General features: G+C 40.2%; 10 protein-coding genes, 1 non-coding gene and 1 pseudogene across 13 annotated transcripts in view; 8 read left to right on the forward strand and 4 right to left on the reverse strand.

Moving 5' to 3' along the window:
• The first annotated feature begins 653 nt into the window (after positions 1–653).
• Positions 654–14,582, forward strand: osbp2a (oxysterol binding protein 2a). The gene is made up of 14 exons (XM_026173965.2): positions 654–1,119; positions 2,042–2,247; positions 6,174–6,424; positions 6,561–6,729; positions 7,458–7,578; positions 7,669–7,735; positions 7,818–7,955; positions 8,055–8,300; positions 8,434–8,554; positions 8,685–8,788; positions 9,350–9,445; positions 11,018–11,202; positions 11,314–11,531; positions 11,868–14,582. Exons 1-14 carry the CDS (start codon positions 959–961, stop codon positions 12,005–12,007), a joined length of 2,223 nt encoding a protein of 740 aa, XP_026029750.1. The 5' UTR covers positions 654–958; the 3' UTR covers positions 12,008–14,582.
• A 1,501-nt stretch (positions 14,583–16,083) lies between these two features.
• On the forward strand, positions 16,084–23,479 carry slc35e4 (solute carrier family 35 member E4). Of its 2 annotated transcripts, none has more exons than XM_026173966.2 (3): positions 16,084–16,310; positions 17,225–17,841; positions 20,582–23,479. In XM_026173966.2, the coding sequence occupies exons 2-3, from the start codon at positions 17,244–17,246 to the stop codon at positions 21,118–21,120; spliced, it is 1,137 nt and encodes a 378-aa protein (XP_026029751.2). In that variant the 5' UTR covers positions 16,084–16,310; positions 17,225–17,243; the 3' UTR covers positions 21,121–23,479. The 2 variants fall into 2 exon arrangements, with proteins under 2 accessions (XP_026029751.2, XP_026029754.2); XM_026173969.2 differs by lacking the exon at positions 16,084–16,310 and adding an exon at positions 16,500–17,119.
• Positions 23,480–26,515: 3,036 nt separating this feature from the next.
• On the forward strand, positions 26,516–30,556 carry smtna (smoothelin a). The gene is made up of 8 exons (XM_026176930.2): positions 26,516–26,777; positions 27,302–27,404; positions 28,861–28,936; positions 29,052–29,180; positions 29,271–29,328; positions 29,511–29,616; positions 29,743–29,894; positions 30,022–30,556. Exons 2-8 carry the CDS (start codon positions 27,321–27,323, stop codon positions 30,167–30,169), a joined length of 753 nt encoding a protein of 250 aa, XP_026032715.2. The 5' UTR covers positions 26,516–26,777; positions 27,302–27,320; the 3' UTR covers positions 30,170–30,556.
• Positions 30,557–32,848: 2,292 nt separating this feature from the next.
• Positions 32,849–46,334, forward strand: inpp5ja (inositol polyphosphate-5-phosphatase Ja). 2 transcript variants are annotated; one of them, XM_080304311.1, is made up of 14 exons: positions 32,849–33,047; positions 33,147–33,324; positions 35,273–35,947; positions 39,463–39,570; positions 39,740–39,848; positions 39,955–40,071; positions 40,495–40,670; positions 41,008–41,119; positions 41,311–41,420; positions 42,740–42,950; positions 43,062–43,199; positions 43,271–43,336; positions 43,412–43,516; positions 45,088–46,334. In XM_080304311.1, the coding sequence occupies exons 2-14, from the start codon at positions 33,317–33,319 to the stop codon at positions 45,571–45,573; spliced, it is 2,421 nt and encodes an 806-aa protein (XP_080160437.1). In that variant the 5' UTR covers positions 32,849–33,047; positions 33,147–33,316; the 3' UTR covers positions 45,574–46,334. The 2 variants fall into 2 exon arrangements, with proteins under 2 accessions (XP_080160437.1, XP_080160438.1); XM_080304312.1 differs by having other exon boundaries at positions 32,851–33,372.
• A 758-nt stretch (positions 46,335–47,092) lies between these two features.
• Positions 47,093–56,568, reverse strand: LOC113027316 (serine protease FAM111A-like; annotated as a pseudogene).
• A 4,357-nt stretch (positions 56,569–60,925) lies between these two features.
• Positions 60,926–68,031, forward strand: mat2aa (methionine adenosyltransferase 2Aa). Its single transcript, XM_026173971.2, has 9 exons — positions 60,926–61,242; positions 62,957–63,034; positions 63,370–63,492; positions 63,868–63,980; positions 64,102–64,245; positions 65,541–65,759; positions 65,870–66,052; positions 66,711–66,844; positions 67,414–68,031. Exons 1-9 carry the CDS (start codon positions 61,143–61,145, stop codon positions 67,514–67,516), a joined length of 1,197 nt encoding a protein of 398 aa, XP_026029756.1. The 5' UTR covers positions 60,926–61,142; the 3' UTR covers positions 67,517–68,031.
• A 2,304-nt stretch (positions 68,032–70,335) lies between these two features.
• Positions 70,336–76,605, reverse strand: sftpba (surfactant protein Ba). The gene is made up of 10 exons (XM_026173972.2): positions 76,448–76,605; positions 76,324–76,373; positions 74,781–74,855; positions 72,022–72,144; positions 71,819–71,929; positions 71,640–71,720; positions 71,305–71,488; positions 70,901–70,959; positions 70,748–70,813; positions 70,336–70,665 (listed from the first exon to the last, which is right to left on the reverse strand). Exons 1-9 carry the CDS (start codon positions 76,497–76,499, stop codon positions 70,757–70,759), a joined length of 792 nt encoding a protein of 263 aa, XP_026029757.2. The 5' UTR covers positions 76,500–76,605; the 3' UTR covers positions 70,336–70,665; positions 70,748–70,756.
• Positions 76,606–93,330: 16,725 nt separating this feature from the next.
• mpx (myeloid-specific peroxidase) lies at positions 93,331–99,334 on the forward strand. Its single transcript, XM_026173973.2, has 16 exons — positions 93,331–93,419; positions 93,559–93,624; positions 93,725–93,812; positions 93,984–94,159; positions 94,345–94,477; positions 94,887–95,016; positions 95,115–95,321; positions 95,418–95,775; positions 95,949–96,109; positions 96,192–96,450; positions 96,540–96,710; positions 96,808–97,045; positions 97,262–97,473; positions 97,602–97,630; positions 98,088–98,237; positions 98,566–99,334. The coding sequence occupies exons 2-16, from the start codon at positions 93,561–93,563 to the stop codon at positions 98,572–98,574; spliced, it is 2,385 nt and encodes a 794-aa protein (XP_026029758.2). The 5' UTR covers positions 93,331–93,419; positions 93,559–93,560; the 3' UTR covers positions 98,575–99,334.
• A 9,124-nt stretch (positions 99,335–108,458) lies between these two features.
• trnad-guc (transfer RNA aspartic acid (anticodon GUC)) lies at positions 108,459–108,530 on the reverse strand. Its single transcript has one exon. It is a non-coding gene; the product is annotated as a tRNA-Asp (tRNA).
• Positions 108,531–112,835: 4,305 nt separating this feature from the next.
• On the forward strand, positions 112,836–120,539 carry loxa (lysyl oxidase a). Its single transcript, XM_026173974.2, has 7 exons — positions 112,836–113,655; positions 113,960–114,068; positions 114,528–114,659; positions 116,139–116,295; positions 119,405–119,500; positions 119,605–119,720; positions 119,838–120,539. Exons 1-7 carry the CDS (start codon positions 113,037–113,039, stop codon positions 119,842–119,844), a joined length of 1,236 nt encoding a protein of 411 aa, XP_026029759.1. The 5' UTR covers positions 112,836–113,036; the 3' UTR covers positions 119,845–120,539.
• Positions 120,540–122,356: 1,817 nt separating this feature from the next.
• Positions 122,357–134,812, forward strand: snx24 (sorting nexin 24). Its single transcript, XM_026173977.2, has 7 exons — positions 122,357–122,562; positions 124,422–124,505; positions 132,152–132,256; positions 132,394–132,488; positions 132,602–132,631; positions 132,777–132,841; positions 132,947–134,812. The coding sequence occupies exons 1-7, from the start codon at positions 122,494–122,496 to the stop codon at positions 133,015–133,017; spliced, it is 519 nt and encodes a 172-aa protein (XP_026029762.1). The 5' UTR covers positions 122,357–122,493; the 3' UTR covers positions 133,018–134,812.
• Positions 134,813–134,826: 14 nt separating this feature from the next.
• Positions 134,827–141,283, reverse strand: part of ggcx (gamma-glutamyl carboxylase) — a 7,180-nt gene continuing 723 nt past the window's right edge. The window contains exons 3-15 of the mRNA XM_026173976.2: positions 141,111–141,269; positions 139,543–139,708; positions 139,389–139,467; positions 138,856–138,962; positions 138,615–138,778; positions 138,239–138,540; positions 137,856–137,987; positions 137,408–137,559; positions 137,157–137,326; positions 136,941–137,071; positions 136,712–136,859; positions 135,685–135,889; positions 134,827–135,590 (exon numbers count right to left, since the gene is read on the reverse strand). Coding sequence (XP_026029761.2) covers positions 135,431–135,590; positions 135,685–135,889; positions 136,712–136,859; positions 136,941–137,071; positions 137,157–137,326; positions 137,408–137,559; positions 137,856–137,987; positions 138,239–138,540; positions 138,615–138,778; positions 138,856–138,962; positions 139,389–139,467; positions 139,543–139,708; positions 141,111–141,269 — 2,075 coding nt within the window. The 3' untranslated portion in view covers positions 134,827–135,430. The remainder of the gene's footprint in view (positions 135,591–135,684; positions 135,890–136,711; positions 136,860–136,940; positions 137,072–137,156; positions 137,327–137,407; positions 137,560–137,855; positions 137,988–138,238; positions 138,541–138,614; positions 138,779–138,855; positions 138,963–139,388; positions 139,468–139,542; positions 139,709–141,110; positions 141,270–141,283) is intronic.

A 141,283-nucleotide genomic window follows, 5' to 3' on the forward strand; every position in this document is an offset into this window, starting at 1 on the left:
ACACCATCAACAAACAATCCAAATGAGGAGCAAGCAACATGTAAATGCTATGAAACATCCAGAAGCACAGAAGGAATATAAAGAACACTGGACTACAAAAAGCAGACGATGATCTGCGAATAAAGGAAGTCTATGATTATATTCAATATAGGTGGCATGAAAGTAGACAGGACAAATCACAAAGAAGGCAACATAAGACAGAAAGTGACAACAGAAGAGAAGAAGAAAACAAAAACTGCTACTTGACATACTCAATATAAAATAAGAGGACTGCATATAAGCTTGAATATCTGTTAAAGCAGTCCCACCCCATTTAATAAACTCTGGAAACGCCCCTGACAGGCACGTAAAGAAGCAACGGTGTCCTCTTTCGGCGTCACGCTCGCAGTGCACCTGAGGGCCCATAGAGGAAGTAATCTTTTAACTCTGAATTATAAAACTTCTGCCTCCGGAGTGTGTTTCAGCTCACAACCCCGACAACAATTTCTAAATTAAGACTTCTGTAAATGTGATTCGGTGGTTTTGCAATGATTTTCTGCAGCGATGTTTCTGCGCACACACAAACCCGCATCCTTATGCTACAACCCTGCGAAAAGGACGTCATCACTCCCCCCCCCCCCCCCCCCCCCCCTTCCTTCACATCCTCTGCCTCTGTCCCTGCACGCAGTCAAAGTGCAACCTCTGAGTAGTTTCGTGCAATAATATGCTCTGTTGTTCCGCCCTGGCTCCTGAAACAGCCGACATTTTCAAAGTGTCTCCGGGTGGAGGGGCACACTGCCTCATCACCACACAGCTGCAAGCAGGCAGTAGCTTAAGCGAAGGGTACAGTGTTGCAGTGCAATAATCTGGCTCACTCGCAGCTAGCTTATCGGTACAGCTGTTGACTGGCAGCAAGTCCACTGAAACTGCACCGACTCTCCTCCGTCCATCCCGCCGGAGCACCGGCCGACAGGGGCAAATGAACGAGCTGGTGAAGAGTTTACCCTCCCCGACTCTGCCCGGGCTGCACCTCCCGTCCGTGGATACCCACAAAGGCTGGCTCTTTAAATGGACCAACTACCTGAAGGGCTACCAGAGGCGGTGGTTCGTGCTCAGTAACGGCCTGCTGTCCTACTACAGGTGACGGTGATTTACTCAGTTAATAATATCAGAAATAATAATGGAAGCTGTTAGCAGCATGTCAGAAATTAGTTTTATTTAAAAGGAAATTAAACTTTTTTGCATACCTTATCTGGAGGAAGAGGTTTAGTAACAGCAGCCTAAATAAATAAATAAATGAAAATCACATGAGTCATAACTACAATGAGATGACCCGTGAACGATGTTAAAAACTATATAAGTTTAAACATGGTGTCTAATAGCACTTATTACGTCTATCTATCTATAAATAGATAGATGCTGCCTGTCTCTAAGAATAACTTTATTGATCCCAACAGGAAATTCATATTTCTTGAAATATCATATCATAAAAGTCTTCTATAGTATTATATTCTATAATAGAGTGCTAGATATATTAATTATTACATTATTATATATAATAAGGTAATAAATATCTATCTAGTGAACAGCAATCTAGTCTTTCTAGAGGGACTGGCCCTAGCATAATACAACTAATAATATATAACATAGTATTCATATAATTTTATATGTAGTCTCTATGTAGATAGATAGGCAGACAGACAGAGAGAATAGATAGATAGATAGATAGATAGATAGATAGATAGATAGATAGATAGATAGATAGATAGATAGATAGACGAACGGGCGGACGAATGGACAGAAATTTAGCCTTGTAAGTCATGCAAGGCAAAGCTGTCATTGTTAACCTACAGTACATATTGTCCAGAGTTGTCTCCTGAGGGAAACTTAAACTTGTTTGGTATGACACTTATTGCGACTCTTTTAAAACTGAAATAAGTCAAAAATGGAGCTGCTCCATTTTGTAAATGGGGCACATCAGCATGGAGCTGAGCAGAGAGGCTGGTGTATTCTTGCCTTTTTTTTTTGTTCTGCTGTTACACGCTGCTGTTATTCCCCTCAGGACTCAGGCAGAGATGGCACACACTTGTCGGGGAACAATTCCCCTGGCGACGGCGCACATCGAGGTGGGCGACACCTGCCACTTGGTGTTAACCAGCGGAGGCCGGAGTTACCACCTGAAGGCCACCTCCGAGGGAGAGTGCCAGAAATGGGTGTCAGCACTGCAACAGGCCAAAGCCAACGCCACTCTCCTCATGCATCACTCAGGTGAGACAGGCATTTTATACTCTTTGTGATTCGTGTTTTTGGACAGTAAATTTTAGTGTAGTGTTAGTGTTACTGTTCTGTCATGTACCTTTATTTTATGGGTTTCTTTTGTTGTTGTTTTGGGGTTTGGGTTTTTTGGGGGAGATTTAAACAAAAACACCCACACCAGAATTTGCACTTTAAAGGAACAGCATGGTTCAGCCGAGAAGCTCTGAAGCAGTCAAACTAATTTTAGCTGTAACATGAATGCAGGCTGACACAACCAAGACCCATTTTCCTAAATGCATATTAGATTTCTACACATTCTCTGTGCTGACTTTATAGTTATGTAAACAGAAGGACACAAGGTGGCAGTGTTATTCAGTATGTCCTTATGAGAACAGTCCGTTGGGGGCAAGGGGTGTGATTAAAGGTAAAAAGAGGAAGCTGTATTTAATCTTGTCATATTAAATTACACCTCACCTTCAGCTATGATCATTCTAATACTCCCTTTTTTTTTACCTTCAGACAAATAGAGCATCTTTCTGTCTTACACAAATGCAGAATCACACATGCAGCTACCGCCACCTACCCTCCCCACCACGCTGTCTCCTTTCTCCCTCCCCGTCTCCTTCACTATGACGACAGTGAGTGCTGAATGAAATGACCTTCCTGTAGACTCCTCCTACCCTTTCTGAAAGCAGGAGGGGTAAGAGAAAAAAAAAAGAGAGAGCAGGAGGGTGTGAGCATTTTCATTGAAAATATTTTTCCACTATACACTCTGTGGACAATAGGAAGACACGAGGGCAGCCTTTTTCAGTGACTGTGTCACCTTGTAAGTAGCCTGCTCATTATATTACCAGTGGCAGGATTAGAAGTGAGACAGTCGCCGTGCATTTGCTTGCATGCTTTTTTTGCATCCATGTATGCATTAGTAATCATAGCTTTATGTTTATGGAGTTCAGTAAGTTGGGCAGTCCCTTTAATTTACTGCACATGCACAGCAGAGCCGTCGTCAACCGTCTCTGTGTACGTTGCCTAGTTCGATTTGATGTCTGCAACACCCAAAAATGTTGTGTAAAATGTTCGAACTCGGAAGGACTGATGTGTGAGATGTACATGAAATACTGGTTCAAATATAGAGCTTAGCCCATTTACACTGTTTTATGCATTTTAAGACTTCCAGAAATGGTCTTAAAGTGCTGCTGCTCCATGTTTTTGGGTAATTATTTTCATCATAGGTTTATGTTCCATATATTATGTGTCGTTCACACAGCTGTGGCTGATGTGCTTGTGTGCATGTGTAAGAAGAGACAGTGCCTTGTGTTTTTTGGTGTGATGTGATTATAGATTATCATCGAGTGAGCTTTTTCATCTGGGCTCATTAGCGGGACAAATTAATTGGCTAAAAGTCGATTCGAACAGCATCTGTCTGTCTTATAATAGCTATTACTAAAATCTTTAGGCTCCTCTGAAATATGTATAAATAGGTGTGATGTGAAAAAATAATGTTTCCCGCTGGTGTTGAAGACAAGATGAAAGCGTGAGGATGAATCCAAACAGCCTGTCCTGGAGCCGGCTTTCAGCACACACAGTCAGACTTTAAATGGTTTTTCCATGCTGAGGACGCTTACAGTGCATCCCCTGATTTTTAACTCTCTCCTCCCACACTGTGTCCATATTGATGCTCCCGCTATCACCTGTGGGTGTTTTCTTTTTTTTTTTTTAAAATGATTCAACGATGAGTCACCAATTGAACTCTCCAAAGTCCTGTGTGGAAAATAACCAGTCAGTGCACAGACTAGACCAGTATCCCTCTGCCCTACATGTATACTGTTATTCTATGTCCGAGCACTTCCATATAAAAACATCGGATGGCAGATGGCCTCAGATCGCAGATTCATAGCGTCTTAACACCTTGAGCTCCACCAGCAGAGTGTGATTATTCTCTCTCTATATATATGTGGGTCATGAAACCATTACAGATGCCTGAAGGATTTTTCACCCTCTCATTTTTAATCTTCTCCTCCAGAGACGTTCTTAATCCACTTTGCCCTGATTGTTTTCATTTCTTTGCCCCTTTAGATTGAAGTAGTTTATGTCCCGTACATAGGCAAGGCTTTCTTTCAAGCACAGCAGGACCTAGAAAAGTTTCATTGCATAGGATGGAAGCAGTTACATGAACTTAAAGCTGGGTTGTTTGTTTTGGCATTTATTGCTCGCTATAGATATGGGTCTGTTTTTATACTGCATAAGAAATTTTAATAGAGCACAGAATTGTGAGCAGGTGCATCATTCATTCTTCAAAGTGCTTATGCAAAGAAAATGAATATATATATATATGGGGCGGGTTTATCCTTCAAGCTTGGGTCCTCTACCAGAGGCCTGGGAGCTTGAGGGTCCTGCGCAGTATCTTAGCTGTTCCCAGGACTGCGCTCTTCTGGACAGAGATCTCCGATGTTGTTCCCGGGATCTGCTGGAGCCACTCGCCTAGCTTGGGAGTCACTGCACCTAGTGCTCCGATTACCACGGGGACCACCGTTACCTTCACCCTCCACATCCTCTCGAGCTCTTCTCTGAGCCCTTGGTATTTCTCCAGCTTCTCGTGTTCCTTCTTCCTGATATTGCTGTCATTCGGAACCGCTACATCGATCACTACGGCCGTCTTCTTCTGTTTGTCTACCACCACTATGTCCGGTTGGTTAGCCACCACCATTTTGTGCGTCTGTATCTGGAAGTCCCACAGGATCTTAGCTCGGTCATTCTCCACCACCCTTGGGGGCATCTCCCATTTTGACCTCGGGACTTCCAGGTTATACTCGGCACAGATGTTCCTGTACACTATGCCGGCCACTTGGTTATGGCGTTCCATGTATGCCTTGCCTGCTAGCATCTTGCACCCTGCTGTTATGTGCTGGATTGTCTCTGGGGCATCTTTACACAGCCTGCACCTGGGGTCTTGCCTGGTGTGATAGACCCCAGCCTCTATGGATCTTGTACTCAGAGCTTGTTCTTGTGCTGCCATGATTAGTGCCTCTGTGCTGTCTTTCAGTCCAGCTTTGTCCAGCCACTGGTAGGATTTCTGGATATCAGCCACCTCCTCTATCTGCCGGTGGTACATACCGTGCAGGGCCCTGTCCTTCCATGATGGTTCCTCGTCTCCCTCCTCTTTCTTGGGTTTCTGCTGTCTGAGGTATTCACTGAGCACTCGGTCAGTTGGGGCCATCTTCCCAATGTATTCTTGGATGTTCCTTGTCTCATCCTGGGACGAGACAATGATATATATATATATATACTGTATGTATATATATATGTGTGTGTGTGTGTGTGTGTGTGTGTGTGTGTGTGTGTGTGTGTGTGTGTGTGTGTCCCATTTCCATAAGTGAAAATGGGACTGTAAATGAGATACTTTCAGGTAAAAGCATTGTCATAAATCTCTCCATGATGCTTTGTAATCAGCCCAGTCTCTTTACACTCCTCCATTAAAGCTTCAGACTGATGGTTTGGCTCACTCCAGCAAACGGGTACAGAGAGAGATAGTGAGGGGGAGACAGGAGAAAAGGGTAGTGCGTCATCTTTTTTTTTTCTCCTTCTTCCTCTAAAAATAGCCTTGCCTCCTGATTGCACAGACCTACGTTTCCAGGGCAACAGTGTTCATTCACAGCTTTCCAGTGTTGTAGAGAGGAAGATTTGTGGTGGATCAGGGTGTGAAGTGTTAATATCTTCTTCTAGCCAGTCCCCATTAATGCTCTCTCAGCTTGTCTCGATCTAAATTTTAAATGCATTTCTCAATCTGCCATTACATCCCAGTGCGCTGTTTACTACACCATCACAAACACCCACTCTGTTTACATGTAATAACCTCTAATGATGCTATTTTAGTAAATGAATAAAATTCTGTCCTGGCTCTATTTTTTTTTTTTTTTTTTGTGCATGTGTGTTTGAAGATGACTCGGGGGATGAAGTCCCAGTACCTCAGGAGGATCGTACTCTAACCCAAGGGGTGCTTAAGACTCTGGCCAGCAAGCTAGATGACCTGAGCACCTGTAATGAGCTGATAGGAAAGCATGGTGCTGCCCTCCAGCGCTCCCTCAGTGAACTCGAGGACCTGCGTGGATCCACTGACAGCACAGACAAAGTGAAAGCCGTTAATGAGCGAGCCACCCTCTTTCGCATCACCTCCAATGCTATGATCAATGTGAGCCATTCAGTTCTCCCCCAGTATGTAGCCACTCTAATGGGAGGCTAGCAGAAATGCTTTTTTTTAACAAAGGGGGAATAGAGCTTGAGGGTGCCGCCCGCATTCTTTGATGTGTTTTGTGTTCACACCTCAGGCTTGTCGTGACTTTGTGGACGTGGCAGAATCTCACAGTCGGAGGTGGCAAAAGGCCCTGCAGCATGAGAGAGAACAGCGTCACCATCTGGAGGAGACCATCGAACAGTTAGCCAAACAGCATAACAGCTTAGAAAGAGCCTGGAGGGAGAATCCCACCTCATATACAGGTGAGACTCTGTCTGTCTCCCAGACATCCTGTGTCACCAAAGAGCAAATGGGCCTCTTCAACGGGTGGTGCACAGACAGGTTACTTGAGTTAGACTTTAACCTTTTTTAAGCATATTTATCTACAATCTGCATAAGAAACTACAGTAAACAAATAAACTATTATTTTAGTGATTTTTGTTTTTTCTGATGTAGTTTGTTATGTTTTACTGTTTTTGTGATCAATGTTAGTCTTTGGGAGCACATTTTTTCTGTTTGGTATAACTAATGCTAACAGGTTAATGGTTACAACCTGAGCTTTGCGCACAAAAGTAACAAAGCGGCCAATGTTGATGTTGAAGTGTAGCTTCAGTGTTTGTTAATCGTCCCTGGGCTTGTGCGTATGTGTCTCTGAGCATGGAAGGCCTTTTTGCAGTGCACAGAGTGTGAACACAGAACACCTACAATCATTAACTGCTGTAAATAACATTTATAAAGGTAAATAAGACCTTTATATGTTAGTTATGTGAAATGCCTCATGTCAATTAAAAGCAACCTGCAAAGCAAACATTACGAAGCTACTAATAGTTAAACAACTTCTTCATACCGCTTTGAGGCAAGTATTAATGAAAGTTCTATTACCTGAAGCAAACATACAAGTCTTTTTAGTCTCCATTATTTGCTACTTCCTGTGTGGATGTAGAGGATGTGCAGGACTCTCAGCTGACCTGTCCTGTGCTTGCTGCCGTAGGCGTGGAGCGATCCCAGGAGGGAGATGCGAGCGACGAGAATGACGAGGCAGAGTTCTTCGATGCCATGGAGGACTCACCTGCGTTCATAACTGTGACTGCTACTGGTAACATAGAGCACAAGTGAGAGGCATCATCTCTACACAGTTACTGTATGTCTAACCCGCTGAGCTATTTTTGTGAATGTTTTTAATATTTGTTTTTTTCACTTAGGCGCTCAGGAAGTAATCAGAGTATGATGAGTGGAGGCGTGCCCAATGACTGGACTCACAATGAGAATGTACGTCACAAGAATACGGATATTAATGAAAAACACTTTACTGAGTAGCCCTATTCATCTTAGCTTGTCCTTTTCTCTACAGGACACCTCAGGCGCAAACCACATGCAGCTACGAAGAACAAGGCGCAGCCGTATTCCTGACAAACCAAATTACTCCCTTAACCTGTGGAGCATCATGAAAAATTGCATTGGGAAAGATCTATCGAAGATACCCATGCCTGTAAATAGTGGACAAATCTGCATTCTCCACTAATGAGCTCTAGTCAAAGCTTAATGTGGCGGGAACTTTATTTGATGTGTATGAAATGTGCAATTGCAGGTAAACTTCAACGAGCCGCTGTCGATGCTCCAGCGTCTGACTGAGGATCTGGAGTACAGTGAGCTTCTGGACCGGGCCGCTCGCTGCGACTCGTCCCTGGAGCAGATGTGCCTGGTGGCTGCCTTTTCTGTCTCTTCCTACTCCACCACAGTCCATCGCACAGCCAAGCCTTTCAACCCTCTGCTGGGGGAGACTTATGAGCTGGATCGGCTGGATGAGTATGGTTATCGCTCCATCTGTGAGCAGGCAAGGAATCACTTAATTACTGCGTTTATGCGTCTTTGATCACATTTTATAAACAATGGAGAGGAGAGCAAACACCCAACATATTGTGCTTATATTGGCTCTACTGACACCAGCTGATACAATTCACTTTCAGGTTAGTCATCACCCACCAGCTGCTGCCCACCATGTGACGTCACAGCGAGGATGGACCCTGTGGCAGCATATCACTATAGACAGCAAATTTCGTGGGAAATATATTTCAGTGGTGCCGTTAGGTAAGAAGCAGTCAGTGTTCACGATGACAGTCACTTTATATGAGCACAAATGCTACTACATCTGAGATCTGATTTATAAATACACTGAAATGTCTGTGTGATGTTTTGTATGCATTTTTTTTTACCATAGGAAACATTCACCTGCAGTTCCACTCGAGTGGAAACCACTATGTGTGGAGCAAAGTGACTTCCACAGTGCACAATATTATTGTAGGGAAGCTCTGGATTGATCAGGTGTGTTCCTCTTGGACAGCAGTTCGCAAAGCTTTCTGAAGGTCCTTTACATTTTTTCTTTATGTATTAGATTCTTTGTCATTCATTTGTGGACTAGTCTTTGTAGCTTATCATGTTCAGAGGAATATTTTTTATGCTTGTTTGTTTATTCCGTTAAAATGGGCCTATGAATTACTCCAGGATAAAAAACAACCTGAATGAAGGGATTTAAATTGCATCTCTATGTACTCCATTTCTTTTTGCTAAATCTCTTTAGTCAAATATATTAAAAAATATATAGATAACACAGTTCGACAGGCAGAAAATAATAATTTTGGACCAACAGTGACAATATTAGCTGAAACTTGGCATATCCTTAAAAAAATCTGGGGAAACTGAACAAGTGGTAAGCCTAAACAGGATCCACAGCAACTGATTTGAAAGTAATTTCCTTAAGAAATAAGGAAAGCATCCAGCAAACAAAAGCAAAATTTCTTCTTTCTTTTTTTTCCAAGCATAAAGGAAAGTAATTTTAGTCACTGTACACTTTTAAGTCACATCTGTTTTTTTTCTTGTTGGCAGTCTGGGGACATTGACATTGTAAACACCACAACCAAGGACACCTGTCGTCTTAAATTCTCCCCCTACAGCTACTTTTCCAGGGAAGTCCCACGCAAAGTAAGTTTCTGATGAACTAATAGACAACTACAACATTAACTCAGTCTTACATTTGCCGAATGTCTACTGCTACACAAGCCCTTTAGAGAGAATCTGTAATGCTGTTTTAACAGATACAACTTTCTCCTAATATTGACTAATATTGAATATTGAAAAAAATGGATAACCTACTTAAAACAAGGATTACCAACCTTACAGCTGGAGAAATAAGAAAAAGGAGGGCACAAAGTGTCAAACTAACAGAACAAGAACCTCTCTTTGAGGGCTATGATGTGTTGAAGCACTAAAGATCATAAAGGCAGCAAAATTCAGGAGGGGTGGCAAAAAATGTGTGATAAATTAAATACATTTAAAGCACATTTTAAGTACGTTGAACCAAACAACAGCTAAAAAAAAGATGAAAGAAATATCAAAAGTAAAAGATTGCAATATTTCTATTAATATTCTCAGCAAGAGCCAACAGCCAGAGAGCTGGGAAGAGATTAAAGTAAAATATAGTCTTACAGTCGGCCTGTAGGCCTTTTCTTCTAACCCAAGAGGTTACATAGAGCCAAAACACATGGCTGAAAACTCCATCTAGCAGCATATCTCCCTTTGGAACGCCAAATTGCCTTTCACGGTTCTTTTTCCATGAGTTATTTTTCTATTTCTGCCAGCCTTAAAACCAGTAACACGCAGCGAAAATCCCCCTTAATGGAGAAAAGCAGCAGTGTTCAGCAGCAACAGCTCTACTAATTTCCAGTGCTGATTTGTGTCTTCACTTTATGTTGTGGAAATTACATCTCAGTAGACTGAGCTGTCAGGTTTAACCAGAGCTGATGCATCAGAGGGAAACGACTGCTTGCACAAAGAGAGAAACCAGCTTCATCCTTGTTATGACAACTTCTTTCTATTCCTAAAAAAAATTCCTGAATCACTCCCGAAAGAAAATATCTTCAACTGTCACTCTAGGCTGTCTACCCTTCGGTAGGGCGTTGATATCCCCAGACACCCCGAACCATCACAAATATGAAAAACACAGTCATACACAAAACAGATGATTAAACATATTTAATTAAAACACTTAAGTGAATAAGGTTATATAACCTGCTTATCAGTATTCTCTCACACGGCATAATAGAACATAGAACAAGTAACTAACACGAATAGGAAAACAGGATCATTAAAAGAAGAAGAAATAAAAGAGGATCAGCTGGGTCAGACTCGGGCAGACCCCATCTGAAAAGCTGGCTGTCCACCTGTTTTTCACATGATTTTGGAGCTCATCTAAGGTACTGGCAGGATGTAAGGGCATGGGTAAAATAAATTCTTATCACAGGCAATGATATTAATTAGGTATATTTTATAAATCCCAGTAATGCTGTTTCTGTGGTATGCAACCACGCTCTCATTCTCATATGGCTTCCCAGTCGCATGTCATTAGCTAGTGCACATGCAGTTTCATAGTCGGACATTTTCAAACAGCAAAAACTGAAACTAAAATGGATTTTAAAAAAAGAAAGTAAATAAAAACCTAAAGACCCCGATGAGGGCTGATCTCTTCTTGTGTGCTATGTTCTTTGTTATTTTTAGGTGACAGGAGTGGTAGAGGACCGAGAGGGCACAGCTCATTACATCCTGTCCGGAACCTGGGATGACAAAATCGAAAGTGCCAAGATAGTGGATAGCAGCCAAGGATGCGGAGGCTCCGAAGGGAAACAAAAGACGGTTTATCAGACTCTTCCGCCCAAACTGCTGTGGAAGAAATATCCCCTTCCGTATGTAATACATTTTGTGCTCTTATCTTAATGATTGAGTGTGTCGGTGTGCTATTTCTCCTTCTCGGTCTGCATCTTTTGTCACACTGAGTTCTCTAATCCGTCCTCCAGAGAAAATGCAGAGAACATGCACTTTTTCTCCTCTCTGGCACTGACCTTAAATGAGCCAGAAGAGGGCGTCGCACCCACTGATAGTCGCTTGCGGCCAGACCAGCGGCTGATGGAGGCTGGTCTGTGGGATGAAGCCAACAGTCAGAAGCAACGTCTAGAGGAACGACAGAGACTGGAGAGGAAAAGAAGGGCGCAAGCTAACCAGGCCCTGGAGGAGGGTGAGTGCAAGGAAATGAACAAGAACAGTGATGACAAAGACTTTTCTGGCTTTTGCATCATTTGTGCCAACCTTCAGCACATATCGAGCAGCTGTTCAGAGCTTTATTTTGCAGTGAGCTCATAGCAATAACAGATTTTTCCTTATTTAGAAACAAAGAGCACAGGTGAAAGCTCTGTTGTTATAAAAATGAGTGACTATTGATCTTTAGCTTTGGTCAACAGCTGACAAAACCTGACAAAAACTTGCAGTAATTGGCAAATTTTACAATATTTAGAGTCTATGAAGAAAGAACTTTGCAATATCCTGAAAATGAGCACATATGTTCTGTCTTTAGGGCAAGATATTGAGGGTTACCAGCCACTGTGGTTTGAGAAGAGGACAGACGAGACAGGCGATAACATTTTTATCTACAAAGGCGGCTACTGGGAGGCCAAAGAAAGACAAGACTGGAGCCAGTGTCCTCAGATCTTTTAGGACAACATGCCTCTTGCTCCACAGCATCAGCCAGGCTGAGCATTTCCTCGTGGTTTAAGGATACTCTGAAGGATGGAGAGTTGTGTGTATGAGTTTGGATGTACATGTGTGAGTGAGTGAGACAGCTAATCTCTCCAGGGATTTTCAAGCACAAAAACATCTGGTTCCTAATTTACTTGCTCTTGCTCTGTTATATCTGCATTTCAAAAAAATGCATGGCCTCAGTATAAGAGAGTTAAGAGCTGCGAATAATATGTACACTAAAGGGAGTTTAGTGTACACGTGATCAGGTGTGTGGGGATAATTCTAGGCTGAAGACCGATGTCTTATTTTCTTCAAAACTGGCACAACTTGCTGAGATCTCCCAGTGATGCTGGGTTTCAAAAGAAATTTAGCAGGACAAAGCCTTCTTCTGTGCTAGAAGACTTCAAGATCAATCCCTATGATTTCTTGGTGTTCTTTATTAATCTGTTTCTCAAAACTGCACAAACTGCAGTTTGAAAGGATTAACAGTTATTGTCTGACTGGTCTCTAAAGAACAGTCACTCCACCAAATCTTTTTACAGATAATTGCTTTGTCTCCCATAATCTTGAAATTACAGTATGTCCACCTCCGTCACTGTTACATTTAAGTCAGTAGCAGAGAGCAGCACACACCCACTGAAAGCACTTGAATAATGTCTTCACTGACCCTGGAGGAGCCTGAGTGTGAGAAAATGACTAAAACAACATATTTGTGTAATCTCAGCTTGGACTCTATATAAAACTCTATATTCAAAAAAGTCTGCTTAAGCTGAAGATGCTGAAAGGTTTTTGCCTCATATCAGACAAAACTGCCAGCTCATTAGATTGCATGATATTATTTTCATTGCCACCAGGGGCTTCCCTCATCAATTGCTAACACTTGTAAACAGCTTGAAAGGAGTGTTAGTCCCACTCGCACTCATTCTTCCACAGCAGTCATCTGGACAGGTTTAACTTTTTCTTCCAGAGAAACTGCTGTTTCACATCAAAATGCCTAATGAGTCAACTGCAATGGACTGATTTTAAGGTCTGGATCCAGCAGCAAACGTTTACCAGGTAGGGGAAAATCGAGTTGCAGTGTAGGATCCAGGATTTTTGGAGCTCCGCCATTACCAAGAACTAAAATTTAGGATGTTGCTGCATCAGTTTAACTTTTTAAATGATGATTAAAGGTTAAATAGCTGCAGGTGAATGTGAGTGTTGGTTATCTGTTTCCATGTGTTAGCCCTGCAACAGACCGGCAACCAGCCCAGGGCACCTAGAGTACCCCTTCAAATATCTTTAAACAAAACCGTAAGTATAAATATGCTAATCTTGGGATTTTCCTCAGCAGGAGATATTATTGCTGCTGGTGGCAATTTTAGCCTTAATTATGTAACAGAATAGCAACTCCCCAGTAACCCCCTCATTGAAACAAAAAAGATTTTGTACAGATTAAAACGGTTCTGCAGGTATACCTCCAGGTAAATTCAACTGAGTAATTGTTTTTAAAATTAAATTTACCCATTATCAGGGTTTACCATTGTGGCAAGTACCAATGAACCTGTTCCCTTGCTTAAAATGGTTGCAAATGACTCTATTAGTTATTTGTATGTTAAAAATTGTTCATTTGCATTATGTTAGCAATAAGAAATCCTGCACAGTCACTTGTGATTTAAAAAAAACAAAACACTCCCCAATCAGGGAATTGTTTTATTCAGCCCAAATATTAAGTTGTATTAACATTATTTCATCATATCACTCAAAAACATTACACTTGCTCACGTTTTTGTGCGGCGGCAAGCACTTGTGTAAATTGGTAGTAAATACACTCTATAACCTGTTTATTTATAGTTTACTGTGTATTATTACAGCGGGGCATGATGCACAAATATGGCTGCCTGTTTGGTTTTGGCCTGTAAATAGCTAGAATATACTAGAAATAAAATCGTAGTATCATTTGAAGAAGATATACAGTGCTTTAACATCCATGTTGTCATATATTAATCTCTATTATGTATACATAACAAGTCATGATTGTATACCAGCTAAGGAGATGTTGGGTAAATTAAATAATGAATCTTATGTTTATAAGCGTACATAAATGATGCAATGAAATGTTGATCAAATAAAGCACAATGTCATGTTTACCTGACAGGACATGCTCTATAATTTAAAGTCCACAGCAAAGTATAGCTATGCATGGTTTTAGACTGCTTGTGCACTAGGCCTCTTCACCTAGCTAGCTGTTTGTGGATTGTTACTGAAACACCTTTTGTGCCCGACTGCCTCAGAAATTTTACATTTTTGAGCTCAAATAAAGACTTAAAGCTGCCAGTGTGCAACCGTTTACTGTCACACCAGTGGTTTTTATAATCTTCTGTCAAACAAAGCACAGGTAATAAAGAAGAAAACAGAGTTTGTCACAATGCTTTAAAGTGGGTATTTCTGTCTGGAGCTTTTCTTGAGTCCAAAGCAACTGTCCTGATCTACAAAAACATGTAAAAAATGTATTAGTTGTTTAACTAATGTTGTTTACTCAAAAAGAATAAATAAAAAGTAAATAACTGAATTTCCTCATGTGCTCAGCCGTCACTCGTACATGAACTACATGGATTTACGAGGTTTACCCTACAAACTGAAAGCATTATTTCTAAACTCCACCTTCTTTAGAAAAAAAATATTAAACATGCAAGTGTGATTGTTTTGTTGTACCAATGCTATGGTGACGATGAGTCATGGAAAAGACATTTGCATATTTTACAAGTGCACATGCAAACTAACCCTTAACTCATTCAGCAGCACCTGAAGTAATGCACAGGTGTAAAAACATGCTTCCAAGTACATCCTGAAGACTTACCCAAGATCCAAGATTTTTAGAATAAAACTGAACCCATAAGCCCCAGTGAAAGATGCTCTCTTACAAATTTGGCAGATAACATAAATTTGTATTTTGATTTCAGTTATTTTTCTCATTTCATCAGCAATCCTTTACAAACCAGATGATGGACAGCCTTGACAGATGCAACAGTGTTCAACATTTTTCCATGCTCACTGTATTTACTATCATGCAATTGCATGTGCATTAAAGTTTAAAGCCCCTGGCAGCAGTTCAATGCATGTATGGTCAAGATGACACGGTGAAGAATCAGAATGGGGAAGAAAGACATTTTAAGTGACTCTGAATGTGGCTGGTTGTTGGTCTGAGCTGATCTGAGTGTTTGAGAAACTGCTGATCTACTGGGACTTTCCCACACAGCCATCTCTGGGGTTTACAGAAAATGGTCTGATAAATATAAAGTTAGCAGCAGTTCTCTGGGTGAAAATGCCTTTTAAATTCCAGAGGTCAGAGGGGAATGGCTAGGCTGTTTCAAAGGGAAAGGAAGGCTGCAGTAAGTCAAATGACCACTTGCTGCACCCAAGGGCATTTCTGAATGTACAACATGTTAGAGCAGATGGGCTACAGAAGCAAAAAGAGCACACAAGGTGGCACTCCTGTTAGCCAGGAAAATAAAGCTACAGTTTATACAGGATCACCAAACTTTACAGTAGAGCTCTGAAAAAATTTCGTTAGGTATTGATTTCTGCTGCAACATTGAGATGGTGGCATCAGATTTTTGAGGCGTAAGGTCAGAATTTGTAGTTATTTATTAATTAACTTATCCTGTCCGGCACCTTCAGCAAGCACAATCATTGTCTGAATGCACTGCTGTGCCAAACACATTTGCTTTTCAAACAGGAACTCTATTCAATTTTATCCTTTGTACTTTATATATATGCATATATAGCGAGAGTAATAACTCAAAAAGAACTGATACCCATCTATCAAGGTATCAGAGAGTGAGAGAGGTGTGAGAATCATTCCTACTGTTCTCTATAAAACTGTACAACAACTCTTCTTTCTGTGACTGGTGAGCACTCCGGTCAGGCATAAGATTACACAATTATTTTTGTTATACACCTTCAGCCGGTTTTTAAGATTGGTATAGTTAAAGTACATATTACTTATTATTGCACTACTGTCGTGCACAGGTTTTTTTTTAATCCTAGGCTGTACTATTTTTATTCAATTACTCAGTTCTTAACCAATCTGACCCATTTAGGATTAAGCTGGCTGGGCTAGACGGAGCTCGTGAACTAAAAATGAGCGTGACACTCCCGGTCTATGACATACTACACAAACACAGTTAAAAACAGTAGCATTGCCCTTTAAGTGAACCGTCCAATGACACCACCCGCCCGGCTCGGCTGACAGTTTGGTGACCGAGTGACGGAGATTTGGGGATGCTGTCAGAACAAGGTAAAAGCGGCGAAGCTCCTATTCTAATCAAGTATCTCTGAGGTGTATCTAATTGGTTTCTAACTCGTCGCAAAGCCTGTAGGATAAACGGGTGTTTCCTTTTTTCCTTAATATTCTTGTAGCTAACAACCTGCTGTTAGCTAACACTGCGGTTTAGAGTCACTAGCTAGCGTTAGCATGAGCATAATGGCATTTAGCCGTCTGGTGTCAAGTGCCAGTCCACAGTAGAGGTCAGATAACTTCAGACACATTACTGTTAAACTGTGTGAGGCTGTCGACCCCTCTGTTTTGGCTAAAACTGTTAAATTTAAAGCGCTCAGGGCCATGAATGAAATGTTGTCAGAGTGCGCTGCACTTAGCGTTATATGTCGCTTCTGATGTCAGGTTCTCGCTCTGCTTCTCCAGAGCTGGGAAAAAGATGCTATTTGTAGCCTGCATAAACGGGAAAAACATAATTCCCCTGATTTCATGTGTAGATTAATACTTATTGGCTTTAAATGACAGGCACACGGCATGCCTCATCGTGTTTACAGCTCACTGGCTCGTCACTTGCGGTCCTTTTGCTACACGTCGGAATAATAATAACCAATCCAGTCATTCCCCGTCGTGTGTTGGAAGGCGCGGACGGTTTTCCAGCCCGCCCCGAGCTCCTCTCCTCCGGCTGTCTTACTGTTGGATAATGTCATATTGCCAACGCAGGGGTGTGTTACACAATCAGGCCGTCATGTAAAACAGAAACACGTGTCTATAGGCGGTGCTGAAAAACGCACTTCTGTTTTTTACTGGGAAACATTGACACCGCAGAGTGGGTAAAAAGAGCTGCCTCTCGGTTATTTTCGCAGCTTTCAGCCAGTTTTATCATCCATTTGTGATTGAGATGAGAGGTGCGAGCTGAACATGTGTTTTCCTTGCAGAGAGGACAATGATAAGAACATGATCAGCGCCGATGGCTTCTCAAAATGCGAGGCGACCCTGCAAGAGACAGGGAGGAGGAGGAGGCGGCCACCCGCAGAGATGCTCCATCTGCTGTCAGCTGTCATTGTTTGGCTGGTGACCGGCACCACCATCTCCAGTCTCAACAAATGGATATTTGCCGTTTACAACTTCAGGTACCCTCTGCTGCTGTCAGCTCTGCACATGCTGACAGCCATAGTGGTGGATTACGGCCTGATCAAGCTGCAGGTGATCCGCCACAGAGGGGTCGGAGAGCAGGACCTGACCCCCAGCGCAAAATGTAAGGTGTTCCTGTTGAGCCTGACGTTTTGTGCCAGCATCGCCTTTGGAAACATGGGTCTGAACTATGTCCAGCTGTCATTTGCACAAATGATATACACTACCACCCCGCTTTTTACCCTGGCCATCTCCACACTGATCCTAGGCAAGCAGCATCACATCATCAAATACACAGCCATGATGCCCATCTGCCTGGGAGCCTCTTTCAGCATTATGGGAGAGGTCCAGTTCGATCAGACTGGCTGCTTCTTTGTGTTCGCAGCAACCATGCTGAGAGGAGTCAAGTCCATCCAGCAGAGTGAGTACCACTTTCTCTGCATCACTGTCCCGTTTTGCCATGCTGGGAAGCTGACATGTTGTTTTGTCCCGTTGCTAAAGAAAACAATAACCCAATTGACATCAGGGAGCATTTTAGACACTGCAGCCGTCTGCGGTCCTGGAACTTCTTAGAAATTTGGTGATTCACTTCTCCGTTCATAAACGCACCCTAGCATTAAGGCGGAATGGCACATTGGCTGGTTTTTCAGTTGCTAGGGGAACGTGATAAATAAACACATATGTTTTTGTGGTATGCCCCAGTGGCTGGCTGATCTGTTGTATGTTTATTTTGGTTTCTAATATAAACTTTAATTTCATTATGAAGATGATTTTATCTTCTTTACATTTGCTGCTCAGGTTTCGATTTACTGAATAAGCTTTTTGTACACTCAACATTTCAGAAAATCCACCACAAACTGAGAAGTTTTTGAATTGCAAATCAGTCAGGTTCTTCTCTGCAGTCCTGTGTGTCCCTCACTCTCTAACTTTCCTATCTAGCTATAAAGACCTAAAATGCCCCCAAAATAATAATAAAGGCCAGATTGTTGCTTGACTTTGTTAAATCTTAAATGATTCTTAAGAGACCTTTAAAGTTCGTGATTGGATTATCTAAATGAGGTAAAAATGAATGGCTTTCAGTTGAAAAAAAACATGCGAGAGATTCCTTTCTTAGATTGATGTCATGTGGACTAACTTTTGCCCTCGCTGCATTTGTCCGGTGTACTCATTCACCTAATGTTCTGAGCTCTCACTGGAGCTTTCATTACATAAATTGCTTTAAAGCTGCAAACCGATTGCGCCACAGATCGGTAGCTTAGCTTCCGCAACGTCATCAGTCTTCATAAGAATGTGGTTGTCAGAGAGGGACAAAAAGAGTCTCTAAACACACGTATAAAGAGAGGCCCTGTCTTTAGTCTGTTGCAGAAGCAGACATGCAGGTTGCTCAGAGGAATGTAATGCTGCACACTGTTCCTGGTGGAGCAGAGGTACAGGCACGCTCATAACCTCAGGGGTCATCACTTTAAATCCCTTCTTAACAAATTGCAGATGTTTTTTGCTTGTTGCTTTGTTTAAATGTTGGAAGGAAAATGTAGGTCCTGCTTTTGCTTTTGGGATGTAATATGTAAACGATGTCCTGAACATTTTATTTTTAATCATGGCTAAAATTTTATGCCCTCAGATGCTGTCTCATGTTTCAAGAAGCTATTTTAAGCCTCTTACGCGTGTTGTTGCAGCAGTTTATTTTTGTACTCTGACACACTTTGTTAGGGCATTTTTTTTTAAAAACATTCAGCATTTAGAGTTTTGTTGTTTAACAGTAATGTGTTTGATTTTCCATGACATCATGGCATATTACACAAATTTCCCAAAAAGGAGATTTGCATAATGACCTCTGACGTGCTTTTCGCTCTCCTTTTGATGGACACACACGCACATAAAATCACACGGACCTGCTGTTATGAAAGTACTCCCTGTGTTTTTGCTAGGAAATATGTCTGAATCGATTGGTAGCAAAAGTATCTTTTGTAATGGGGAATGTTACAGTAATACAGATTTTTTTTGCCTGTTGCAGCTGCTCTCACACATCATGGTAACTACATAGGCTGGACATAACTACCGCACTGGACTCATTTTAAAGGCTCTAGGTTAGCATTTGGCCCCTGTCACGTGAGCCAGACCTGACCAAATATGGACGAGAGAGTGGAGCATTAACCTGTCAGTTAGTGCTAGCAGGCTCTGTTAGCATGCTATGTCCATACAGCATTCTGCTGCAACACACTGATAGAGATATTTGCTAATTAGACTAATAAAGCACTAATTAATTACCACAGCTGATGCACAAGCTTCTGGGATGCTCTGCACCTCATAGCAAACCAAAACATTAGTAGACTTTTAAACATGTTCCAAAAAGTAGGAACAGCACAAGCATGGTGTAAAAGCTCCGGCTCAGTGAGGCACAGCAGATAATCATCACCTGTCTGCGATGTTATGAAAATAAAAACTATGAAATGTATCTGGTTATATCAGGCTGTAAACATGTGGTTTAGTGTTGTAATTTTCAGCAACTTTTGGCATGAGAGTCTATTGGAATGTACTGCTTTAAGTGGTCGTTAAAGGAACTTCACTTCAGTGTTGACTTCCTTTTCCAGCTTGCCTAAAACACACATTATTACATTTTGACAGACTGAAGGGTAATAGCCATTTGAAGTGTGTGTGCGTGTGCATGTGCGTGTCATTGCTGTTACAACAGATGTAGCTGTCACAGAGAGATTACAGATGTAAATATAAAGTAAACCAGATAAACTAATTCTCCCTAAATGAGTACAGATCAGGACATTGATGTGACTAGATAAGCTTGAAGTGTTTCCTCTTTCTATTGCAAAGCCTCTGCGTACTTTCATTTGTATACATGTCTTTTCTGTATACGAAACTCTTTATGTGCTGGGGTGGGGGTTTGTCGTCCCCAGTCTCATCAGACCGTTGATGCACCTGCAGCTCCACGTTGGTGTTATTGTGCAGCATCTCCAGCACTTACAGCATGTGTGGGACTATTAAATTGAAAGAACTGCTGTCATGTTTTTTAGCTTGTGACACCGCTAGCTGTGCCTCAGTATCTTTACTTTGACACAGCTGGGCAGTGCTTAGTTTTCTGTTTTCTGTATGGGAATAAGTAGTGTGTTCTGTTTGTAACTGCTGTGTACATTTGTCTGTTTTTATAGGTATTTTACTTCAGGAGGAAAAGATCAACTCCGTGTTCCTGCTGTACCTGATGTCCATTCCCAGTTTTTGCATCTTGGCCATAGCTGCTCTCGCCTTGGAAAACTGGGCTATGCTTGAGTCGCCGCTTCATTACGACCGCCACCTGTGGGTCTTCATCTTGCTCAGCTGCCTGGGCTCGGTCATGTACAACTTGGCCAGCTGCTGCGTCATCACGCTCACCTCGGCGGTCACTCTGCACATCCTCGGCAACCTTAGCGTGGTGGGAAACCTGCTGTTGTCTCAACTGCTCTTCGGCAGCGAACTGTCGGCCCTGAGCTGTGCCGGCGCAGTGCTCACGTTGTCTGGCATGCTCATCTATCAGAACTCAGAATTTATCGTTAGCTACCTGGATGCACGCAGGGCCAAAGCAAAAGGCTCCGTACGAGTGGATTTTCACAGTGCACGTAGAGAAGACTCGGTTAAAGCTAGTGCGTCTGATAAAACATATCATCCCCATCATCAGGGCGCAGACAGAAAACAGGAAGACAAAATGGACTGAAAAGAAAAGAGGAGTCGTACCCTAGTGTGTGACTTTATACAGCTATAGTGTCGCCAACAGTGACAGATGTTTTTTAAATTTTTTTTTGACTTCCTCACTGTGCCACTTTATTTATCTCCAATTCACACAGAACTGGAGTCTGCAGAGAGGAAAAGTTGCCTTTTTGCATTAGTAGTACTATTATTATTATTATTATTTATTTATATTTCTTTGGTTTACAATGAAGGTAACTTTTTTGCCCTTATCCGTGTCACATATAGCCTATAGCGGTATATGCATGCATGAGCACACTGAACTCATTGATACCTCATCAGGTATTCACACTGTCACTCTTACTACTCCACTGTGAAAATGTTCTCGTATCCAGAGGGCTTTAATCAACGTTTTGGGTGTCTGTTGTGGATATTATCCGCTACAGTAAAGCCTCATAGATTGGGGGGGGGGGGCCTCAGATCTGAGCGGGCACAATTTGTAATAAAAAGCTATATTTATGGTACTGTTACCTGACACTCTCCCGGCCCTATTGTGGTAAGGGACTGGGTGTTTTTGGCAGCTTTTTTATGTAGACATGTAATGTGGGTAGCTTGTTAAATAAAGGCAAAGGCACTGCTGTTGTGAGTGTTGGTAAGTTACGAGTATGGATAGAGCTGACACTTCTGTGCAATGCCACATAACATTTCCTCTCCTGAAGCACATTTTTAATAAGAGGCTGTGTTTCGTCCTACTATAGGAATGTCAGTGTGGCTTTCCACTTCAGGCCTAAATTTTGTTCTCTCTCAAACCTGGAAAGACGGTCTCTGTAGAGCTAGTCCAATTATTTCCAACTTTTACAACGGCGCACTGATAATTAGGTTCACAAGGTCTCTAAGGAGTGTCACTCAACCTTAGCTGGCTTTTCCCTCTGGAAGACCTGAGGAGGAAAAAAAAAAAAAAAGACTTGAGATGTACTTTAAGGTCGCTTCTTAAATCCTAACCTTTGTTAAGCCAGCACGTCTTAGAGAAACTGACTTCTTTTAAAAAGTGTTCCGTTTTCACTCTCAGTATTTAAAAAGCATCTTATTATGACATATTTTAGCCCCCCTCTGATATTTATATGAAAGAAAATATTTATTTTTTAGGGCCTTAGCAATAATCAGAGGGGGTTTAATGCTGTGGAATTTGGTCCTCAAGTGTCTTGCAGCTGTGTACATGTAAAGTCTGAGTGTGTTAAAGCAGACGCTTGCATGCTTTTGCTCCAGAAAGCATCCAAAATGTCCTCGGATGCTTGTTGCACACCTTCCTACATGCACGGTATGCCAAATGTTTACTTTAAAGCTTTTTTTTTTTCTGCTTTTTTTTTTTTTTTGTCTTGTGAAACCTGTTCTGTCAGTGACCAGATACGACCAATGCTCACGTACAGTGTGAGCTCTCAAAAGATGAAAACAACAAAGCCCTGCGTGGAAAAAGGCTCAGTATGACACACCAGTTTTTTCAGCATGTTTCACCGTAAGAATAACAGCAAACAACGCCGCATGTTGATTCAGCTGAATAACATTTCAAGGATGTCATTCATGAAAATTACTCAAAACGTGTAAGATGCTTTTATAATTCCATGATTAGTTGAAAATGGTTGCATTTAATTTCTTTTGCAGTGTGTATGGTTTTACTGGTTTTATATTTCTTAATAACACCACTCACATTTAAAAGTGATGTTCAACAGATCATTTCACTGGTTTTAGGCTACTGTACTGAATACCTCAACTCTTAAACAGGACTTATGCCCCCTTGCGTTCATAGGACTGAGATCAAGCAGCTTTTCAATAGTCATAAAGAAACCACAGCGAGGGAGATCGCTCACAGATAAAATAGTTCATATATACATTTTGACAATTTAATAATCGGTAAGCTGTAGTTGGTTTGCAGGTTTATGATCTAATTTCACAGTCTCAGCTCTGTTTGGCAGGTTTGGCTACTTGTTCTTGTCATGTTTGAGAAGATTATGAGTCTGGAGAAGATAAAAAAACAAAGCAATTGTTGCATTGACACGGTACGAAGACGCCGCTTAAAAAAAAGCCTACAGTTCCTGTGTGCATACTGTGTTTGATTGTTTGCAAAGTTAGTTGGATGTAAATAGTTATTTTATTTTGTTATGTATTTTATAGTCATATGACTGGTTGAAACTATACTGGTTCAGGAATGAAATGTCTGCCTCATGCCTTAATTGGACATACTGTAGATGAGAATGCAGTTTTGATGAATGCTGTAGGTGTTTTTCTTGTTTACGGGCAAAGATACGGCTCATCCATGTACACGTGACCTGCAAATGTATGAAAAGAAAAAAATGGACTGGTATAATAAAATAACAAAACCAAACACCTCATTTCTGAATTGCCTTGTTCTTGAAACTGCATTCATATCTGAAATGAATTCAACACCACCTTCCTGTTATGGGGTTAGAGAGACCAACCACATCCTTTGTAATTGATGTAATTATATGCTTAGGTTGGGTCACTGAGTTTAAACTGAATTCTTAACACACATCTTAGAAGACATTAGCATTTTTAACTATTGTAAATACATTTATTGGATACTTTATTAGCCACACCTTGCTAGTACTGTGTTAGACTCCCTTTTCCTTTCAGAACTGCATTAATTCTTCATGATATAGATTCAACAAGGTGCTGTAAACATTCCTCTGAGATTTTAGTTCCTATCGATATGACAGTCAACAGAGTTACTGCAGGTTTGTCATCTAAACATCCATGATGTGAATGAGGGGATGGCCGTGATCAGCCATACACAGGTAGGCTGTGTTGTTGGTGCGAAGTGGCTCAAAATGTGCCAAGAAAATGTCCACCACAACGTTATACCTGTAGCAGCAGCAGCCTGAACCATTAAAACAAGTCAGGATAGATCTATGCTTTCGTGTTGTTTACACAAAACCACGACTCATCAGACCAGGCAACGCTTTCCATATTTGCTGTTGTCCATGTTTGACGAGGCCGTGGCATCAGTATCCTGTTCTTAGCTCACAGTAGTAGCAGCCTGTTTGGTCTTCTGCTGTTGTAGCCCATCTGATAAAAGATCTGATATGTCATGTGTAGTCACAGGTGCCTTGCTGCATACCTTGGCTGTAACAAGTGGTTATTTTTGTTACAGTTGCCTTCTTATCAGCTCAAACAGTCTGCCCATTCTCCCTCCTCCTCTGGCACCCACAAGGCATTTTTGCCCAAGAACAGCCACTCGCTGGATATTTTCTACTTTTTTTGGACTGTTCTCTGTAAACCCTAGAGATGGATTTATGGGAAAATCCCAGCAGATCAGCAGTTTCTGAAATACTCAGACTAGTCTGTCTGCCACCAACAATGTTCTTATATCAACTTTTATCGCCTTTCTTCCTGATTCTGAAGCTCGGTTTGAACTTCAGCAGGTCGTCTTCATCATGTCTAAAGACACTGGACTGCTATCACGTGATTGGCTGATTAGATATTTGCATTGATAAGCAGCTAAAGAGGTGCACCTAACAAAGTGGGGGGTGAGTATCATTAAGGTCCTCAGAAACTTTCACATATGTGCAGTTCATAGAATAGAGTCTGTGAAGGTTCTCAGTCATCCAGGTCATCGTAGTCTAAGGAGCTTGGAAAGAAAAGCGTCTGGACTTCTTTCAGTTGCTTGAAGACGTTTCACCTCTCATCCGAGAAGCTTCTTCAGTTCTAAGGGTCAATGGTGGAGAGTCCCAGATTTAAGCCCAGTGGGAGTAACCCCCCAAAGAGGGACAAAGGACCCCCTGATGATCCTCTACCTAATCACATGAGCCAAGGTGTGTAAGCGGGTGTGGGTCCCAGTCAGCCAGGGTTTCGGGTGAGCTCATTGTGAAACCTGGTCCCACCCTATCATGTGATTTCCTGAGGTCAGATGGCCCAGGATGTGAGTGGGCGTTAAGGCGTCTGGGAAGGGATCGCAAAACTGGGTTATAGATGGCAGACAGTTGGTGTCGTAAACCACCGCCTCTGTTCAAAGATGGTCGCTCACAGTGGACGTAAATGGCTTCTTTCACTCCTCTTTCAAACCATCTGTCCTCTCTGTCCAAAATGTGAACGTTGGCATCCTCGAAAGAGTGACCTTGTGTGTGTGGGCTTCCGGTAAACTTCGATGTTGAGGTTGCCGTTCTCTTCAATGTGCACAGCGCAGTCCAGGAAAGGCCAACAATTGTCCTTTGTGTCTTCCCTGGTGAACTTGATGTTTTTATCCACAGCGTTAATGTGAGCAGTGAAGGATTCCACTTCTTGTGTCTTGATTTTGACCCAGGTGTCGTCCACATATCTGTACCAGTGGCTGGGTACTCTCCCTTTAAAAGAGCCAAGAGCCTTTCTTTCCACTTCCTCCATGTAAAGGTTGGCTACAATAGGTGACAGCCATGTTTTTGTCTGTAGAAACCCTCGTTGTATTTGAAATATGTAGTGGTGAGGCAGAGGTCTAACAGTGTGCAAATCTGATCGGGTGTGAAGTTGGTCCTGTCTTCCAAGGAGCTGGAGAAAGAGAAGACAAATGGTAAACGGTAAACTTCAACCTCAGTTTACCGGAAGCCCACACACACGGACCAGTACCTCCTTGGCTCATGGCTCATGTGATTAGGTAGAGGATCATCAGGGGGTCCTTTGTCCCTCTTTGGGGGGAAACTCCCACTGGGTTTAAATCTGGGACTCTCCACCATTTGACCCTTAGAACTGAAGAAGCTTCTCGGATGAGAGGTGAAACGTCTTCAAGCAACTCAAAGAAGTCCAGACGCTTTTCTTTCCAAGCTCTTTAGATAGAATAGAGTTGGAACTAATTTTCATTTCTGATTCAAGATCCACTGATTATAAGATTTGAAAACTTTGAATCAGTTTGTATAACTTTAGCAATTCCCAGCTTTTCCTGCAGCTTGAAAAATCTCTGCTGGGGAAATAAGGCCTGAGCCACCTCATGTTGGTGCTTTCTCACTTCGAGGACATTTTGAAGCAGTTATGCATGCTCACCACTGGATGGAGCACTTTGTGTGCTTTGTGATTTAATGGCACCATATCTTAGGCTCTAAAACTTTTCAAACACTTAACAGAGTCACAGCTGAAGTTGAGCATATTTTTTTAAGCTGTTTTCTCCCAGACGCTTGTTTGTATCCGTCTCTGTGTGTCTGCACTCCGTCCTCCTTTAAAGACATTCTGACTTCTGTAAACAAAGTCCAGTGGTCATACTTTTGCCTCAATAAGGCAATGCTCCTCACTTTTTTTTGCCACTGTTAACTCCTTATTTTCCACCCCGATGATTTGTCTGGAGCACTCCAGTAGAGCCACGGTCAAAGTTTATATGAGGTTATGCGCCATAAATTTTCACATGGCATCATCCAGAATCCACTAACAAGAGGAGGAGGGACTCTTCTGAAGGTGACAGAGATGGATGAACCAGGACCTGATGTGTTTCTTTCTTCTTCTCCTCCTCCTCTTTCATCCCTTTTTGGGTGGTTCGTGTAAGCAATCTGCACTCTCTCTCCAAACATGCATCCTTACGAAGCGCTGCAGTGTGAGGTGTGATGCAGGGCTGAGCTCCCACAGCTCCCCAGAGAACTTTAAAGGAGGAGCAGGGAGAGGAGCAAGGCGTGCTGACTCCTAAAGATCACCACAAAACGCACCCTGAAACAGGTGAGTCACACCAAACCTCAGCAGCTGCCAACCCCTAATCTGAGTCTAATTTTCACAGTCTTGTTTCTTTGTGCTTCCCATGTTGTGTCAATGAGTACTAGATTTTTCCAGTGTCTCAGCACATAGTTGCACGCTGTTATCAGATTCTTTTAGTAATGCTTGCTACATTACTATATTTGTACGTGTTTTTCCCGCCTCTGTGCCGTAGTCAGGCATCTGCTGCGATAAACTGAGACGTCCTTCTGTGTCGGCAAAGGCTCACAGAGTAGTTTGTATTAAAATTACTGACTGCATGCAGACGAATTCTTCAGATCTATCTGTAAAACCTGTGCTTTAATTTTACTGTAAACAGTGAGAACTATCTGGCCTGGTTGGTCAGAAATAATTCAAGTATTTTTAATCCTGTGTCAGTGATTAACTTTGGATTATTAAGGCGAAGTTGTTGCTAAAAAAACAACAACTAAAAAACCCAGAAAGTCAAGAATTATGTCAGTATGTGTTAGGACAGCTCTGTTATCATACAGCCAGGTTCACCTGTCAGACATGGAGTCAAAAACTGATGGCAAATCATCGCTAACCAGCGAAGAACTGGCTGCTATTGAGGATGAAGATGTTCTCAACAAGATGGTGAGTGAGTTATAGGTGGCTTCAGCCAATCAAATTATCCATATCACATCTATGCAAAGAAAAAGCAGTGAGATAATTGTTGTTTCGTTTCCATTTTGCCATCCTGTGTGTTCTAAACTGTGTAATTTCTGACATTTAAATTCAGTTTTATTGATACAGCACCAAATCACAACAACAGTCACCTCGAGATGCTTTATATTATAAGATAAATGTCTTACAGTATCAAAGAGACATGACCAGCTGGGTGTTGAAAGGAAAGGAAAGGAAAGGGAGACAGGACAAAACACAAACTATGGGAACGAGAAGGTCAATTTTAATGACATAAAGCAGCGGCGAATAAACACAAGGAGAATGAAAACGGGTGAGCGGAAAAGAAACGCTCAGTGCTCATCATGGGAAGTCAACATCCTGAGGCTATAGCAGCATAACTATGACATAATTAAGGATCACCTGATCCAGCTTGCCATTATAAGCTTGTTGTGATCCTCATCTTAAAACTAGAAAAGGTGTCTGTCTCCTGAATCCAAACTGGGAGCTGGTTCCACAGGCGAGGGGCCTGATAGCTGAAGTCTCTGCCTTCCACTCTACTTTTAGAAACTCTACACTGTATTTGATGTAATGCAATGTTTTAAATGATTCTCACTCAGTTTTCTGCTTTAGTTTAGTAAATTTTGGGGGGATTTCTATCAACTTTCAATTCAAGTTGAAATTAAAACCTGTTTCGTTAACTTATTTCTTTTTTGTTTTTTTTGTTTTTTTTGTTAAGTGACAATGCTAAGTTTCACTTATTGTATAACTTAAACTTAAACTGTGACTTAAATCTGTTGGGTTGATCTGAGTTGTTAACTTAATTTAATTAAATCACATGTTACCAGTTGACATAACAATGATCTTTTTTGGGAACCACAAAAACACTTATATGTGCGGAGAATGGTTTTAAATTCAGTTCAATAATTCTTTTAGTAGTTCTTTTATTTCTAGTTTAAATCTGGGCCAATGATGAGAAGCTAATATGGGCAAAATATTAAATATGATCTCCCTCTCTCTCCTGAGAGAATAACTGCAACACTTTGGATTAATTGAAGGCTTTTTAAGGAGCTTTCAAAACAGTCTGATAATAATGAATCACAGTAGTCCAGCTGAGAGGTAACAAATGTGTGGGCTAGTTTTTCAGCATCGCTCTGGATTATTGCACAGATGACAAAAAGCAGTCCTACATATTTGTTTAATGTGCGCGCTGAATACATATCCTGGTCAGAAAAACGACTCCAAGATTCCTCACAGTGTTACTGGAAGCCAAAGTAATGACGTTACTTAGGACCAAGTAACCTCAGTTTTGCCTAGATTTACAAGACATGCCTGCAGTCATATAAAAATATTCTGAAAGACCGGATTACAAGGTGGTTTATAATATTTTTTCTTTATATTGTTTCTGTACCTGTAATTATCTTTTTAGCTCGACAACACCTCAGATTTTGAAGAGAGACGGATGATCCGTTCTGCATTAAGGGATCTCCTGAAGAAAAAAAGAGGTGAAATCTCAGGAAAACTTTGACAGCTCTGTCAAATAGTGAGGGGAAGTGCTATAATCATGACTCATTTGGTCCTTTGCTTTCCTTTTTCTTTCTTTAAATTGCCTATCATCAGAAAAACGGGAGCAGGAGCGAGAGTTAAGGCAGCAAAACCTAAGACAGCAAGGTCTGAGCAAAGCGGGAACGACAGGCGGGACCGTTAGCATAGGAAGGGCATCCATGAACCAGCAGCCGCCAATAAACAGTAACTGTGAACCCCCTAATGTCTGTTAATGCATCATCCTGCACTTCAGTTTTAATAATTTTGACACTTTAATTCTCTTCATCATTTTAGAACCAAGCAGCCAGCCATCTCCATCAGCAGCTACTCCCTTTAACAGGACAGGAGGCAGGTGAGTCACATGCGAGGCGGTGTAGATGAACATTTTTGCAAAAAGGGGATTAAAGAACAATCATCTGCTTCTTTGATATAGACATTATGCTTCAGCTCAATGAGCGGGAAAATGCTCAAAGCATTTGCCATGTGAAAAGATGAGGTGACACATACTTTTGTGTCTTTGTTTCCTCTCCTCAGCAAGGCCAGTTCTGCTGCTGCTGCTCCTCCTGCTGCGGCACCCAACGCTAAGAATGTCAAACAGATGCTTCTGGACTGGTGCAGGGCCAAAACAGAGCCATATGAGGTAAATATGCCCTACCTCACTCTGTCTATGAATTATTGCCCCGTGGAGCTACACATAGCCCTGACTCTTATGTCCCTCTTGCTGCCACTTTTCCCTCTAAACTTATCCCGCTCTGGTATGAAACAGGGGGTGGACATTCAGAACTTCTCCTCCAGCTGGAAAGACGGCATTGCCTTTTGCGCCCTGGTGCACCGCTTCTTCCCTGACGCTTTCGAGTACTCCATCCTCAACCCCAACAAGCCCAAGGAAAACTTCCAGCTGGCTTTCAACACTGCGGAGTGAGCTCTCCTTCCTTATATGTCCTATCTGCAAAAACTCGAGCTTTGAATTATAAATAACAAAGTAACTTTACACTTACATTGTTTCTCTCAAGTCATTTTTCACTGACATTTGCACTTTCTGCAGGAGGTTGGCAGGCTGCCCCCCTCTGCTGGATGCCGATGACTTAGTCCGGATGAACGAGCCCGACTGGAAATGCGTGTACACATATATCCAGGAGTTTTACCGCTGTCTGGTGGAAAAAGGCCTGGTTAAAACCAAGAAGCGGCCATAGACTCAGAAACTTCGGGAGTTGCTGTGATTACAGTTTTTACAAATATTACACACATTACAGAAAGCTGATGTCAAAAGGGACAATGTTGTGTGCTTTTTTTCAACTAAATATTTACATCTCGCCTCCGATCACATCTGGCTCATGTATCACTTGAATGTGCCAAATGTGTAGTATTCATATTGGTTTGTGTGTGTTAGCAGGGGCTTGTGGGTGTCTGTGCTCTCAGTGGACAGCTGGCGCTTTGGATCAGTACATTCCAGTGAGATTACACATGTGTATTAATCCCACAGTCACAGGGAGATTCTGGGAACAACTTTTATGATGATGCTGTTAAGGGCCAGAGAGTGTAAGCACTACAGATCCATTTAATAAATATTAGTTCCATTATATGCGTTGTACCCCCTACTGTTATATTGATAAAAAATGGTACTAAAGCATTTCCCTGATGCCATTTTCTCCAGCAGCTGGTGGTGTGCTGGATACTTTAATGAACAGTTTACAATTTGCCTTGACATGGGGCGTGGAGTTTAAAAGACGTGGGCTGTCTGCAACTCTGACTATCTCACCTTTAAAATTTGTGATCAGAACTTAATATATATACTTTAGGGCCATGAAAGGGAATGATTGTACAGCCTACATCTTTACAAACTTCAAAAAACAGAATTGGGTACACAAGTTTGAATTTATTCTGGATTGTCCCTAAGCCACAAATGATCAACAATGTCTTTAAACTTGACAAGTCCAAGGCCTGTTAATTTCTCATTAGTGATCATGATTGACTACGACTGGTAGTTTGTCTGGCAGCATAAAGGATTTATTTGATAGGATCAATACTCAGAATATTGAGAAAGTCTAAAGATGGAGAATTGCCAATTTGCACAAGTTAGGAAGGTTTTTCTGAGCCATTTCTAAGCAACTGCAGGTTCCAAGATCATCAGTTCAAACAACTGTATACAAATACGAGTTATTCTGATATGTCACCACTTTGCATAGATCTGGAAGAAGATGAGAGGAAGTTGGTCAGCATTTTCAGGAACAATCCAGGAACCTCTGAGGCTCAGCCTGCCTGCCAAGCCATAAACTGGAAACTGCTGAGAAAACCAGCATCACTATCCACACTGAAGGGTGTTTTACATCGCCATGGAGATAGAGGATGCTGACCAAGACAGAAGCCCCTGCTCCAAAATCAACACCTTCAAGCTTGACTGAAGTCTGCAGATCCCCACATGGACAAGGCAAATGCCTTATGAAGAAGAAAATGTATTATCAGACAAGACCGAGATAGAGCTATTTGACTACAGTGACAACGGGTGTGTTTGGAGTAAAGGTAAAGCTTCCACACTTACCAGCTTTTAAGCATGGTGGTGTTAGCATAATGCTCTGAGGCTGTTCTGCTGCCAGTCGTACTGGTACGTTGCACAAAGTGGATGGAATATTGAAGGAGAAGAACAACCTCCAAATTTTTCACCTTCACCTCAAATCAGCAGGTGGATCATTGAACAGTTGATGGTTCCAACAGCACAGTGATCCCAAACACATCAAAACAGGTTTTTGAATGGATAACGCAGGCTTATACTAAGCTTCTGGAGCGGCTTTCCCACAGCCCTGATCTCAACCCTATTGAAAATTTGTTGACTATGCTTAAAAGCCGGGTCCAGTCAAGGAAACCAACTAATGTAAATGAACTCTACCAGTTCTGCCAAGAAGAGTGATGAAATATCCAGCCAGAACTGTGGCAGAAGCTTGTTAAGCTTAAGCTTAGCAGCTTGCTGAGAATCCCTGTACGAAATATTAGTGGGGTATATATTTAAATCTGTGTGGATCAGAAAAAATATAAAATTAAGTCAAACTTGTGCACCCAATTCTTGATTTTTAGAGTCTTTTTCCATCCAGGAAAAAGAACAGTACAAAGAAATCATTAAAAGCCCCAAATTACCATGACATTCATGCTCATGCTGCGTGGATGTAAACTCCTGATCACAAATGTTCCCTTTTTCTTGCTGTTATGTTTCTTATAATGCCTCACACTTTATTTTCTGGAATCTCTTGTATGTTCACAAGAGTTTTTCTGATGTGCATTAAAATGCAGTCCAGCAAAATCTGTAGAGTAATTTTCATACCTTGCAAAGAATCAAAATTAAAGGCTTTATTAAATGCTCTTTTAGAGAAAATGTTGTATGTAGTCAGTTTGGTTTGAATGCATTGTCACTGTATAGACTGGCCCTACTACTGGCCCAAACAGTAATAACAGTACTTTTGAGGTAATATGTTTTCTGTTGAGACACGGTTGCTTTTTGCAGTTGTTTACTGCGCAAGCTTGTGTGTATTAAGGAATATAATACAAACGTTAAAAAAAATGCAAAGTCACAAACATTATACATCAAAATTCTGTTTCTTGATAGGCTCGACAAAAAAGCTCCGCATAAACACCATCAGTTGCTATTAACGCTTATTATTTTGTTCGTTTAATGGATTGTTGTGATGTACATAATATTACATAATATTACCAGCTGCCAGTGCCCAAAGTGAAATTTAAATATTGACATATGGATCAATTCGTGCTATCAGTGACGCACTAATGTCAGATTAATGCGTCAGTGATAGGACAGATGCTCAGTTATTTCTGGCCGGCTGCACTTTGGCAGCTGAATTTTGTTTTGCCTGTCCTGCTCTGCCCACCCCCTGGTGTTCATGCTTTTATCTAGGGTGTATGTGTGATGGAGAGAGAGAAGGAGAGGTTGTGTGCTGGGAAGACAGAGAGGGAAAGAGAGGCGCTGGGTCGGTGTAAGACTGCTGTGCAGGAGGTGCAGGCGGGATGCTGACTACAAAGTGCACAGCTGCACCGGCGAACTGCGCGAGGTAGCCAGAGGCAGCGATAGTAAGTAGGATGAGGTATAATCAACTGCTGTATCACGGCACAGGCATCAACATGCAAGAGTCCGGGCGCATCAACCGTGACCGTTTTCTGTCCTGACAGCCCGGCGGCGGCGCAGGCTGCACCGTGACAAGACGATCCACAGTACCGACGGGTCGCATCAGCCCTGCAGACCGGACGAGACTGTCTCCGGACATCATCGATTTTACTCTGTGACAGCCAGCTCACGTTCATAAGTGTGCGAGAAAAAGAAAAGAAGAAGAAGAGGACTGATGAATGTGTGAGCTCACCTTTTCGTTCACCTTGGAAATATAACAACGCATGAAAGGTAATTTTCTCCCCTCACAGCGTCAGTGTGAGGGGAGAAACAGCCGCTGTCTTTGTGTTTGTCTTGGTTGCACCTGTAAAACTGCGTTTTTTGTTGTTGTTTTCTATAAGTCTCTTACCTTTGTTTAAAACGGAGCTGTCATTCAGACTTGCAGCCTCATGGGGGGGTGCATATGTGAAAGGCCCACCGGCACCGGGTTTTAAGCTCCAAAAGTTTCCTCTTGACTTCAAACCTGTGTGATCGCTATTACTCACAGCTCTGTTTCACGGGTTATTGCTGTGATCACGTGAATTTCTCAGTTACAAAGATGTCCTCATTTGAACGTCATTCATTATTAACAGAGGTGTATAATTTATGAGTGGAAGGACTTTAAACAAAATGGAGGGAGGCACCTGTCCTTCTTATGTCAGGCATCCTCTTTCATGTAACCACAGGTGTAGATTTTAGGGTTGAACACATTTGACTCCATAAATAAAATCAGAGAAAATGCTTCTAAAATCTTTTTTTTTTCAGCAATGCTTCATTCTTTTACTCTGGAAATATTATTTATCCCTGCAATATCCAAAGCTCACAACACTGGATCTTTTCTCCTAAATGTAATTAATCCCACTAAGCCCACGAACACACACCCTGTTTTGATGTCAGTCAGAAGCTGCAAAGCTTGACTTCTGATAATTTGCCGGAGCACAGAAAGAAATGATGAGGATGAGGTTTAATGTTAGGACATTAAAAATGTTGTTAGTTTATTAAATAACCTTAAGTTTGTGTCATTTGTTATTTTCGGTAAGTCTCAATAACATAGCCAAGAAAAAAACGATTGTATAAAATGTGCAGGAAGTTTTGAATGTGGATTTATTAGTGAATCTGTGAAAAAATAAGAGGTGTGCATTTACTTTACTCCAAAGAAAAGGCACAAACTGTCAACTTGTTAAGCATCAACATCCAGGCAGAAACAAAGGAGTGGAGTGCAGGAGAGTAAATCAGCCTATATGTGTCCACTCACCAGAGATGAGCTCATATCTATCTATGCATATATATATATATATATATATATATATATATATATATATATATATATATATATATATATATATATATATATATATATATATATATATATATATATATATATATATATACAAAATTGAGACAAAAAGCCTGAAAGACTCACTGCATTATATTCCAGGAGGCTGTTGTAAATTGTTATTTGTGGGGTTAGTTTTGACATTTCTAAACAGAAAGAAACAAATTGGAGCATTAAAATTACCAGAATGCAGGAAATGAAGTGTACAATGCTTCAAATTTCCTAGGGGACTAACACGTACCCCAGGTTAATGTGTCTCCTCCTGAATATTCAAGCGGAACTGACACCTACGCTTGTGACCCACAGCATCTGTTGACATTGCCTGATGTGCTTCATTATCTGCAGCTGTGTCCGATCCCCTTTGCTTCCCTTCTGACTGAACTCAAATGTTAAAGTGAGAGATTACAAAAAGCAGTGTGCTCTAAAAGCACATTACAGCCCTATTCCTTATCTAAATAACTACTAACAATCTTTTCTTTTGCTTTGTAAGAGGGTCAGGGGCTAATTAACTGTGCTTAGCAGCTAGGGTGTAATCCAGGACGCAGCAGGCCTAAAGTTAGTTCCTTAGCCCAGTTGCCTAGTCATGATAACATCATCAGTGATGCCAAGGGAGGATGATGTGGACAGGTACTCAAAATAATGTAATACTCTTTCTCATTTTCCACTCACTGCAGGCACTTCTTTTACTCTTCCAATTGTGTGCTGACAAGCAATGTTGCAATTTTGTGCCTTTTTTACATTCTGCAAGTAGAATCACTGTGATTTCTTTTTCCTTTAAACACCATTAAGAAAAATGTCATAAACACGATGTTACAGGTTGATGGATCGCCTGCCGCAGAAACAAGTTGGCACGGACCCATGTGGCCATAAAGTACAGCCTGGAAACTGTTCATTAATTGGAGCTGGTCTGGATTTACCTCCACAACTCCAAACACAGGAAGCACCTCTAAGCAGCCAGTCGGAAAAGCTCAAGAAAACGTCTGGATTGAATCCCATGCAGGTGGTCATTATGCCAAAAAGGGGGACTGAGCAGATGCAGTCAGGGCAGACGAAGCCTGCGTCCACTCCAGTAACACTGGCATGCATAAGCCGACCAAGGCCAACTGCTCTTGGAAATAAACCAAGGCAAACCAGAATTTCAGTGGAGCCATCCAACGAGATAGATTTGATCCCTATTTGCATCCCAGGACCTCAGAGTACAAACATACTCCTACACTCCCCAACAGATTCTTCATTGCCTCCTCACAGTCCTCATTCTCCCCATTGCCCCCAGCCTTACCTGAACCCCACCCCCTGCCTTCCTCCACCACCACCACCACCATCCCCTCCTCCCCCTCCCCCCCCTCCTCGCCAGCCATCACCTCACCTGCCCTCCAGCCTAAGCTTCAAGCCCAGCCTCAGCCCTCAGCCCCAGAAGACCCCCTCACCTGGAAGCTCAGCACAGAGCCAGCTTCAGTCTGAGAAGCCAGGAGGAGAGAACAATGACTTCAGGTGAGAGAAACAATGTGTGTGGCTGTTTGCCCATTTTGTGTTGAAGCACAGCTACAGATGCTGTCCTTCAGTCAGGGCTGATAAGAGAGCTGATGTGTGCCAGACCACATCACATAAATCACAGCAGCAAATTTCACTAAAAGCTTTTTGAACTGACAGAGTGACACGGCCACATTGTGTTGGTAGATTTCCCAGAGGCACTTCTGTTGTGTTTATTTATTTATTTAACCTTTATTTAATTAGAAGGTCCCTTGAGATTAATACATCTTTTTCAACAAGGAGACCTGGCTGAGGAGGCACACCATTATAAAATTAGAAATTATAAAATCAGTGCTTACATGTTATACAAAGTAAAGCAAGTCAAAGTCAATAAGTAACGCAATACAAAATATCAAGTTCAGTTTATGAATAGCAGTTGCAGTCTTTGGTTACAGAAGAACATATATGAGTGCTCTGAAGTCTCCCAGGGAGATAAAAGCTTTCAGCTTAATTGTCCTCTGAAGGTTATTCCAAGACCAAGGTGCAAAACGGGATACTGTTGTATCCTATACTGTTCTACCAAGTTCAGAAAAATCCTGAGTACCCTAAAAAGGAGCCACTAAGAGAAACGCAAATCATAGCAGCTGTTTAAAGGGGTTAGGAGTTTACACAGATAAGAAGGGAATTTACCCAGTATGGCTTTGTACATAAATTATGGTTGTCTCCTTTGGGTTAACGAAGGCCAGGGAAGCAGATTATAAAGTACACAGTGATGTGTACCAGACAATAAAGTGTAAATACTACACATCATGTAAAAAATGAAGTGCAGAGGTGGCAGCATGCATGTAAATAATGTCACCATAACCAAGTACATTTAAGAGTGTAGCCTATGCAAATGTTTTCTTAATTGATCAATTAATACAGGCCCTATTTCAATAATAAAAACCAAGCCTGACTTTCAGCTTTTTCGCCAAGTGCTTAATATTCAGCACTAAAGGAAAGTTGGCATCCAACCAAATACTTCTCTCCTACGGTTCAAAGACCGACATTGTCTAAGATTTGAAAGCGATTTCTAGAAACCAACATGAGCTCAGTTTTTTTAGGCATGTGAATGAATTATAACCTTTCAGTGATGCCCGCAATTCCTAAAAGTCATCACTTGTTTGAAACTCACAAACAGCCTAAATCACCGTAATGACTAAAGAGGAAATGATGGTGTCATCTGCATAAAGGTTCACGTTAGCTCTTTAGCTTGAGGCATATTCTTCCCAATGTTCTCAATTAAAAATAGAAAATAAAACAGGACCCAAAACTAAACCTTGGGGTATTCTGTTCTTTAGGAAACTTGGTTTGGCACTGTGTTCTATATAAAGTGAAGCCCTGTAACTCAAACCAGTATCACTGAATCTGCCTAACAGCAACTCATTGTAAGCAGAACCTAATGCATTTGAAAGATCAGAAAAAAACATAGCAGCACAATGCTCTGTCCTACTTAGGGAATTAATAATATCATTTGTTACCAAAACACTGGCTATTATGGTACTAAAACCCAATTTGAGAACAGACCTAGTTTGACTTAGGACTTAAGTCAGACAAATATTGTTTCAGGTGAGTGTTTATTTCAGACTCTTGAAATTTGGCAGGGTATAAAGTTTATATATCACTGGCAATAATTGGTGCCCAGTCTTATATAAGAGGAGAACACAGGCTGCTTTCCATATTTTAGTAACAATATTAGTCTACAGACTCAGATGGGAAAAATGTAATTAATAAGCTCAGGATTAAAATCAGCTGCAAGCTTTACAAGATAAGCATCCATACCGTCAGGTGTGGTTGACACTTTTGGGGGGGTGAATGGATTTCAAAGCTTTACAGATTACAGCAGCAGAATTGGTTCTATAAACAAATGGATCCATTGATAATAATAATAATAATAATAATAATAATAATAATAATAATAATAATAATAATAATAATAATAATAATAATAATAATAATAATAATAATAATAATAATAATAATGGACAGAAGGTGGCCTAGAGTGCTTTAGAGAAAGCCACAATTACATTCCAGGTCAAAAAAATCCAAACAGTTTCAAAATACATGAAATGCTGAAAACACTGTTTTGATGTGTTAACTCATTATTGTGAAAAAAAAATCACAATGATTTAGTTTTCATTAAAATGTGTTTAGAATTTATGGGTTGATGATAATTTATATTATAAATTAGGACACACTGATCTCCCTACTTAAGCTACCCTTACAAGTCAAAAGTATCAGGACTGGTATCTGCAATACTGCACCTGTATTTTTCTGGAATCAGATCGATGTCAAAATTTGCATTATCGCACAGCACTATTGTACATGTAAAACTAAAGGTTGTGCTTCAGATGTCTTAAAACGCCTTTTAAAAACATAATGCAGTTTGAGCTTGGGTGATTTTAAGTTTCTTAAACAAGCAATGGCACGTTATAATTACAAAATTCTGCAACAGATGAATATTTGTTAATATTTGTGGGGCACATTTGTAAGAAAAAGGTCTAATAATGTTGAGATATTTGGATCTTTTGGACTGAATGAAAAAATGATTTCAAAGGCTGTTTAGATGACACCAAGTTTAACAGCTCTCAAATTCATCCAAAGGCACTTTTTTTTCCCTGGTTTTTTTTTTTTTTTTTTTTGGTGTAATGTAGCTCACAACAAATCATATCTGCACACTTTAAATTATGAATAAATGGCTATCGGCAGAGCAGAATATTAACTCTAATGATGTGCTTTTATTTCTGTAAATAAGCACTGTAACTAACAACAGGATGTCTATTTACATAAATTATTTGACCCCGAACGTGTGTCTGTGCTAATAAAACCATTTTGTCAGTGCAGAAATTGCATATCCAAATAATGACAAGCAAAATGTGCAGAGGTGTAAAGCTGATTCACTGAGTCCATTTAACCTCAAATATTTTTTTTTCTGGGGAAAAAATGCCAAATACTTGCTGGTTCCAGCGGTTCAAAAAACAGGATGTGTTTCTTTTTCTTGATCTCACGTTAAAGCAAAGTGAATCAGTGGTTCTCACTGTTTCTGTTAACCGAGGAAAATCACAAACCAAAGAAACTGATGGTTAGATGGAGTCTTAATTAATTATTTTGGATATTTCAGCACAAAATAATCAAACTGGTAATTCAAAGGATGATTAGCTCCATACTTTCTTTTTATCTTTGCCATAACTCATCCACAATCACACATGCACACACATACACACACACACACACACACACACACACACACACACACACACACACACACACACACACACACACACACACACACACACACACACACACACACACAGGCAGGCAGAATACTTAGTCATCATCAAGGGATGCAGAGGTGCTTAATTGTGCTTATCTTTTTTTCTGTACACAGAAACCCTGATGAAAGCTCTTTCTCTGAGGATTACAGCATGGATTACGTCCTTGTTTACCTTAAACTATAGAACTCATGCAATTTTTCCACTGTTTCTGTCCTTTCAAAGGGTGTACATCATCACATGGAACGTGGGATCAGCTGTGCCGCCAGATGACATCACTTCTCTCTTTGGACCAAATGTCTCCGATGGGAACATTGACATGTTTATCATCGGGTAAGCAAGTAATTCTGCACGGCTCAGCGGTGCCAAAGAGACAGCCGTGAATGCCCACTCAGTCATCTGTGTTCATTTTGATTCTTCCCCTCCTGTTACCCATCACTGTCCTTTTTTTTAGTATTATTATTTTCATTTTGACATTTCTCTACTTTCTGGCACCATCCAGACTCCAAGAAGTCAACTCCATGATAAACAAAAGACTGAAGGATGTTCTTTTCTCAGACCAGTGGAGTGAGCTTTGCATGGACACACTCAGCCCTTTTGGATATGTTTTGGTCAGTAAGGAGTGAAATCTGTTGTCCTTCATAACCTTTAGTGCCATTAGAATTGTAGTTTCTTTTGCTATGGATATATTATTTTTCATCCATCTCATGTGTTCAGGTGGCGTCCCAGCGAATGCAGGGAGTGCTGCTGCTGGTTTTCTCTAAATTCTGCCACCTTCCATTTCTCAGAGGTGTGCAGACACAGAGTACACGCACAGGACTTGGGGGATACTGGGTACGTGCTACACATTACAGAGTGCTGCTTTGAAACCAGCTGAGATTCATGATGTTGCAAAAGTTGAAGTGGGCTCATGTCACTGGGGGTAGCAAGGGAAGATGTAGTGTGTGTGTGCTCCCTCCTGCCAGCAGGTGCATGCATGCCTGCGTGCATATGTCAGTGTGTGACCTTCCTGTGCATGTTGATGTCAGCATCACCCCTGGCTGCTGCTGGTGCAGTCTCCTTCTCTTTGAGGTCAGTGCAGCAGCAGCAGACTGTCTGGCTTTCTGGTGTTGTGAGTGTTGGGGAAAAAAAACAACACGACCTTGTTCCCGAGCACAGATCTGGTTGATATACGCTGATGTTTGTTTAATTTTAAATCTTGTCTGCATAAGAGGTCCTTTTGACGCTGCATGCTTCGCCCTTTCCTGTCATTTTAAGGGGAATAAAGGCGGCGTCAGTGCAAGGATGACCATGTTCGGCCACCCCGTGTGCTTCCTCAACTGTCACCTGCCAGCTCACATGAGGAACCTGGAACAGAGGATGGAAGACTTTGAAAGCATCCTGCAGCAGCAGCAGTTTGAAGGAGGGGCTGCTACTGGTGTACTAGACCATGAGTGGGTGACTTTTCTTTTTTTTCTTTTTCTTTTTTTTAATAAAAGGTCTAATTAACTGAAAAAAGCTTTGCACACCCATACAAAGTGATGTTATTATTAAGTTATAACAATGAACAAATCCCACACATATATTTGTTAAAAAATGTTTCCTGCTTTGATCGAACCTCTTGAACCCTTAGCATGCACGCTTAATTTAGCTAATAATGATATGTATTTATGTTAATTTTTTTTAATTGAATCTACATAGGCACAGTGCACTACAGTGGTAAATTGACTGTTTTATTCTTTGTATCTGTGCTCTCTTCCTGAAGTAAAGGCCTCTTTATTCTGTTCCCAGTGTCGTGTTTTGGTTTGGGGATTTAAATTTCCGTATTGAAGACTATGATATCCATGTGGTGAAATGTGCCATTGACAGCAATAAGCTGCCTCTTCTGTGGGAGCGGGATCAGGTGAGGCACCTTCAGCATTTTAATAAAGCATTCACACATTCACAGAGACAGATGGATTTTTCTGGAAGGCTTCATGCCACCTGTTTAATCAGACACTACAACCAACAGAGGGAGCTGTAGCACAAAAACCTGTGTTTAAATAATAATTATTTCTAATATTATAATTCTGGAATGTTTGCCCTACTCTGTAGCTCAACATGGCTAAAAACACAGAGCTCATCCTGGAAGGCTTCATGGAGGGACAACTTAAATTCCCACCTACTTATAAGTTTGATGTAGGCACTCATACCTACGATACCAGGTTGGTTCAGTCATCTCTATCTAGACCCTGTTTACACTTGGTTTTAAAATGCATCTTGGGCAATCAGATCCCAAGTGGAGACACACTATGATCCTAAATTTTAATATGTCAGGATGTTTCTCTGATAAGGACATAACACAAAGTGTCATCAGTGTAGTCGTCTTTGACTTTGAAGGACATCCACTCAGTCTCATCAGGTGGAATAGCACGGACACATATTATGAATCAGTCACACCAGAATAGAAATAGGATTGTAACCTTCTTGTGACTATAGGAAAAATTGGTGGTTGCCTGGTAATTGCATTATTATTGTTCCATCTGGTAAATGATTGCCATTTGATTGTCCAAAGATTGAATACGCAACACTTTTAACCTCTGGACAACAGTTTCAATTGCAAGGTGATAACACAAATCAGCTGATCAGAGGCAACCTGCCTCCAAACTGTCACGGTCAACCAGTCAGACCGGCTCATACAGATTGATGGAGGGTTTCAAATACTTGTCACCAGATTGACAACACAACAGAATCAAACTGAATCAGTCTGATCTCTTTGCAATGGGGGACTGGACTCAACTGGTTGTATTCTGGTTAGACTTCTGTATAACAGTAAGGTAGCTGAGCGTATGTATCATTTTGCAGTAAAGTTGCTGTCCTGCAGAAACTATGTAACTATTTATGGAATTTCTGTTTCAAATGAGGATCTAAATGTAAGTAGTGAATGTGAATTTCTGTGCATGTAGAAAGCAGCAGATTTGTGATTTTCACAGTTTTATCAAAGTTAGCTCCTGTATCATCACAAACAGACTGCTTCTATTTGCCAACTTGACCGCATTCAGTCTCAAGCTACTAACAGACTGACTCCATCCTAATGCCGTTGTATTGCCATCTTGACTCACCTTGAAGACAGCAATTAACTGTGAGTGGTCACAAACCTGGTCCTCATCTTTAAAGTAATCATCTATAAGGCAGAATTGTCACAAGTTTCATAATAATTTTGACCCTTTTGCTGTTTCCAACAATCGTTTTCCCTTGTGGGAACAACAGCATTTATTCTTGAAACAGATCTGAACATTTTTGTAACTATTGTGTGTGATAACTGAGGGGCTCTTTCAACTTCAGCTTATCAACCTTGGCCGTAAACAGAAGTGAGCATTAGGGTTGGAGTAGCAAGTATAAATGATGATGAATTATCAGCTCTCCAGTTGGTGTTCAGATGTCTGAAATGCATTTTAAAACCAAGTGTAAACAGGGTTGTTGATTTTATTGTCTAAAAGCAAAGTTTCCACCGCTTATAACCGTGTGTCTGTTTCTCTGTCAGTGCTAAAAAGAGGAAACCTGCCTGGACAGATCGCATCCTATGGCGTCTTCGCCGCACTGGTTCACCAGTTCCTACCCACAATGCAGCACTGCAGCGTGGCCTGACCTCGTGGTTGGGGGGGGCAACTAAAGTGACACAGCATGCGTATCGCAGTCACATGAGTTTCACCATCAGTGACCACAAACCTGTTTCTGCCCTGTTTTCACTACATGTGAGACAATGATTATCATATGACCTCAGATGAAGCATGCCATAATTACATCTCTGTGTTGTTACATTGCTAGGTTGTGCTTTATCTAACTATCTATAACTTATCTCCTAGTTCCCATTCAGGGTGGATATGCCTCTGGTGGAACTGCAGGTAAACAAGGAATGGTGCAAAGCCTCAGATGCTACAGTCAGATTCACTGTTGCATCAACTTATCAGCGCAGCTCATGGGACTGGGTGGCAATATACAAGGTAAGTCTTAAGTTTATAAATTATTACACATATTTCCCACAGTGTCAGCACCTGCAATTATCTTCCTGCAGGTTGGATTCAGACATCACAAAGATTATCAGGCGTATGTGTGGGCCAAAGCGGAGCATGCAACGCAGGTGAGCCTTAGCACAAATTCACAAATGTGTTTTGAGCTGAACTCAGAGATACTCTGTCTGGTTTTCTCTCCACAGGTGACATTCTCAGAGGAGGATTTGCCGAGAGATGACTGTGAATATATCCTGGGTTACTACAGTCATAACATGAACAGCATTGTTGGATTGTCATCACCAATTCAGGTAACACGAATTATAGAACAACGTGAAGCAAATGCATTCCTGTTAGTCAAGAACAGATCCAGGTACACAGGTACAATCATCAGCCACTTCATTAGGTATGTCTTCCTAGCACCAGGGTTAGGGCAAGGTGCTGCAAAACATTCCTCTGAAATCTGGGTACATATTGACATTATAGGATCACACAGTTAATCACACAGTTGCTGAAGATTGATGAAACATAGCCGTAGTTTCCTGTTCTTAGCTGACAGGAGTGGCACCCAGGGTGGTGTTCTGCTGCCATAGCCCATCTGCTTCAAGGTTTGACATATTGTGCACATGTGAGTGAAGTTGCCCCCCCCCCACCTTCTAAAAATCCAACAAAAGTGGTATCAAACGTTTGTGCTACATTTGTGCTGGTTTGTGCTGCAAAAATTTGGTTTCTGCTGCAAAGATTTTCGTTTGTGCTGCTATCATTTTAAAGATATTCAAGAAATTTTCTGTGTTGACCTTTTGACCTTTACATTTTCGTTAATATCTTTAAAACGGAAGCAGCACAAACGACAATTTCAGCAGCACAAACCAGCACAAACATAGCACAGTTGAATGATACCAGTTTTGTTTGATTCCATTAATGTGGGGGGGCTGGTTGACCTCTGACGACCTCTAGAAATTTTTATTAATATCTTTAAAATGATAGCAGCACAAACCAGCACGAACGTTTGATACCACTTTTGTTGGATTTGAAGAAGGGGGGGGCAACTTCACTCACATTATTGATATGTGATCATCTTTTACATGCATTGGTCATAACCAGAGGATATTTGGATTATTGTTGCTCTCCTATGGATATTTTCTCTTTTTCAGTCCATACTGGCTGTGTGGGATAATCCCAATAGATCAGCAGTTTCAGAAATACTGAAACGAGCATGTTCAAACCAACTTTAATCACCTTTCCTCCTAGTTCAGATGTTCAGTTTGAACTTCAGCAGGTCATCTTGACCATATCTATACGTCTATATGCACTGAGCTGCTACCATATGATTGACTAGTTGGATATTTGCATCAATAAGCAGTTTAACAGGTATAAATGGCATGGCTAGTGTATACTGTATATATAAGTAAACTGTATATTATATTTGCCATTTAAATGCAAATATAATAGCAAAAAAATCCGATTCTATCCACTAAATGTGAATATTTCCAGGATCTGTTTGTCCTCTGTGAGAGTGAAGTAATATCTGACAAATTTCCAACTGTTTGACTGACAAAACAGGACGCATGAATAAGGCAGCTGGGCTTATCAAAGAGAAAAACATGAATATTTTATCATAAAACTTCTTAATATGTCCGCTACTTTTCATTTATCTGAGTCAAAATATGGAGATTAAACTGCTACCACTGTGCAAGCAGTGAAATTACCCCCACTTTACCTGGCCACAACATTAAAAATCTGCTCGAAAATGCAGATTGTCAAAAGACACGAAGTGCCTGATATCTTTAAGTTAATTATTATTTTTAATTCACTTGCACTTATTGTACTTACTTGTAAAGCATATTGACCGTTGTGCCGACATACGTCTTGTCCTCAACAGATCAACATGCCAGTTCACAGTCCCACCGTGTGTCGCTCCGAGAGCTCCGATGTCAGCTCTGAAGATGACAGCACTCTTGTTCTGCTGGCTCCAAACTCCCGCAGCCCGAGCCCTAAAGCGGGCAAACACCACCACCGTCACCGGCGCAGTCGCAGCCCTGCACTTCCTGCTCTTTCATCTAATCCCCTCCCTTCTCTGCAGAGCCTCAGCCTCGGGCCTCGCTCCAAAGAGAGCCAGACACGAAGCCACTCTCCCTGCTCTAAAAAGGAGCGGCTGATGTCCCCCGACGCCGTGCCATCTCCCACCATCAGCCCTCTCAGTCCTCGCAGCCCTGTGTCTCCAGGTAGTGTGGTGACTGCACCAGAGGCCCTGGTTGCTGCTATCCTAGGTGAACCCAGACCAGCTCAGGTTAGCCCCACAGGGGTGAAACGGATAGGAAAGACAGGGGAAACAGACACTGCAAAGAAAATGAAGATCAAGAGTTAAAATGAGACTGTGTATGAGCGGGAAAAAAAGCAATATCCATCAAATCAGAGTCTGATCTGACCCCCGTGTCACTGTGCTCATAGTGTCACAGGGCATTTATTGACTCCTAATGTAGTTTGCAAACATTCCTTTGCTTTCCCAGTGCTTTTATAGACTCATAAGCTATATCATTATGTAAACAAGCATACAGAATATGAGGCTAAAGTTGGAGCAAACCTGTGACCGATATGAACAGATGTTATTGACAGCAATATGGATCCATGTTTACATGGATCCATATTGCTGTCAATATGTCAGTTCTGCATCAGAGTAAGGACCTTGGATCACAAGTATTGATGGTATCACAGTTAACAGCAGAGTGTGTGTGTGTGTGTGTGTGTGTGTGTGTGTGTGTGTGTGTGTGTGTGTGTGTGTGTGTGTGTGTGTGTGTGTGTGTGTGTGTGTGTGTGTGTGTAGACCTTTGTGCTAAACCATAAATATGTCAAACTTTCATTTTGGAACACATGATGGTTTAAATGTTTAACTCTATAGGTCTTGGTCTGTATTCATAAAACAAATCCAATGCATCCAAATCATTCCAAATCTGAAATCTACATGTGACTGTGAAAACTTGAACATCGCTTTTTGTGGCTACAGCCCCTGTTCTATAGGGCACCTTGAGTGACTGTTTAGGCTAATAATGTGTTTCTTTGGCTCCCAGGAAACTGTGTTGTGTCATCTATGCGATTGTGCAAATAAAAGAGCAAATGCAAACTAACAAATGCAGATTATTGGATGACATTATGCTGTCAAGAAAAAGCATACATTTGTACATTCGTGTGAACTCACTTAACCCTCAGTTCAGATATATCTTACTTGCATTCCTGCTTTAAGTGAACAACAACTCATGACTCCACTTGGACTTCAATATTTTGATTCAGAGAGACTTTGAAAGACCAAAGGTCAAAATTAGCATTCGTCTTCAATCCCCTGGCAAATGTTAACAGCCAAACATGTTACTAAAGTCACGGGGTCACAGGAAAGGTGTGTTTGATACGTCATTTACAAACTATTATGGATCACAGGAAAGGGAGATGCAATACAAGTTGCCACTTAACTTGGGGGTTTAAATTTGGCGATTAATTGGATTCAGTTCAGTTCTATATATAAAACACCACTTCACAAGAAGTCATTTCCAGATGCTTTATATTGTAAGGTAAAGATCTTACAATACAGATGGAGAAGCCCAATGATCCAATAATCACCTATCTCGCACTTGGCGAGAGTGGGGAAGAAGAACGCATGTAGAGACTTTCGGGTGTAGTCTCTATGTAGGGGCAAAACAAATTGTCCTTGTTTTTTCTAAAAATGGTAACATTTATCGACCAACAGTGAAAATGGTTGTCAAGAGCCCCATACCCTTTGTCGTAATAATAATGATAACGAGTGAAAACTAAGAATTTGTAAATTCGTAATTTGTAAATTTGTAAAAAAGAGTTCGACACTTGTCTGTACAAAACAGGCAAACAAACTACTGCGATCATTCTGTCTCTACACAGCCATCACTGATCTCCTCAGAATCTGTTTTACTTTCAACTTCCTGCAACAATGCGTCAGGTTTGCCTTTCTTTGACCCCACAACAGAGGCTATAATGTTTTCTAGGTGAGGATTTCCCTTTGCCTCCTCCTCAACTCTTTCCAACACCTCCACATACTCGTCTTTCTTCAGATTGTCCACATAGTTTTCAAATATAGTGAGCAGAGGAAAGGCGTACGCAATCACATTCTCACTAAGATTCGGAAACCCATAGAAAAACCCGCCACTGTGCAGACCAAACACTTGTCCGTCGGCATCGAAAACCGGGGAGCCGGAAGAGCCGTGGTAGCTACATGAGAGTGTTGTAGGTGACGTAGATATTTCCATACGGGTCATTTTTGATCTGCTGATTGATTTCACAAAGACTGCAAAATTCCTCGCAGTCTTCTACATTTTCATTATTCTCAGCGTTCTCTCGCCTCTCTGACGACGCACGCAGGACTCTTTTTTTTTCACTCCCCCTCCTGGGCGTCCGACGACACAGGCCTCGCCGCCTGAAGGCACATGTCCAAATCTCTTAAGGAGCCCTGGCGGCACTTTCTCTGTTTCCAGCTTAAGTATGACATAATCTAACTTATCGTTGCCGATGAACACCTTAGCACTGAGGTTGTTCCTGTCTGATTCTTGGTCTTCAAAGTTAAAGACCACAGTAACGTTTAAAAATTCACACCAGTTAGGTGTGTTTGATTTAACCCAGTAGTCGAATAAGTGGGCGTTGGTCAAGACAAAGTTGTCAAATAGCACAAAGCCTGTGCCTTGCTTTATGAAGGAACCAGTTATGAGACAAACTGACTCGCTCAGTTCGAGCAGCAACATAACACTGGTGTCAAGCCAACCTCCAATTCGAGACTTGCAGTCAAGCCAGCCTCCAGTTGATTTTACGTTCCCTGTGTATTCAAAGTATTACTGGAATGGATGTGGAAACCAGATTTCAAAATAAAAGCCAACTTCGAGTGAATTAACAGATATGTTAAGAACATAATAACATATAATTTAGGCTTTTTTTTTTTTTAGAAACTCTAATGTTACATCTACATGACACAGCCTTGTACCCTAATTGTGCCCTGTCAAGGCCATCTTATTTTGGATTTCAAAGTAAAAGCCCTGTGAATCTTCATTTTTGAACTACTCTTTCAATGAATTCATAATGCTCTTAAAAGCAAAAGTCGTATTTCCAAATACTATTTGAACTTTGTATCAACACTTTCCAACCGCAGTCTTTTTCACAGTAATACCATATCAAATAAATTCTTTCTGATTTTGCTTTTCATAGTAATGGCCCTTTGAAATTGCCGATATTTGACTTAATCTCCTAACGATTCAAAATGCTCTAAAATGAAAAATTCTTGTTTCCACAGGGTAATTCCACTTTAGATCAACAGTATACAACCCCGCAGTGATACCATATCAATATCAAGTCATTCTGATTTTGCTTTCAAAAATAAAAGCCTTTTCAAATTGTCCATAATTGACCTACCTTTCAGTGATTTCAAAATGCTCTAAAATGGAAAATTCCTGTTTCCACAGGGTAATTCCACTTTAGATCAACAGTATACAACCTCACGATGTTACCATATCAATATCAAGACATTCTGATTTTGCTTTCAAAAATAAAAGCCCTTTCAAATTGTCCATAATTGACCTAACTTTCAGTGATTTCAAAATGCTCTAAAATGAAAAATTCCTGTTTCCACAGGGTAATTCCACCTTAGATCAACAGTATACAACCCCACAGTGACACCATATCAATATCAAGTCATTCTGATTATGCCTTCCAAAATAAAAGACTTTTCAAATTGTCCATAGTTGACCTACCTTTCAGTGATTTCAAAATGCTCTAAAATGGAAAATTCCTGTTTCCACAGGATAATTCCACTCTGTATTTACAGTATACAGCCCCACAGTGATACCATATCAATATCAAGTCATTCTGATTTTGCTTTCAAAAATAAAAGCCTTTTCAAATTGTCCATAATTGACCTAACTTTCAGTGATTTCAAAATGCTCTAAAATGAAAAATTCTTGTTTCCACAGGGTAATTCCACCTTAGATCAACAGTATACAACCTCACAGTGATACCATATCAATATCAAGTCATTCTGATTTTGCTTTCAAAAATAAAAGCCTTTTCAAATTGTCCATAATTGACCTAACTTTCAGTGATTTCAAAATGCTCTAAAATGAAAAATTCTTGTTTCCACAGGGTAATTCCACCTTAGATCAACAGTATACAGCCCCACAGTGATACCATATCAATATCAAGTCATTCTGATTATGCTTTCAAAAATAAAAGCCTTTTCAAATTGTCCATAATTGACCTAACTTTCAGTGATTTCAAAATGCTCTAAAATGGAAAATTCCTGTTTCCACAGGGTAATTCCACTTTAGATCAACAGTATACAACCCCACAGTGACACCATATCAATATCAAGTCATTCTGATTATGCTTTCAAAAATAAAAGCCTTTTCAAATTGTCCATAATTGACCTAACTTTCAGTGATTTCAAAATGCTCTTAAATAGAATTTTGCTGTTTCCACAGGGTAATTCCACTTTAGATCAACAGTATACAACCTCACAGTGATACCATATCAATATCAAGTCATTCTGATTTTGCTTTTCATAGTAATGGCCCTTTGAAATTGCCGATATTTGACTTAATCTTCTAACGATTCAAAATGCTCTAAAATGAAAAATTCTTGTTTCCACAGGGTAATTCCACCTTAGATCAACAGTATACAACCCCACAGTGATACCATATCAATATCAAGTCATTCTGATTTTGTTTTCAAAAATAAAAGACTTTTCAAATTGTCCATAATTGACCTAACTTTCAGTGATTTCAAAATGCTCTTAAATAGAATTTTGCTGTTTCCACAGGGTAATTCCACTTTAGATCAACAGTATACAACCTCACAGTGATACCATATCAATATCAAGTCATTCTGATTTTGCTTTTCATAGTAATGGCCCTTTGAAATTGCCGATATTTGACTTAATCTTCTAACGATTTAAAATGCTCTAAAATGAAAAATTCTTGTTTCCACAGGGTAATTCCACTTTAGATCAACAGTATACAACCTCACAGTGATACCATATCAATATCAAGTCATTCTGATTTTGCTTTCAAAAATTAAAGCCTTTTCAAATTGTCCATAATTGACCTACCTTTCAGTGATTTCAAAATGCTCTAAAATGGAAAATTCCTGTTTCCACAGGGTAATTCCACTTTAGATCAACAGTATACAACCTCACGATGTTACCATATCAATATCAAGACATTCTGATTTTGCTTTCAAAAATAAAAGCCCTTTCAAATTGTCCATAATTGACCTAACTTTCAGTGATTTCAAAATGCTCTAAAATGAAAAATTCTTGTTTCCACAGGGTAATTCCACCTTAGATCAACAGTATACAACCCCACAGTGACACCATATCAATATCAAGTCATTCTGATTATGCCTTCCAAAATAAAAGACTTTTCAAATTGTCCATAGTTGACCTACCTTTCAGTGATTTCAAAATGCTCTTAAATAGAATTTTGCTGTTTCCACAGGGTAATTCCACTTTAGATCAACAGTATACAACCCCACGGTGATACCATATCAATATCAAGTCATTCTGATTTTGCTTTTCATAGTAATGGCCCTTTGAAATTGCCGATATTTGACTTAATCTTCTAACGATTCAAAATGCTCTAAAATGAAAAATTCTTGTTTCCACAGGGTAATTCCACCTTAGATCAACAGTATACAACCTCACAGTGATACCATATCAATATCAAGTCATTCTGATTTTGCTTTCAAAAATAAAAGCCTTTTCAATTTGTTCATAATTGACCTAACTTTCAGTGATTTCAAAATGCTCTAAAATGGAAAATTCCTGTTTCCACAGGATAATTTCACTTTAGGTCAACAGTATACAACCCCACAGAGATACGATGTTAAGATCAAGTCACTCTGATTTTGCCTTCCAAAATAAAAGTATTTTCAAATTGCCCATAGACGACCTACTCGTTTAACGATTTCAAAATGCTCTTAAATTGAAAGATGCTGTTTCCACAGGATAATTCCACTTTAGATCAACAGTATCCAACCCGACAGTAAAACCATGTAAATTTTATGTTGGTCTGATTTCGCCTTTCAAATTAATGGCCCGTCGAATTTGTCCATATGTGATATACTCTTTCAATTATTTCAGAATGTTTTAAAAATGAAAATTGCTGTTTCAACACATATTGTGTTTTCATTTTGAAAAGCAAAATCAGACTCAATTGATTATGACAGAATTGAATCATAAAGATGATGTAAAAGGAAGCTGAAATTGCCACTAGGTTGTAATTGATAGTACGTTTATATTTTAAGTCTGTGGAAAGATGTCATGGTTGGTTTGCAAGCTGTTTTGTAATTTCTTTATTTAGAATGACATCTTTCCACAGACTTAAAATATAAACGTACTATCAATTACAACCTAGTGGCAATTTCAGCTTCCTTTTACATCATCTTTATGATTCAATTCTGTCATAAACAATTGAGTCTGATTTTGCTTTTCAAAATGAAAACACAATATGTGTTGAAACAGCAATTTTCTTTTTTAAAACATTATGAAATAGTTGAAAGAGTATATCACATATGGACAAATTCGACGGGCCATTAATTTGAAAGGCGAAATCAGACCAACATAAAATTTACATGGTTTTACTGTCGGGTTGGATACTGTTGATCTAAAGTGGAATTATCCTGTGGAAACAGCATCTTTCAATTTAAGAGCATTTTGAAATCGTTAAACGAGTAGGTCGTCTATGGGCAATTTGAAAATACTTTTATTTTGGAAGGCAAAATCAGAGTGACTTGATCTTAACATCGTATCTCTGTGGGGTTGTATACTGTTGATTTAAAGTGAAATTATTCTGTGGAAACAGAAAATTTCCTTTTTAGAGCATTCCGAAATCACTGAAAGTTAGGTAAGTTATTGGCATTTTCAACAGGCCATTATTTTGGAAGGCAAAATCAGAATGACTTGAAATTGAAGTAGTACCATGGTGTGGATGTACACTTTTGATCTAACATGGATTCATCCTGTGGAAAGAGCAAGTTTCATTTTTAGAGCGTTCTGAATTCTTTAAAAGAGTAGGTCGTATATCGGCAATTTGAAAAGTCTTTTATTTTGGAAGGCAACATCAGAATGACTTGATATTGATATGGTATCACCGTGGGGTTGTATACTGTTGATCTAAAGTGGAATTACCCTGTGGAAACAGCAAAATTCTATTTTAGAGCATTTTGAAATCACTGAAAGTTAGGTCAATTGTGGACAATTTGAAAGGGCTTTTATTTTTGAAAGCAAAATCAGAATGACTTGATATTGATATGGTATCACTGTGAGGTTGTATACTATTGATCTAAAGTGGAATTACCCTGTGGAAACAAGAATTTTTCATTTTAGAGCATTTTGAAATCACTGAAAGTTAGGTCAATTATGGACAATTTGAAAAGTCTTTTATTTTGGAAGGCATAATCAGAATGACTTGATATTGATATGGTGTCACTGTGGGGTTGTATACTGTTGATCTAAGGTGGAATTACCCTGTGGAAACAAGAATTTTTCATTTTAGAGCATTTTGAAATCACTGAAAGGTAGGTCAATTATGGACAATTTGAAAAGGCTTTTATTTTTGAAAGCAAAATCAGAATGACTTGATATTGATATGGTATCACTGTGGGGCTGTATACTGTAAATACAGAGTGGAATTATCCTGTGGAAACAGGAATTTTCCATTTTACAGCATTTTGAAATCACTGAAAGTTAGGTCAATTATGGACAATTTGAAAAGGCTTTTATTTTTGAAAGCAAAATCAGAATGACTTGATATTGATATGGTATCACTGTGGGGCTGTATACTGTAAATACAGAGTGGAATTATCCTGTGGAAACAGGAATTTTCCATTTTACAGCATTTTGAAATCACTGAAAGTTAGGTCAATTATGGGCAATTTGAAAAGGCTTTTATTTTTGAAAGCAAAATCAGAATGACTTGATATTGATATGGTATCACTGTGAGGTTGTATACTGTTGATCTAAAGTGGAATTACCCTGTGGAAACAGCAAAATTCTATTTAAGAGCATTTTGAAATCACTGAAAGTTAGGTCAATTATGAACAATTTGAAAAGGCTTTTATTTTTGAAAGCATAATCAGAATGACTTGATATTGATATGGTGTCACTGTGAGGTTGTATACTGTTGATCTAAGGTGGAATTACCCTGTGGAAACAAGAATTTTTCATTTTAGAGCATTTTGAAATCACTGAAAGTTAGGTCAATTATGGACAATTTGAAAAGGCTTTTATTTTTGAAAGCAAAATCAGAATGACTTGATATTGATATGGTATCACTGTGGGGCTGTATACTGTAAATACAGAGTGGAATTATCCTGTGGAAACAGGAATTTTCCATTTTAGAGCATTTTGAAATCACTGAAAGGTAGGTCAACTATGGACAATTTGAAAAGTCTTTTATTTTGGAAGGCATAATCAGAATGACTTGATATTGATATGGTGTCACTGTGGGGTTGTATACTGTTGATCTAAGGTGGAATTACCCTGTGGAAACAGGAATTTTTCATTTTAGAGCATTTTGAAATCACTGAAAGTTAGGTCAATTATGGACAATTTGAAAGGGCTTTTATTTTTGAAAGCAAAATCAGAATGTCTTGATATTGATATGGTAACATCGTGAGGTTGTATACTGTTGATCTAAAGTGGAATTACCCTGTGGAAACAGGAATTTTCCATTTTAGAGCATTTTGAAATCACTGAAAGGTAGGTCAATTATGAACAATTTGAAAAGGCTTTTATTTTTGAAAGCAAAATCAGAATGACTTGATATTGATATGGTATCACTGCGGGGTTGTATACTGTTGATCTAAAGTGGAATTACCCTGTGGAAACAAGAATTTTTCATTTTAGAGCATTTTGAATCGTTAGGAGATTAAGTCAAATATCGGCAATTTCAAAGGGCCATTACTATGAAAAGCAAAATCAGAAAGAATTTATTTGATATGGTATTACTGTGAAAAAGACTGCGGTTGGAAAGTGTTGATACAAAGTTCAAATAGTATTTGGAAATACGACTTTTGCTTTTAAGAGCATTATGAATTCATTGAAAGAGTAGTTCAAAAATGAAGATTCACAGGGCTTTTACTTTGAAATCCAAAATAAGATGGCCTTGACAGGGCACAATTAGGGTACAAGGCTGTGTCATGTAGATGTAACATTAGAGTTTCTAAAAAAAAAAAAGCCTAAATTATATGTTATTATGTTCTTAACATATCTGTTAATTCACTCGAAGTTGGCTTTTATTTTGAAATCTGGTTTCCACATCCATTCCCGTAATACTTTGAATACACAGGGAACGTAAAATCAACTGGAGGCTGGCTTGACTGCAAGTCTCGAATTGGAGGCTGGCTTGACACAAGTAACATAACACTGCGAATTTCAGTAAAAGACTGTCGGCTCTTTCCAAAGGTCTCCTTCCTGTATTTCAGTGCTTCCAGAAAAGAATTTTTAGGGAATCTACTCTCCATCCATCGTTTCAGATGCGGATACTGCTGGCAAAGTAGATCGTAAACCTCCTTACGGTCAATGCTGCTGCCCATTTCTGCTGTGCTACATCTAAGACTGATGTCATTCCACTGCTGCGCTTTGCATTATTTGATGCGTGTGGAGGTTTCTGCTGCCCTGGGATGGCTACATCTTTTATTTCCGTATCTGCTCCCTGTGGAAAACATATCTAGAATTTCTTATTGTCCAGACAATCGATTATGTCTGTGCACTCAGTCTTACGTTCGTTAACCAGCTCAAAGTAGCCCAGGTCATCGACCGTCTCTTTTCAGAGCCTCGGCCGCAGTTATTCCCTTCTCCCCGTAAACACAAAGATACTTGAACTGTTGTAAAGCGTCATTTAAAAAAAAACCTTTTGTCTTTTTTGGCATTTAGTCCTCCCTTTGTACCGATGTAAAAGACAGAATAGCAATCTCTCGCCTTAACCATCTTCTTATATTTACTGAAAGGCCTCCGTGCAAGCTTGAACATGTTGCGTGTGCCGTCTGAACTGGATTTCAGTCTGAACTGATGTCCGTGTGGGTCCTACAGAGAATCAGAGTTGGAAAAGTTGTTAATGTAGCAAAAAACAAAATGTATTGCATTTTGTTCATAATCTCTTTAAAGTCATGATCGTTTTTTTTTTTACCGCTTTCACTGGAGTGGGTAAATGAGTCTGCAAAGTTAAAAAAACTGATTTACATTTCTTGTTTATTACTTTTATTGGACATCATCCGATCTCATTTATACACATTTAAGATATAAAGTAGAAAATATCCTTTTGTTTGCATTTGGAGACTCGGTATTTGACCATCCCAAATATCTGGACCAGGGAACCAACTCCTCAAACTGGTAAAAAGGTCAATTACACAGTTACACGATCGCTAAACTAACCTGTTTTTGAATAAAAGAAAACCATACAAGCATGAGCCCTGGAATCTCGGTTGTAAAAAAAAAAAAAAAAAAAAAGAAGCACTACACATTACTTTTCTTATGTTTAGCATACAGGAGTTGCTGCTCACACCCTGAGTTGCACTAATGTGTCTGTCAGATGCCCCAAATGGAATGTCAGGCCGCATGCGCACTCATACCGGACACCTCCTGACCTTATTTCCACGAGCCCTTGACTCAGCTGCAAAGTGCTTACGGGGTCAGTTTCCTTTTCATCAGAATTATCTGCCGTCATTCAGACATAAGTTGAGCAATGGTTTAACCAATTTTCCATCAAAGGGATGTTGGAATTAAACAGAGGATGTAAGTTAAGGAAATATAAGTCTGACTATGGAGCACATCTCCTTCAGTGTTAACAATAATGGATTGCATTTCTCTCAGTCAACTGACTGTTTAGGGGGGAAAGCAGCTAATAGTTAGTGGGCTCTGTGTTTGTGGTTGTTGTATGTTAATCACACTAGGAGTGAACAAAAGCAGAAAAAAACCCTGTAAAGATGCAGACTGTGAAAGTCTGGTTTATACCATAAATCTTACCAGCTGTAACTGGGTTTTTTGTGTTTTAAGTTATAAGCACGTGTCAAGACTTCTGTCTCCCATTGCTGATGTGATCCTCCTTTTTTGTTCCCTATTAATGATCTACGGTAATTTGTGATTTCAGAAGAATGGTCACATAAATTTCATTACAAATTTTTTGCCTTTGCTTGAATGTGTCTTTAAATCCTTTCTTGTTCAAATAGTTTATTCACATAGTAAAGAAGTAGCTAGGGAACTCAGTAAGTAGGAACAGCGATAGTTTAAAGGCATTTTCTACAATACAGAGGATTTCATCATCCGTAGTTTGTGAAAACTGCAGTTTAAAAAACAAATCAGTAAATTCCCAAATGACGGACTCTTTTCAGAGGTACGCTTCATGTACTGATTAACATACAGTTCAAAGATGTACATTAGGGTGCACACTGGTTATGTGGATTTGCTATATGAATATGCTCAAGACTCTGTTTGAGCTAAAAAAAACTTGAAATATATATATCTGTATATTTTAACATAGATAAAATGTTTTTGGATAACAAACGAGTCACAATTTAAACACTGTTTGAATAATCAAAGAGATATTTATAAAGGGCAGGCTACAACAGACATGCTTACAGGAAGCTGTATTGTCTCTTTTGCATAAGCCACACCAGAAACGCTCTGTGCGGATAGCAAAGTCTGCGCTGTGGGAGTGTCTGGACCCTCCACGCCAGGATCTGCCGCACAACCTCGCACTGGTCCCCAGGGCCACGGCAAACTTGTAAGCCCTAGTTCGGCTCCCGAAAGAAAGATGCTCGAGTTGTTCTTGTGTCCGACAAAAATTAGTTCTAATATGTTTTATTTTTAATGTTACTGCGTTGAAGTTAGCACAATTTAAATTCAAAAAATTATTAGTCTCTTAAATGAACGGCATCTTGACGGGGACTCGGTGAAGGGCTTAAAAAACGAATACATTGTTTTACATCTTGTGCACTTGGATACACTTCAATGAAACTCGAAAAGTGGGACACACAATATGGAAATGATGACTTGACATTTGTTTGGGAGGAGTGTAAGTATAGAGAGGAGGAATTCCTACTTCCCATTCATGTACTCTGCAATGTGCATTGTGTCCTTGTGACATGTTTACTTTTTTTCAAAATAAATAGCTGTGAAAAAACCCATCAAAGTTGAGGTAAGTATTCACCACAGTATCGTGTTTTTTTTTTATTAGGGTCAAATTTCTCTTTGGGTAAAAATTAAGCCAACATCCAAGTGTCAAAGGTCAGTTCTAAAAAACAAGTCAGTCCCTGAAGCTTATTTGTGCCACAGATGCTAATTCAGTGACTGCGGGGGTGTGTAAGGAATGTTTTGGGAACTGTCTGATCTTAAAAAACTAACTTTGTTGTTACATTACAGCAATATTGAGGAAAGATTTAACGGCTGATCATGGAGCAGGATGAAGGTCAAAGGGAAAGTCCCTGCCACGCTTCCGGTTATACTTCCATCTGGCGTAGTCATCTGGGTTATTTTGCACGTACAAGGAGTTGGGGCCTTTATGAAATTCTTTTCTTGGCTGGAGGCATTAAGAAATACTAATAACGATTAGAGGGGTTGTTGACTCCTCCTTGATGTGCGTAAAACAAGAACTTTTTCTTTTAGAGTTTCTGTCTGTCGAGAGTTTCTGCTAATGAGAAAACCTGTCGGAAAAGTCACTCTAAAACAAAGAAAAGTCTTTCCCGCACAATACCTCATCCGAGGGTGTTTTAATAAAATTATTTGGCGCCGATTTCTGAGTACGGGCGCTGCGCTTTTTTCATGAGGGTTATTTATGGTTTTTTTACACATACGAGGTGGGCAGCCTGTAGGTTACAAGCAGATAGAAAGTCCTTCTTTTGTCATTACAAGCGCTTACCTCCACCCAGGCACTGGATATATATGTATATATATATATATATATAAATAAAATGCAATCCGTTTCTAGTCAGATAATCTTAAAGGTTTTTATTTTATTGTGCCTGTAATATAAGAAAGTAAAATACATCCACTATTGAAAAAAAGAAATAGTTCTTTTCTGAGAAAAAGGATATCAAGATCACATTGTCATAATATTTAAACAGAATTCAAACTATGAGTTTGTCTGTGGACTGCACTGACTCAACAGAAATCTGCTGCGTCACCCCCCTGAACTCTCCATGCCCCAGGAACCCTCCCTCTCTGATCCCCCCAGGAACCACCCCTCCTTTTTTCCTCCACCGGATGCGATTAGTCACACATATGGAATCGATAAGACACTTCCGGAGTACTTCCGGTAGGGTCAAAAGGTCAAGGCTGGGGCCATCAATCAAATTTTGACACAAGCAGGGTACCTATTTTTTCAGGTAGTTGGCCATCCATCAGTCATGAACAGAAAACATAAGAGACGTGGACTCGACTTATATTTTTGCATGTATGTGTAGAGTGCATGCTGGACTTAAAAAGGTGTTTTCAAAAAGGTAAAAAGTCTTTCTTTTGAATGTCCAACAAGAAGTCAATGTTGAGTCAATGTTAAGAACTCTAACCAACAAGATCCAAGATCCAAAACCAAAGATGATGAAAAAGCATAAGAAAAAAGGAATCCTTATCTGAGCAAGTCACATGAAAAAGAAACTTTACCTGTGGTCATGTGAAAAAACAAGTACACACTTAATGCTTTCATAGTAAATAAGAGGGTAGGTATAAACCAGATGTTGCTGATCAAATGCACTTGATGGACTAACCATACAACGGTGAAACTGAAATAAATGGATAAATAAATAAGACAAATAAGAGTTGCATCTCAGATCCTGAATCAGTTAGCATATTGTTAGAAAACAGGACTCTAATTCCAATTCACTTTACCATTGGAGAAGATATATTTCCATTATATACTTATGTGGTTCTGCCTAAATGAAGGTGAGATGCCCTCATGTGGCTGTACCATTTTGGAGCTATTTGGTGTCCCTTAATAATTCATTAATTAATCTAATGGATTATGACACTAATTCTAGTTCTTCTATCTATCCCAGAACACAAATAACGTTTTTTAAAGTTGGGATTACAAAAACATGGAGTGTGATCTCATTACATTAACATTACTTTTGAATTTCTTCAGCATCAAATAATAAATGTGGCACCTTATTGAAAAAATGCAAAGCTTTGACTTCCAAAAGTACAGTAGATCTTTGGTCAATGACATATCTCTTGTAGTTTTGCCTATGTACACCAACATGGTGGATTTAAAAGTGGATCAAGATGTGACTGGAGTGCAGTTTGTGGGTTTAACAATAGTATTACATAATATGATTAAGAATTACAGAAATCAGGCGACTGCGTCACCACTGAAGACATTTCTTTATCTTGTGAAACTCTTGGGTCGCTTTGAGTCATCAGTTTTGCAGCATATGGCTGAACATGCGTAGCGAGTATAGCCTTGTACACTTCACAGTTCATGCTGTTACTTCTATCAGCGGTCACATTATCAATAAATGCTAGTGACCCAGTTTCACTGGTACCCATACATGCCCATGCAATAACATTGACTCCAACATGTTTGACAGATAATGTGATATGCTTCAGATCATTAGCTGTTTCTCTCCTTCTCCACGATCATTATGGTGCAAATTTGTTTTGGTTTCATCTGTATAATGTTTTTTCCAGAACTGTGCTCTCTTTTGGATGTTTTCTGGCAAAGTCTAATCTGACTTTCCTATTTTTGGGTGTAACCAGTGGTTTGCATCTTGTTCTAAAACCCATTTGTATTTACATTCCTCCTTCTTCACTATGTTAGATGTTTTGTTATCTGTTTTTCTTGACCATGGAAACAATTCTGTCATCATCCACTTAAGCTGTTTCCTGTCATGTTTTAGGCCTTTTGGTGGTGCTGAGCTGCTCACTGAATTTCTTCCTAAAGTTGTTGCTGTTTCTCTGGTTTTTCAGTCTTCATTTGCACATTCTTCCCTTTGGACCTCTTATTGAGTGTTCCAGTGGAAAGCTACCAAAGGTTGGATGCTTAGAATCAACTTATCTGCTTAATTTTTTTGTGAATTATCGGGGGAAAGACATCACATGGCCATGAAACTGCTTGTCAGTCAATTGCTCAGTTGCATTTGAGCCTCTGAAAGTGGCTGTACTTTCTAAACAGTTAATGCAATACATTTGCTAAACCCCTTTAATTAAATCTGAAAGTCTCTACTTGAATCACATGTTAATTGTTTGATTTAAATCCATTGTGCTGGTGTGCAGAGGGTATTACAAAAATTGTAATTTTCCCAAAAAACTGTTTGACATCTTCCTATTCTCTTTGCACATCTCATAATGTTTTCAGTACAAATATAAAAAAAAAATGAAAACACTTTGCACACAGTACAGTGGAAATTTATCCTTTACGTATTTACAATCGCTCTATAAATTAATCCCTCTCATGGCATATATTTTAATAGTGCAATCATGGTTTATTAGGGTTCTTATTTTTGTATTTCCACATTCTAGACCATAACATCTTGTCACAAACGTTGGAAACTGCTTTCCAAATACTAAACACAACGAAACACAGCGTGCAGCAGATCTCAGGGTTCACTTGAGTCACTTGAGCAATTTGTCTTCAGCGCCATTTGGCGTTTAGCTCTTGGTATGAACACGCCCATGAGCACCACATGGTCTGTGCTCAACAATAACATTGGCTGCAGAGCAATGATTTGAGGGGTCTGAGGAAATTCGTGCAGACCATAAATTCAGCTGTCTGGTCCGTCCTGTTTTCCCTGAACTTTAACTGTGGTTGTCGCTTTGTGTGTGCGTGTGTATGTGTGAGAGAAGCAGGTGACCCTAGTGAAGGTGTAAAACGTGTCTCCCGGTTTTCTATTAAAGCTGTGTAGTGGGTATATAGTCGGCTAGCTTGTAAGCTAAGAGTGGCTAAAATGAACTACCAGATGAACGGTTTCATTAACAACAGCAGCTCGGTTTACAATGAAGACTGCTTCCTCTTCTCTTCTGAGTCAGTTGGAGAAGGACACCCCGGTAAGTTTTAACGTGCCATTCCCTGTCTGTGAGGTAGTTTCCTCCCTCCTCCTCCTTGACCATAATAATTAGCTTAGCATCCTGTTAGCCTGTCAAACAAGGTTGGGTACCGCTGCTAGCTTGGCATGTCTGAGTGGAGTTTATGGAAAAGCTAGAAATAATAATTTCAGTGGCTTGTTTAATTTACTTTTGAACAGTAAAGTCAGGGAATATTAAGTAAAAGGGACACAAAGAAGAGGACACGACGTGATTTAAGTGAATGTAAAGGTTGTTTTAAAAGGGAAAGGGCTAAAAGTTACACTGGCTGGAGCAGTCTAATTTCGGCTAAACTCTAAAGCTGAATAAAACTGATATTTAGAACGTTTTAACTCAAAAAACATGAATGAAAGAATGGCCTGCTCGGCTTCTGTTTTGTGGACTGTTAAACAGTTTATACAAAATGTAAAGTTTCCCACATACCTTACAGACTCTACCTGTAATCATTTATACTCCTTAGAAGTTAAGGGAATAGTTTATTTGAAAGCTCAAAGTCACTGTTGCATGCTAGCTGCATGGCGGCTAGCTGGTATGCTAACACCACGTTATCCCGGACTGTTGGTGCTTGTCAATCACATCCACCCCATCTCTCCGTCAGCAGTCAGATGTTTTATCCCGTTGGGGGTGTTGGCAATACACGCAAATTTGTGGTTATTTAGGACCCTTGGCTACCTTTTAGCACTGCATCATATCATAAGTTCAGACAGATAATAATGCTTAATTTGTCGGAGATGTTTAAGAGTTGATTTGTCCTGCTTTATCGCCACTTTTCAAGTCGCACACTGACACCTCTCCTAAACAGCTCAAACAAAAACCTAACTTAATAAGCTTAATGAGGCTCGGGCCTGTGGCAGGACTGCTTTTGTGTTGGCTAATTCACTGTAAGGGCTTACTAGAGCACTTAAGCCATCATTAAAAACGCTGTGACAAGACTAGTTAAATCTTTTCAGTGAAAAGACTTACAAGAAGCCAAAACTGAGGTCTTGCATGCTTTAATTGAAGAATTATTGAGCAGCTTGGGACACAGTGTGCTGCAGTTCTCAGTCTCATACTGGGACAGCTCTGTTGCAACAGATAATAGGCTTACCAGTACTCCTAAATATAGGCACTGCAGGGGCTAGTGCTCAACTCTGAGGGCAAAGTAGTCCCGTTTACAGCCTTTGCAGTTAGAAGGGAAGAAAAACTGCTTCAACAACCTGAAAGCTGAATAGTCTGTTTGTAAATCCTGTCACACCGGTTCTAAAATTTGCTTTTTGGAAATGTTGAAGTTGAAGACCAACACACTATGGTTGGTCTTATACTATAGTTAAAGGCCTCCAAATATGTGGATATGGAGTTTAGGCTATGGGTTTCAATTTCTTTGCATTCAAGCAATCAAATGTGGAAACTACATCATGAAAGGGCAAGCACAAATATCTTTGCATCTGTTCTGTATTGAAATGATTTTTGCTTTTGTTACAATTGATTGAAAACTAGTCATTATCCAGTCTTAAGTGGCAAGAAGTGTAAAACCTTCTCTTAATGATCGTAATTATTAATTTGAGACTTGGCTTTTTATAATATGCATAATTTAATGTTTCATTCATTTAATTATGAAGTAAAATATCAGCTGTTATCGTCATTTTACCAACCAAACTAAGGAATCGCATTAAACTGTTGTGCTTATTTTGCTCCACAGATAAAATCTGTGACCAAATCAGCGATGCCGTGTTGGATGCACACCTCAGACAAGATCCTGATGCCAAAGTAGCATGTGGTAAGTCAAAGAGGCAGGGCAACCATAAAGGCTTTTTTTTTCTTCTTTTTTTTTCTTTTTTCTTTTTTTTAACTATGGCACATGATCCACTGTTGAACCATATCTATGCAAAATTGGGCATGTTACAAATCTCTGAAACAATACCAGTCTGAAAATGTACTTTCTTAAAATGTTGTTTTTAGGGGCTTGTATTCAAATGATCTATCATGTGCATTCAGAGTTCTGCCCTAGGGTGGGGTTTAGGTGCAGACATGGCAACAGTTGTTAATGAACTGCATTTTCTTCAGGCCATTTTCATTGCTTTCACTGCATATTGTTTTGTTTTTTGTCCTCAGAAACTGTTGCCAAGACTGGGATGATCCTGTTGGCTGGGGAAATCACCTCCAGGGCTAATGTGGACTACCAGAAGGTTGTCAGGGACACAATTAAACATATTGGCTATAACGACTCTTCGAAAGGTAAGATCAGCTAGCTGTGAGTTTAGCTCCGGTTCAAATGTGTGCAGTTGTATCCAAAAGGCCAAAGAAAGAAAAGTAATGGTAACTCTCTTCTCTCTTGGAGAAAATTACAGTAAATCTTGAAGTCTGATTATTACCCTTTCATAAAAAGACTTGTGCCACCACTCTGGCTTAATGCCACTGATATCATGGACGTAGGCTGAAAGATTCTTGAACTTTTTTTTAAAATTATTATCAACTATAGTTGGTCTACAGATCTTGTTTGCACATAGTGACAAATTCAGTAGATGCAAAATTTGTCCTAATACTACTTTATTTTGACGTATAATGATAAGCTGAAACATTTTACTGAGGCTTATTTTGGGGGATTTATAGGCTTTGATTACAAGACTTGCAATGTGCTGGTGGCTTTGGAGCAGCAGTCCCCTGACATTGCCCAGGGCGTTCACCTGGATCGCAAAGAGGAGGATGTCGGAGCCGGTGATCAGGTCAGCTGATTCTTACATTTTGTCTAGAGCCAAGTAACTGAAGCCAGAAATGTAGCAGTAATGTACTTTAATGATTTGGTAAATCATTTAATGATTTGACACATGACTGCAACTGTGGCAGGGTCTGATGTTTGGGTATGCCACTGATGAGACAGAGGAGTGCATGCCGCTTACCATTGTCCTGGCTCACAAGCTCAATGCCAAGATGGCTGAATTGCGCAGAAATGGAGAGCTGCCCTGGCTCCGCCCCGATTCCAAGACTCAGGTATGTGGTCAAAGTATATTTACAGTTTGGAGCCAGTTCTTTAAGTTATAAGTGTAGGTGGAAGCTAAGTTTGTTTATTTCCTTCCTTTGTTCGGCTTTTGTTTTTCCTCCTCTTCAGTTTGTACACTTATGGTTAGTTGGTAATTGGCTGTAACCCTATTTCTGACTGTACTGAATAATTTAGACAGTATTTGCAGATTTAAGTGTGGTTTGAATGTTGAGTTCCTGCTTTGACATGCTGTAAAAGGGAAATCTTAATACTGTGTATAAATAATGAATGGTAATATTTTATATTCTGTGTTTAAAGTGCTTGGTGCCCTCTGTTCCTGTTTTGGTGCATTTGCTGTTGACTCTTGTACATTTTTGATGCAGTTTATAAAGTTTCACTCACACAGACGGTGTAAAAGTTGGATGGGTGGATGTAGCTACCATGATGCCACTCATTAGTTCTGGAAGTCCAGCTTTGAAGCCTCAAAATAATTTTTTTTTTTTTTTTTTTTTTTTTTTTTTTTTGTAAAACCTGATGTGAGGAGAGGGTTTGACTGTGAAACTGCACACTCATTGGCTAACAACTTGGTAGACAAGTCATGCCATGGATTATCCTCCTTTCTGATGGGATGTGTTAAGACAGTTTACAAAACTGACTTGTAAAGAGTACATTCTCACTTGAACATGTTGACTCTTAGTCTTTCCTGTGCACCAGTTTATCTTGCATAGTAAGCAGGTGACTGTGTTGAAAAGCTAAACGCAACAGCCCAAGTTCAACTCCAATCAAAGGTTCACTGCTGCATGTCTTTCCCCCTAATCCCTCATTTCCCCACTACTGTTATCTAAAGGAGAAAGACCAGAAAAGCAATGTGAAAAAAGAAAGCAGTCCTCCCATAGGCCAGCTGCAGGTATCTCCACCTGGTGGACCTTAAAAACATTGCAGATTTAAAGCTTTTGTGCACAGGTTTCACTTTTCAAACACAGAAGCTACATCATCTTTATACAATTTATATTTATAGTTCAGATAAAATTGGACAATACTGTCTGTCCTACATTTTGGGAGCTCTGCAAGAAATGAAGATTTGTGTTGTGGGTTTTTATGCTGTTTTTGGAAAGATACTGTTAGCTAAAAGACATCCTCACATTAACTATCAATGCTTTAGCCACAGGCAGTGAAAATATTTGTGGTAAATACAGATGCATGTCATTATTATTGCAGATGTTCCTGCAAACTGTTTTGCTTACGTTTGTTCAAGCCTGTGATCATACTAGCTGGAGCCATCACCTGTCTTTGTTTTCTCCCTCAGGTGACTGTTCTGTACAGGCAGGATAGAGGAGCCATGGTACCTCTGCGCGTCCACACAATTGTGATCTCTGTGCAACACGATGAGGCCGTAGGTTTGGATGAGATGCGTTGCTCTCTGAAGGAGCGGGTGGTGAAAGCCGTGGTTCCCAGCGGGTTTCTTGACGATGAGACAATCTACCACCTGCAGCCCAGTGGGCGCTTTGTCATTGGAGGACCACAGGTGAAACAAAAGCTGTAAACCTTTTGAAGGCAGCCATGCTGTCACACTAAGGTCATTAAACTTTCTAGTGAGATTTAATGGACTAATACCTCCACCTTTACTTCTGGCAGGGTGATGCTGGACTGACCGGGCGTAAGATTATTGTCGATACTTACGGGGGTTGGGGAGCCCATGGCGGTGGAGCTTTTTCTGGGAAGGACTACACAAAGGTAGACCGCTCTGCAGCCTACGCTGCCCGTTGGGTGGCCAAATCTCTAGTAAAAGCTGGGCTCTGCAAGCGTGTCTTGGTCCAGGTGAGTACACAGTATATCAGTTTTACTCAATCTAAAACCTGCATATAATGGGATTTAAAACTCAGCTGCCTCTAGAACTGAAGGTACTCAAATTCATGGTTTTACATCTCACAAAAAGCAGTGTTTACAGCTCCCCGTAGACAGTCATGCACCAGCTTGTCATCTATTGAATTCTGCTTGTTGGTTTAATCACCTTTTAATGTTTTCATATTTAATTTGTCTGCAAAAACCTGTTACCATTGTACATGCATCATTGCATCTTGCTCTGGATTTTCATTTGCTGGTATTGGATTCCTGTGCTTTCTAAGAGCATAGAAAATATTTTCTGTGACTGCCTAGACTTGAGTTGTTGATCAGTGTGTACAGTATGTGTTGTAAAATGTACTCTACAGTTAAAAAGTTCTCAATGCTGCTCTATTGGGAAAGCAAATCAAGTGGTGAGCAGTTCTAACTGGTCTCTGCAGCTTGTCCGTAAGCTCACTATTCCTGGGCTTAACTGCAGAAATGATCAGCTCTGTATCATCACACTCACAATTGAATTGGAGAAGCTTTTTGACTATAATCAGTGTACTAAAGCACATGTGGAGTGCTTTGGTGTTAAAATGTCTCTCCTGTCATTATTTTTGAATGATGTGTTTATGATTAACAATTGTTTTAGGTATCCTATGCCATTGGTGTTTCCCATCCCCTCTCTGTCTCAATCTTCCACTACGGGACCTCCCAGAAGAGTGAAAGGGAGCTGCTGGACATTGTGAACAAGAACTTTGACCTCCGTCCAGGAGTTATTGTCAGGTATTCTGTGACAGTATCAGGTCTTTGCTACCAAACCTGCACTTTAGTTCTGTTTTATTAGGATCGTTGTCATTTGGTTTTAAACAAGAGGCATAAAAAAGCTAGTCATGTAGTCTAAGCCCTTAGCTGTACAGGCCTAGAAACTGGTCTGAGCATCTGGCAGCCTACGGTTACTACGGAGAAAAATGTGGATTCCTTGACCAGCTGGCAAGTAGTTGGTAGGTGAAATTGGGCACAAAGTAGGTGGTTTTACTTCTCTATATTTCAGCAGTGAAACTGGCATTCACCCAATCAGACGTTATTCCCTCTCTTGGGGTCTGGGGCCTAAATGTCAGAAAACTCTCAAAATGGAACCTAGTCTGTTAATGAGGTAAAACATTGGCATGTGTATTTGAGTTATATGATATAACATTCCTCTACAATCTTGTGTTTTTAACATCTCTAAACAACAAGTTTCAGCTATTGTATGTTGTTAAAACCGTTCCTTTAACCAAACTGCATTTGTGATGCCGACTACCAAGAGCAGAAATGTTTAGCTGGCGAGTCACTCTATTTAATTCTTGTTTCAGGGATCTTGACCTGAAGAAGCCCATCTACCAGCACACAGCAGCTTACGGTCACTTTGGTCGTGACGTCTTTTCATGGGAGGTGCCAAAGAAGCTGATGTACTGAACACCCCCCTCCTGTTTAATGGGCCTTGTATCTGTCATCCTTCTTCCAGTCTTCTCCCTTTTTTAAAATTCGTCCTCTCACAAACAGCCACACTTTGACAGCCTTTGCTACATACAAAATGCCCTTTATCCACATGTTGGTACACATCCCTGCAGAGAAAAAAAATGGCTATTTCAGTTCAGTTGCCAAGACCAGAGTTTAAGCGCTGCGGCCAGATTCAAATAATTTCTGGTGCATTTCTTTTTCTTTTGCATAATTAATGGCGATCATGTTTCCTGGCACACCTATGGAAAGAGTGCACCGATTTGTATGTCAGCAAATCTGGTATTATTGACACCTCCATATTAAAACCATACTTGCATACAGTAATGAAAACACTTCTAGTATTCCACAACCTTCAAATTCAGAATCTCACTGTAGTGTAGTTTTAGAAGTGATCAGTGGAAATGTTTTGTCTAACTTGACGGTAACTACACAGTACAGAAACGTCTTCTATTCCACTTGCACTCCTTTTTTTTTTTTAAAAAAAAAAAAATGTATATTTTTTTTATAAACCTCTTGATGGCAAAGATGGGTCAAACGCTACAGTTTTCTATTTATTTCTATTTTTGTTTGTGCTGTCCCTTCAGGCCAGTGTTTTCTGACGTTTTACAGAGAAGTCAGAAGCTGCTATGATCTCGTGGTTATGTTGGGCTGTACCTCGATTTATTTTGTAGGCTTTAAAACCATGTGAATGTTACAAATGATGTTAAATGTGTCAACGTTCTGCTGACCAAGATGAAGGCACAGTACTTGGCATTACCGAGACAGTCTGGGTGTATTACAGAGAAACCTGGGCTCCGTCACCTCTAAGCAGGGGCTGCCTTTATCTCATGGAAACACCGTACTTAAATATTTTATGATGGTGTTTGAATGTGGGACCTAAGTTTGACTAGCAAGGAGGGACAACTGAATGTTTGTCAAGTCGATTTTATTTTTTAAATTCTGAAAACTTTTCCCAATCTTGTTGCCTATCCTGGTTTGTCCCGCCTGAACTCAATGGGAAAGTGGAACATGAAGAGTAAAGCTACATCACAAAGATGTGAGCACCGCACAGCTTCAGTTAGTAGTTTTAAGGTTACCTAAAACGCATATTGCATGTACAGATGCTGTTAATCGAATGCAGAAGTTGTAAAAGAAGCTTTTCTTTTAAAATATTTGTTTTTAAAGCGATGTATTCATATTTAATGCCATACATTGTGGGCTATGATTGTGACAAATCAAATGTTTCCATGAGAAACTGTTCTGAGATAACTGCTGTTCTTTTAAAGAGACTGATACACTTTTTTGCTAAAACTCTAGATTGTTCATGTATGTGTGATTGTCAGACCCTGGCTAGATTCAAACCTGAGGCTTTTATGGAGTTTTTGCCTTTAAATGCTTTTCCTGTTGCACTTCTCATCTAAATGCTGATTCAACTCAGGCTTGCAGCATTTGGATGTTCCTGTGTTGGTTATTGGCAGGTTTAAAATATGCCTGCATCATGCAGCTAGATGGTGCTGTGTTCCCCAAAATTATAGTGAAGTAGGTTTTTAGTCTGACTCCTGTAGCACCACCTTGTGGCTCGTTGCATGTACTACAGATTTAAATTGCTCCTACAAATCTGGCAAACATGTCTGAAAGAGGGTTAATGTTCCCCTCACCTTTGTTCAGACACTCCCACAATAGTTACAGTCATCCTGCAGGCTTTATATCTGGCATTTGTGCAAAAGACTACTTGTGCTTATTGACATCTGCACCCTCACACACAACCTCTGACAGAGGGAGGGAGAGATCAGTTGTAGACGACTGTTTTAATCTTGCCGCCGAGTGGAAGAGTTGGTGGGATAACTTGCCATGTCCAGTGTATTTATTTCTAGGTTGCTGTCTTGTGAGTTGAGCAACCCACAGAGATGCAGGTGTCGCATTTATGTGACTGCGTTCATTCAGACTTGGCGCATACTTAAAGTGATATATTAATGTTGCAGTGTTTGGTAAGATTTTATTTTTTCATCGTGCTCCTTCAGGCATGCAGCAAACGCATCAGGATGCAATCACAATAACAGGATGCTGTGGCTGACGGGCTAATGTCACACTGGTTATTTAAATTAAGGAACCTACTTTTTAAACTTTGTCTCCTCTCGCTCATCCACAGATGGAGAAAATAGTAGTTGGTGTTGTACAGAGAAACCAGCCTGTTTACATGTCTCCTGTGGACGATGTGTTTGAGGAGCACTCCCTCCCTTGTTCAGTTTTTGTTTTTTAAAATCATTTAAGTCTGCCAGCAGTTGCTAAACATGGGGGATAAAAAAAAAAAAGAAGTGCCTTTTCTCCTCTTGCAAATTTCCTCTTCCCCTACCTCAAAGTACACAACTTACCATTTTGACCCTGACAACCCCAAGGCTAGTTTCCGTCTTTGGCGTTTCCGAGTGTGATTTGTTGTTGACTTTCTCTTAAACTGTTGAAATAAAATGCACCCTTGCTTTGTGCTTACAGGCTGTGCTTGTTTTATGTGAAGGGCTAACTTCAACATCTTTAAACTGTGCTGCTGTAGATGACACTTTCATGTTTTTAAATAAAGCAGAAGTGATCCTGTCTGCGAGGTGGTAAAGACGAACACTTCCGGTCTCTATTTGTGCTTTATTACTTCTTCCAAACTGCTGACTTGAAAGTAGGAAGATGACTAAAGACTAAAATATCTGCCCACCCTACATTCAGCAGTCGACTCAAACACTTTTACCTCATTTGACTTCTAAATCTCAAACATAAGTCTATTTAACAGCAAAGGATATGTTGTCAAGTCAGCTGGGAAACACTACAAAAACACTTTATTAAAGAAGAGACAGGAAACTTGAGAAATGGTTGGTATATTAAAAGGCAATAAGTGAAATCTAACTCTGAGCCAGTAATATTTACTCTGCTACAAGAAGTAGCAGTAGCGGAGTAAAGATGACACTTAAACACAATGTCTTCTGCATTTCATAACTGTGCAGGCTGAATATATAATGCAAAAATTACAGTATGCAGTAAGAAATCAAATTGGGATGTGAAATACTGTTAAAATGCTGCTGATGAAGATTTGGTGCTCGATGAAATATCTGCTGCGTCCACCACGCTGACTCTTATTGGATCTGCTTTGAAAAGAAGTTGTGTTATTGAGACTGCATGTTTTTTACTTTGATTTCACACAAACTGTAATCAATGTACACCCACCTTAATCCTTCAGATTGTGTTGTAGTTCAGAGGCTTCCAGGCAAATTTGTGGCAGTAGAACAGAGTCTGCACAAAGTGAGACATGCGTCGCATGTAATACTGCAGTGTCTGAAAGCTGAACGGGTGAATTCATTGTAATAGAGGTTTACTTACTCCGCACTTGAGAGCAGTCTTGACGTCTCTGCATCTGTATGTTGTCAGAGTGCATGGATCTGCAGGTTTAAAGCAGGAGATAGAAGAAAGTTCACTTGCTAACTGAGAATTCTTTAGAGGGACGTTTTGTATACTTTGATTTGTGCTTTCAGATTAGACGGATGCATCAAATTTAAATCTCAGTTCCTGGGCCTAAAAAGTACTGTAATGCATGAATGATGCAGTTGTAACTAATGTATAATTATGCCATATTAGGTCTGCACTTAAACTTTTTTTTTAAATATAAAGCATGTACAAGACAAATTATTGGACATCCTGGTCTCTGGAGATTTTGTGTCCAACATATGACATATTAAGTAAACGATCACAATCACTGCAATAGAAGCAAGGGAGAACAAACTGACCCACAAGCAGAGATTCTTCCCCTTTACAGAAGTGCATGAGGTGACAGATGGCCTGCGGGGTCGCATAAGCCAGTATTGCATCCAGCACTGTCCTGCTGACCTTGTCGATCACAGTCTCACACTGGTTGCGGTAGGAGGCCGGCAGAATATGGCAGATCTCTTCCAGCAGCTTGACCACTGCTTCCTGTAGAAGAGGAGCAGAGTTTAAAAAAACAAAAAAACAAAAAAAAAACACGGGCAGTGATTACTCTCAGCTGTGTGGTCTGATTGCTTTTAAGTGTCTGTGTGCAGCACAAGGAAGTACTGTTTTTATGTGCGGTATAACCGTGTTTCACCTCTGTTCTTTCTTTGGGAAGCAAACCCTCCAAAGTCTTGATGAGGAAGGTGCAGAAGGAGCATTCGGTTGAAGGCTTCACCTGATTGAGGCACATAAATGGCAAGAGTTCAGCACAATGTTTTTTTTTTGTTTTTTTTTTCTCCCCGCAATGTGTCTTTCTAAACTTCAGATACTCACATTATCACTTGTCACAGCAGCCTGAAGGGCCTCCTGGGCAAAATAGCTGAGCATCTGCTCTTTATCACAAGAGCTGCAGAGCCCGAGGATTTTGCACACCTCCGCTGGTTTCTGTGGAAGAGAGGAAAACATGTTTACTGACTTCTCAGTGTCAGAAATGCCATACTCAAGGATGCATCTGGTTTTGGACTTCTCAGACTTACCAAGATGGAAGTAACAAAATTGATGGCCAGTGGGAACATCTTCTCCACCTCTTGTTTGCAGAGATTGGCAGCTGGACCGTGCATGAGTGCACACACGCTTTCAATGCCATTCATGATCTTTTTCTGTGCAGAATAAAGCGGTGAGTCAGAATATTGACTTAAAGACTGGTAGCCCCATTTGTCTTCAGCTAAGTAAGCAGAGCAGGTGTGGCATTTTTTTTTTTTTTCACATTACATAAATAAACTTGTTGATTTATTAAAATGCATTTAAATGGCCTGTATTTGTATAGTGCTTTTACTAGTCCCCCCTAGGGACCCCAAAGCGCTTGACACACCCAGTCATCCACCCATTCACACAGGCAAGGCAAGCTACAGTTGTAGCCACAGCTGCCCTGGGGCAGACTGACAGAAGCGAGGCTGCCATATCGCGCCATCGGCCCTTCTGGCCAACACCAGTGGGCGGTAGGTGAAGTGTCTTGCCCAAGGACACAACGACCGAGACTGTCTGAGCCGGGGCTCGAACTGGCAACCTTCCAATTACAAGGCGAACTCCCAACTCTTGAGCCACGATCGCCCCGCTGGTTGCTCGTTTTCCTTTTGTTTTGCTTTGTTCATTTGTCTCTTTTAATTCTATTTTGTTGTACTTTTTCAACATGTTCAAAATAAAGATTCAATCAATCACGATCGCCCCCCTGTCTTCTGCCCCTTTAGCTTTCATCCAATCACAACATGTTCATTAACCACCTATTAATACTATGTGAGGCCCTAAACCAGAATCAGTGTTGTGGATATAAAGCTTCAGTACAAAATCTTAACAGTCACAGAGTTAACAAGTGAACTGAATGAATACTATTCAGTTTTCTATTTGTGCCTAACAGTAGCAGGGTTTTTTTTTCCCAGACTTGTTTACTATGGTGTCATGTGGTAGTGGTTGAGAACAAGGCATATGTTACTTTTTATTTATGTTTTCATATTTTCCTCTATATAATACTATTTAAAAGTCTTGAGGAACCCTTTTCTTGTTAAGACACTTAATACTGACCTATGATGCATTCAAGCATCAAAACCCTAGTATTAGTAGTATTTTTGCACCAACCTAATCAAAGGTTGGCAGACAGGTGCAGCGTGTCCGTAAAAAGTTTCAGGAAACTGGACAAATAGAGGATAAGTGTTCATCATTGCCTAACAAGAGATTGAGTCTGAGTGGACAGGGTGGTTGTCAGGAAGCCACTCTTAAGGAAGGGAAATAACAAGAGAAGGTTGACCAAATTACACTGAAAATCAGTGGCAACAGGACTTATGGAGTGATGAATCATCATTTGAAAAATTTTGGGTTTAAGTCATTTTCAGAGGAGCTCAGTAAAGCGATCCAACAGTGAGTGTTTACAGCCATCTGGCATCTCCTGTTGTGTGGGGATGCATTTTATCCAGTAGTGTGCCTGCCTCTAATGGTAATGGATGGGCCTCTCAGAGCTCAGCATTATTGAAGCAGTGTGGGATCATCTTGACAGAGAGCAGAACAAAAGGCAGCCGACATCCAAAGAAGAGCTTTGAATGTCCTTCAAGAAGCCTGGAGAACTATTTCTGAAGACTAATAAGAATATTAAGAGATAACACGAAAACAGTTCAGGGTGTGTTGAAGAATAAAGGAGGTCATACCAAATACTGACTTTCAACCTCATTAGAATCAGACTCTGTTATTGTCTCTTACGCTGTATTTCCATGTATGCTTACACATTGCAATGAACCACTGCACCTTTTCCCCAGCAAAACACAACAAAACGAGGGGTGGTTCAAGACTTTTGCACAGTATTGTGTAACAGTTTTGTTTGTTTTTTTTAAACAGATATTTGGTTCATTTTTGTTTTTTGAGATTAACAGTGTGCACTGATACAGTGACATGTGATTAAACGCTGGTATTTTTTAGGTGTTACTTCGTAGCGGCAGAACCGATTTAAAGGTGAAGCGTGGACACTGAGCAATGCGGTGTTTGGTGAAACTCAAATATTCAGACACTAATGTGTTGTTTCTTTTTTTATATATACATCACTCCATGTCAGTGTGAAAAAGGAAAACAAGGGGTGTTCACAATACTGCTGTGTTCATTAAATAAAGGCATTGCTTGACTTCACACCAGCATGCTGCTGTGCTACATAAGCTCCAGACACATACTATGTAATAAATCCCAAACATCTTTCTCTGCATCTTTCCATGTGTACATCCTCTTTTATATCAATGTCTATCAACATACGTGATAAAAAAAAAACCCCCAACTTATTTCTGTCTTTGGAGCCTGTAAACCAGATCAGGCTAGATCAAAAGAGGATCTTGGAAGTCAAGTGTGTATGTGTGTGTGTGTGTGTGTGTGTGTGTGTGTGTGTGTGTGTGTGTGTGTGTGTGTGTGAACAAAATTTGAATGGTAAATTTCATTTCAACTTTTCTTAGAAAAAATAGGAAGTGGCTCACCACCAAAACTATGAAGTGACCTTTAGTTTGGTGTGTGTGTTTTTAAGACATGCACAACTGGTTACAGATTATTTACATCTCCGAAGGTGAAAAATGTGCTCTAGATGATAAGATTACACTAAAAATTCCTGGAATGTAAAATATTTAGTTTTTCTTTATTCATGCCACAGGTCTCATATTTTAATCTTATATAATATATTTAATATGGGAATGGAAGATGTGGATAACATTATCAGCGAGCAAATTTGAACATTTAGGAATGTGTTTGCTCCTCGGGCACCAGGTGTACTCACCTGCAGGTCTGCATTGGAAAGCATGTCAACAAGGAGTTCAAATATTTTGGTGCAGTCTTGGCAAACATCTCCGGTCTGAAAAACAAAATCACATGATGAACATAAATTAATACCCTAAATCTAGGTTTGTTGGGATCTCTGTGCTGTGGGCACAGTTTAGTTTGGTTTAAAGTTTATTCAATCTGGATTCAAAAGTAGGTGGTAAAACTTTTACAACCTTTTATAACTCGACGCGTAACAGCAGACTTCTTCATTTTGAAGAAATGAAAATCTCACTTCTCAACACTGCGCCCTTACATTTGCTTTTGCCCTCACTGTGAGCAGTGCTAAAGTATCACACACTCCTATAGTGTCATTACAATTCCCCACAAAAAAAAAGAGTTTTAGGGAAAAAGTCTGCAAACATGTTCATGGTACTCAGGGAAATTATGTGAGTTTTTTCCTTTTTACTAACTACTACTAAATTTTAAATTACAGATGTCCAACTCTTTTCACATCGAGGGCCACATACAGCCCTCTTTGATCATAAGTGGGCCGGACAAGTGAAGTTTCCCCTCCTGTGAGTTTAAAGACTACACATTGACTGCCTGAGATATTTTAACATAAGAAAAAGAAATGTAATTTCTACAGTTCATCTCAGGTTTTCTACATGACAAAGAAATGCTGCTGAAGTAAATAAAAGACCTCACGCATTGAACAAATTAGAAATTTCTATAGTCATTAGTGAAAAAAAACACACAACATACTTTTACTTTCATGTCTTTTACTTATTTATTTTGGTCTACTTTGAGTGGCCATGCAGGAGGCCTTTATTAGTAGGCAATGCGGTAAGACCAGAGATGGGCAGTAACGCGCTACTGTAATCTGATTACTTTTCAAAGTAAGTAAACCTCCGCCTACCCCATTCCTGCTTTACAGGTGAAAATAGAGCAAAGGGACCACTAGTCTTTGACTTTATTTATTTTCTGCTGTGTTTTACTTGCATCTATTTGAAAGACTGAGTGCAAACACAAAAAATATTTTATTTTATGTGCTGGAATGTGCAGAAAATAGGTTTAAATGTTAAATTAATTTCTTCAAGTCAGAGAATGGTGCATATAATTTTATTTTTGTTTGATGCATAAAGTTAAAAGATTAAAACTGATAAGACAAGTTTTAAAAAGAGACTTTTCCATTTGATTACATTTTGTATGATGGATTATGTAGAAAAAGTAGAATTGGGCTGAAAGATCTATCGCTTTATCACCTCTTCAGGTTGTAAATCGTGTTTTTTAAAAAGTAACTAAGTAATTAATTACTTTTGAAAATAAGTAATCAGTAAAGTAACGGGATTACTTTTTTGGGGAACTAATCAGTAATTAGTTACTGATTACTTTTTTCAAGTAACTTGACCAACACTGGGTAAGACTCATGAAAAGATTTTCCAAAGCCGTCCAGTGGACTGAATTGGAGTCCTTGCAGAGCTGATTCTGGCCCCCGTCACTTATGTTTGACACCCCTGATTTAAATGTAAAACATGGCTTAACTATGAGAAATCACTTACTTTTAACTCTTCAGGAACGCTTTCCAAACCACCGCTGCTGTAAGTCAAGGCTACAGGAAGAAATTTTCATTAATAACCTTCACTTTAATTAATCTCATCACTATACTTTATTTTATTGTCTTACCACAGCCTTGGAGAGCGATGGAGAGAAGCAGGGCAAATGTAAGCAGGGCCATCTTCTGTTAGTCTCTGGAAGGTTTCCTTCCTCACATCTGTGGGTGAACTGCAAGAGCTGCTTATATCTGATCCACAGCTGTGGTCTCAACCCGTTAGGTTTTTTTTTTTTTTTTTTTTGGGGGGGGGAGCACGCTTGAACCAATTTGATAAGATCTCATTCAGTTAGCAGAAGTTTTTTTATTCCCCTCCCATTCTCAATATGGTAATGTTAGTCGAGTTTCATATTCACTTCCTCACACAAAGGTGCAAAAACAAGTTATTATTTTATCTTTCAAGACATGTGTGGGCTTTTTTTGTAAGTATGTGCTGTATTTCCTAATGCACTACACTGTCATATCCAACTCTGCATACTTTATCGCTCTTTCTTTAAAACTGTACCATTCACAACGTAACTGTTTCAGATTGTAATCTCAGTTTGCATTTGACAAACATAAATGGGGGAAATGTTTCTCCTGCTTCAACTCGTTCCTTTTAGCTTCCCAGAGTCTGTGCAATATCAGCAAATAATATAAAACATGTAGGAATTTGCCTTACAGCCTTGACCTAATGCTAACAACAAGCTTTGATAACCACAGATCTATGACTGTAGGTCGTTGTTAAGTTTATTTTTACATTTAAAACTTCTGTGACATGCCATTCGTACTACTACTTCCTGTGGAAAAAATTAGAATAACTAGCTCAATACTGTCAGACAGAGTAGATGCTTAAAATCAAACAAAAAGTATTGTTAGACACTAAAAACCGGGGTAAATATAGAACACATTTTCTAAATGATGGTTTCATTTATTAAGAGAAAAAACTAAACACACCCGCCTACTGGGCCTACTGTTTGTAAAAAAAGAAAGAAAAAAAAGAAAGAAAGTTGCTGTGACTAATCGCATTTGTAGAAACCTGAGGTTAGTTTCACTAACCACACCCAGACCTGTTGAATCAAGAAAACACTTAACTAGAACCTGTCGGACAAAGTGAAATTAAAGATCTCAAAAAACGAGATATCACATCACAATTTAAAGACACTTTCTGTAAAAGTTTACAAAGCCATTTCTAATGCTTTGGGACTCCAATGAACCATGGTGACAGCCTTTATCTACAAACAGGTAAACCTTGGAAGAGTGCTGACCCTTCCCAGAATTTGTGAATCTCCCACTGCAAAATTCATCCAAGAGCACATTCACAACTCACAAAAGAACCCAGAACAACATATACAGATCTGCAGGCCTCCTTTTCCTCTGTTAAGGTCAACAATAAAAAACAGAGACTGACCAAAAAAGAGCATTTCATAAAAAGAACATCACGCTGACAGTCAAACACGGTGGTGGTAGTGTGATGGTTTGGGGCTGCTTTGCAGCTTCAGGACCTGGATGAATTGCCATAATTTGTTGGAACTGTGAATTCTGCTCTCTATCCAGCAGGACAATAATCCAAATAAACCTGAAAATCCACGTCTGAATTGCTCAAAAGCAACAAAATTAAAGTTTTGGAGTGGCCTAGGAAAAGTCTGGACATGAGATGCTTTCGGCATGACCTTAAACAGGCCGTTTAACCTTTAACCATAAAAATGTGGCTGTAATAAAACAGTTCTGCAGAGGAGTGGAAGAAAATTCCTCCACAGTGATGTGAAAGACTCAACGGCAGTCATCACAAATGCATGATTACAGTTCTTGCTGTCATGGGTGGGACAACCAGTTCCTGGTCACTAATTTGTGCAGAGTAGTGTGGGGGTTTTTTTCGTGAAGATTTGCATTATTATTTCACTGACTGCTGTAGAAGATAACCGAGGCCATATTGTTTGCGCTACATTTTGTAACACCTGCACAATCACATGTTCAGGTTCAAATAAAGTCAAAAGCAGCATGAGGCTTCAGTTACAGGAAATCATGGCACTAGTTCCCTTTCTTGCTTCTTCAACTTTTATGTTTGCATTACAACAAAGGACTGCTCAGTGACACCTCAGATGTACCTGCTCCCACATGTTTAGACAAGAAATAATTCAAAAGCTATTCAACTGGAAATTGTACCAAATATCAAAATACAGGGAGTTCGTGGAGTGATTTTGTTGGAAAGACGCAGCTCTCTGGACTTTACAGAAATCTTTTTTTTTTCATATAGTTAAATTATAATGCAAATTGTTGAAGTCGTTTATTTCTATACAAGACAATGTAGAAAATTAGAATTTAGAAAACTGCTCTTCAATTATAACAACTTAATAAGGACTTTATATACATTTTTAATGGATTTGGCTGATTTAACCAAATTCTATAAACCTTTGGGTCATATTTATCTAGATTACAATTATTTTATTACTATTTAACTATTATCTAGTTCTGCTTTGTTCAGAAAAATGTCTCTCACTCTTTTGATACCATTCCAATTTTTTTGTTTTTTGTTTTACTAAATCTCACACCAAACCAAGTGAAGTTCTGAAAACTGCCCCGTTCACAGCTGTGGACACAGATAATGAGAAGCATCACCGTTTTGAACAGCGGTGGTCTGAAACTGCAAACCTCTTCCAGGGCCTGAAATTCCCTCCACAACAGGCACGAATTAAGAACACTTGAAACAGAAAGATATCTGGATTTGGATGCATTCCTGATATGTTCTTGAGAATTTTGATTGTTTGTTTTCTTTTTCCTTTAACAATCAATGGGCATTTGTGAATATATGCTGGGAAACATGTAGTCTTAAAAGGGCCAATCCCCCCCCCTCCAAATCAAACAGCCCAGCAGGTAGCTCTGCATGTTTGATTACCAGATTTTTTACACTAGATGTCCTTTCTGTTGCAATCTGGGATCACCAGGCAAATGTGTAAACCACTAAACTTGGTGCAGCTCATGCTGTTTTTATATAGTCTCTACCTGATTAACCTTTGAGGGAAAAATCTGAGGTCATTAAGTCACCGTGAGTAATTTTAATGTTTATGTTTCTCTCATTCTTGTTGTTCACAAATGTCCAAAACCGTATTTTCACAGCGCAGTCAATGACTTTACACTGTGCAAGTTTTCCATATAATAAAATCATTTTCCTAGTAAAAAAATAGTAATTTAATAAAACAATAAAAAATATGAATACAGTGCAAATTGCAAATGGTTTCAAAATGACTCAGGTAATGCAATAATATGGTTGCAGTGCAGGTTTGCAGTGTGGTAGTTAAAACTGTGTCCAAACAGTCGTTATGCGGACATTTGATGGACTAGTTAAACCTGTTTATGGCTCTTGGCTCGTAATTCAGAGCTTCAAGGTCTATGTGTGAAAGGTTGCTCTAGTTTGCTGGATGAGAGAAGTTCAAATTGGCTGTGCATGGGTGTGCTTGGTCCTTGCAGATGGTGTTGACTTTCCTAAGTCAGTGCATGCTGTAAATGTTTTCCAGAGCTGAAAGCTGTCCCCCGACAGTCTTCCCCTTTCTCGATATAACCTGAGTTTTCCTGTGAGAAACCACAAAAATACAGTAGCAGCACCTGTCAGAGGAGAACACGTCACTTCAGTTATTTCAATATGCCTTACAGTTTCAGTCTAGATCAGGGGTGTGCAATTCCAGGCCCTGAGGGCCGGTGTCCTGCAGGTTTTAGATCTCACCTTGGGTCAACACACCTGAATCACATGATTAGTTCGTTACCAGGCCTCTGGAGAACTGCAGGAGCTAATTTAGCCATTTAAATCAGCTGTGTTGGTTCAAGGACACATCTAAAACCTGCATGTCATTGTCATGTCATTCCCTTTCAACCCCATTACAGTCTTGGTGCACAGCTGCTTATCATTACTGGAGTGTTTTTCTGTATTCTTGCAGAAAATCTGCCTGCTTTTTATGTTTGAGGTAACATCCAGGAAATTTGTCCTCATTAACAAAAAAAATGCAAATAAATCTTTGTAATTCACGCTTTTGTTTTCGGTGAATATTTTTTAGAATATTATACATAATGATCAAGAATTTGTTATATAGTTGGTAGAGTTTCAGTTATAAATGAAGCAGCGAGCTACAAAGAAGTGAAAGGACTCCATTTGTGACTCATGCTTGATTTACACTGTGCACCTGTAACTGCAACTTTTTACAGTAAAGTTCTGCTTTTTTTTATTTATGCTTGTAAATTTATAGTGGTCGGAGAGTTTGCTGCCTTTTCTATGCTGTGACTCTTAGCTTTAACTCAGAGTTCTCATCATAGGGGGGACTTTCTACTTCACGTCCCTTATGTCTGTCACCAAACTTTGCTCTCAGATATACAGCTGGGGCATATTCACCTGGAAGAACAGGGAAATCCTAGCTTCCTGTTGTTCTTCTTTATCTCTCGTATTGGTATAGATATAGCTTAGTTATTGATTATTCCCTAACCCACTCAGGTGTAATAGGAGATAATTCTGTTTCTGTTCTCAGCCACCATTTGGTTCAATCACTCATTTACCGGTAGGGTGTGTTGGGACACCCATAGACTTGACACAGATCTGTTATCAGTTCTGTCTCCAGGTGCTGACCTTGGTAAGAATGGCTTTTACTGAAACACTTAAGCCTGGGGACGAACTTCCCATCCAAGTCTCGTGAGCAAATCCAGGAAAACCAGAGCTGACAACAGGTGAGCTGTTCACGTCAGGGATGGACAGTGGTGACCTCTGGTGGTGGTGGTGGTGGTGGTGGTGGGGGAGGGGGGAGGGGGGGGGGAATGAAACAGGGACCATCCAGACTCAGTGAATGACTGGAAGGTTTAAATATTACAGTCTTCACTATCACTGGAACAGATAACTATCTTAGGTGAGATCATTATGGACACACTGCCAGTAAGTGTTCCTGGCAATAAATCAATTCTCTGGAATGTGTGTTACAATGGCAAAGGTGTGTGATGGCCAAAGCTTCAGCTTTACAACCTGGTTGAGCATGTGATCACGTGCCACAAGGCTTCGTGCAGCAGCCTGGGTGTAATTCTGTCTCTGAGCCCAAACCGTAGTGCAAAAGTAAAAGTCAGAACCAAACGGTGATCCTGGAGTATCATTTAATCCCAAATTATTACTGAAAAAACTCCAGGGCTTGAGCACAGTTTTTTGTTGGTGCTACATTGACCTTTGCAGACACATGTAGCTGTCAGGTGTCTAAATCTGTAGAACAACTGGAAATGTAGGCTCCTTTTCTTCATGTTTCTGTTTGTGTTTATCCTTTAGCCTCAGTGCTGCACAGATGACCTTAATTCAGTGTGGGTAAAGCACTTCTTTGTAGAAAGTGAAACAGCAGCATGCATGGAAAGGGAAATAACCACTCCTGACCAAAAAGTCTCACATTTGTCAACAAACATCTTGATGATCCCCAAGACTTTTGTGGACTCAGGAGACAAAAGTTGAACTTTCTTGGAGGTTGGAGTCCAGTTACGTCTGCATAAAACTAATACAGCATTTAATAAAAAGAACATCACACCAACAGTCAAACATGGTGTTATGGCCTAGGGCTGCTTTGCTGCTTCAGGACCCGGATGAATTGGCGTAATTTGTTGGAACTGTGAATTCTGCTCTCTATGCAGCAGGACAATGATCCAAACACACCTGAAAATCTACATCTGAATTGCTCAAAAACAACAAAATGAACGTTTTGGAGTGGCCTAGTGGAAGTCTGGACATAAGATCCTTCTGGCTGTCCATGCTTGAAAACCCTCCAATGTGACTAAATTAAAACAGTTCTGCAAAGAAGAGTGGGACAAATTTCCTCCACAGTGATGTGAAAGACTCATCGGCAGTCATCACAAATGCATGATTACAGTTCTTGCTGCCATGGGTGGGACAACCAGTTATTAGGATTAGGGAGCAATTATGTAAGTAGCTTTGGACAGCTTTTTCCCCTTAATAAATGAAATAATGAAACTGAACTGAACTAAATTTTACATTTACTCAGGTTATGTTTGTCTAATATTAACGTTTATATGTTTTCCTGAAACATGCAATTATGACAAATATGCAAAAAAAACAAAAAACACTAAGAAACCAGTAGTGACCTCTGGTGGGTGAAAGGATTAATTATTATAGTCTTCACTATCACTGGAACAGATAACTTAGGTGAGAACATTACTGACGCACTGCCAGTAATAACAGTAACAACCATTGTGTTTTTAACCCGTCCACTGAAACCTTAAGTCAGTTTTAGTGCCAGTTTAGTGCACCTGATTACAGTTTTTGCCCGTTGCTTGAACACATTTTGCAAAACTTCGCTCATTGTGCCAAAACTCTAAACACAAGTAAACATGACACAACACTGGGAAATATACCATTCACATCTGTGCCAAATTGAAACTCTACTCTCTAAACCTAAACTCCTCTTGCATGTCGAAACCATCCATGGATTGCTGTCACCTGAATGTCGCCGCAGGCCTGTTCCATTGCCTGCAGAAGAGGCATGGGGGCATGTGGTTGGCGGTCATATACACGCCATCTCCAGGCCGAAAAAAATTCCTCTATAGGGTTTAAAAATGGTGAGTAAGGGGGCAAGTATACCACTTCAAGTTGGTTGGGGTTGGAGAACCAGGCCTGGACCAGAGCAGCCCGATGGAAACTGACATTATCCCATATCACCACAAACCTGGGCTGATCTGGTCTGTTCTGTACAACTATATTATGGAGAGCATCTAGAAATGTGAGTATATGTTGGCTATTGTATGGACCTAGTTTTGCATGATGATGCAGAAGCCCTCGAAGGCTTATGGCGGCACACAATGGGATATTTCCCCCACGCTTCCCTGAGACGTGCACAATTGCCCTTTGGCCAATTACATTACGACCCCATCGTCTTGTTTTGCACAGGTCGAATCCAGCTTCATCAATGAAAATGAATTCATGAGGCTGTGCAGCTCCATCCATGGCCAAGAGAACATATCACTGTACTACAGTGCTACACATACAGAACCCTCACCCCATCACACAGGTACCTGTGTAGCTCTCAGAATAGATCCATGTGGTACTGATATGGTACATATTCAGCTGCTACTGGATTTCACCAATACTCTATTGTACATGTAAAGGACAGTTACACTTACCCGTACATATTCAGCTCGAAGTCCTTTGACCCTGTCACTGTTCCTCTCAAATGGGACTCTGTAGAGCTGCTTCATGGTGATGCTGTGTTTTCCCAAGATGCGTCTGATGGTGGTGATGCTCACATGGTTTATGTTGTTGAACACTTGCCTGTCTGCAAGTATTTGCTTTCGTAGCTGGTGGAGACGGATGGCATTGTCTGCCCCCACTAGGTCCACAACGGCAAGGTCCTGCTGTTGTGTGAACAGGCGTTGGCGTCCTCTCCCAGAAGGTCTTCGAGTCATTCTAGAGAAATACAACCTCATATTGTCATCGCTTTGCTTGTTTTTCTTACAGTACTTTACTGTATACACTGTATCATCCACTGTACAACACTGTACTTCAATATAAGTAATCATGGTATGTTTCACAGAAACTACCACTTTGGCTGCAAAAGGAGCATTAGCACTCTGCAATACCCTGTACACTTGATATGGTAATGGTATATACTGTAGAACAGTGCTATAAAAACCATCTGAGTAGAGTAGAAGGTAGAGAGGTGAAGACAGACCTGTTTTCTAGTCGGAATGTTCTTATTACAGATGCCACTGTGAAGCGGCTTAGATGTGGGTGGACTCTCTGCCCAGCTTCCCTCATAGGCAGGCCATGGTTGATGACATGGTCCACCAAAGTTGCTCTTATTTCATCAGAAATATGGGTCCGTCCATGGCCTCTTCGACCTCCTCCTCCTCCTCCTCCTCCTCTTCCTCTTGCTCTCCCTCCATCCATGCTTGCAAAGTTCTTGAATTGGCTAAATTGAGGGCTTTTTGTAGTTGGCTAATTGGTGTTCAGTTTTGCAAGTAAGTGCCTTCAGGTGTGTATTTGAGTGGTTGCAATTACCCGATGTGTTTTGTATTTTGGATACATGTGTTTTCCAAATGGCACCCTGAAATGTCATTTTGTGAACGAGGTGTCTTATGTATGAAATAGAGTGTAGTGTGCAGGACCATGTGTGTTGCATAAAGAAGTAAGTGTGTTGCATAATTGCAACTAGGGTGCAAAGCAGCGCTTTTGTTCAAGGTATGGGTACATGTGTTTGAGGTATGGTAACAAAAGCTTCAAGTTGTGTTACTTTAGTATAAGCATGGGTTTATAGTGTTCAAGCAACGGGCAAAAACTGTAAGCAGGTGATCATGTGCCACAATGCTTGGTGCAGCAGCCTGGGTATGATTCTTTTCTCTTCTACTTTTCCGTCTAAAAACTCTTTAGTACTAAAGGTGGAAAAACTTTAATAGGACTTTTTAATAGGATTTTTTTTTTAATCTAAAGGATACAGCGAGAGCGACGCCAGGAATTGGCTGATGTGATCACATCTGATAAAACCGATAAAAGTCCACTGCCGTGTTTTGAATTCATAATCAGGAGGGAAGTGTCGTTTCTTTACTCCGAGGGGTTTTGTCCCATTCATGGCCCGATCATTATTATCATACCTGTGGCAAAAAACATTTTTTATCCACTTCCCTAGAACCAAACTATGATTCAAAAGTCAAAGTCAGAACCACACAATGATTCTGGAGTTTCGTTTATTACTAACTTATTACTGATGAAACTCCAGGCCTTGAACATGGCTCTTGGTTGGTGCTACGTTGACCTTTGCAGACACATGTAGCTGTCAGGTGTCCAAATCTGTGGAAGAACTGGAAATGTAGGCTCCTTTTCTTCATGTTTCTGTTTTTGTTTATCCTTTAGCCTCAGTGCTGCACAGATGACTTTAATTCAGTGTGGGTAAAGCACTTCTTTGTAACAAAGTGAAACTGTTACAAAAAAAATGGTCTGCTGCCACCATTGTCTGAGCTTCATTTAATGTGTTGTTTTCCCTCACATGTTCCTCTTTTGTGGTCAGCTCTGTTGCCTTTGTTCCCTTTCATGTTCCAGCTTACTTTTCAAGTACTGGTAAATGGCCTGTATTTATATAGCGCTTTACTAGTCCCTAAGGACCCCAAAGCACTTTACACATCCAGTCACCCACCCATTCACACACACATTCACACACTGGTGATAACAAGCTACGTTGTAACCACAGCCACCCTGGGGCGCACTGGCAGAGGCGAGGCTGCCGAACACTGGCGCCACCGGGCCCTCTGACCACCACCAGTAGGCAACGGGTGAAGTGTCTTGCCCAAGGACACAACAATCGAGACTGTCGGAGCCGGGGCTCGAGCCGGCAACTATCCGATTGCAAGGCGACCTCCCAACTCTTGAGCCACGATCGCCCCCAACAGTAAGTAATTATTTTATTGTTTTAACTGCTGGCCTCCAAGGAAAGTAATTAGAATATTAGTATTCAGTGTCAAACGTACATCACGTTCATGTAAATCATATGTTCATGAGCCACATACAACATACTTTGATCTTAAGCGGTCTTTCTGTCAGTGCAAAGTAGTTTAACTTTAAATTCCCGAGAGATCTCAGTATAAGAGAAGGAAGTGCCATTTCAACAGTACCTCTCAGTTTTGTTTTTTTACATGATAAAGAAATACTGCTGAAGTAAATGAAAGATGTCTGTCAGGGCTTGAGCTTAAATTGTAAGAAATAAATGTGTAAAATTACAGAAGTGTTTTGTTAAGTCATAGAAAATGTCCTATTTTATTTTATTTGATTTATTTTTGCTGTCAGCAAACTGCTGGAAAAGATCTTTCCAGAGTGCACAGTGAAAAAACAGGAGCTTTTCGTTTATTTAATTGTTCACCTATTACTTCAGTTTAGTGGTATGAATGGCTGTGGGGAAGGTCTTTATCAGTAGGACAGGCTGTAAAATTTATGAAAATACAGTTAAAGGTCCAACATTTATGCCCCCCCTCAGGCTTTATGTTTGAGGATACAAGTCGACATACAGCGGGGAAAGGAGAGTTTGTTCCTGGATCAAAATGGGCCTTTGTGGGCTGACTCTTTATGTAAGCATAACTGGTCTGCATAGTGATTCTGTATTGTGCTACTTAAAAGAAGTTAAGAACAAATATATATATATATATATATATATATATAAATATATATATATATATATATATAAATATATATATATATATATATATATATATATATATATATATATATATATATATATATATATATATATATATATATATATATATATATATATATATATATATATATATTATTTTGATTAAATAAACAGTGAGCCCAAAGCTTTCTTGGAGGGGTTGCCAATTTATATATATTTATATATATATATATATATATATATATATATATATATATATATATATATATATATATATATATATATATATACATATATATTATTTTGATTAAATAAACAGTGAGCCCAAAGCTTTCTTGGAGGGGTTGCCAATTTATTTTTCATTTTATTTTTGCGTGCATGCAGGAAAACCCAGTAAATGTTGCACAATATCTAAAAATACAGAGCAAAGCTGGTATGAGATGTTTTAAACTGGCCACTGCCAGCCAGAGATTAAGAAACAGAGCAGCTATTTCTTTTTTGACAGCTTATTTGCTTGTTAAATATTTTTCCAAGAACTGCCTTGAAAAGCTGCTAAGAAATGCAGTTTGGCATCACTATCCTCATTGTGAATTGTATCAACCACATGGTTTAACACTGTTCCATACCAACGTCACCTCATTACCTGGCTCATCAACACTGCAGGAAGATCCTTCCTCATCGTTGCTATTCTGCAAAACCCCACAGTCATTTAGTTTATCACATTATCACTTAATAACTTCTCTTTGCACAATAAGAAATGCACTGCCCTGTGAGTAATAACGTACTTTTATGATGGTTGTTAAAGGTTGAATAGTATCTCACGCAAACTAACAAAGAGTGTTGGATTTGTGTTGCAGAGGCGTGTACTGAAATGAAAAATGATTAATATTTTCTTTTTGTTCTTCCGCTTCATTATTCAACCCTATAAAAAATAAAACTTCCTGGTGATCATGTGTATCATGTAATCTGAATCAGAGGAGATGACAGACATTAACAGAAAGCTATAGTATCGTGTTCCTAGTGTCACAATAGATACAGTAAATAAAAAGGCTGGAATTCCACTGAATATTGCATCACTCATTGTTTAATTTAAACCCATTGTTCTCCAAGGTACTTTTTCTTTCACAGCTTGTGAAATCAGTTTGGCATTCTTCCTTCAACCTCACAATTTGTGACGCGATCAAGCTCATCTCTTCATTGTAGATCACAGTACGGGGTTTTTTTCCATTTGTCGTTCATGTATAACCAGAAACAATAAATATTTGTATTTGCAGCTTTGCAAGCGAGGACACCAATCACCAAACCAATCACCAAACAAAAGCTGGAAAACAGTACAGTCTTGTAATACAGTCTCGTGAAATTTGAATGGATATTTGAAATTTGAATCTCAGAAGATAAAGCCAGTAGCAAATATAGTTTAATTTCAGGGGTGGGATACGTGGAAGCTGCTTCTCTGAGGAATATGGATTGAAGTTGACAAACAAACATAGATTTAATACACATATTACCTTTGTGTCTGTCTCTATTACTCTGTGTGTTTCTGTGCACACTTGCTAGAATCCTTTTGTCTTCAGAGATGCCTAAATACTTCATGACACAGATTCAAAAAGGTGCTCAGACATTTTGGTCCATATGGACATGATAGCATCACACAGTTACTGTAGATTTGATGGTTGTGAATTAAATCACCTGTTCTACTACATCAAAGGTGCTTTACTGGATTGAGATCTAATGACGGTGGAGTCAGTTTGAGTAAAGTGAACTCATTGTCATGCTCAGAAAATCAATTTGAGATGATTTGAGGTTTGTTTTTTTTTCTGCTGAATGAAGCCATCAAAAGCTACACTGTGGTCATATGGGGATGGACACGGCTAGCAACAATATATAGGCTCTGGCATTGCTAAATTGGTACTGAAGGGTTCAGAGTGTGCTATTAAAATACCCCCTACATGATTACACCACTGCCAGCAGCCTGTGCTTTCATCTTGTTTATATAACTTATATATAACTACTTAGCTTAATTTCTTCCCGGTTCGTGCTTGTTGCAATATTACCATCCTATAACTGTATTTCTTTGTTGTTAATTGTTTTCTTTTGCTGTAAACCTGCAAGTATGGCTCGTTTGTGAAGCACTTTGTTGTACCTGTGACTTTTAAATGTGCTATAGAAATAAAATTGAAATTGAAATTGAATCCAATTCTGACCCTGCAATTCAAATGTTTCAGCAGAAATCGACTCTTGAGATGAAGGGAGCCTGTCAACAGTAACGGCACACTCAAAGTCAATTAAATTAACTTCTTTCCTCGTCGTGACGCTCTGTATGAACGTCAGCAGGCGTGTGTAATGAAGTGGCCAGTGTGTTTATTATGACCTACTTCAGAACTCTTATCTATATGAGATAGAAAGTTTCAGAATTACTCACTGATATAAACACAATATAAACAAGTACAGTCACAACCATTTGAATCGCATATTAAACCGCTGTGCTACAAATGTAAATACTGACTGTAAAGTACCTGCATTTGTGTTTGGGTCAGTTATTAACTGGAGCAACACAGAACTGCAGTTCAAAGAGGTGAAGTGATGCCGGGGCTGACAGAAATCCTTTTCTGCTGTAATTTATAGATTTTTTATTTTTAAATCAAGCATTTGAAATGGTAAATAATAATGAACACACACTCTTTGAATGCAGACTCGTTACACTATAACATTTGTCTTTGTTTAAAAACAGGAAACACACGTGAGACAACAGACATGCCATTTGTCTTTTAGTTTCACAAGACGCGTCGAAACTTCAATAACGGAGTTCCTGAAATGTTCCCTGAATATTAGGATTTTGTTCAGGCTGAAATCAGGTCAAGCAGCTAAGTTTTCAATTCCAAGAAGAAAAGTCAAAAATGGGTAAAATGTATTTTATGACACAGCCTTCCTTTAACCTTGCTTTAAAAAATGGTTACAAAGATGTTTTATTATAGCCCTGATGACCCTAAACTGCTTTGGTGGAAAGAAAAACAAGGGGGGGGTGAACCAGATTCAGAAAGACAAACGTAAAAAGGGTTAATGTGGTTTAACCATTAGGACGATCTGATAAAGGTGGTGAGTTAAGATAAGATTTCATGCATGCTGAACTACCAAAGCAAGCGTGACGATTTATTGTCTCTAGTTCCCAGTTTCCTTATCATGTTTATAATGAAGGTGAGTATAAAGCACCAGCGGAATTACTAACTGAACTAAGAGGCATTGTTCAATCTCACAAAATAATTTTAGATAAAAGGGATCATTAAAAATGAAAGTGCTGCACCTTTAATGTTGCACTGATTGTGCAGCCTTGTTGCTAAAATCTAAAAGCAGAATCAGGTCTAATACAAAACACCTCGAAACTTACTACCCAACCCTGTGGTGAAATCGGATTTCTTGCTAAACCTTGAAGTTAGTTAACAACATCTCAGTCGTTGCTTTTTATTTCTGCTTTTTTACTTCCTTCAAAGTCTGATTTGGACACGGCTGCAAGTGAAATCCTTCAGCTAATGTTGCGAAAAACAGAGGTTTCCTCACAGAAAGAAGGAAAAATAAACTTTTTTTTATCACCGGCAGACAGTCTGAACGAAAACATGAATCATATTTCTTAATGTTTAAGGTCTTAGACACATCCATTAAAGCAAGCATTAAACTGTCTCGTAACAAAAATATAGAATCACCAGGCTCTTTGTGAGGTACACCTGATCAACTGCTCATCGATGCAACTCATTTAGGTATGCAAAAATGGTCAAGATCACCTGCTGACCATTGAAATGGGTAAGAATGGTGATTTAAGTGAGTTGGAATGTGGCTGCTTCAAGTTGAAGCAACAGGAGATTCTCATCATGGACGTGCGGCCGACAAATCTGTCACATCAGTATGGACCCAAATCTCTGAGGAGTGTTTTAGCTGCTTTAGCTGTCAGACAGATGGCCTCACATTTGACTCTAGAGTACAGAGAGTCAAGAGTTCATGCCCCGGTGGACGGGGCTGTGGCTCCCCACACCCGCTAACAGATCATTACATGTAGAAAAACAAGCGCGTTCATGCTCACAGGTGTACACACGGGTGCTCACACACACAAACTACACCCTTATTGGCTCCTACCTTAAAGCACACTGTGCACAATAATGTTTAACATTTAGTATTTACTGTTATATTCCCATAGATCATCATGATGTTGTTTATTCTATTGCTCTAGTCTTCTTCTGCTTGTTTTCTTTTTTTCTCAACAGGTGATCCAGGAAAAGAAAAAGAGGGGGGAGAGGGGGGAAAGGGGGGGGAGAAAAAAAAGAGTTCATGCTTGACTCAGTAACTGCAAGATGTCCAGGTCACTCCACCGCCGTGCTTCACATTGCACCATGCACTATGGCCAAACGTCTCCTCGTTGGTCTCACCCGTCTAAACGACATTGTTTCACAAGTCTTGTTGTTGGTTCAGATGCAACTTTGCAAACCTAAGCTGTGCTGACATGTTCTTTGTAGAGAGAAGAGGCTTTCTCCCTGAAAGCCTTCCAAAGAAATCACACATGTTTAGTCTAATTGTCCTGCCATGAACTTTAAAAGTTAACTGAGAGTCTGAAGCGTAGTCCTTGATCATTGCTGATATCTTTCCTCCTTGGTATTTCATTAACACACACCTGAATGCTCCAGATCAACAAACTGCTAAAACTTTATAGACACGCTCATCGTTGTTGATGATTAGGTAAATGACTGCATTTAATTAGCATCACCTGACTAATACTTACCTTCTTAGTTACTATGGAAACAGTAAGGTTGTCATTAGTTTTTCCACCCTCTGCTTCTGCATTTTGACTTATGTCTGTTAAATAAATAAAATAATGGCACAATATAACAAGGCATGTGTTGCTGTTCATCTGAAGTTGTGTGTACCTTACTTAGTATCTCGTAAGGATGTTTTTTTTGTTTTTGTTTTATTAATATTATGCCCTGAAATGTAAAACCTTAGACTCAAAAGAGGATGTACTTCTTCTTTGACATGACTGCAAGCCCAATTTCCCAACTTTTCAAGTGAAGTCCCGCCGTCTTTTTTAGATAAAAAATGAAATAAAAAAATAAAACCCCAGCGTGGCAAAGATACCCACCCTGTGAAATGTCCTTCTTGAAGACAACGATGGCAAAAATGGTGCAGAAGTGAAGTTGTTTTGCAGCTTGAAAATTTACCTGATGTTTAATTTTTGCACCTCAATTTTTAAAAAATATTTCAAAAACAAAGGTCAAATTATTTTGTTGCATGGATGATCAGTCTGCTTGCAGTTCACAAATCACTTCCAGGATAAACACAGTAAACATGCAAAGGATGACCTGAAACACAATGAAAGGAAAAAAGATGGTTTTCTTCACACGCATAATGAATCCAGTCTCAACAAGTGAATATTTGTAGCTGACCTAAAATAAAAACCAAATGATTTATTTCCTTGTTCAATCAGACATTTTTAGGACGGCCTATGTTGTGAAGAAATGAAGTATAAAAACATGTGCGATTAGTTCCAGCTAGGCCAGCTTCTAATGTAATCCTGCAGTCTATCAGCAGAAATACGAAGTCTATTAATAAATGAAAGGTGTTTTTCATCATCGACTGTCACGACTTGTGTTTTCAGCTAATCTTTGAGCTTAACGAGAACAAGTATGGTTTTCTTGTGACTACGTGCACATAGTTATTGTTATCCAGGTTGATGGTCTTCTCTCAGACTTGTTCCTTGTGTTATTATCCCCTGGGTCACAGGTTGCCTTGACAAATAACACAAAGCCAGTCTATATACAAAAGCTACAGGAATCTCCACCCACAGATAAAATGGTACAAGGTAAAATTATGGTTCACTGCATTTCCTCATTGCTCAAGCATGTCTAACAAATACAACCTATTACTTATTTACTTGTTCGTCTGTGGCTAACGCCTTCAGTTAATAAAGCATTAATGCGAACTGCCCAGAAGGAAAGAATGGTAAAAAACACAATTACTGATTTTTATGCTTAGTTTTCAATGAAGATTTTCATTTTTTATCAATAAAAAAAAAATCTGCCCCAAGTTTCACAGGAAGTTTGTATTGTAATGCTGCGCGTCGCTAACTACATCAATAAATGAAACAAAAAGACAGACCCCGTAAATGCTTTAAAGCCTTTTATAAGAACTGCCTGAATGAGGCAACACTGCCAACCCAGCACAGTCTAACTTTTATTTATGAAAAGAAATAAGAAGAAAAAAGAAAGTTAGTGTGCTTGATGGCCAAAGCTGAAAGTGATAAATGAAAACCAAAACGTGCAAGGTTCATATCTACATACAGGCCATTTTTTGCATAGCATTCCCTCTCCTATCTCCTTTAATTTATTTAAATTATTTCCATTGTTTGGGATGCAGCAGGTCTGTGTTGAGCAGAATGAAATATAAAGTGCAGAAAAGCCAAATGCAACGTGCTCAGATAAGACTGCAAAGTCAGTGAATAAATGTGAATAAAAAACATCATTATGTTTGATGACAGAAAGCATTTAAATAAAACTGAAAAAGAAGATAAATAATTTTATTTAAATCCCTAAATGAAATTACAAATATTAATATTTTTTTTCTCTGCTGTTGCCATGATGACAACCACCCGAAGTGGTACGCATGCCAAAATATTTATATTGTTTCCCAAAAATTATTGTCAGTCCTATCAGTTGACCAGAAGCAGTAACTGATGAGATAAAAACAAAGCATTTCCTTCAACACATATAGAAGGAACAAGGAAGAGCTCTTTACTGACGGTATCTGTACCTGCTCTATCTATGGGGGCGAGGCCTCTGGCCTCCCACAGAGTATAAAAAGGGTGAAAATGTGAGACAGCATCACTACCACCAGCTTTCAAAGAGCATCTGAAGCCCTGAGAGAGCATCTGAAACCTTCACAGGTAACAAAATGTTTTTTCTTTCTTAGATATTTTTATGTGACACCAAATTTAAAAAATAATAATAAAAAAAACGTTTTTTGTTACTTTGTTTGTTTGTTGTTGTGTTTTTAACTGGATTCTGATTAAATGTTTGTTTCAGAAATGCATTTTTCTGTCCTGCTTATGCTGGGCATCTGCCTGGTGCCCGCTGAGCTTAAACCAGCAAGTAAGTCTTCACGCTGCTGTTTTGTCACTAATATTCATCCTCACCTGATATTTTTTTCCCCCAGTCATGTCATAAGATTGTTAATTTTCTTTGTCTGCAGAAGAATATCTTGGCAGTCCTTTTCTTCAGCGATCTTTTGAAGAAGCAAGGAAAATTGTGGATGATGCATACAAGTACTCCAGAGAAGAGTGAGTTAATCTCATAGGCTTTCTTTTAAAGTAACCCACATACCTACGCAGTAAAATGCTTTTCAACTGGTTTTTAAGCCAGTAGTAATGCCATAATTTATCAGTTCGGGAAAAAAAAGAAGAAGAAGAAATGCACCTTTTTCTCCAACTGTGTGACTTTTTTCCCTCCAGGAGTCTGAGACGAGTCCGCAGGGATGTGGTGAGTCCTCACGATGCTCTTCGTCTCCTGAAGCAACCCCGAGGTGACACACGCTCTGCGGTGAGATCTGCGGACTACATGGCGCAAACCATCCGTCTTGTGCAGGAGAAAGTGCATCATGTGCACAAGCGCTCACTCAATGCAACAGGTTAGACATGCAGCGCCCACACAAAGGCAACACACACAATCTTTGCGGCAACTTTTACTGGCTGGAGTTGAGAATCTTTAGTGTTTCATGATGCAAGACTCAATTCTCTCTTAATATAATTAACTATTAGACTTGTGAAGGTGACAAAGTTGCACTCACTTAACTGTTTCTGTCACATTTTCCAGATTTGCTCAAACCCGAAGATCTGCAAAAACTTGCTGAAATAACTGGATGTGCCGCTCGAGTCAAAGCTCCGCAGTGCGTCACCACACCGAACCTCATCAAGTACCGCACAATCACCAGCGTGTGCAACAACCTGTAAGAGAAACTTTCTACTTTAACCTCTGTAGCACTTCTTTTATGCATATGCAACAACGCACACCATAGTGCATTTCAAACATAAAATATAAAACCATTCTCATTTTCGACAAGAAAAATACTGCATTATTCATCATGTAGCCTATTTTAATTTTTTGATTTCATGGATAATAATGTGTTGCTGGGGATAGGGGGTGGGTGGGTAATTTATGTCATAATTCCTAGAAAAAATGAAAAGATTTTGTGTGGAATTAGTTGATTTTGAGACCAACTAGAGTCTAAATTCAAAGGAAATCCTTACGCAATACACCTAAAAATTTGAGACCTTCTATAGCAAAAGATGTGTACACTTCCCTTGGAGTTTCTCAAGTGGTGTTTCCAAACATGGGTGTTTCTTGATTACTTTTAGAAAGAACCCACGTCTCGGTGCTTCCAACACCCCCTTCACCCGTTGGCTGCCTGCTGAGTATGACGACGGCATCTCCGAACCCAAAGGATGGAACAGGACCCGGAAATTCAACAACTTCTTGCTCCCACTGGTAGGACGCACACATATCAGACTTTAATTTTAAATTTAATGGATGTATTTACTAGTTTTTATACCAGAATTGTGCATTCTTACTTTCTTTACTCTCAGGTGCGACAGGTGTCCAACAACATCCTAAGCACAGGAGACGCAGGCATAAGCAATGATTCCGTGTACTCTCACATGGTGACCTTGTTTGGCCAGTGGAACGACCATGATCTCACCTTCACACCCTTCTCACCCAGCATCCGTTCCTTTAGCAACGGGGTGAACTGTGACGAGAGCTGTGAGCACACCGAGCCATGCATTCCCATCCCGGTTAGTGTCTGACGCACGAAACCAAACAGTGGCATGTTGTTTTCGGTATCCATGACCAGCAGTTTTTTTCACCCATGTTTTCTTGTCTATGAACAGCTTCCTCCCGGCGACTCTCGCTTATCCTTCTCTCAGTGCATCCCTGCGTTCAGATCCGCCCCGGCTTGCGGCACAGGATACAGTGCCTTAAATTTTGGTGGTGAGACGAACAGGAGAGAGCAGGTCAACGCGCTGACAGCCTTCCTCGATCTCAGCCAGGTGTATGGCTCTGAAGATAAGCTCGCTCTAACTCTTCGCAATCTCACTGACGATGGCGGCCTGTTGCGAGTAAACACAGAGTTCAGAGACAACGGGCGTGAGCTGCTGCCCTTCCACAGTCTCCAGGTGCAAATGTGCGCTACTCGCAAAAGAGTCACCAACGATACAAACGCCAGGGAGATTCCTTGTTTCATTGCAGGTTAGTAATTTCTCAAGCAATCATTAAAGGAACTGCACTTAGTTGCACTTTGGTTTTATTTTTTAATGCCAGAAGTGGCTGCTCAGTTATTACTAATCCATTAAACTGCTCTAAATGTACAGTCTAAGCAGGAGATGAACAGTATTGATGTTTGTTTTCTTTCTGTTCATAAGGTGATGCCCGTGTGGATGAAAACATCGGTCTGACCTCCCTTCACACATTGTTTTTGCGTGAGCATAACCGCCTTGCTCGTGCACTGAAGAGGATAAACCCCCACTGGGACAGCGAGACGCTCTACCAAGAGGCCCGCAAGATCATGGGTGCTTACACACAGGTAGCTAAACTTCAGAATCAGCTTTTATATTCGCCAACATTTGCTCATATTTACTCAAATTAAAGCTCTCCGTCTCTCTCAGTTGTTTGTGTTCAGAGACTATCTGCCGCACATTGTTGGCACCAATGCAATGCGCAGACAGCTTGGCCGCTACCCCGGCTATAATCCCGCCGTTGACCCCAGCATCTCCAACGTCTTTGCAACCGCAGCTTACCGCTTCGCCCACTTAGCTGTTCAGCCAATTATGTTCCGCCTGGATACAAACTTCCGGGATCACCCTCAGTTCCCTAGTGTACCCTTGTTTAAAGCCTTCTTCACACCCTGGAGAATCGCTTTCGAGGGTGAGTTGCATGAAGAAAACTTGTGTTGAATTTTCTTTTTATCCTCTGTCTTAAACTGTCAGCCTAATCTTTTTCTCTTTTATTTCCAGGTGGAATTGACCCTCTGCTGCGTGGTTTGTTTGGCAGTCCCGCTAAACTAAACACCCAGGATCACATGATGGTGACCGCTCTGAGAGACAAGCTGTTCCAGTTTGTACAGCATATATCCTTGGACCTCGGTTCTCTCAACATGCAGCGGGCACGTGACCACGGCATCCCTGGTACATCCCTTATTCACTTTTAGGTTTTTCTTTCTAGCATTTCATCATCTCAGAATTGTTCTCATCTGTGCTAACTTTATGTATTTTTCTCCTTAAGGCTACAACGCCTGGCGGAGGTTCTGTGGTCTGTCTCAGCCCAAGAATCAAGAAGAGCTGGGTAGGGTGCTGAACAACAACAACCTGGCCCGCAAGCTGCTGGAGCTCTATGGAACCCCCGACAACATTGATGTTTGGCTCGGAGGCGTTGCAGAGCCATTTGCCGAGGGTGGCCGTGTCGGGCCTCTGTTTGCTTGCCTCATCGCAACCCAGTTCCAAAGGATTCGCCAGGGTGACAGGTCTGTATGGGTATGGATGCTTGCAAAACAGTGTTGGATGTGGAGTTTAGAGTTATGGCGTTTATAATTTATACATCATGTCTGAAAACAGAAAATCTGAAACTTTGCTAATGCATGTTTATTTATATTATTTTTATTCACATCAGTATATCATTTAAGATATAGATTCTGTTGACACTAATCTCTTCCTTCCTCCACTTGGTGAAAAATTCTCAGGCTGTGGTACGAGAACCCAGGTGTCTTCACCCCACAACAGAGAGCAGCTCTGTCTCGTGTGACACTGTCCTCTATTATCTGTCAAAACACTGGGATTCAATCTGTCACCCGTGATGTCTTCAGTGTCACATCAGCACGCAACCGGCTCACGGCATGCACAGCGGCGCCTCGTCTGAATCTGGACGCTTGGCGGGAGAGACGCTGCGGCTTAGGTGAGACAGCACTAGAACAAACACTCAGCACCAAAATCACACTGATTTTTCACCCACGGTAGTTTAATGCAACTATTTTACATCTTCTGTCAAATTTTAAATAACAAATGTGGTGTTTGATCTTTCAGGCAACTGTTTTCCACTCAATGAAGCAGACGTGAGTATTCATCACTAACTAATTGCTAGTCACAATATAAAAGCACAACACCTATTTACATATCTTGTGGCTCAGATGGGAAGGTCATTTAATCCCTTCTTCCACTGAACTGCATGTCAAAGTGTGCTTAGGCAAGATACTGAAGTCCACATTCACACTGAGTGTGCACCTAAGCACACTTTTGGCTTTATCTCCACACACTCACACCCCGATCCGTCCATGCAGTGTCCATACTGTGTCAGTGAGGTTAAAGGTCCTTAGGAAAAAAGCCCTTGTATGATTGAATGAATGAGGCTTGAGAAAGCATTTTTAGTGCTCAAATTGAGTAGAAAGTGTAATGAAAGTATCTATTTGCTTCACATCTTGCTAAAGCTGGTACACAAAAACTTAAAAACCATTTATTATTTACTAATTTGTGCATTTTTTTATTAAAATTTGGAAATTTCTTTTTATATAGGTTCTGAACGGGGTGCAAAGTCAGGACCTGCAGGGCAATGAGGTCATCGAAGACCTCCAGGACGATGGGGTCGTTGAAGACCTGGAGGCCAATGAGGTCACAGACGACCTGCGACTCAATGGGGTCACAGACGACGTGCAAGGCAATGAGGTATATATCTCCCTTTATCTTACTGTGCTGCTGTCAGATCATTATTTTCCATCCAATTAACAATACTAAATGTTTTCTAAATAGCTCAAAATATTGAAATAATATAAAATCTAATATCCTACAGACCCAAGACAAAACAGCTGTTTACTGTAGCAGACATGAAGTTAGAAATTTGTTCCCATTTCTAACCTAAGTGCTTAGTTTTGACCTTGAGGGTGAAAATGTCTCCCAAATAATGTGAGAGGTGGAATTGTGAAAAATTAAAAGTGTGCAATATTTAATGTGTTTACAATATTCTGAAGTGATTTACATTTTTGTTTCTCTTTAGTTCCAGTAGAGCTACAATGGCCCCAGAGACCCACCTTGACCTCCATCATTCTTGCCTGAATGAGTACATCCATATCCAGAGAGAATCACTTGTTCCCATTAGCTCATGTACAACAAACAAACCCACTGGAGTGCACAGACAGCCCTTTCTACATGCATTATCCCTGGTGTCTATGGGTTTAGCTTCATCAGTGCAGAAAGTGTAGGCCAAGCTGCTGCTGTACATTTTGAAGGTCTATCAGGGTGTTCAGCGTTGGTCATTGAGAGACATGGCACTTAACTAAAAAGTCTGCTCTTCACTGTCTGACACACTGAACTTCACACTGTCTGTCTGTCTTTGGATCTGTTATCATTACTCTGCACTTTGCTTTACGTTAATCAGGTCGTAAATATTGAGCATTATTGTGGAGGACATACTGCTTTTTTTCTGTATGGCTAGGTTAGGGCACATTGTACAACTACATTTTATATTATTGTGCGAGATTAACATATTATTTGAATTTTAGCAATCAGCTGTATGAGTGTGATATGTGATTTCAGCAGATATGTCCAACTCTGTTACAGTATGCAGTTTATCGTACCAAAATTAATATTTTATCAGATTTGATGATGGGATTTACTAGTGCTATTACGAAGATTTTATGCACAGATGAGATGTAAGCATACCTTGAAAATGTTATATATTTTGCTTTATCTGCTTTTCATGGACTTGTCTATTTTATGTTGCATTTTGCATTCAATAAAAAAAAAAAAACCTGAGCTGCAATAAACAGTGTGCTCTTTGTGTCTCCAACTGTTGGCTCCAGCAAGAGCCTAATTATTTATTGTGTGAAGTATAAATTCTCAAGACAGTTTACTTAATTATTATTCCTCCAGGTTTCACACGATGTTTTTTCCTCAGTGTTTTAAATCAACTCAGCATGTTTACTGCTCACAAGTAAAGATGAAGTATTACAGTAACACAAAATCTTAATGCAAACTATTAAATCGGAGCCAAATAAATAAAGTCAAGCCAGGATACCTGCCTACTGGAGCTGGTTCTTTGTGGATATACACAACTTAATTCAGCAATTCGGCATATATTTCACATTAGAAAAATCACACCACCAAACAAAAATGTCACAAAAAGCATATTGATAATTTTTTCCCTCCACCAGGCATAGCGGAGTTGGCTCGGTTTGTCCCCAGTATACCTTTATTGTTTTCTGACCACTACTGACCATTACTCATGCTCAGGACCCATGTCAGATTGACTACTTTTTTTTTCAAATATTTATCTATTGCTGCGTTGTCTCACAGCATGAATATTATGTAATTTCTTCTTCGTTTTCTTGTTTTACTGGCGGTTGGCAACCCATTTACAGTTTTTTCTGATTGCTTAAGCACATTTTTTGTAACTATTGGCTAATTTTGCAAAACTCTTCACACAAATAAGAAAACCTGTCACCCAATCATCAAAACATTGTAGTTCTCTTGCAAAAGCAAACACAGCTAGATTAACTCTTCACACCTTCGTAAAAATGGTGTTTCCGTATCAAACAGTACACACAAGCCATCATCTACTAAGCACACAATGCGCCAACTGCACACTGATGGTATGAATACAAAACACATCTGGCTTTTGCTTTCTCTGTGCACAAGGTAGGCTATGTCAGTTTGAGCTCATACTTCTGTCATAGATCCATAAGCATAGAGGGATCCAAACTTCAAGTACTGGTGTTTATTCAAACACATCAAAACAAACACAAGTCTTTATTTCCAAGTATAGGATTATTTGCAATCGCCATAATGACTATATGGGTTACTTGGTCTGCAGTGAACATGCTTCCTCTGCCCCCAGCATCTGGTCATCTAGCAATTCTGTAAAGTAACAATTTCAGTATTTTTACATCAATGGTATTGGTGTGTTTCTCATTGGCATATGGCAGTGCTACAAATCTTTGTGCGAAGTGACTGTGCTAACCGATTCTCATTTCAAGATGTCCTTATGGTACTTGCTACAGTGTAGCGGCTCGAGTTAGGCTGGACCCGTTGGCCAGCTACCCTCAGGGTCATTCCACGGTTGATTACATGGTCCACTATTGTAGCTCTGATGTCATCAGCAATTCTATTTCTTACTCTTCCTACCCTTCCTCTCCCCCCTCCTCATCTTCCTCTCCCCCCTCCTCGTCTTCCTCTTGCTCCTCCTTGTCCTTGTCGTCCTCTTCATCCTACTTCTTCACCTCCACGTCCTCTTCCTCGGCCTCCTCTACTTCTCACTCTTTCTGCTCCCTCCATTGTACTCCGCACACACAGCTTACCTGTATTATAGTGCTTAGGCTGATTGCAAAGTGAACTAATTATCTAAAAAAGTTTTCACATGTGAAAGTGTGCCAGACAGTTGGCAAATTAGTGTTAATGATAGCCATACATGTGTATACTTTTGCTAGGAGTGTGTTGGAAATTTGGTAATTGAGTGTTGTGCAGTGAATTGTGCCTACAGTTTTGCAAAGTGTGTGTTACAAAATTGCAAACTGAGTGCAAAGCAGTTTTTGTGCTTTTAGTTTTGCAAACTCAGTGAGTGGTTTTGCCATAAGTCTGAATAGTTTTAGAGATTGTGCTACAGGAATCACAGTTAGGGTTTAATAAAGCAATCAGAAAAAACTGTAATTAGAGCAGGTAGTTGTACTGCCCTCTAGTGGAAGAGATGCAATTGTTCTGTCCGTTACTCAGGCCGATCATTTAGAGCAGGGGTCCCCAATCCCAGTCCACGAGAGCCGGTGTCCCTGCAGGTTTTAGATGTGTCCTTGAGCCATCACAGCTGATTTAAATGGATAAATAACCGTCTTGAAGTTCTCCAGAGGCCTGGTAATGAGCTAATCATGTGATTCAGGTGTGTTGACCCAGGGTGAGATCTAAAACCTACAGGGACACGGCCCTCGTGGACTGGGATTGGAGACTCCTGATTTAGAGTACTACAGTTTTTTCTGAATGCTTACAGTTTTTTCTGAATGCTTACAGTTTTTTCTGAATGCTTAAACCCTAACTGTGATTCCTGTAGCACAATCTCTAAAACTATTCAGACTTATAGCAAAACCACTCACTGAGTTTGCAAAACTAAAAGCACAAAAACTGCTTTGCACTCAGTTTGCAATTTTGTAACACACACTTTGCAAAACTTTAGGCACAATTCACTGCACAACACTCAATTACCAAATTTCCAACACACTCCTAGCAAAAGTATACACATGTATGGCTATCATTAACACTAATTTGCCAACTGTCTGGCACACTTTCACATGTGAAAACTTTTTTAGATAATTCGTTCACTTTGCAATCAGCCTAAGCACTATAATACAGGTAAGCTGTGTGTGCGGAGTACAATGGAGGGAGCAGGAAGAGTGAGAAGTAGAGGAGGCCGAGGAAGAGGACGTGGAGGTGAAGAAGTAGGATGAAGAGGACGACAAGGACAAGGAGGAGCAAGAGGAAGACGAGGAGGGGGGAGAGGAAGATGAGGAGGGGGGAGAGGAAGGGTAGGAAGAGTAAGAAATAGAATTGCTGATGACATCAGAGCTACAATAGTGGACCATGTAATCAACCGTGGAATGACCCTGAGGGTAGCTGGCCAACGGGTCCAGCCTAACTCGAGCCGCTACACTGTAGCAAGTACCATAAGGACATCTTGAAATGAGAATCGGTTAGTACAGTCACTTCGCACAAAGATTTGTAGCACTGCCATATGCCAATGAGAAACACACCAATACCATTGATGTAAAAATACTGAAATTGTTACTTTACAGAATTGCTAGATGACCAGATGCTGGGGGCAGAGGAAGCATGTTCACTGCAGACCAAGTAACCCATATAGTCATTATGGCGATTGCAAATAATCCTATACTTGGAAATAAACACTTGTGTTTGTTTTGATGTGTTTGACTAAACACCAGTACTTGAAGTTTGGATCCCTCTATGCTTATGGATCTATGACAGAAGTATGAGCTCAAACTGACATGGCCTACCTTGTGCACAGAGAAAGCAAAAGCCAGATGTGTTTTGTATTCATACCATCAGTGTGCAGTTGGCGCATTGTGTGCTTAGTGGATGATGGCTTGTGTGTACTGTTTGATACGGAAACACCATTTTTACGAAGGTGGGAAGAGTTAATCTAGCTGTGTTTGCTTTTGCAAGAGAACTACAATGTTTTGATGATTGGGTGACAGGTTTTCTTATTTGTGTGTAGAGTTTTGCAAAATTAGCCAATAGTTACAAAAAATGTGCTTAAGCAATCAGAAAAAACTGTAATCAGGTAAATGGACTGATTCTTATATAGCGCTTTTCTACTCTCCAGATTACTCAAAGCGCTGTATACAACATGCCACATTCACCCAATCCTCACAAGCACTGACTCTAAACTGAGTGCTGTCTAACCACATTTACACACATTCATACTTCGATGGATGCATCGGAGAGCAACTTGGGGTTAGTATCTTGCCCAAGGATACTTGGCATGCAGACTGGAGGAGCCAGGGATCGAACCTCCAACCTTCCTCCAACCTGGCACAGTGGTTGGGAAACACTGCTTTAGCTAGCAACAAACTGTGCTAAAAGTGTGCTAAAAAAAAAAAAAAAACAGCCCACTTTAACGTCTGACTATGGCAGACAGTTTAGGCTCAAATCGTTATGATGCTTGAAGGCCAGCAATGGCGAGGAATAACAACTCCCCTCCCCTCAAATGTGTTAAAGTAATGAGCCTGTTTTGAAAATGTAAGGAGCAGAAAGTACAGAGTTGTTTAAAAATGCAGAGAGTAAAAGTAAAAAGTTGTCAGAAAAATAAATACCCAGGTTTTCTACTTAAGTACAGTCACAAAATATTTGTACTTCGTTACTTCTCACCTCTGCAGATTGTAATAAAAAAAAGTGTAGTCAAGTTTAATTTCAGCAATCTAATTGATGTGATTGTGCTTTTACTGTTTGTGACCTGTAGGTGGAGCCATCCTTCTTTCTAAACAAAATCATCACCTTAAGTGACATTCAGACCTTCAAAGCACGAATCCATATGTATCTGTACCTGCCGATTTATAGAAATGGCCAAATTGATAAGACACCTCTCATTTGTTTTTGTTGTTGTTTCATAGGAGCCAGATTGTATTGGAAAGTGGTCTTGAGCAATAGTTGTTCAGACTTTTTGAAGTTCTTCCAAAGTTTTTTTCATTGTTTTGCTTCTTTTTTTACTGCTTTTTTACTCATTTTCAGTCCAGTCCACATACTTGGTCTTTTTCAGAGGAATATGCTTTTTGTTTGTTATGTCAATTAATACTGACCTATGAATCGTTTAAACATAAAAAGGCCACTAACTCGAGGGATAAATCAATATTTTGTCTACACATAGCAAAGAACTAATTTTAATTTGTATCTTTAGAAAATTTTCTTTAGACACAGATCATTTGTTCCCATTTCTATAGCTGAATCTAATAACACAGTTTTGATTCCCAAAGAGCAATTAGCTGAAAACTTGACATATCTCGATATAGTGTAGAGCAGCGGTCTCCAACCTTTTTTGCGCCACGGACCGGTTTACGCCCCACAATATTTTCACGGGCCGGCCTTTAAGGTGTCGCGGATAAATACAACAAAATAAAACTAGTACCGGTACCGAAAAAAAGAAGATTTATTCATAACACACATGAAAAGACCCAGGAAAACCGAGTTAACAATAAAAACAATAACAAAATAACGCTGAAAACCGATAAAAACCCTGAAAACCACACATTTCACACCTGAGCCTCAACTCTCGTGGCCCGGTACCAAACGACTCACGGACCGGTCCGAGGCCCGGGGGTTGGGGACCGCTGGTGTAGAGTGTTTCCTTAAAATTTTAAGGAAAGTAGACAAGTGGAGGACAAAAAAAGAAGTAGCAGTCCTAAAAACACTGTCTACAACAGGTGAATAGTATCTAAAACTAATATCCATAAGAAATCCACAGAAAAATCAGACACAGGACCTGAGAAATGTATCTGGCTCGTCAATTGATCCATCTACTGTTCACTTATGCTTCATCACAAAAGGTCTCGGTGGAAAGATGTCTGTCAAGAAGCCATGGTTAAGGAGGGGAGAAAAGGCTGAGGTATCCCACATTACACAAGAACTGGACTGAAAGTCAGTGGAAACAGTCTTATAGAGGGATGAATCCAAACTTACAACTTCTTTCCAATATTGTTGTCAGTATGTATGGAGGCAGTTGGGAGAGAGGTACAACAGTGAGTGTGAGTGGAGGCTCTGTAATGGTTTGGATTTCATTTCATTTCAGCAAGGGGTGTTTGGGCATCTGATTGTTAACAGCTTCATTTTCAGCCTGACAAGAATCCCCAACACACTATGGATGCAATAAAAGCATGCCTGGATAGAAACACACACAGTGGAACTATGCTATGAGTCATGGACTGGCCTCCCCAGAGTCCAAACCTCTACAATATTGTAGCAGAGTGGGATCATATTTGACAGAGAACAGAACGAAAGGCAGCCAATATACAAAGAAGGACTTTGATTTTCCTTTAAGAAGCCTGGCGAACTATTCCTGAAAGACTACTTTAAGAAATTTTAAGAAAGCTGCCTAAGAGAGTTCAGACTGTGCTGAAGAATAGAGGTGGTCACACCAAATACTGACCTTCAAACTCACTAGAATTGTACAGATTCTGTTTTGGTTTTTAACTTAATTCTCAAAAACCACTCTTTTAGGTGGTTTGCTCTAGTTTGTGCAAACCAAACCCCTTTATGAAAGTCAAAGCAAATCCGCGGCATAGCAAATGATCTCCTGCTGGTTGCTTATGTTGACAGGTGAAAAGCTTAAACTTAAGTATGAATGAGAAAAATAACGTGTTTGTTTATTTGCCGATTTATTGATTTGGTTTTGTCATTGTAAAGGTATTACAGAAGTCTAACCTGCCATCATGAGCTGGATGTGATGGAAATGACAGACGGGCTAACACTTACTTGGTAAGACTTACACCTGTGTTTAGCTTACTGCATGTTTTCCAGCCCACCTGGGCGGCATGTGTTCTCACTGCGGGAGGAAAATGGAGTATACAGAGGAAAGAGGGGTGAGCGTGGGAAGAAACATGCAAACCTGTACAGGGACGAGGGACCAAGATTTACACTCACAACTTTCTGACTTGTGGCACCATGTTCAAAGTTCAGCAGTGCATTTATTCCTGATTTTCTGATGCTTTATTGCTCAGGAAACCCTCAAACTTCAGCCAAATTAAGCAAAGACGTCCATTAAATGAACTTAGCCTTCTCTTTCTTGATAAATGACATGTAAACAGTACGAAGGTGGATGAATAGTGGTTTACTAGACTATGATTGCAAAGTGGAAGCTTTCTCCACAGACAGTTATCTCACCCCCACTGTGGCTGCACCCAGCTTTACTTTACTGCTTTTCATCTGATGCCTTGGCATCCTCCTCACAACCCAACTTTACTGTTCTGGTTCACTTTCACTGCTCCCATAGTTTTCAGTTAAAGGGTCTGAAAACCAACCATATCCCATCTGCTCAGTACCAAACAGTGTGGTTAGCAATTACCTTGCGGAAATAGTGAACTATTAGCAGCTAATGAGAGAGTTGTTTTCTTTGGGTGTTAGTTGACAAAAACAAGGCAAAGCAAAATTTACAAAAAAAAAAGCTAAATCACATTATTTCAATAGCAAAGTCTCCACCTTTGCCCGAGTCCCGGTTAAAGTCAGATCAGGGATGTTGATAAAAGTGCAGTTTCAGTGTATTCGCCAAACGATAACTTGCAGGATTATTAGAAACAGCTGTTTTTTGTTGTGTGATTGAACAAACAGATCCCTTCAGAAATAAAATAAAAGCAGATACTGGGAGTGAGAAATATAAATCAGCACGAGTCACTGCATAATGTAAAGTTTGCTTGGTTCTGTCTTGATAAAGCACTCCTCTTCCTCCTCCTCCTCCCGGTTACAAAAACGTCAGTGTATGTGCAGATTGCCACGTAGTCCACCAGACTGTGTGTGTTTGTGTGTGTGTGTAGTGCAAGCCCCAGCTTGGGTGCTCCAACAGTAATGGAAACCCACCATTTATGAGAGAGGAGAAAATATTTGAATTGTCTGTTTCTGTCATAGAGGTCTGAGCTGAGCTTTATTCGATGAGGGAGGAGGGGAAGCCTGAGTGTAAATCTGACAGTGTACAAATCTGTGATCAGGAGAAGCAAACTGTTGTGGGATTGAAGGTTGGAATCCTGGACGCAGAAGAGAGGAAGTAGGCTTTAATTTAATGTGTGTGTGTTTGTGTGTTTGTGTGTCTGTGTGTGTGTGTGTGTGTGTGTGTGGTCCTCTTTCACTGCGATGAGATCACCAGGATGTCATGAAACTAAATCCAGGAGACATTTAAGAAAGTTATATTCATTATAAAGCTGAACCTGGATTTTAAACATGTTTTAAGGACTTCTTTAAGTCCCAAAGTACCTCTGTGGGGATTACATCATACTAGTAGCTTCTTATAAAAAAGAATCAGACATAAGTACAGATGTTGAGTCAATGATGGCACTGAAAACTGGTGCTGATTTTTGATAAATTTAGCATTATGAAAGTGTCTTTTTTGTGTTTTACACAGTGGTGTTATTATGCAGGAGTCTGTCCCCTCCTCCATATTCTGCATCCCAGACGCGGATTTTTTGTCAAATTCTTTTAGCTCAAATGAGTGCCCAAAAAGTCAGGAACCGGGGTGAATTCCAGCGACGTGGACAAAAGAACTGGGTTAATTCCTTGCAGATGTGTCTCCAAGCTGTGTGAGCGAATACTGCGCTGCCCTCGAAGGAGGGAGAGAGAAGAAATTTCAATGAAATATGAACGAAATACATCAGTGACCTAGTACAGCTGGTTCTGGCTGTCTCTCCGGTGTTCCAAGGAAGGGAGGAGGAGGCAACCCGGGAACACGTGTACAAAGTTTTCACTCTTTGGAATAACTGTTGTTATGCAGAATGTATGTTAGTCATCCTAAAAGCAACAGCACAATCCTGTCTTGGCTAAAAGGCGGGCTTTAATAGCAGATTTATTCTGGAAAAGATCCCAAATAGTTCAAATTCAAATGGTTAGACGGCATCTAGAAGACAAACTGAAGACAGAAAACAGTTGCGCAACAGCAGTGGATTATATTGCTGTTGCAGCTTTTTCATAAGAGTTTGCTTTTCTATCATTTAAGGCCATCGTTTTTTAATCCTGATTATTGCGAAGCCAGGTTCCATGTATCAACTGGATAAATTAGACTTTGGGACCTTCTTCTGTATCCACATGTACCTTTAGATCAACAGATTCACTACAAGGTCAATATACTTTTTCAAGCTCTTGTAACTGGCTCTGACTCACAGTTTGCACAAGCTTAAACCTCCCTCCAACAGCGAGATGATGTGTGTCTGTCATTATCCAAGAACAATACAGCTGGCTTAACTGTAATTTACAGTATGATTCAATCAGTTTACTCTACCATTAAATCGAGCCCATTTTTAGCCTATAAAGTATTTTTAGCATCTATTTTTCTCTTTACTTATTTTATTTGACATTTAATTCAGAAATTTTTGTCAAATTTGTTTTTAACACTCTTGAAATGTTAGGTCAAATATTAATAACTTAATATAGGGAAGAACAAGATGGCTAGCAACGGGGCTGGTTAATGGTAGTTTAGATCAGCCATGGACCGTTATATAGTTTGGTTATAATTTGGCTTTATTTCGTATTTAGTCACACATCTAATCTTCATTTACTGTGTTTTTTTTTATTTACTTGTGTTTATTTAATCTTCTCTAAAGCCTGTTTTGATTTGGTTTTTAAAATAAAACTGATGGTGCTAAGTTAATTTCTCATATATATAGTTTAAAAAAAGAAGAAGAAGAAAAAAAAAAGAGCCTCCCCGTCGGGGAATCGAACCCCGGTCTCCCGCGTGACAGGCGGGGATACTAACCACTATACTAACGAGGATTAGCTGTTGAGCTAGTAGCCGCATTGCAATGCTATGTGTGTCAACGAGGAGTTGTTTCCTTCCCAAGCGGCGCCTTTTTGCTGTGAAAAGAATGTGACCACGGTTCGAATCCTTTCTACGTGTCTTCATTTTCATAAAGAATCTGAGTTCGAATCATTACCACTGTACTATGATTCTGGTTATTACGTTGCTAACTATGGCTGACTAAATTCACCAAGCCATCGGAGGCACATGTGCAAACTGCTATCAAGAAACTGGAAAGCTGCCACTTCTCCAGAAGAACGAGTCCTACTAAAATGTTTTTTATGTGAGCTAGATGATTTATAACCAGCATAAAAATGTAAAAAAGTGTGTAGCTTGACATCAGTGTTTTTAATAAATCCAAACAGAGTGCAGCATGGATGCACCGAAACCGCAATATTATTGTTGTAAATCACATACGCATTTATTTGTATTAATTCGAGTGCAATGCTTAAAAGAGTACCTACATAGTATTGTTTCATCTTTTTAAATGTTTTAATTTGATTTAAAAAGCAGCTTTGTGATATAGTGACACCTTGATGCAGTGCAATACATTATAACGACTAGATAAGTTAAATAACGTCCTGTAAATACTCGTTAATATTACTAAAAATGCAAACAGTAGTCTACAGTCCCACAAACCAACACAACCCTCTAATCCTAATGAGGACACATATGCAATATTTCTTTTAGAATTTAGGTATGTAATTTAGGTATGTAAACAAGCAAAGATGGAAACCAGCACAAATAAGCTTTACTGTTATTAGTACAGTGTTTCACCTGAAAAGGTAGAAACGGCGGCTGTAAGCCTAACTGTTCATCACTGCCTTTGTTACCTTTTTAAGTTCAGGGCCTGGCTGCAGGGCTGGGGTCCACACTCTGCTTCATCATCACTCTGGGTTCTCTGCTAGCTTAGCGTTAGCTAACATGCTGTCTGCGCAGATGGTTGCAAAGAGTTGACGCTGTGTTAGCAGTTTAATGCAGTAGTTTCTCTCCTGGACGCAGTTTTCAGTTTATTAACGTCCTCTTGTCTTTTGTGCAATAAAAATAAAAGTAAAGTGCATGTCTCCACTCTTGAAGACCGCCACCATTTGCCCTCCTCCTGCACACGCACTAGCAGCTAATTGTAGCAAGTGAACAGGAAGATATATGTTAGATGTTTCTATCGTTCTGTCCACCTGGGATGCAGACAACTGAAGAACTTTTGTAACCCAAATAACGACATAATTGTAGCTATAATGTGATTGCTGAATTTAGTACAGTCCCTGACTGAGTTATTGAAAAATGTAATGTAATTACAGTAATGTGTTACTTTATGTTATAACCAAATCTGGTTACAAACCTTGGTACAGAAAACTGCTAGAGTTTCCTTTTAAGTTAGTGTGATGGACAGGGTAACAGCTGAGGTCAGGCAGGAGGCTCCGTGGACTATGATGTTCACAGACGATATAGTGATCTGTAGTGAAAATAGGGACCAGGTAGTAACGAGCCTGGAGAAGTTGGGGGAGAAGAGGAATAAAAGTCAGTACAACAAGACAGAATACATGTGTGTGAATGAGAGGGAAGCAGATGGAAAAGTGAAGCTGCAAGGAGTAGATGTAGTGAAGGCAGGCGAGTTCAAATACCAGTGGTAATCCAAAGCAACAGACAAAGCACAAGAGAGGTAAATAAGAGAGTGCAGGCAGGGTGGAGACAAGTGTTGAAAAGGGTGAGTGAAAGGGAAGGTTTACAAGGTGGCAGTGAGACCTGCTGTGATGTATGGTTTGGAGATGGTGGCAGTGACATAAAAAGAGGAGGCCGAGCTGAAGGTGTGAACATTTCCATTGAGAATGGACAAGATCAGATGCCCAGCTCGGTTCGAGCAGACAAAGTCAGAGAGATGGCCTGTACATGTGCAGAGGATAGTGGAGATATTGGAAATGGTAAATGGCCTGTATTTGTATAGCGCTTTATAGTCCCTAAGGACCCTAAAGCACTTTACACATCCAGTCATCCACCCATTCACACACACATTCACACACTGGTGATGGTAAGCTACATTGTAGCCGCAGCCACCCTGGGGCGCAGTGACAGAGGCGAGGCTGCCGGACACTCCCGCCACTGGGCCCTCTGACCACCACCAGTAGGCAAACGGTGAAGTGTCTTGCCCAAGGACACAACGACCGAGGCTGTCGAAGCCGGGACTCAAACCAGCAACCTTCCAATTACAAGGCGACCTCCCAACTCTTGAGCCACGATCGCCCCTTAACGGTGAATATGGAGGTGCCAAGAAGAAGGAAAAGAGGGAGACCACAGCAAAGATTCATTGATGTAGTGAGGGAGGACAATGCAGAGAGTTAGTGTGACAGAGGAGCATGGTAGTAACATGGAGAGATGGAGGCTGATGACCCTCTCCGGGTCTCTTAAAGGGAGCAGCTGAAAGAAGAAGAAGAAAATGTGTCACTGCTCAAAAGATCCTAATGAGATGGGTTGTGAAGTTTAAAAACAACCTGGTGTTGTCATCCAAAAAGTGATTGGAAAATTGGAAATTTCACAGCCTTAAAATGGGCAGAGGAAAAGTGTGTATAAGGGCTTTTTTTGTTACTTTTATGGTGAATATGTAAAACACCCTGTAAAGGTTGAAGATTTTCATAGTGCTTAACTCCTCCAACAAGTAACACAAGTCATTTGGGGATGAAAAAAGAAAGAGAAAACAAGAAATTTAAATTACCCCCATCATCATCATCATCATCATCAATGACACAACCTTGAGGAAAACCCAGAACCCCCAAAATAACAACCATAAGCTGCTCCAGTGTTGGTGCTCACTTTCAAACTGTGTGTGAACTGAAATAAAGGTTAAATGTTCTAAATAGTGTTATTACCATTTTTTGTGACACTAATGACCGGCACTTAACTCCACAGCTGAAGGTAACTCCCAGGCACAGATTTCAGTTTCAGCAACATTTTTTTTTTTTGCCTAATTTTCAGACACAGATTTAAAACCCATCAAGAACTAGAACTAAATCAAAGAAAATAAGTACAGGTGTAGAATTTTCCTGTCAGGTAACTTTTTCAGGTACTGTTTAGAGAAATAAAATGCAGTATTGTTTGGAGTCATCTGCTAGCAATAAGACACCAAATGATCTGTGATACAGAAAATTTGTTTTTATTTTTTCCCGTATTCATTAAACAGCCGTGTGTCACATGAGGTCTAATTCTTTTTTAATGCTCTTTTTTTCCCTTTTTCCTCACAACTTGACTAAAATGAATCAAGATGTGTCGTGCAGCTACTTTGCTTGCTTGTGAATTTTTTGTTTTTAAAGATATATTGCATTCGTACATGTTGGAAGCATATATAATCTAATACAATCCAGATTCTTTCCCTTTAAGTCGGTTGTTCTCATAAAACTTTGCGATTTGAGAAGCTGTAAAATCCTTGTGACCGTTTACTGTGGTTTAGCAGCAGGCTTCCTGCGGTCAATTGTGTAGATGCTAGAAAAAACTTCCTCGTTTGCAAGAGAGAGAGAGAAAGAAAGAACCGTGGATTAAGTTTCTCAACATATGCATTATACATCTGGTGTCACCACCAGGGCAGTGATTTGACTAGACTGCAGCAAATGATTTGGATTTATCAGCAGAAGAACAGAGTTTAGCAGTCAGCTGCCAGACAGTCAAGCAGATATCAAGTATCACTAGAGGTTCCTCGGGACAGACTAATTGTGACTTTTGCAAAAAAATTTTGCATGTGATGTGTGTTTCACGTTTTCAGCAAAGCTCCAGTGCAGCTAGGGTTGAGGTTGGAGGGTGGATATGTGGCAGATGGTTTCCCAGAAAGTGTTGCATGGCCATCAAAGAGTCATGTTTAGGTTTGAAATTCTCCTATGAAAGAAAAATAATGGATGAGTGAATAAAGTTTTGGCACAGGGTGTTGCAGGGTGTATGTTTGGGAGTTCATCCAACAGTCAGGACAAAAGTTTATCATGACTTTTTATAAATCTGGCTGGAAAAAGAAAGGAATGGAGACAGTATAGAGACATTTCAAAGAAATGGGACATATTATTCATCATGACTAAAACGAAATGGATTCACAAAAAAAGCTTTCGTCTGCTGCTGTGTCTGTGTGATGCACAGACATACGTGTTTCCTCTTTGTGCTGAAGAAAAAAGGTTTTACTGCTGTTAAATTTGCCAGACTGAGCAGTTATCAAACACTCTTGGCTGGGCACGATAGCACTTCCAGTTGTTATATGAGCAGCAGCACTAGATTGTGCAACAGAACCAGCAACTCTAAATGCTGAACTCCTCCTCCTCGTCATCATCATCGCCGTCGTCTCACAGAGTGCATCTGCTGCAGAGCGTTATGAGTTTACACGGATACACTGAAACTTAGCTTTTCCTCACTGCTCACGGAGTATCCTTCAGACATAAATGAAGGATAACTGAGTCAAAGACAACCTCGTTATAACAGTCGCTTTGTCACCGTTTCCTTTAACCGTGTGCACAATGGGATTGCGCGTGTTTGGCACACCGCTTTACGCATACTCCTGGGTCTATTTATTTGTTTTCACCCTGCAGGCTGCTCAGTCTCAAAGGAATCCGGGAACACAGCAAGGGAATGACCAAAGAGGGGCCCTCCGGCAGACGCTACAGTGGTCACACAACGGCAAGATATTTAGCATTCTAAGCCAAGGGTCTGAGTATCAGCCGGCCAGACGCAGGGGCGCAACGCAGGAGCGAGTGCAGGAGCGACCTGTCACAATCATCCGGGATGCGGACACCCAGAGACAACCGGTGGCCCAGCAGCAGCCTCCCCGGCCGGCCTCCAACCCGCAGGGCCAGCGCAGCCTCCCGCTGCCGATCCAGAGGCTCGTGAGAGGCCAGGAACACCGCCAGCATCACCAAGCGCGTCCCGGTGAGCGCACAGGGACGCAGAGGAGCCGGAGAGTAAATGATACCCAAGAGCAGGTCGATGTCAGGAGAGAAGACATGATGGTGGGAGACGATCCATACGATCCCTACAAGTCCATTGACACCGATAATCCATATTACAATTACTATGACGTTTACGAGAGACCAAGGGAGAGAGCGAGACCCGGATATGGCACAAGGTATCATCAGTACGGTAAGAATGGGAAAAGTGCCCTTAAGACATTTAAATTAGCAGAAAGATAGTTGTTAAACACAGAGTGGAGCAGGGAACTATATGAATAGCTACTATATCAAAATATTAACATTAAAACATAAGATGGAAGCATGTTTCATATCAAAAACAGTCACTCAAGTAACCAGTTTGTCAATTAGTGCCTCTTTTGCCTCTAAATTTCAGCATTTTTTGCTTTTTATGTGTGAAAAATTTCCTACTTGTTGATCTGTTTTTATTGCATTATAATGGAGATTATGTGTCATCATTATGTGGTGTATTGTAGGTCTCCCTGATCTGGTTCCTGACCCATACTACATCCAAGCCTCGGCCTACGTCCAGAGAGTCCCGATGTACAACCTGAGATGTGCGGCTGAAGAAAATTGTTTGTCAAGGTAGACTGCTGTCAGGACTGGTCCACGAGGAGAAAAAAAAAAGTGAAAGAAAAAAGCGCACCCGCTTTTGAGTGTGATTCAGAGAGTTCTCAGCCATAACAACCACTTTAAAGTGTTTGCGGGTGAAAGCTGCCCAGTGGGAGCATGAGATGAGGTAAAATTAACCAAATCCTGCCGCTGATGGTGCAGAGGGGGTGGTGTGGAGGATTTCTGTAAAAGTTTAATCATAGCCTCCTCTGGGAGAGAAAGCCTGAATGGTAAACACATTATTGAAAACTAACCCAAACAACCACTTTGCCTTTTAAAAAAAAATTTCCACCCACCATTTACACATGAACTGGCTCAACTCAGAAGAGGGTATGTAGCAGGGAAAACAAATCTTAGTGACATCACTGTGTTCACCTATAATAGTGTTTTTGGGGGGGTTAAAATCTTTTTATCTTTGTATCCTGTCTACAGTTCCGCCTATAGAGCACGAGACTACGATAGCCGCATGCTGCTGAGGTTTCCTCAGAAAGTCAAGAACCAGGGCACCGCAGACTTCCTCCCCAACAGGCCACGTTACTCCTGGGAGTGGCACAGCTGTCACCAGTGAGTATAATGTCATGCCAGTGCTGTCCACCTCATCGTCACTCAGACAAAGAGTCTCTGTGACATGTCGTTGCATTAAACTGACACCCCAAACTGACTTTATGTGCTCCTTTTTGTCTCCACGAGACAATTGTTAAGGTGTCTGCACTGCAGTTTTTCCAGGTATATGAGGTTTCCATAAACCCAAAGAACCAAAAAAAAAAGAAAAAGACACACATGTATAGAAAAGCTTGAGAGCTTGAGATGATTGTTTCTCCAGATACTGCGGGGGGGGGGGGGGGGGGGGGGGGAATGAAAAGTGGTTTGATCCAGAAAATATTCAAATATTAATGAAATTCTCAGAAAAAAATGGCTGTTTGGATGCATTTACAGTACATCTCAGCTTGACTCTGCATGCTAAAATATCTCTGCAGCTGAAATATCAAACATACTGAGTGTATTAATATATAAATACATGAACTTAGGAGGGACTTTTAAAAAGACATTTAAATGAACAAAAACCAGCTCTAAACTCAGTCTGGGAATTCTGCCCTGAGTGTGAAGTGAGAAGCTTTGGAAAGTCACGTCTCAGTCCATCCATCATTCCATCGACATTTCTTCTTCTACTTCCAGGCTGATGTTTATCAAGACTATGATTTAAAGAACAGGGGCGGTGTTTGGACATTAAAAGTGTTTTTCAGGAGATGCTACCAGAATTACTGGTTGTCTGTTGCAGTCTGCAGTTGTGGTATGGCACCCCCTGTTGAACCACAGCTGTGTTACTTTTGGCTGTTTTTATATTTTTGCAGAGATTTGATATCTGGAACAACATCTCAACACAAGTTTTAGCTGTATCTTTAGGCATTTGAAGAGGAAATCTTCTGTTTTTTCAAGCTCAACATTAAGACACAAAGAGCCTGTCTTTTCAATCTAAATCTAGAGTAGCCTAATTAAACATTTCATTCATTTACATCTGCAAAGTCATTAAAGCTGTATGACGAGGATATTATGCCCAAAAGAAAACCTGCTAGTATTTTTGTCCCATGTTTGAACTTACAGAAATGTGACTGGTGTTTCCAGAAAAACTACCTCAGTCCATAGTTATGCTGTGAAGCAAGCGGTCCTCTGAGCGACTCCCCAAGATGGAGCACTTTTGACAGAGAGCCAGGAAACCATTTATGTAGACTCTATAGATATTTTTCCGTGTTTTGAAAGTCAGCTGATGTTAAAAACCAGATTGCTTTTGTTTCATTGAACGAACTCTTTCTTCCTGATACTGGAGGTGAACCAGATGCTTATTCCTATAACCGTCTATATGATGAATAAAATATAGTTTTAGTCACTGTGACTTGAAGCCTTTTGATCCAAATGTATTTGACACATTAGTCTGCGTTTATTGGCTCATGAATGAAAACCTTTGAAAACTTCACACTGATGTGAAGTTCACTGAGTTTAATGACTTGTTTCTTCAGTTGCTGTCACTGTGCTGCTGATCCACAGGCACTACCACAGCATGGATGAGTTCAGCCACTACGATCTGCTGGATGCCACCACTCAGCGGTCAGTGGCAGAAGGCCACAAGGCCAGCTTCTGCTTGGAGGACACTTCCTGTGACTATGGATACTACAGGCGATATGCCTGCACCTCACATACTCAGGTCTCAGAGATAAGTGCTGTAAATGTAACTGTAAAGGTTGTACCTTACTTTGAAAAGGGTCACATGACAAGATTGCGCATACGTGAAAGGTGTTATACGTGGTGATACATCCACAGAGGAAGGAGAAAGGTGACCATCAGCACATTTAAGCACTTCAGAGTCTTTCAGGTTCATAAACTACATGTAAAATATGTACTAGCTACCATGACAACCAACATTACGATTTAAGAAGCCTCATTCTGAAGCCTTAGTTTGAGCGTATTGGGTGTTGCCTTCTTAGTTTTCTGAAAACTGTGTGATGAGTGAGGGGAAGCTACTTTCATGTGCAGTGGTTTACATGTTCGCCTAACATGTAAAAAATCCCCTATTTGAGACCATTAATAGACACAAATCCCTTAGGGGTTGCATGAGAAAGTGCATCTGGTGTAAAAATTTGGCAGATCGCTGATGCGCTGCCATCTGCTGTGGCAACATCTTTTAGAGAAGTGTGTAACTGTGTGTGTATCTGAAACTAGCGGCTGAGTCCATAAACTCCTCACTGAGTTCACTCAGGATACAAACACACATATCAGCTGTTTAGCTGTCTTCTGTAAAGAGATCGTTCTGTAGACAGAGAAGTCGTCTGCTGCCGCCTTTTAAAGATGAATCCAGGTTAAGCTGCTCAGAAAGCGTTGGTTAGCATTTAGTAGAAACACAGTTCAAACGTTCATGCTTTATCTGCCAGATGTACAGCTGTTTCCTAACAAGTTCACTGTGTAAACAACTTGTTTTGGCTGCCTCTTTTTGCCACAGTGTACTAAATTTATCCAGTTAGCTCCTGTTAGGACAAAGTTGGAAAAAGTTTGAATTTTGCAACTAGCTACTGCTTTACAAGCTCACTTACTAAATACCTCTGTAGAAACCATAGTTTTTATTTTTGACTTGAATTTCATGGATTACTTTTTTGGTGGGAGCTTCATTTTTATAGGAAATCACACTAACAATAGATCTGTTATACTCAAGTATCCCAGTACAGCACAATTCAGTTTGAAAAGGTTTTTTTGTAAGTCCTTGGCAGATTGCATTTATAAGAGACATATACAGGGAGTGCAGAATTATTAGGCAAATGAGTATTTTGTCCACATCATCCTCTTCATGCATGTTGTCTTACTCCAAGCTGTATAGGCTTGAAAGCCTACTACCAATTAAGCATATTAGGTGATGTGCATCTCTGTAATGAGAAGGGGTGTGGTCTAATGACATCAACACCCTATATCAGGTGTGCATAATTATTAGGCAACGTCCTTTCCTTTGACAAAATGGGTCAAAAGAAGGACTTGACAGGCTCAGAAAAGTCAAAAATAGTGAGATATCTTGCAGAGGGATGCAGCAGTCTCAAAATTGCAAAGCTTCTGAAGCGTGATCATCGACCAATCAAGCGTTTCATTCAAAATGGTCAACAGGGTCGCAAGAAGCGTGTGGAAAAACCAATGCGCAAAATAGCTGCCCATGAACTGAGAAAAGTCAAGCGTGCAGCTGCCAAGATGCCACTTGCCACCAGTTTGGCCATATTTCAGAGCTGCAACATCACTGGAGTGCCCAAAAGCACAAGGTGTGCAATACTCAGAGACATGGCCAAGGTAAGAAAGGCTGAAAGACGACCACCACTGAACAAGACACACAAGCTGAAACGTCAAGACTGGGCCAAGAAATATCTCAAGACTGGTTTTTCTAAGGTTTTATGGACTGATGAAATGAGAGTGAGTCTTGATGGGCCAGATGGATGGGCCCGTGGCTGGATTGGTAAAGGGCAGAGAGCTCCAGTCCGACTCAGACGCCAGCAAGGTGGAGGTGGAGTACTGGTTTGGGCTGGTATCATCAAAGATGAGCTTGTGGGGCCTTTTCGGGTTGAGGATGGAGTCAAGCTCAACTCCCAGTCCTACTGCCAGTTTCTGGAAGACACCTTCTTCAAGCAGTGGTACAGGAAGAAGTCTGCATCCTTCAAGAAAAACATGATTTTCATGCAGGACAATGCTCCATCACACGCGTCCAAGTACTCCACAGCGTGGCTGGCAAGAAAGGGTATAAAAGAAGAAAAACTAATGACATGGCCACCTTGTTCACCTGATCTGAACCCCATTGAGAACCTGTGGTCCATCATCAAATGTGAGATTTACAAGGAGGGAAAACAGTACACCTCTCTGAACAGTGTCTGGGAGGCTGTGGTTGCTGCTGCACGCAATGTTGATGGTGAACAGATCAAGACACTGACAGAATCCATGGATGGCAGGCTTTTGAGTGTCCTTGCAAAGAAAGGTGGCTATATTGGTCGCTGATTTGTTTTTGTTTTGTTTTTGAATGTCAGAAATGTATATTTGTGAATGTGGAGATGTTATATTGGTTTCACTGGTAAAAATAAATAATTGAAATGGGTATATATTTGTTTTTTGTTAAGTTGCCTAATAATTATGCACAGTAATAGTCACCTGCACACACAGATATCCCCCTAAAATAGCTAAAACTACAAACTACTTCCAAAAACATTCAGCTTTGATATTAATGAGTTTTTTGGGTTCATTGAGAACATGGTTGTTGTTCAATAATAAAATTATTCCTCAAAAATACAACTTGCCTAATAATTCTGCACTCCCTGTATGTGAGCTCCCAGACTTCAGTACCTCTGATTCATTTAGATTCTGAAGAATCTGACGTATGATTTGGTTTCTTAAGTGTCTAAAAAGGAGAGTTGGGCTTCATAAACAAGCTCTGCTGTTTTCCCGAGGCTCCTGCGTTTGAGAGAACAGCTTTAGAATTTCCTTTCTGCATGAGCCAGTTCTTATGGTGATTTAATGATTTCCTGTCTCTCCTGATGATTCACCTGCATGACCGTCTGTGGTCAGTTTTTCAGCACGTTGACTAATTTTCCATCAGTTTTTTTTTCGTAATTTTAACTTGTATTTTGGTCTCTCTTCTTGTTGACATTGGATCCAAAATCACCTCCAGGATTAAACCAAAAACGTTCTTTTTATATAATGACGGGAAAAACAGGTTGAAATCAAATACTGTTTTGTTTTTTTGCATGTAAAAGTTGGCTTATATTTTTTTTATATGGATGCTGTCCAACGCGCAGGGCCTGAGCCCGGGATGTTATGATACCTACAACGCAGACATCGACTGCCAGTGGATTGACATCACAGATGTGAAACCTGGCAACTATGTCCTGAAGGTTTGTTAGAAATACCATGACTTCCTCCCAAAGCACCTTTAAAAGAGTTTCATTTATCAATATTTCTTCTTTTACTAACAGATCTTTAACCATATTGTCCACAGATCAGTGTAAATCCTTACTACCAGGTTCCAGAATCGGACTACAGCAACAATATTGTGCGCTGTGATGTTCGCTACACGGGCAACTATGCCTACGTGTCAGGTTGTCACATGTCAACGTAAGTACGATGTCTGAGGTGACACTTTTAGTCCTAATATTTCTCACTGTCTCCATCGGTTAATTTGTTTTTATTAAGATTTTCACACAGAAACTATTTACGTGTTCACTTTTTTAGATATTAAAGAACGACAGTCATCCACAGCGGCTCAGCGGACACACTGTGTAAATGACAAAGAAGAGGACTGCACATGAAAGCATATAAAGCAACATAGATAAAAGAAAAAAACAGGGTTTTTTGTTTTCTTAAGACATGCATTCACTTTAAAATGTAATCACTCCCAATTTAGGAAAGAACAAGTAGGAATCATCTGATTATTATAGCAGCAGATAAAGTTGAATTTTTCTTTGCTTGTGTGGGAAAAGAAATCTTTGTTTTTTCTCCTTAATGAAAATCATATAACCTCAGCTTTGTTTTTTTGCTTTTCTTTTGTGGGGGGGGATTTTTCATAGCTCATTTCTGTTGGATTGTACTGTATGCTTGCCTTTTACTGCCACTTGTTAGAAGAAATAAAATCCAGAAAAACATGAGCCTAAAAGAGAAAAATCGCAGCATAAATCATGTATATCACAATGTTATATTGAACCCAGTTGTTTAAAGGAAAATATATTTATATGCAGCAGATGAAACTCTCTTTACGCAAGAGCTTTTGTTGAAACTTACTTGAATAAAACTGTAATATTGTATCGAAGTTTTAGGCTGATTATTGTGATCGTGGTGACTTTGTTTCCAACATGTATGTATATGTTATTGTCTTTGATTAAGCCACTGATTCTTTTTTTAAAACTGGATAAAATTTCTGAAAATAGCAAAGAAAAAGCTGATTGTTTTAATGTGTCACGCTAATATAAAGCAGAGAAAAGCAGCACAGAACCACTGCAGCAAAACAGAGACTCTCATTTCCTCACATTTAGTCCCTCTTATTGAAAATTACTGGAAAGATAGATTTCTATTACCTTCCTAGAGTGATGAGCACCCATCAAATACACTCTTGACTGTTTGTAACACAGGCTTTGCATAATAAATTTGTAATGTCAATCTGCAATATCACTACTGAAAACCCCGTGATGTCATTAAAGTTGTTTCCTGAGTTGGCAAATTTCCTTCAGTGCGAGGGAAACTTTCCACATGCTACACATCACGTATAACTGGTATTAGTGCCTGATGTCAGTGAAGTCACTCTTTACACAATGGTATATACATTTCTACGAGCATGTATGTTTTCATGAGTTTCATGCACTTGCTATAACGTTTCCTGGGTGACTCTGTTGTCAACACCATAACTAAAGGCTGGTTTAAAAGTACATATTCAATGACACACAATGAAATACGTCTTCATAGATGTTTGAACTGGTTAAAAGTATTGTGTATTTCACTGATAATATCACTCAGTATTATTTATTACTAGTTCATTGAGGTTTGCAGGCATTCCTTTATACTCAGCTCTCTTAAGGTCCCACCACAGCACTGATTCACTCATTCAAACGACACATTGATTCTTTTCTTTTTCAGCAATTCTGTTTGCTGATTTGCTGCTGTGCTTGTGATCGTTGTCATGCTGCATGATCCAATTTCAGCCAAACTTTAGCTGTCAGAGAAATGGCTTCACATTGAACCTTTGGTATAGAGCGGAGTTCATGGTCGACTCAATGTTTGCAAGGTTCCCAGGTCCTGCGGCTGTAAAACAAGCTAAAATCATCACCCCTCTACCACGCTTCAGTTTGTATGAGGTATTATGTGCTGATATGCTGTTTTTTTCCCCTCCTGCATGGCGTTGTGCATTATTGCCAAACATCTACACTTTGGTGTCATCTGTCCAAAGGACATTGTTCCCGAAGTCCCAAGGTTCAGGTGCAACTTTGCAAGGTTTAGCCATGATGTCAACCCTTCAAACAAGCCATACTTGTTCAATCTTTTTCTAATTGTAATATTGTGAGCTTTAACACTTAACATCCTAACTGAGGCTTGTAAAGTAGAGTTGTGTTTTTGCTGTTCTTCCAAGCATTTCAAAGTCTCGAAAAGGATGAGGTTGGAGCTGGAAAAGAGGAAGACCACAGAAAAGATTTGCACATGTAGTGAAGGAGGACATGCAGATTACTGGGGTGTCAGCAGAGGATGGTAGAGATAGGGTGAAATGAATGCAGATGACGGGCTGTGGCAACCCATGAACTGAGCAGTTGAAAGAAGAAGAAGAAAATATTCTAACCCAACATTCACACACTTACATATATGGATCGGAGGCAACTCAGAATTCAGTATCTTGCCCAAGGATCCTTTCTCATGTAGATTAAAGAAGCCAGGGCTCAAACCACCATCCAACTAGCAGACAGCCTTCTCTGTCTCCACAGCCACCACAGATGCTAAATTATCGAAAAAAACAATAAAACCGAAGCCCATGACATTAAAAAATACACAATTTGACACAATGCCACTGCCTGTCGAAGTTAATAAATTAATTAATTCTTTTATAATTAAAAGGAAAGACATTCACGATTAAAAATGACCCCACTGGGCCACCTGAATGTTAAACTGTCCTCTGTGGCGCTTTCTTCAAGATAATCCTTACAACGGTGTGCCCTCCGGTCCAGCAGGGGGCACCACTGAGATGTCTTTCGTCACATTTGAATTCTGTGATTTTTATCAGTCAAACTGGAGTAATCCACCAGCACTGAGTGAGTGAGTGTGTGTGTGTGTGTGTCAATGTGTTTGTGTGCGCCAGAGGATCAAGATCAAACATCACCTACCTGAAAATCACGCCTCAGTTCGAGTGAAGATGCATCCGGTGCGAGTGTCGATCCCGTCTTTTCGCTCAGAAAACAGCTCGGTGGAGAAAGGATACACGGTGAGCTGCTCCCTAATAAACCCTGTGTGTCTGTGTGTCGCCTGTCCTGCCGCTGTCATCAGATTTAATGTCAACTGTGCCGCTGTCTCTCTCTGTTAGATCATAAACTGCACTCTGCTCGCTTCAAATCAGCACCGAATTCGCACTTTATGGTGCAAATGAGGCACGAAAAGAGGCAAAAGTTACTCTGACTTTAGAATCTGTGTCTAATCAGAGAGGCTCCAGAGTTTTAAACCAGCCCTCCACACCCAGCTGACATCTTGACATCTGTAAATAAATAAATAAATAATAATAACAATAATAATCTAGAGTAAGGAATAAATAAGATGAAGATAAATACTTTAATGAGGTTATAAGTAGCTGAGATATGCTCAGTTTAAAGATATATAGTGTAGGGAGTCCTTGATTGGGAATAAACACAGGTAAGGATTTAATCCAGGCACCACTGCTTCACCCTTAAATGTTTTCTTTTGTAAAATATTGTTTAAAATCACTTCCAGTAAAGGCTGCTGTCACTGCAAACACATAAGGGTGGTTTCAGCTTTTTAAAATCAGTCATTTACTCATTTAGAGATCAAACTAATTGTACTGCAGTCTTCTAACATCAGAATCAGTAAGATATATATCTGTCTTTTACTCATCTTGTGACTACAACATTTTATCTAAGCACGTCAAACTCATTTTGCCACTGTTACAGCCCACCTTGACCATAAGTGGGCCAAACCACTGTCAGTGTAAAGAAGTTGGACTGCGCATTTAATACCAATTAATACTAAAAGAAGACCAGTTTCAACAATATATCTCAGTTTTTCTAGACAATAAAGAAATGCTGCTGTAAAAAAAAAAAAAGAAATCTGTCAGCGCAGATAAACAAATGTGTTCTGGTGGCCCAAAAAATAAATTTTTTTCCCCTGCTTTGGACCCACTGTAAAAGAAAATATAAATATATATAAATTTTTATAGTAGATGGTAAGAAAAAACTTTTCTGTGGTTTAATTGTTATTGTTTATTTATTACTTTGGTGTAGAATGAATGGCAGTGGTGGACTTCATCAGCAGGAAACGCTGTAAAATCGATGAAAATACAGTTAAAAGTACAAAATCTGTGCCCTCCTTTACATTTTCCACAGCCGTGCGGGTCTTTGTGGGCCGTGTCAAACGCGTGCCTTGTGTTTGACACCCCTGCTCTAAGGAGTCCTATCCCCTTTATTGGGAACCACTGTTCAATTAGGCAACAGTTCCCAGTTTTGTGGCATCATTTTGAGGAAGGCTTTTTTTCCCTGTTTTAATGGCATGATGTTTTATTGCTGGAAGTCATGAGGACCTTAGAGCAGTGCTTTTGAGTTTGACTTCCTGACCTCCAAGATATTGTGTAATACCCATAAAAAGAAAGTTTTCTGAATTTATTTCTCAGTATTCACGTATGGACACTGTGTTCAGGTTTATGAGATGATTATATATTTTATTTAAAATATATTTTTAAATAAGATTCAACACCTGTTTGGATTCTTCCAGCATTTGTTAATAATGATTACTTGTTGGCTTTTCCACGGTGTGTGTGTTCACAGCGCTGCCGTCATTTATTGTGAATTTCCTCCTTTGCAAAATGCTGTCCAGAACGGCAGCGTGCGTGCTGTGAATCTCTTACTGAAGGAAGGGAAGTGGAAGGCAGCCTGTTTAGGGATGTTAACAGTAACTCTGACAGATCAATTTGTTTTTTCTGTCACAACAGCCAGATGTTTCCTCTTGTTGTGGAATTAATGCTGACATCGACGTTACTGTCACTGCTGAGTGTATGGGTAGAGCAGAGAAATTTTCAGTTGAATGAGTCACTAAGCTGACTTATCTTTTTTCTTTCAGGTCTTTAAAATTGACGTGTTGATGAACGGCAGACAGCATGCTGTTGAGAAACGCTACAGCGAATTCCACGCTTTGCATAAAATGGTGAGATTCAACTTTCAGTTCTGATTCTTTTTTTTTTTTCGCACAATCATTCTTTCCTGTGAGCTAAAAATTTACTAAAGCGTTCAAGTGTTTAACTTCCGCCATTAATGTGTGAAAAACCTACAGATTTTACACATCAACCATGATATTCTAATTTAACTTAACACTGGTTTATGAATCACTCAAACATAAGAACACACCTGCCTGAACTAGTGTTGTGTTTACACATAACAACTTAGCAAAGCAACCAGTTTTAAATCTTTAGGCGCTCTTTGGGAGCCTGTTGCAAAAACATATTCTCCAAAAACACATTCTTTAGTTGAATCTACAAAAAATGCCAATGATACCACAGTTTGACAGGTATGTGATAGATTTTTGCACCAACTTGGTGATTCCCAAAGAGCTATTAGCTGAAAACGTGCCATATATATTACCAGAGAGTGCTGGTGCAGTGTGTCCTTAAGAGATTGAGGAAACTGGACAGATAAGGACACACTAATAAGTGTCAGGCCTTAAAAAAAACTATCTTGCACAGACAAAGTTGTCCTTAAGAAATAATGAAAAAATACAGCAAAGAACTGACACAGGAGGTGAGAGATGCATCTGGGCCTTCAGCTGATCCATCTACTGTTCACTGAAGCCTCATCAGGAATGGTCTCAGTGGAATGGCAGCTGACAAGAAGCCATGCTTAAGGGAGGAAAACCCATAAAGATTATTCATAGGACAGCAGGACTGGACTGGGACAAAAAATCGGGCCGGGCATTTTGACTAAAGACTGGCCCACCAGGTGTTACAGGAAAAGCCATAAAACCTTTGAATGAAAACAAACGCTGTTGTGACAGTGATGCACAGTCTTGTTGGTATATGTATGATTTCTATACATTTTACATCAGATTAAAACTTTGGTTGTAAGATTCAGATAATTATTTATTCAAAGCTAGACATTTTAAATGAGAATAAGAAAGAAAAGTATATCTTTGTGCCCCCCCTTTCCCTGTTAATGCCCTGCCTGCCCCCCTGGCAAAGCTTTGCTACACTGGCCCCTGCACAGTTACCAGCTGTCAGCTACGTAAAAAAAAAGGATCCTGGTGTTATTTGTCTCTCAGAAACAGTTCATAACTTCAACTCATTCATGTCACCTAAAAGGTAAACCTGTTTCTTCATCACCTGTTCAGCTCTGATGATTCAGTAACATCAGGACATCTCCTGGTTTCATCTTCATGTTTCCCTCTCACCACATATCCAAACCGACATCATGACCAGCAGCTTTACAGCTGTGGCTCCAGCAAACATCAGCTGATACTTGAAATTAATATTAAATAAATTCTAACAACAGCTGATCAAGCTTAAATGTGCTGCTGTTGTTTAGAGCAACATTCACTGATTTCCTCTTTCTGGCGCAAAGTGAGCGATAAACAAACAAGAGAGACGGGACTTGTGTCAGAAACGGGTCTCTCCTCCTCCTGCCTCCCCTTTCTCTCATCCACGTGCTGGCCTCTGTGGAAGCTCTGCCATAGCAGCCACCAAACACCAGAGTTATTTGTACACATGTGCCAGCATCTGGCCAATCTACCACCTTTCATTATTTTATAACGTTACAAAAACAGCAACTAAAAAAATCCATATATATATTAGAGATGAACCGATCCGATATTACGTATCGGTATCGGTCTGATACTGACGTAAATTACTGTATCGCATATCGGAGCGAAATAAAAAATGTAATGATCCATTAAATATCAAAAAAGCACCTCACAAAACTTGCGACACGGTGTAACTCGGCTCATAACCGCAGCACGTCGGAGCAGTGTGCTCACGTGATAGAGCGGCTGTGTGTATTTGTAGCCTCACTACCAAACCAGCATTTCATCTCCGAGGAAGTTATCCCAGAGAGAAGTAAAGCAAATGTGTAAGTTCATCTCTGAATGTTTGTAAAGCATTCCCACATTAAGCTTAACAACAGATATATGGAGCGACTGCCTCTCTCTCTCTCCTGCTGCTACTTCAATCGTGAAACTGCTTAATGATCAGTTGATCGGCTTTTCTGTCGCGAGTCCGTCTCTCTTCTTTGTTTATCGCCCACTTCACGCCAGAAAGAGGAAACCAGCGGCTGAACAACAGCAGCATGTTTAAGCTTGATAAGCTATTGTTAGAATTTATTTAATATTACTTTCTACACCAGGATCCTTTTTTACGCAGCTTTTTACGTAGCTGACGGCTGGTAACTGTGCAGGGGCCGGTGTAGCAAAGCTTTGCCAGGGGGCCAGGTGGGGCATTAACAGGGAAAGGGGGGGCACAGAGAAATACTTTTCTTTCTTATTCTCATTTAAAATGTCTAGCTTTTCTGAAGGTCTTTCAACCTTTCTTCTTTGCATATGGTTTGGCATGACTGTTGTGTTTTTTAAGCAAATTAACAATAATCTATGAACCATTCAAGGATTTAAAAAAGCACCTAAATCAAGGGATAAGCCAGTGCTGTTTCTACACATACCAGACAACCTAGCAAAGAGCCAATTTAAAAGACTGAGCTCCAACAGGGAGATCAGTTTGAGAACAGAAAAAAAAACACTTCAGCACATAGCACATAAATCATCACATCTCACAACATAGAACTATGAACTATGAAATATTTTGGGTGCAGTGTATTTTTTACATACAGGTATAACAGAATAGCTTTAGTGTTTGTTTATTTAAACTTGAGTATGAACTTATACAAAATGCAGCAAGATATTAAAAAACAGTTTTATTGATTAAAAAACACTATATCGGATTCATATCAGTATCGGCAGATATCCAAATTTATGATATCGGTATCGGACATAAAAAAGTGGTATCGTGCCATCTCTAATGTATGTGTGTGTATATATATATATTAGGGGTGCAACGATACACAAAATTCACGGTTCGGTTCGATACTTTGGTGTCACGGTTCGATATTTTTTCGATACAAAAAAAATGTTCATGCCTTTTTAATTTGTCATTTATTAAAATTATAAATATATATTTTAACTCAAAAGTACAGTTTTTAAATTGAATGTTGCTGAAACAAAAGTAATTAAAAAAATAAATATATCTCAGGGCTCTCAAAATTTCAAAATCCCTGGTAGCCCTTCAGGCAGGGACTCTTCAGTTTTTGGTAGCCCAAAATAAATTTAAGTAGCCCGAATAAAAAAAGAGAGCAATTTTTTGATTGACGTTTTGTTTCCTGTTTTGTTTCCTTTACAATATTATACTTTAATGTATAATATTGTATAATAATGTATAATGTATAATATCCTTTACAATATTATACATTAAAGTATAATATTGTAAATATTGTAATAATATTGTAAAAGTATAATATTAAAGTATAATATTGTAAAGGAAACAAAACAATCAAAAAATTGTTGAAAAACAAATTACAACATTGTATAAAAATTACAATCATCAACTCAAATACTTGGTTCTAATTGAACAGAAATTTCTATGAACTTGTAAGAACTGTGTAGGACATGAATCAGTCTGTGTCAGGTCCTGAATTTGAAATTTCCACTGAAGTCACGGGTAAGAGACAAGTGGAACTAAGATCTAGGCCATTTGCTTTTTGAAGTTTGCAAAGACTGCTAAATTTTGCCAGTGGTGGTTCACTCCTTGCAACATAGTACGCTGTTCTAAACAGATTTTTCAGGTTTATTTTTAGTATGTTATTTGCAATTGGTGTTTGTTCTGGGAAAGATATTGCAGACCGAGCAATAATGCATTTCTTGCATTTCTCATGGGTTCTAATGGGGGCCTTTCTTAAAATGACTGGTCCCAGTAACAAAGGCGCTTGTCGACTCAGAAATCGAGAGAAAACCAACAACACACCCGGCAGAACATTATGTTATTTACACGGGTGCACATAAGTGGTCCGCATGTGCGCATTTGCTGTCAAAATAAAAGACGCGCACCAGATAAGAAGTTGCAACGCGCGTTTGTGTCCATATAAAAAGCACTGTTTTTGTCCGCTAGAGTGGGATTTTCACGGCACATTCTGCGCCACATCTCTGTGCGTTCATCATCTGTTTGAAGCCAGCTCACCTCCTGCAACCACTTTTCCGAGAATACGCGCTTCTTTTGTGGTTCGGACTCCTTCTGACATTTGTTTGGAGGTGAAGGAACACCAAAGTAATTGCTTAAAGGAGCTTCTTCGACATCTTTGAGAGTTCTAAACAAATGTCTGTCCTTCTCCAGAAAATCTTACGTATGCAAACACGCGTTGCAACTTCATATCTTGTGCGTGTTTTTTTTTGTTTTTTTTATATTTTGACTGCGAATGCGCACCTGCGGACCACTTATGTGCAGCCCCGGTTATATAGCTCGTCATATTGCAGCCACAGAAATTCTTTTGTCCATGAAACCATAAAGCTGCACTTTCTTTTTGCCTTATAGTCTGATTTGTCATAACTTTCCGTTTTGTGGTAAGCTTTTCTTTGGCTGTCACTTCTTCACCCTGACCTGTCTTATTTGGCTCAGCAGAACTGAAATATATATCCTGCTGCTTTTACACACACATAACGGTCAGCGATTCTCTGCGCGATCAACCTCTCACATGTTTAAGCTTGCTGCGGGAGATTTCACTTGTCATGTTTGCATAGTAAGCTAACGATTGATAAGACAATGTCAGAGGAATTGGTGCGCAAATTATCATCACTCACCAATCAGTGCTGTCGCTCTCTATACACAGTTCGCGTGATTGCAAAGTGAAAGCAAAAAACAAGCGCAAATTCAAACGCGATTTCAATATGTCACATATTGACAGTGGCTCACCGATGCCAATGACATAATTACCCAGCTACATTTCCGAAAGAATGCAAAACAAAACATATATTTTTCCTTCCTACAATAGCCTGACGGGCAGGGCAGAGATAGATTTTGGTAGCCCTGTATCTGATTGAGGAATCACTCATCTTTGGAAAAGAGAGTTTATTACAGAGAAATGTCTCTTTCCAAAATAAAAGCTATACTATACGCTTCTTCTGGGCTATATTCTCAGCAGCATATTGTAGCGGGTCAGGGCTGTTCGGGGTTCTGTTTGTACAGTTATGTTTTGTTTATGTTGCCATAGTGACGGGTGACGCCCTCTCGCTGCGACGGTGTGTCCTTCCGGGGTCAGAGGGCGCCCTGTGTGTTGTTGTTGTGGCTGTGCGGTTGCCGCGCTGAGCAGTTAGCTAGCGGCAGTGTTCTTCTGCAGATGTCAATAAACGGCTGTGCTCCCTGGCTAGCTCACGGGAAGCAAGACCAAACGACACCTCCGTCTCCTCCTTGTCTGAGCTCGCCACATTGGTGTCAGAAGTAGGATGATGGTGGCACCCCATGTTTTGACCCGAGTGACTTTTCCCCCGCCGGTCGTGACCGGCCAGTGCGCCAAAAGAAGGCACCTGGACATTTGCAGGACTTTGTGTGGGGTAATGGGGTCGTCGGGGACGACTGACCCCTTAGGTGGGGGCTATGTAGCGGGTCAGGGCTGTTCAGGGTTCTGTTTGTACAGTTATGTTGCCATAGTGACGGGTGACGCCCTCTCGCTGCGACGGTGTGTCCTTCCGGGGTCAGAGGGTGCCCTGTGTGTTGTTGTTGTTGCTGTTGCAGTGCGGTTGCCGCGCTGAGCAGTTAGCTAGCGGCAGATGTCAATAAACGGCTGTGCTCTCTGGCTAGCTCACGGTAAGCAAGACCAAACGACACCTCCGTCTCCTCCTTGTCTGAGCTCGCCACAATATTAAACATATCAGGTCCCCATAAGGAGAATCATGTGCTAACGGCTGTCTAAATGACTCGGGTAAAGTTTGTTGCATGCATGCTTGTTGTTTTTGTCTGCTTCCACTTGTCTTTGCACTAGGATGATGTCGGCGTAAATGTGCAGTCATATTCGTTGTGTTCCCACTAGTGCTGTCAGCGTTAATCTCGTTGAAATGACGTTAACGCCACAACACGGCAAATCTCCGTTAACGAGCTACCCCTGATCGCCCCGTGCGTGGGGCTGGACGGCTAACACGTTAATGAGCTAACTGCACTAACACACTACTTCCCACCCATGTAATTGAGCATTGCGTGGCACATCCAACATACTGTTTTACTTTAGTCCATGACGCGCTTACCTTCAGGGTCATACGTCACATGAAAACCAAAATAATTCCAAACGCCACATCTGAATGAGGGTGGGGAAGGTTCAATTTGCCATGTTGCAAGGAGAGCTTAACTTCTGTCTGCTAGCTTGCCCTGCGCTCTTCCTTCTGACAATGCTGTCTGTGTTGAGCGCTCAGTGGATCTGCGCTCGACAGTGCAGCCTAGGCGGAGTAGTCGAACGCTGATTCACTGAGCGCTCAACACAGACAGCATCGTCAGAAGGAAAGTTGATAAAATAAATTACAAATTTTGTATTGTTCGATACATATGCGTACCGAACCGAAAACATTGTATCGAACGGTTCAATATCGATACGAGTATCGTTGCACCCCTAAAAAAAAAATATATATATATATATATATGTATATATATATATATATATATATATATGTATATGTATATATATGTATATGTATATATATATATATATTAGGTAGGAAGATCAAGCAAAATGGACAGACTGTGTTCTAGCTGATAACTTGAAAAGCAGCTTAGAGCATTCACAGAAAAGTTCACATTGTGTAATCTGTTTACTGACTAAGGTGGCACAAACACACAGTCCATTGTCTCAGCAATGTCATTCCCTACATTAATAGCAACAGTTATTGTGCTGTGTTGTTTTCCAAACCTGACTGATGTTTGGAAAGAACAGACACTTTTTCAAATTGTTTTTTACTTATTAATTTATAAACATTTAAAGAATCTTTGCTAAAATACACAATTCAGATAGACATAGGCTATTTTTAAATGACTAATAATTACTTTATCATAGTAATAACCACACTATGGTCCCATTGTTTTGTTGGTGATTGTTCTATAATATCAGTAATCCAAAAAAGACATTTTCAAGGATTTTATTTTAAATTACTAAATATTTTCAGTTTTAAAATAACATGAAAACGTCTAGCCACAAGTTTTCCCTTAACAAGTTGACTTCAGCTCTGCCTTTATCTACAAACGATCAGAGGCTGATAAACCGCAATAAGCCCAGGAAACACCCAAAAACGGTTGCATTTGCAGCTGCAAGGAGAGTAAGGAGTTGCAGAGAGGGCATAACATACAAAAGTTTATTAGCTGAAATGTTCCAAATCAATTAACTATGAACAGCTTCTCAGAGCTAAACGTTTGTTCTTCTGTTTTCGGTGTGGTTTGTTCGGTGACCCCAAAAATAGTTTGGCATTTTGAGTAATTTAAAATATGTGAAATCAATTAAATAAATGTCTAAACATCCAGCTTAAGTGCTTTTGCATAAAGAAATGTTATACTAGCACTTTTGTTGAGCAAAATCCTCTGCAAAGGTAAATTTGTTAGGTGAGAGAGGGTATGTAGAAGGTCTTCTTATTTTTATTTCATTGAATGAGAGAGTTGACACTGTGTCAGACAGGAACTCTGAGAATGAGGTCGGACATGTCCGGTTGGTTTTCTTCTGGGCAAAATAGTTTAACTGTGCACATAACTTTGAAGCAACTGTACACATTTGTGTAACACTTTTAAATCCCTCCAGCTGAAGAAGACCATAAAGCCACCCGAGATCCCCTCGAAGCATGTGAGAAACTGGGTTCCCAAGGTCCTGGAGCAGAGGAGACATGGCTTAGAGCTCTACCTGCAGGTATTTGGACTCACATTCCCTCCAACTGTCAGGGCTGTTTGTCTCAGATATAAAGAAGTTAAATGGATTCAAACTCGCCTCTAGGATGCTTTGTTTTGGTGCTTCGTACACACTGAAATTTGCTTTTGTTCTGTTAGACTATAATTATGGAAAACGAGGTCCTTCCAAAGATATTCCTGGATTTCCTGAACATCCGCCATTTTCCTTCAGTGCCAAAAACAGAAAGTTGTGGGTGAGTGTAAACTGCTGGTTTACTTTAGAATAAAAGACCAGTTTGTGGCATTTGCGCTTGTTCCCAGGGTCGTGGAGGGTTATGTGGCATAACTTTTATTTTTCTTCTTTAAGGTCGTTTGATACAGAATCACTGGAGTCGAGGTGAGTCGTTTTTCCCTCCCATAGGTCATGTTCTTAATCTGCACTTTAACCAGTTAAAACATAAGTAACTATTTGCTCTACACTTGAACTTCACTCAGATTGATTGGCACAGACCTCCTGATTTCTCCTTCTTCCTCTCTTTTAGTAAACTTTCACATCAGCCGGTCATGCTGTTTCTGAGAGACCCCTACCTGCTGCCAGCTGGACACGGTGTGTGCACATAACATCTTAAAAGGCTTTCCTTTCTTCTCCATTTAAAACAAAATGTACTCATTCTTTATTTGACCTATTTTTCTTTCTTCTTCACCTTTTCAGATGAATTTTCTAACGTTGTGATCGAAGGCGTGGTGCACGGAGTTTACTACCCAGATCTTCAGCCAAGGTAGAGCCTCCAAGCCGAATCTGAGGGGACGTCACTACAAACGGGATGCTTCTTTTTTTTTTTTCTGCACCATTTCAGGTGTGCTTCATGAAGAACATAACACGTTAGGACACACTGAGCCCTTCACATCTTCCAAAGCAAATAACAAGAATCCATTCTTTTATTTTTGTAAGAAAGGACGCCAGGACTCAGCACATTTTAAAGCATAAACACGTTTTCCACTAACAAACTCTCCACTGTAAAAATGAAGTGAAACTGTTTGACTGGTTACTAGGATGTGTTCAAGCACAGAGGCGCATTTTCCGAAAAAATAGAGCTCGATACATTGTAACTTAACTTTATTTTGTAAAAAACACAACCAGCAAAATTCACAGGGAGGATCAACTGGAATTAGAAATGTGAGGCTCATAAGAGCAACGGACCTGATTATATTCTTTTTTTGGTTTGTTTTAGTCACCCTACAGTGTATTCTGAATGACTCTTGCACTCTCATGAACTGAAAAAGGGTTAGTGTGCCAGACGCACAGGAGCATTTCTGGCATCTAAAGCACAGGGTTAGACTGAGCTTGATGGATCATGGCCTGCAAACAGGGAGGTGCCCTTCTCTATTTTATCTCCAGTGATGTGGTGTTTCTGTTTATTTCGAGCTGCCAAAAGGAGCCTGCTGTGGGAGTGCTGTGGGTGAATTCTGTTTTTTTAGGGACTGAAGAGGGTGTTTTTGCGTTTTGGTGGAGCCGACAGCGAGACGTTAGGGTGGAAATGACGCTCTGGCTGTGATATTGACGTCTTTCACGAAGTCTGTGAGAAGTACTGTAGTGTTGATATTTGTGCTAGTGAGCTCGCTATGATGAAGTGACAAAGACTGAAATATGTGCCACAGCTGACTAGTAGATGCAGATGGGAACGGTGCAATTACTTTGGCTTCACTTGCGTTTTCCGTTCCCTCAGCAGATTTTCCCACATTAAAAAAAAAAAACAAAAAAAACCAGGGAATCTCAGCCTTTTGAAATTAAGGGTTTGCTCTGTCGTCATCTTAAACGCACACCACCGACTTAGATGATAAGAGAGCCTCCAGTTCTCAACCCAGCAGAGAAAAAAATAAGAAATGTGTGTAAAAGCTGTAGGTACACGTAGATTTCTCACTGTTTGTGCATGACTTTGCAGATCGTGTTCATTTGTTTTATGGGAACAATTTGTGACCCGTCTCTAACACTAACGCACTCGTATTAATGTTTAAATCACAAATATAATCGAGGGTCAGTTAAGTTGTGGTAACTGGAAGCATAGTTGGCGCCGCCGTGTAAAAGGGATGCAGAGTGTTTCATTTTACAGACAGATGGTGATTTAGCAGACTTACAGCCAGTAAAATAACAGTGCAATATGATATGAAACACAAAACTTTGTCTTTATCTTGCTGCCTGGAATTTATTTCATGTAAAACTTTAAAATCTAACACCCTTCGATGACTGGTAGCTTTTGATGAAACTTTGTCACTGGACACTCTTCGGACAGCAATTAATAACCTAATAATTTTTTTTTTTTAACGTGACTGGACCTCCACTACACATTTATAGCCAAACAATGAATAATGAAGAGATTGTGATTGTGTGTCTTAGCAAATCATTGCCTGGAAATCCATGTTGTAGATTTATATGTATTTATATTGTGTGCTGTGTGTCATTCTGTGCCATAATGCCAGCCTACAGTGAACACTGGACGTCTGCTGTAGCACTTTATGAAGGGTAATGTGTACAATACTGACACCAATAAAAGGAAAAAGAATTCTCTATTTTCCGCAAGCTTGTCGTCAGACTCATTTCAATATCAAAATTTATTTTCATCAATAGATCTCCATAAGAAAAAAGACAGAAAATACTTTTTTCCCTTGCATCGTACCATAACTGGTTAGAACGTTAAACTGACTGAAGTATCATGAATATTTGTAAACATAATTTATCTCAAATTGTTCTAATCTCGTTGGAGCTGGCAGATGAACAGAAAAGGATCCTGGTCACTGAGATCTGTCCCTTTGAAACATAAAACCCTTCCTCCTTCAGTCACATGCTTCCACCTGCTTCACTTCTGTCATTCAAAACAGCATTAGCATTTTTGCACACACACATATGCTCCTCTAGCAAATAATGCCTGCTGTCTTTTTAAGCGCACTTATTTTTAAGAACAACCCTTTTTTTTTTTTAAACGGTCATTAACAAAAGCTCTAACCACGTAGTGACATAATCTGAAATGTTTCAGAAGTGAAAACGGAAAATAAAAGCGCTGTGATCTCCGGGCAGTGATGTCCCAGTGTAGTAACAGTCCAGTAGTAATAGCGCGGACACACACACTCACATTGATGGGAATGTGTGATTCAGCACCTACAGGCAATTCACCGAGTATTTTTTTTGGCCTCAGTGGCATTAAAGTTCTGCATGACCGACTTCATCTTTGAGCCGTTCGTCTTGACTGGCTTCTGCTTGAGGTTCCTTCATGTTGGCGTAGGCAACTTCCCTCGTCAGCTGCTCGAGCGGAGGCAGACCCACCGCCAGGTTTCTCATTGCAATGGCTGTCATCAAGATTCTGGAAGACAAATGTGCAGAGTTCGCGTGTTTGTTTAACTGGTTTTTCTACACTTTGTCTGCATCTGTGCGTTCTCAGAGAGCTCAGCACTCACCCTCTGCGTATTGTGTAATACTTCTTCACGGCAAAGCGCTGCAGTCGCTCCAGCATGCCGGCCTCCCTGCGTTTCTTAACTTCCTTCATCCGTCGCTGCCTCTTCAGGAACAGCCGCACAATCGGGTCAGTGGCGTTGACCTCCGAACTCTCATCATCATCTGCAGCCATGAGAGGCTGCAGCTCGGGAGGAAGTGGCTCGGTTTCTGTGGGGTGAGACGGACTCAAGTAAAGCAGGCACACCAGGAGAGAGCTGAATGGGATTTTTAGTGACATGCAGATCAGCCATCGACAGCTGAATGGAAATAGATTGATTGTTTCATTAAAATGTAAAGTCACCTCGACTTTGTTATACACCACCAGGCTAAGCACACACCCCCACCCCACGAGTAGCATCATAAACTTTTATATATCTACTGTATTGTTTACAGTGTTGGCCTTCTTTACTGATTTTTTACTGCATTTTTTTTTTTGTTTATGTATTGCTACATCCTTAATGAGCTAGAGAGGCCAGTTTGAGATAGTTTGGACACGAGAAGCTGTCAGGCACAAGGAACAGAGGAATGTGAAGTGAAGGAGGACATGCAGAGGAGGAGGCAGATGATCTGCTATAGCGACCTCTACAGGGAGCAGCTGAAAGAAAAAAAGAAGGCCTGCAGCACGTACAGACATCTGCGGTTGTAACTGGAGTAACAACTTTTGAAAGTATTCCAGCAGGAAGTTGTGCCTCGCCACAATGCAAAAACTACTCTGAAACGGCTCAGGGAGCTAAGGGAACAACTTTAACTTGTGCCTCCAAATTCCAAAGTTTCAAACCCAATTGAGCATCCATGGAAAGAAAGGGGAGAACAAAAGCAAGCCACAACCTGAAGAATCCTCTGCCCTGTTTTGTGGGTACATGGGTAACCTGCACAGCACTGAGCACGTAGGTTTTCAGATCTTTTTCAGGAACCTTACCACTATTCTGTAACCCCTTAAAATAATCCACTAAAAGCTATGCAATGTGTTATTTTTGAAAGCATCTTCACCTGTTCCATTGCGAACACGCTCCTGGATTTCATACAGCTTGGTGAAGTTCTTCTGTAGTGCCGCCTCTGTGGTGTTTACATAGACGTACATGTAGCAAGAGGGGCCCTCGGACACTGTGTACACCTTATGATAAGCCCCGGCAGCTACCTACACAAAGCCACAGTAAGTTAAGTACTAAAACAAGATAAAGAGCAAAGCATGAACAGTGACAATGGTGAGCAGCTGTACCTTTATCTGCTCACCGGGCTGCAGAGTGTAGTTCTTCTTCTCCTCCACTATCTCTACATTCACCTGGCCCTGCAACACCTGGATGCTGGTGTTGCCCAAATCTTCACTCACAAAGTTTTCCAAGTGGAGACCTAAAAAGGGAAGATAACAATAAAACAACACACCATGCATGGCTTTTTCATCCAAAAGAAAAATTGTAAAAGTGAGGTTTGTAACCTGGGAAATCCGCAATAAAGACGATTTCAGTCTGATTGTCCAAACTTCCCTCGATCTCCTGGAACTTGGGCCTCCAAGGCGAGAGGTCCACCAGCAGAGGCATGAGCCATTTGTTTGGTTTGAAAGGTGACCATTCAGCACTCACAATGTCCACACGAGGATCAAAGATCCTTAGAAAAGCATCCAGAGCAGATTTAAACCTCACCCTTTTACAATTCTGAGACAAGGCTAAAAACAAAAAGCTCTCGTACCTTTGCTGGAAGCGTTCATTGATGGACACCCAGATGTCAAAGTAGATTTCAGGATCGGAGATGTTATAACGAGGCAGGTACTGATGGAGGCATGTAGCATACTGCTTCAGCATGTCTCCGTGGTCCTTCCAGCGACGGCTCTGTGTGAACACCTACAGCAGGCAGATTGTGAATTGGAAGAGCAAGACTTTAGGAAAGACTACAATCTAAAAAGGTCAAGGAAAAGCAGTTTTGTTTATTAAAGAAACATCCATATACAGATGGAGACACTGTCGGGTGAAATTAAAGGAATTCCAAACATCACAGATTACAGTTATAACTAATGCATATTAATAATAACAATATAGTCAAAGCACTTCTGTAAGCACTAATTTTTGTTTTGTTTTGGGTTTTTTTAGCTCAGATAGCAAACGTTATCGAGTCTGACAGTGTTTCCCCTGTAACTCACCCCTGGGTTCAGATATCCAGTTTCACCCGTTTTCCTGTCTTTGTAGGTGATTTTAACGTGCTGATGGCTGCGAGAGTGAACCATCATGTCCCATGAATATCCGTACAGGCCATTAGTCCAGTTGTTATAACCCTTGACAAAAAAAAGAAGTTTAAGTAAAGTCATAAATCACATCACCATTTTCACACTTTCAATTCACCACTGAGTGTAGTGGGGACTTGTTGATGAGTAAGCTTTCAGCTCTCTGTTGACAACAGACGTCAGAGCTGCTCTTTGCTGTTGACTCTGATTGAGCAACCATTGGTCTCAGCAGATAACTCAACGAGGGCTTCATGGATGAATGTGTTATCTGTACAAGCATTTCAAAACAAAGATCTTAGTACCTGTGTGATGAAGTGAGAGTAGGGCAAGAAGAACTGTTCCATTAAGTAAAGAACAGTAAAAATGGCTCCCAGCTTGTGTTTTAGTCTCAATTTGGATGATTTGGCAGCAGCTGGGGTCTGTCTTTGCTGAGTGCCACTGCCTTGGATTTCTTCGTAAACACAGGAAGGGCTGGGCTGGGACCCCGGTGAAGTGAGGGGCAGGACTGGCCTGAGGAATGATGGGAAATGGGCAAAAAAATTTCTTGGCCAGTCAGGGTAGCAGAAGAGAGGACTGGTGGCCAGCATTGCGTAGGGAAACATCCCTGTGGAGGATTAAGACGAAGGTAAAATGACAGCACAGAATTAAAAGTATTCCTTTAAAAAAAGAATAACTCACCAATGCTGAAGAGCTGCGAGTTCATACAGTGGAAGTAGCTGACAAAGAAAAATGCGTAAGGCCGAGTAACGTCAAAAAACAGCAGATAGCCAGCGGTCAGATCCAAAATGAGACCGCCTCCGTGCACCACCAACAGGCTTACTAACTCCACAGGAAGAATCAGTCTGATAAAGGAGGGGAAGGCATGATCAGAAGCAAATTACTGGGATAATCACAGTTAAAGGCTTCAAAAAATACCTACTTGAAGGGGTCAAACAGCCAATGGTGAGCCAGGTATGACATTGAGTATCCCTCCACCCAATCAGCATCCAACTTCTTCACTCCAGCAATGAAGTATACTATAAATATCTTTGAGGAACAGCAGAGATGTCATTAGGTGACTGATGAATCCATAAGCTGAAAAACGCGTATCATATGAATGGTAAATGGTAAATGGCCTGTATTTATATAGCGCTTTTCTAGTCCCTAAGGACCCCAAAGCGCTTTACACAACCTGTCATCCACCCATTCACACACACATTCACACACTGGTGATGGCAAGCTACAATGTAGCCACAGCCACCCTGGGGCACACTGACAGAGGCGAGGCTGCCGGACACTGGCGCCACCGGGCCCTCTGACCACCACCAGGCGGCAACGGGTGAAGTGTCTTGCCCAAAGACACAACAACCGAGACTGTCCAAGCCGGGGCTCGAACCGGCAACCTTCCGATTACAAGGCGAACTCCCAACTCTTGAGCCACGATCGCCCCATGAATGAGCTAAATAAACAAACCTGAGCTCGCAGCAGTGTGTAATTCCATAGAGGCACATGAGCATTTCTTATAGAGGGTCTCCGCAGTCCATCGATGGACCTACAAAAACACACACACGGACATCAATGAAAGAAACAAACATACACTCAAGTAGATTACTAAACATCACCGTACCAGTATCTGTTGCCATCCATGAGTGTGAGCTGAAATCCAATGAGGCCGTAGAGGTAGGAGTGATTGTTCCAGGCGGTTTTGTCCAGGAAGAAGATGTACCAGTACGTGGAGAGGAACATGAGGCAGGAGAGGCGGTAGAAGCAGCCGAGCATGATGCCCGAAGCACCTTAAGTCAAAAACAACAACCACAAAAATAAACAGATTCTTATCGTTAATGAGTCTGTTTTTACACATGAAGAGTATCTCCTAACTATCCTGACTCTATGGAAGCTTGTTTCCACCACTGAAAACAAAAACACTTTTCATATCAGGTTATTTACTCAAAGTCTGAGTCAGTAAGTCAAGATTTCTGAGATAATAAGCTAAAATGTTGACTCATGGATGGCAAAACACTTTATTTTTCCAGTGGTGGAAACAAACTTTAAAACAACTCAGCTTGTGAAGACTTTTTTTTTAAAAGGGAACTTTTGAATTCACAGTGAAGCCATTGCAATTAACTTTGTTGTAAAGCGACATTTTAAATGGAAATGATTAGTTTAACTAGTCATCAAGGCTATAAAGATGCTAGTGTTGCATTATGGGAAATGTAGGGCCCAGCTTCTTTTTTTTAAACGGTAACTTTTGGCTTTTTACCAGACTGACCCACCGCTCAGTGACATCACAAGCAAACAGTGGATCGGACTGAATAACCGAAGGACACTGCAAGAGGCAACTTGTTGATGTCACAGTGTCGTGACTTTATCAAGACACTAATCATTAATAAAACAGTCGTAAGCACAAAAGTGAATTAATGAAAAGTAATTTTATAAAAGTAAAAAGTTGTCAACACCACATGCATACCCCGCTTTATCTTTCTTTGACTCTAATGGGATCACTCATCACTAAAAGAAAATATTATGTTGTATTTAGTAACTTAGTTACTTAAACTTACTTCTAAGTTATTAAATGGTTAAAAGCAGCAATGGCTGATGTTTTCTGATTTTCAGGATCTCATAACAGCAAAAACCCAAAAAATGCTCAACTCTGAGTGAGTGGTCAGGGTGCATGCTACGTATGTGCAAATCTGGCCTCTAGTTTCATTCCTTTACTGTCTCTCTCTCTCTCTCTCTGCAGCTTGTATCCAAACTCCTGGGTCCAAAAGAAACAGCCAACATTGAGCGACTACTCTGGGGGGGAAAGAGGTCCAATTTTATAGAAATCTATGCAAAATTGCTCTTCCGCTCATTTAATCTAATAACTAGTAAACACTTTTAAACTTGTTGGTTATAGTGAAAACCATGTATAACTTTAATAAGGCTGATGTGTCCCAGCTTTGTATCTGCTGTCTGTTTGCTTTCTTGCTCAATCTTTAGTGAGCTCTACCTTTTCATTGATTTAAAACTTGCAAGAGTCGGCTGGCTTGGGGAGTAAAAATGTAAGTGGAAAAATGCAGGCATGTGTTTCCCACAGAGAGCACTTCCTATTAAAAAAACAGAGAGAGAGAGAGAGAGAGACTGCATCCACTCAGACTCAAAAACAGGTGTTCTCTCAAGTCGGGAATAAACCTGGAAACACTGAGCCTGACCCACCGAGGAACATCACCACGTACACCAGGTACATCCAGTCCAGCGGCAAGGGCTGTAAGAAGTTGAAGAGAGGAAAGCGACACACGGGGGCCCCATCCAGGTACTTGTAGTCCAGGTTACTGAGGCCACGTTCCTGTGTGATGTCTATGACCATCAGCAAACCTGCACAAAGTATC

Source organism: Astatotilapia calliptera, chromosome 7 (assembly GCF_964374335.1).
Source record: "Astatotilapia calliptera chromosome 7, fAstCal68.1, whole genome shotgun sequence".
In the NCBI taxonomy this organism is placed as follows: Eukaryota; Metazoa; Chordata; class Actinopteri; order Cichliformes; family Cichlidae; genus Astatotilapia; species Astatotilapia calliptera.

Coding starts and splice junctions, on each gene's coding strand:
- osbp2a (XM_026173965.2), top strand. CDS start 959: ATGAACGAGCTGGTGAAGAGTTTACCCTCCCCGACTCTGCCCGGGCTG. Junction 8,301..8,433: donor ATCGCTCCATCTGTGAGCAG/GCAAGGAATCAC, acceptor ATTCACTTTCAG/GTTAGTCATCACCCACCAGC. Junction 11,203..11,313: donor TGGAAGAAATATCCCCTTCC/GTATGTAATACA, acceptor TCCGTCCTCCAG/AGAAAATGCAGAGAACATGC.
- slc35e4 (XM_026173966.2), top strand. CDS start 17,244: ATGATCAGCGCCGATGGCTTCTCAAAATGCGAGGCGACCCTGCAAGAG. Junction 17,842..20,581: donor AGTCAAGTCCATCCAGCAGA/GTGAGTACCACT, acceptor CTGTTTTTATAG/GTATTTTACTTCAGGAGGAA.
- smtna (XM_026176930.2), top strand. CDS start 27,321: ATGGAGTCAAAAACTGATGGCAAATCATCGCTAACCAGCGAAGAACTG. Junction 27,405..28,860: donor AAGATGTTCTCAACAAGATG/GTGAGTGAGTTA, acceptor TTATCTTTTTAG/CTCGACAACACCTCAGATTT. Junction 29,181..29,270: donor CCAGCAGCCGCCAATAAACA/GTAACTGTGAAC, acceptor TCATCATTTTAG/AACCAAGCAGCCAGCCATCT.
- inpp5ja (XM_080304311.1), top strand. Junction 39,571..39,739: donor ATTGACATGTTTATCATCGG/GTAAGCAAGTAA, acceptor GGCACCATCCAG/ACTCCAAGAAGTCAACTCCA. Junction 41,421..42,739: donor ACTCATACCTACGATACCAG/GTTGGTTCAGTC, acceptor TTTCTCTGTCAG/TGCTAAAAAGAGGAAACCTG.
- mat2aa (XM_026173971.2), top strand. CDS start 61,143: ATGAACTACCAGATGAACGGTTTCATTAACAACAGCAGCTCGGTTTAC. Junction 63,035..63,369: donor TGATGCCAAAGTAGCATGTG/GTAAGTCAAAGA, acceptor TTTTGTCCTCAG/AAACTGTTGCCAAGACTGGG. Junction 66,053..66,710: donor GCAAGCGTGTCTTGGTCCAG/GTGAGTACACAG, acceptor CAATTGTTTTAG/GTATCCTATGCCATTGGTGT.
- sftpba (XM_026173972.2), bottom strand. CDS start 76,499: ATGGCCCTGCTTACATTTGCCCTGCTTCTCTCCATCGCTCTCCAAGGC. Junction 76,374..76,447: donor CATCGCTCTCCAAGGCTGTG/GTAAGACAATAA, acceptor TTCTTCCTGTAG/CCTTGACTTACAGCAGCGGT. Junction 72,145..74,780: donor TTTCCAATGCAGACCTGCAG/GTGAGTACACCT, acceptor TATTCTGCACAG/AAAAAGATCATGAATGGCAT.
- mpx (XM_026173973.2), top strand. CDS start 93,561: ATGCATTTTTCTGTCCTGCTTATGCTGGGCATCTGCCTGGTGCCCGCT. Junction 97,046..97,261: donor AGGATTCGCCAGGGTGACAG/GTCTGTATGGGT, acceptor AAAAATTCTCAG/GCTGTGGTACGAGAACCCAG. Junction 97,474..97,601: donor GGAGAGACGCTGCGGCTTAG/GTGAGACAGCAC, acceptor TTGATCTTTCAG/GCAACTGTTTTCCACTCAAT.
- loxa (XM_026173974.2), top strand. CDS start 113,037: ATGGGATTGCGCGTGTTTGGCACACCGCTTTACGCATACTCCTGGGTC. Junction 114,069..114,527: donor GAAGAAAATTGTTTGTCAAG/GTAGACTGCTGT, acceptor TCCTGTCTACAG/TTCCGCCTATAGAGCACGAG. Junction 119,501..119,604: donor CTGGCAACTATGTCCTGAAG/GTTTGTTAGAAA, acceptor TATTGTCCACAG/ATCAGTGTAAATCCTTACTA.
- snx24 (XM_026173977.2), top strand. CDS start 122,494: ATGCATCCGGTGCGAGTGTCGATCCCGTCTTTTCGCTCAGAAAACAGC. Junction 132,632..132,776: donor ACAGAATCACTGGAGTCGAG/GTGAGTCGTTTT, acceptor CCTCTCTTTTAG/TAAACTTTCACATCAGCCGG. Junction 132,842..132,946: donor CCTGCTGCCAGCTGGACACG/GTGTGTGCACAT, acceptor TCACCTTTTCAG/ATGAATTTTCTAACGTTGTG.